Genomic DNA, 103,049 nt, shown 5'->3' with positions numbered 1-103,049 from the left:
CTTCCTGAAGTGGCCTATGTCTGGGCATTTTTATCACCACGGCAGGGGAGTAACAACACACATGGCTCCTCGTTTTCTCTGCAGTATCTCCCTGTGCGCACACCCTTCGTCCCCATATCGCTGTGATGTCTCCTCACACTTCTCCTGCTCGATCGCCTACATTTCTCCTCCTGCCTTTTCAGCAAAGAGCTCTTTCCAGACAGGTGACTTTGTTCCCTAGCTGAAGGGGGAAAAGGAAGGCATTGGAAGAATCTCCCTCCTGCCTGCCCCGCAGCTATAAACCCAACCTCACCACCAAAGGTTTTCTTTTCTCCTCTTTTTGTCTTCCAGATTCTGACCCACGATCTTGTCCAGACCTCGACTCTCAGGATCCTATTGTTTCAGTCACTCAGTCTCCTCCTCCTTCTTTAAGTTCTCAGCTCCCTACTGCCTTCTCTCATCCATGGAAAATATTGTCAAGCCTTTCCCATCTTAAAGAAAAACCAATCTTCAACCTCTCTTCCTCCATCCACATCCGCACCTCTCTTCTTTAGGAAGTTTATCTAATGACTGATTGTCTACATTTGATAGCACTATTACTGTGCTGGCATTCATTCCTCAGCCCATGTGACATTTTGCTTACTGAACCTCTGTGAGCCAAAGCATAGTGTTCAGCACTTGGTGAATTATTTAATCCTTACACTAAGAGTCATATCAAGGTAAAAGATCCTTGCCCAGTTAGCAAGCATATAGGGTTAGGCATTTTAAGTATCCATATAAATAAAACAATAGTATGCTCAAAGAGTCTTTCTCTGTCCCACAAGATAGCCCCTAAATAACAACATGGAAAATTCTTATTAATTATGAATGTTCAGCATTTGCTTGTTTCTAACCAGCTCTTACAACTTATTTTAACCCATTTCTATTAATCTGTGTGCTGCCATGTTGCTCATGACTTTGACCTCTCCTCCTGCATGTCCTGCTTTCTCTGTATCTGGCTGGTGAATCCACCTTTCTTCTTCCCTGGGTCCTCTCTATCCCCAGATATCCCACCTAAACTCTTCCTGCCTAACTATTGGCCCTTCAGATCTTTATTAAACCAATCACAGCGCACATCTTCACATAGTGTAAAGGGGTGGTCCTCAACAGTATGGGATAGAGTTGCCAGCCAAGCCATGTCTGTTGCCGCTCGTCTCTAAGACCTCAGCTTCTGCAGTCTTCAAAGTCAGCAGCTGTGTCATGCATTAACTCTGTTTTTGCAGGGGAAGATGGAGACAGGGCTTCTCTGTGCAGCCTTGGCTGTCCTGGAACTCACTGTGTAGACCAGCCTGGCCTTGAACTCAGAGCTCCTCCTGCCTCTGTCTCCCAAGTGCTGGGACTAAAGACATGCACCACCAGCTCCTGGCAGTTCACTAAATCCTACAATAAGACTTTCCAGTCTCACTTGCAGCACCTGTCAGTAGCTTAGAGACCTGGAAAGTCAGCAGGTGGCCTTGTGCTCCATTCCGTGATGCCATATTCCTTTGGTTTCTCCCACCTCTCTGGGTTTTCATGAGCTTCTTGACATCTCCTTCCAGTATATTCTCTATTTGTCCCATAATTCATTGGGAATAATTTCCAAGCTGTGAAATCTCGTGCCATGGCATACCCTTCTGTTAGGTGATCCCTCCTGCTCCTGTACCTCAATGCTGATGGCTTCACCCTGACAATTCCAGTGAATGGGTGCCATTAGCTCCTATTGGGAGCATTGTTAAACTACAGTGTAATAACCAAATTAGTTCAGACACCCCTTTAATGTGTTTTTCCTCCCACAGCCCATATCACATGTGATGGTAAGTTCTACTTTACTCTCCCTCAAAAACAATTTCTAAAGAGAAAGGACTGCTTTTATCTTACTTGATATTTTACTGCTTTGACAGAATATATTTGGCTTAGATTAATATTTTCAGTAAGTAGGTGAATGAATTGTGTCCACGAGATAATTAATCTCAATAAAAGTAAAACAAGTGTTTGGATTGTTTGACTATAGGACCAACATGGAAAGAAATCTCTCCTTAGAGATGATACAATCTCACCCAGACTTGGTCATCCGCATAAAAGACGTGACCCTCGGGGAAGAAAACCGAAATAAAATGGAGTCGAAGAAGAGAAAGCTGGAGAAGACAAGAGTTACAGAGGCTGCCTGTGCTCTGTTAAACTCTGGAGGAGGAGTGATTGAGATACAAATGGCCAACAAGAGTGAGCATCCCGTGGAGAGGGGACTGGATTTGGACCAGTCTTTGAGAGAGCTTATCCAGTCTTCTGATTGGCAGGCTTTCTTTGAAACCCAACACATGCACGTACTGGAGTATTGGGGACTTTCCATCTCCCTGTGTCCTTGTGAATGTTCTCCAAATAGAGCTCCACTCCTGGAATTGGGACAAGATAACCCACAGATGTCCACAGATGTTTTGACTTAGTCCCTGGGAAGGGGTCAAAGTAACCCTTAAATGTTCCCTCTTACCTTACCTGATCTGGCAACCGCTCTCCAGCCCGGGGAACAGATCAATTATTATTAGTAACCCTTTGAATAAGCTAATCCTAATAGTTGAAAAACAACCCCCAAGTTTCCCCACCTTGCTTCTATGGCTTTTTGCTTTAAAAATAGCTTGTAACAGTCATTCGGGGTCTTTTGGCTTCTCGAATGCTGAAAGACCCTGTCACGACAGAATTAAATCCTCTGCTTTTACATCAACTGCAGTATGAGAGTGGTCTCTTGGGGCGACTCCTCCTCGGTGATTGGACTTCAGGGTCCAACACCACAATTTTTTGAGCCAAATTTGAGGCAAACTTTATTAAATACCAGCCAGGTCCATGGATACTGGCCAGGTCCATTCCTAGGATTCCAAGAATAGGACCCCAAATTACATTAATCAGGGGCTTATCGAGGCAAAACATACAGGTCTGTTTACTTCACACCTTCTTCATCCAATCAGAGACAAGCATACATCTTGATATATGTCCTGACTGTGTACCTCCTGCCTACATGTGATCAAGCATACATGTTGTGCAATTGGTCAGCCCACTCTCGTTTACAGAAGTAAAAATACAGTATCTGCTATCCTACATGAACCTCCTGCATCCCATCTGTCCGTGGACAGTGGGACTTAACAGGCTAGGAGCATTTTTGTCCTATAAATGTCTTAAGAACAGTAATTTAAACTTGAAAGAAAGCTTTAGCAATCACACATGCTCACCTGCCCACTGCCATGTTCTCCACCATGATAGTCTCTGGAACTATAAGCCCCCAAATTAAATGCTTTTGAAAACAGTTTTTCTTGTCATGGTGTTTTGTCATAGCAATAAAAAGTAACTAAGACATCCCCACCCCTGCTCCGTATGAGTGTCTGCAGGACCCCGAATCCACTTTCGCTTGAGAAGAACCATGTTTTGGAAATGACCCTCATATTCTTTGACAGCTGCAGGCAACAAACGCTTCTCGATTATGCTAATTTTGGCTTTTCGGTCACCAAGATGTGGACTCCCAGCAATCTCTCAGTTACAACTTTAGGTTATTTTGCTGAAATGTGAAGAGGAAAAGCAGGGTGACCCTCCAAACTCTTAACACTTTTTTCTTTTACTAATCTTTGTGCATTTTGCCTTAACTTTAAATTAATTTAATTTAAAAACTATTTTACAAAAGCAGGGGAGTGAGTTGGGGAGTCATCTCTTACATAGCAGGAAATAGCAAGGAGATTGTTGTCTCTGGTCCAGCAAAATTACTCAATTGCCTTGGAACCTTGCCCTGTGTGTCACTGTGGGACAGATTAGGGAAGTTTGACCTTCCCCAAGGGGATATACTATCTCTCTGTAAAGTCAGTTGGCTAGGAGTTAAAAACTGGATAAAATCCACTGGGGGAAAAAGGATTTAATATTTAATAATACTTAGATCCTGAAGGAAAAGGAAGGTAGACATGGCTGCTCCTAGGCTTTGTTAAAGAGAAGGCTTTTATTGTAGATGAGGGACAGTACAGCAAGAGGCATCTGAAAGGGTCCAGACTGAACCAGGCCATGAGAGAAAAGAGTGGGGTTGAGTAAGAGAGGGAGAGAGGGGGTCAGAAGAGAGGATAAGCAGACCAAGAAAGGAGCCTAGGACCAAGAGAATGGATGACTGAAATGACTGGTTTATAGAGGAATGAGAAGCTGGGCAGAGGAATCTGCTGGAGAGGATTAAGGTAGAGGACGTGGTGAGAAGTACTGGCAGGAGCCACAGGTATAGTCCAAGCCTTGTCCTGGGTTTCTTAGGGAACTGACAGATCTTTGTGACAAACACGAAGAAGTCTATCTTTTAAACAACTGGAGTTTTGAGCGAAGGAAGCTTTGTTGAAATGATTTAAAGTAAGGAAGAAAGAAGCCAGTTCCCAGAGCCGTTACTGTCATCCTCACAACCCCAGACTGTTAATACTTAGAAATTATATGTATGTATTTACTGTGTCAGGGAGACATGTGTGCCAAAGCACTCATTGGCGGTCAGAGGCAATTGTGGACTCTGCTTTCTCTCTCCACTGTGTGGGTTACAGGGCTCAAGTTGTCAGGCTTGGTGCCAAGTGCCTCCCCCTGCTGGGCTATCTCCCTGCCCACTGCCATGACTTTTGTGGAAACTACAAATGCTGTCCATCAAGCAACTCCTTCTTTCGGCTGGCTCCGGCTGCCTTAAGTGCCCACAGCTGCTTGAAGGGCTTAGTTTCAGCAGCACAAGCTGCAAGGAGATTTCCAGAAGGTCACAGAAACCGTAGTAGTCCTTGCATAGCTCCTAGAGAAACCACCTCATCTGTTCCAGAGCAAGGCCACCCTGGGGACAGCCTAAAGAGACTCTAGGACAGCTACCATTGCTCCAGAGGATTATCTAAGCTGTCCCCGCTCTCATTGTCAGCATGTCCAAGTCCAGGAGACCTTGTTCCTGGGCACTGTCCCCTGGTGCTACAGCAGAGACCTCAGTAAAGCCCTGTCTGGGTTCCTTTTTGTCTATGCCTGTGGCCTTTTATCAAGGAGAGGTAAGCTGGGCTAGTTGCAGGAAGAGCAGAGAGCACCAGGGCTGATGACCAAGGACACTGTTAGGGTTTTTACTGCTATGACAAAACACTATGACCGAAAGCCAGTTGGGGAGGAGAGGGTTTGTTTTGCTTACACCTTCAGGTACCAGCCCATCACTGGGGGAAGTCAGGGCAGAAACTCAAATAGGTCAGAAACCTGTATCCACTTCCCCAGTGCTGGGATTATGTGTGCATCACCACGCCCCACTTCTTTCTGTGGTTTCTAGCTTCTGAACTCAGCATGGCAAGCAATTCACTGACTGGGCAATTTCTCCAGACCTCTAATATCTGTACAATTACTATTGTTGCCATAGAAACCAAATGTCAGTCATTTGAATTCCCAGTCTTGCCTTCCACCTTGACTTTATTCTATTGGTTAGTGTGGTCTGATGTCATCACCTGTGTGTGTGTGAGTGTGTGTGTGTGTGTGTGTGTAACACTTAACAGATATCCCAAAAACCTGATTGTCATTGTCCTTGAGGGAAGGAAAAAGAGAGCAATAAGATGCAAAAGAAGAAAGAATAATTCCATTATAGGTGCAATAGTTTATGTCTTTTATTTAAAAAAATAAAGCTTGAAACAAATATGACAGTGAGTCAGCACTTCAAAATTCTATGTGGTAAAAATCTATTTTGTGTAGTTTTCAAATCCCCCACTCACTGTACATCAACATTCACTCTGACTATGAAGTATTTATCCAGGATACAGATTGCTAAAAACTGAGAATGTGATTCATAAAGCCATTACATTCGTAAGTAAAAACACACCCAAGGCAAGATCCCATCGAGTATTACATGGTACAGAACCTAGAGTCATAAAAAGCAAAAGCTGGGTACTCCCTTTGGCATCAATTTCCCTTCCCCAGAGTCAAATACTGCTACCAATTTTTAAGGTACATTTCCAAAAATCCTTAATGCGTCTACAAGCAACGACACAACTCTGGAAGCATAGGATAGACATGGTTTTGAATGATGCTTTGTTCACAGTACAAAACATCTTAGAGATGGTCCCACACAAATGTGATGAAGATCTCACCTTTTCTGGCTTCATGATATGATGGATGCTGTGACAGTCTGCAAATTACTCCCCTCAAGCCATCTGAATCAACATTACTATTGTTCTGCATTCTGCTACTAGAAGCAAGACCCTATACTTCCACCCAGAAATCTTTACACATGTGTAAGTTCTCTGTGTAGAGTAAGTGCCTTAGAGAGGAATCTCAAGCTAAATTTATAAGCATTCAAGCTTCTCATGGTCATTGCTAGATCCTTCTGGAAGGAAGTACAATACACGGAACTATTTCCCACTAAATGGCACGTCATCACTCCTGCTGGTTATGCCACAATCACTCTATATGTAGGAACTATTTAAACTCCTGTGCCCTTCCACCTATTGCATTCTTTGTACTACTTTCTTTTGATCTTGGAAATTTTCTGTTATGTATAGAAAAGAAATTTTTGAAGCAAGGTCTCGCTAAGCAACCCTGTCTGGCCTAGAACTCACTATATTAACCAAGCTGGCCTCAAACTCTCAGAGATCCACCTGCCTCTGCCTCCTGAGTGTTGGGATTAAACTACCATGTATAGGAACTTTAGAGGGGGAAAGAAACTAAATTATGACCTTTGTTGCCAGTATTTCTCCAGCATATTGGTTTTTTTTTTTTTGACCCTTTTGTCTTTTTGTTGTTGTTATTTTTTTAAGACAGGGTTTCTCTGTGTGGCCCTGGCTATCCTGGAACTCATTCTGTAGACCAGGCTGGCCCTGAACTCACAGAGATTCACCTGCCTCAGCCTGCCATGGGCTGGGATTCAAGGTGTGCACCACAATATCTTCCCAACACACACACACACAACCATGAGAGAGAAAAAGATCTCAGTGCCAGCTAATTACCCTAGTCTCTCTTACTACTATCTGAATTCTTCACACTTGTAATCTAGGAGAGTACATGACTTGGCAGGTGGCTGTACAGGAAATGTTTTGCTGTTTAAATGTTGAGATCAAAGAGTTTCAAACTCATCTAGAGACCAGCCCTATCTAATTGAAGACTGGTATCTTCTTATCAAAGCAAAACCTTTTTAATGTACAGATGGGTTCTTGCCCTGGAAGCCAGGCAGAGCAGAACATTGTAAAAAATGTCTGTCTCCGATCCCACTGGAATGATCCCAAACACTATGCTTCTTTCCATGCCTGAAAATTGATCAACACCAGCCAACACGATGTGATTCCCCGGAGTATCCAACTCCTCCCTGACCTGCACTGCTGCACTGATCTGAGACATGGTCCTCCTCCTCAATGCTAGGAGAATCTTTTCTTTAAGTTTTACTACATCTTTGGCTTTGCTGCAAAGAACAGCAACATCCCTGGGGTAATAGCCAGACCCCCAGAGACACTGGCACTTCTCTGCTACAAAGATCGCCATCTGCTCTAAATTCAAGCAATCAATTGTCTCTAAACTGCCTGTGACACTTGGAGTCAATTCAAGTTCTTGGCCCATGTTCAGGGCTTCTGGGGGGACATTTGGGGGAGGATTGTCTCTGATTTGCTGCATTACCCCTTGTAGGTAATTGACTATGTTGTCTCCATTGCGGAGCATCCTAGTGAGCTTCAAAACTGGCTCCTGGTGCTGGAGCTCAGGGAGGCCACTGCAACACAAGTGGTTGGTCTGAAAATAATCCAGAAAAACGTAGAGAACTCCTGGACCATCTCTCCCTGTCTGGATGATGGATTTTGCCTTTGCATACCAGTCCCCATCTTCAGTTCGGAAATGCTGAGCTTCATCCACAACAATGTGTTTAATGTTAGCAAAGGTATCTCTCATGAAGTTTGTCCGTGTCACTGTCTGGCAGATGTTTCTCCGGCTGAAAGTGTAAGAAACACAGTCAGGTTTCTTCAGCCAAGAGAAGTAAGTCAACCTAAACTATATGTTACAGTCCCTGAACATGGTTACTACAACCCAGAGCTTAGCCTGTGAATGCCACACTCACTAAAATTGCCCAACAGAAAGAAACGAATGGAGTCAGGCTACATACCTCACAAACCTCCTCAAAGACTGGTTCTCACAGATGTAGAGAATGTTGTCAGTTTGACACCTGAACACATTCCTAATCTTCTCCACGATCCTGAGGGCCAGAGTGGTCTTCCCTGATCCAGGTGTTCCGTGAACAAACAGCTCTCTGTTCTTGCAAAGATCCTTTAAAAGCAGTTGGTACTGCTGGTCTGTGAGTAGCGTCACCACCTCAGAGTTAAACTCTTCACTTAGGAAGGATCTGAACCCTAACGAGACGATCACAAGGGATTGCAACAGAGCTTCCATCTGCTGCACGCTTGTGAAGTTATAGGATTCGGGGTAAATGGGCATTTCTGAGCTGGCCCTTGGTGTTTGATTGGGACCCAGCTGCAAGGCCAAGGGAATGATGCCTACTCTCCCAGTGTATCCGCCCATGTTCACCAGCTTCTGCTTTAGGGTCCGGGAGACTGTTATAGAATACCACTTGTACCCCAGATCCCACTTGTTGCAAATGGTGTACAGGATTGGGGCATTGTTTGGGGAAATCAGAAGAGCATCGCAGATGACACCCTGCTTCTTTTGAAGACCCAGGTCCACAGCCCAGCTGTGGGAGAAAATCAGTACCCCTTGAGAGAAAGAGCGCATTTCCGTGTTTATTAAGTTTCTGAGTCCTCTGTGCTCTGAGATGAGGTCCTTGTAGAGCCATTCTGGAGTATATGTAATCCTGTTGGGTGACACTGGGCAAGGAAAAAATCCAAATAAGTTAGAGACTCACAGGACAAGCTAATAATCACAATGACTGTGAGAATCTTTCTGGAATAAACACTCTGACACCAACGAGAAGGGAAGAGAGATGTCACCAGGATGGTTCCTGAAAGCCTTCAGATCCCAGGTCTAATCCATACGTGCATTTTATACTCTGAAATTGCAAGGTGGAGTAGGCAGGCATGGAAGATTTTACAGAAGGGCACAGGGCTGTCAACAGGATTTTAAGAGCCACGACCTGTGTTTCAGCTATTTCTCCAGATCATTCTGTTTCAGGTAGTAAGCAAAGTCGTCCTTGGCAAACAAGCAGTACAAGCAGCGCCTTAAGTAAATCACTAAATAAATTGGTAAATCAGTATCTAATAATTGGTCTTTTCCACCTCAGTCTACTTCATCATTATATGATGTAGATCCTGCCAGCCTTTCGGCCCTACCATATGTCAAGGATCAGTTTTATGTTAGTAACAAAAAGATAAGCCATCCTGTGTCTGGGAAAGCCCATAACCAGTTGTGATAGACATAAACAACTGAGTACAAAGTAGCAAAGGCAGCAAGAAAGAGCCTCATTAGCACTGTGTGAACATTAGCGAAAAATACAGCTCAGCAAAAAAAAAAAAAAAAAAAAAAAAAAAAAAAAGACAAATGCAAGTCTTTACAAGTCTTTATGGAAAAAAAAGACACAGCTCAGCTGAGCCTCAGAGGGTGCCATCTAGTTGGCCAGCAAAAGGGTGTGGGACTAGAGAGATAATAAAAAGAGAAGCATGGGCTGGGAATTTTGACACAAGGGTTTAATCCCAGGACTCAGGAGACAGAGGTGAGCAGATCTCTGTTGAGTTACAGGCCAACCAGGGCCACATAGTAAGACTGTCTATAAAAAGTAGAAGCATGTATAAATGTGGAGGCAACAAACACCACGGCTCAGTCAGATAACTTCACCCAGTTTGTGTTTCCAGAAGAGAGAGACAAAGAGAGGGGGATGGTGGTACAGGGAAAGCATTCAGGAGCCATCTGGACACCTGGCAGAAGTCACATGCTGACCGGCGTAGGCAGCAAAGCAACACCTGCCACGGGTTAGGAGTTAGGGCAGTTTGTTTATAGGAGAGGCAGCATGAAGGAGTTTCCTCTGTGAATGATGGAACTATTTTGTGTGTTGACTGTGATGGTGGCTACACAAAATGATGGGTGTGCCAACATCCCAAATTGTACCACAAAAATGTCTACCTCAAGAGGTTAATTCTGATTTTTAAAAGTCTTTAAAAAGATGTTTATATGTTGTACGTATGAGTATATATAAAGATGCAAGACACCCATAAAACTTTTTGAATGTATACTATTAATAAATGATGTATACCTATTGGGTACATATTATATGTATATGAGTCTCTTAGAATCTGGAGTGTTCTCAACCCTGACTGGAATCTAACACAAACTATAAATACACTTCAAAAAAATCAAATTCACACTTGGAAGGCAGAGGTAGGTAGATCTCTGTGAGTTCAAGGACAGTCTGGTCTACATAGTGAGTTCCAGGACAGCCAGGACTACATAGTGAGACCGTGTCTAAAAACAAAGACAGAAACAAAAAAAATCATATTCAAACCAAAATTTGTGTTTCAAATTCAAGGTACGAAGTAGAACCAAGGTTGTGTTCATATTTCTGTGTCTGACTGTCTGACTGAATGTACAATGAACACTCCAAAAGATAGAATTTTGAACAATTAATTTTTTCCTTTTTTTTTTTTAAAAAAAGGATTTGTTTATTTTTTATGTACATGGGTATTTTGTCTGCATGAATGTCTGTGTACTGTGTGTGTACAGTGCCTGCAGAGGCCAGAAGGTGGCGTCTGATCTTTTGGCGCTGGAGTTTCAAATGTTTGTTAGTCTTTCTGTGGGTGCTGGGGAATCAAATCAGGGTCCCTATAGGAGCAGCAAGTGCTCTCTTAACTGCTAAGCTGTCTTTCCAGTCTCTGAACAATTAATTTTTAAAGTGCTTACACAGAGCAATATGCAGATTCTAAAGAAAAAATGGGAGGTTGTCATAACAGGAGATACATCTTGGTGATGCTTAGTTAACTGGATACACAGACAGCTTGGACGCACCAATAAAGTACGTCTGGGCGGAGAGAAATACTCGACTGGGCCCAGTAGTATCCTGCTACATTTTTTCTACTGTTATTTTAATTTGACATTGTGTTTGAAATAATTAACCAATGAACTAAAGAAATAAAAGATCATAAATACAGGAAAAGTTACTTAAAATTATCTTTTCTCTTTGCATTAATACGTTTATTAAGTAAGAATTTAATAAAATCATAAGCTTTTCCTGCATATGGGCAGATCACCATAAGAAATTATAATCATAAAAGAACACACTCTAAAATTGGCATTAACATATAAAATAACAATGTTATAAAGCTTTGAAATGACTGGGACATATGCCACATTTCATTGATTGTAAATGTACTTCAATGTTTCACTAGTCACATATCTAATAGTTTAATTAGCAATATTATCTTTCAGGGCTGATAAAATGATAATAGGTTGTTAAGCAAATGTAAGAGAGAAGTTGTGTATAAACCAGGCAATCCATGTTGAACTATGAAAAAAATTACTATTGTAAAACTGACAATTATTTCCAAATCAGCTCACTGATTACATATATTAGCCATCAAAATAATATCGGATTCTTCTCTTTTCTTTTTGATATAACAAAATGCTTCTAAGATTCTTCTAGAAAAAAATCACCATGGTAAGACCACATTGATGAACATGGGTCTGGGCATATATTTTGGATTGCACTTTGGCAATGTTCATCTAAATGAATAAGCAATCATTACTGCTCAGAATTTTGTTTTTTTTTTTTTTTTTTTTTTTTTTGTTTGTTTTGGTTTTTCAAGACAGGGTTTCTTTGTGGTTTTGGAGCCTGTCCTGGAACTAGCTCTTGTAGACCAGGCTGGTCTCGAACTCACAGAGATCCGCCTGCCTCTGCCTCCCAAGTGCTGGGATTAAAGGCGTGCGCCACCGCCCGGCTTACTGCTCAGAATTTATCCTTAGAACACATTAATTATTTATAGAAAATGTGTATCATACTGCTTAAAATAGAAAAGGTGCCAGGCTTGGGGCACATGCCTTTAATTGTGAGTTCCACACCAGCCTGGTCTACAAAGTGAGTTGCAGGTCAGCCAGGGCTATACAGAAAAATCCTGTCTTGAAAAACAAGAGAGAGAGAGAGAGAGAGAGAGAGAGAGAGAGAGAGAGAGAGAGAGAGAGAGAGGGAGAAAGGAAGGGAGGGAGGGATGAAGGGAAAGAGAAAGGGAGGGAGGGAAGGAGGAAGAGAGGAGGGAAGGAGAGAAGAAAGATAAGAAAGAAAGAAAGAAAGAAAGAAAGAAAGAAAGAAAGAAAGAAAGAAAGAAAGAAAGAAGAAAGAAAAAAGTTTTTTCAAAATAAGGGAATCTGAAAAAGAAATGATGGCAGAGCATTTGTGGAGTTTAGTTACCTATTTTATTTATGTGGTAGTTATACAAGTTTCATGGTACAATACCTATTAAATTATATCGTTTTTCTATGTCCTGTCTGTATGCAAAAGTTTCATAGTGAAATAACTAAAACTAAGAAAAATCCATGTTTAGAAACACTAGAAGGGCCGGGCGGTGGTGGCGCACGCCTTTAATCCCAGCACTCGGGAGGCAGAGGCAGGCGGATCTCTGTGAGTTCGAGACCAGCCTGGTCTACAAGAGCTAGTTCTAGGACAGGCTCCAAAAAACCACAGAGAAACCCTGTCTCGAAAAACCAAAAAAAAAAAAAAAAAAAAAAGAAACACTAGAAGGTTTAGAAACATTTTACAATGAAAAAAATCAAGACTATCCACGAACAGGGTCATGACAAGATGTGCCTGAACATGGTTTACACTCAGCCCTGTGCTTGCACATAGCAATTAATGAACACATTTGTAGCGGCCTCCGTGATGGCACACACCTTTAATCCCAATAGCTATACTAGCTTGCCATGGAAACCAGGCGGTAGTTTTGCACCCCCTTAATCCCCGAATTAGAGAGGATTATAACATGGAAGGAGACAGCTCTCAGTCTCAGTCTCGGGTTTCCTGGAGGCAGGATCACCTTTTTCAGACTGAGGTCGAGGTAAGAGCCAATGGCTGGCTGTTTTGCTTTTCTGGTCTTCAGGTTGAACCCCAATATCTGTCTCTGAGTTTTTACTACTCATACTTCACCCATTTTCACTGCTATGTTCCATTCTGTAACTATATTGCGATGTACTTACCCATTGTGGTAGCAGTTGTAAGCCATCGTGTGGGTGCTGGGAATCAAACCAGGGTCCTCTGAAAGAGCAGCCAGTGCTTTTCCCTGCCAAGTCATAGCTCCAACCCCTCTCTAAACTTCCCCATGAATGGTTTTACATGGACATAAAAATCAAGGTTTTTTTTTTCTCTAAATATAAGAACAATCAACATGTCCTTTGGTGGCCAGAGATGACAATTACCTGGAAAGTAATCCTTCTGCAATTCTTCCACACTTTTCAAATTCTTATGTATGTACACAGTCTTGCTGCGGGGTGTGGTGTGTACAGTCCTCCTTGAGACGACCATCTGAGGAAAACTGGAAAGATCTGAGGAAACAAGAAACAAGAGTTGAGTATACAGAGGGCAGATCCTGCTTCTTAGCTGAGCCATGTTAACTCGAAGCTGGGATCTGTAGATATTTGCATTTCCTGCACAGATCAAATGGAAGCCAAACCCAGGTCCTCTGCAAGAGCCACCCCTGCTCTTAACCTCTGAGCCACCTCTCCAAATCCTTAATATCTACTCGTATTGAAATAAAATCTTTTATATTTTGAGAATGCTATTTTAAGTATATGTGAATAGAAGATGAGAAGGTCGGTGGGGGTAGAGTGCTATGCAGTTCTGAAATGGACCCTTCTGTTTGTTTTGTTACTTTTGAAGTTACCATTGGCTTTCTCTCATCTAATTTTGTTTTATCTTTCCTTGTCCAAAGCTTATGCCTATCACATCCCTGTTCTCTAGCCTACCATTTATGGTCCTGAAATGGGAAAATGGGGAAATTGTGGTTTGTTCATGAAAAACTCAAAGAAAGGATTAAGAATAATTTTTGTGGGTTGGAAGATGGCCCAGCAGTTAAGAGAACTGACTATTCTTCCAGAGGACCTAGGTTCTGTTCCCAGCACCCACATGGCAGCTCACAACCATCAGTAACTCCAGGTGCAGTGGATCCAATGCCCTCTTCTGGCCTCCACAGGCACTGCACATACATGTTACACAGCTATCATGCAGGCAAAGTATCTATATATGTAAAATAAAATTAATTTTTTTCTAAGAGTGCTTTAAACATGGGAAGAGGAAACTGTCAGGAAGTTAGAAAAGACACAGCTATTGGTATGGAAAGGGGATTTGCTGAATAATTAAATACAAGCTGGTCATCAGAAAGGAAGAGGTTTCACCACACACGTGAAGCAAGCAGTGCCAAGCTTGGTGGTTCACATCTGTTGCCAACACACTTGAAGGCTTCAGCAGGAGGGTGTTGAATCTGAGGCAAGCCTAGGCTACCCTGCCTCAATTAAACAAGAAAAGAAAGAATGTCGAATAGAAGTAACTAGTTCAGATTGCCCCTGCACCAGCTGCTAGTGGGACTGCCATTGTGGTGAACACAGAATATTCAAGATGAGCAGTCAGGGGGAAGGACAGTGGCCCAACATCTATAGGAATCAATCTCTTTCCCCAAATACCACAGAATTACACATCTCCTTTTTCTTTCTGCCCTCCCACCCCCGGCAAACATTCTAATATTTCAGTCATGTTCCCTGACCTGAGTCAGTTTCTATCATCCAAGCTGCCCAGTCCTTTGTGGCTAGCTGCTTCTTCTGATTGTCCTTCATCTCCCAGGAGTCAGGCACTTTGGCAAACGCTGCACAGCAGAACTGTCCCACCTTGATTGCACAGACGTACCCACGGAGAGCCCCCCTATCATACACTTCAAGGAAGTTGACGTCATATTGCACTTTATGGTCTTGTGAGCAGAAGTGGTGGACAGGCATCTTCCTGATGCAGCCGTCAATAGTGGTCCGCAAGGTGAAAAGATTTATCTTTTTCTTTTCACATCCAATGACTTGATAGGTCTCATCATGCACACCGAAAAACACATATCCTCCTTCAGAATTGGCAAGCGCAGAAACACACTTGGGGAGTTTCTCTTTAATACCCTGGGAAAGGTCTGCCGAGAACATTTGAAATACAACGTGTGGGGACTCTGTAAAGCTGAGTTTTTCCAGGTACTGAAGCTGCTGTTTACCAAATAAATCAGAAGCTAAGATCACCCGATCATCAACCGGAAGTTCCTGTGGATTTAATAAGTTGGGATCATCAACATTCCCACAAGCCTGAACCTTTCTTCGAAGGAATAGTAGGGCTTCTAGAGAATCCATGACTTCAGTAGATGTTCCACGTCTGTGGTACAGATTGGAACACAAGGTGGCGAGCCGCACACCTGAGGCTGCCACGTTCCATGAGTTCACGAATAGTAAAAAGAGTTTTCCCTGCAGCATCTCATCTACATGGTTTATGAACGATGGCGGCAGATCCAGGCCCACTCCATCACTCTCATAATTGTAGTCTTCATTCTCGATCTCAACCTTGACCACTCCCCCACCAGAATTCAGCAGAGCACACACTGCTTGCGAGATGACCTCATTCTGTCTCATCTGCTGCGCAGGGTCCATTTCCGCCCTTTGCCTAACCCCAAGGGTGGCTTCTCCTCCATTTATGATATATTCAGCAAAGCTCGATTCCAGACTTGCCAGGACATTCATCTTCTCAACTGTTAGTTGCAATGTTTTCCTGAAAGGGGGAAAGATAGAACCATTAGGACAGGACAAGAATGAGGAGGCGGGAAAGCAGATGTAAGGACACCTTTCTGAAATTGGCCCTTTATCCCTACACAGCCTGGGGCCAGCTTCATGAAAGAAGCTAAGTCTGTGGGATGCCCATTTTCACCGCAGAACTGATCACAAGTTCATCCCGATTTTGCTTTCTTTTTAAATTTGTGTGTGTGTGTGTGTGTGTGTGTGTGTGTGTATGTGTGTATACACACATGTCACAACACATGCATGTGGAGGTCAGAGGATAGCTCTCAGGAGTCAGGTCTCTCCTACCTTGTGGGATCTGGGGTAGAACTCAGGTTGCCAGGCCTATGGGCAAACACCTCTACTCATTGAGTCATCTGTGAGGCTCACTGTGATTTGGGGAACTATTTTGGTCAAGTTCTCTGAGTGGCAGCCTCTTGGGTCATTTGCAAAACCCAGGAAATTTTCTGGTAGTACTTGTAGGCTTCAGGTAGGAAGCTTGCTTAACCAAATGCAATCTCTGCTGTACACTGATTTTTGACATTTTTCTTGGTTCTTTGCCTCCCTCCACTGATTGAGAATGGGGGATGTTTAAGTATATTTTCTTAACCCAATCAGTTTTGTTAGGAATTTGTCATCATTGCTATTGAACAGATCATTTTGAATCCTCTGATCCAGCTGTTTTCCACTGTATCATAAAGTTACACACACATACACACACACACACACACACACACATATTCACACACAGAGATAGACACTGCATGCCCACATACAGAGTATCCATGCAATGCAAATTTGATCAGGGAGATTGAAACAGAATGCTTACAGCTATACCTGGAAGAATTTGGAGTTCTCTAAATCATAAAGAAAATCAGTGACTATTTGGAATAATAAGGACATCCGTTTGATGTATACTCTAAACATTTAAGAAGCAAGTTTTTCTAGCCGGGAAGTAGTGGCGCACACCTTTAATCCCAGCACCTGAGAGGCAGAGGCAGGCAGATCTCTGTGAGTTCGAGGCTAGCCTGGTCTAAAAGAGATAGTTCCAGGACAAACACCAAAGCTATACAGAGAAACCCTGTTTCGAAAAACAAAACAAAAATAAATAAAGGAAGGAAGGAAGGAAGGAAGGAAGGAGGAGGAGGAGGAGGAGGAGGAGGAGGAGGAGGAGGAGGAGAAGAAGAAGAAGAAGAAGAAGAAGAAGAAGAAGAAGAAGAAGAAGAAGAAGAAGAAGAAGAAGAAGAAGAAGAAGAAGAAAGTTTTTCTAGATGCGCAGGGTATTTAGACTTACAACACCCTGAAGAGCTGTCAATCATTGGGAAGAATAAGAAGTATCTCTCCACCTGCATCTCATGTCTCCAACCTTTCACCCCAGACTCTACAATCTGCATACCCTCCAGAGGCTGTAAACCAGATAGATGACTTTTTGGATCAAGATAGATAAACAACCATACCTGGTTTTATTAGTGACCTATGATTATTTGTCTAAATAAACACCAGTTTAGAGAGAACTGCAAATTCATTGATCTGTAAGGCCAGTTCTGCTCTGCAAATCTCATTGTTATGAGCAACACAAAAAAGAGATGGGGATAAAAAGGAATAAGCTGGTCCTAGCAAGGACTCCACAATATGAGAACCACTAACAAAACTCAAGTACCAAACTGAAAGTAGATAGCTGCAAACTCAACACAAAGAAAAAGAATTCAGAGTCAGTGCCTGCTCATTACATCAGTGCAGAACCAACAGTTTCTAGCAACAATGTGCAAGACACTCTATGGGTACTCACTGGTCAAAGAGGTGCTGTGGGCACTCACCTGGCCAAAGAGGCTCTGTGGGCACTCACCTGGCCAAAGAGGCTCTGTGGGCACTCACCTGGCCAAAGAGGCTCTGTGGACACTCACCTGGCCAAAGGCTGGGATCTCAAGCTACAAGTGGTGGCACAACGTCTTGTTGGGACCTCTCAGGAACTGTGGATATAAGTTAATAAGAGCACTCACTTGAGAACGTAATATTGGTTCTGCTCTCACTATAATAAGGGATTCGGCCACCATCCCTTGCTTTGGCTAGAATCCAAAGACAGGCAAGTGATGTAGGTGGTTCTTCTATCTGTTGTTTTCATTGGTTATTTAATAAAGAAAACTGCTTGGCCTGATAGGTCAGAACATAGGTAGGCGGGGAAGACAGAACAGAATTGTGGGAGAGAGAAAGCAGAGACAGACAGAGGCCATGGAGCCAGCCGCCAGGTCAGACATGCTGAATCTTTCCCGGTAAGCCACCACTTCATGGTGCTACACAGATTAATAGAAATGGGTTAATCAAGATGTGAGAATTAGCCAATAAGAGGCTGGAACTAATGGGCCAGGCAGTGTTTAAATGAATATAATTTGTGTGTTGTTATTTCGGGGTATAAGCTAGCCATGCAGGAGCCGGGCAGGAGGAAAAGCAGGCCTGCTTGCCCCATCACTACAGGCAGGGGAGTGGGAAAGCCTGCTAGGAAACCACAAAGGAGGGGGCTGGAGAGATGGCTCAGAGGTTAAGAGCATTGCCTGCTCTTCCAAAGGTCCTGAGTTCAATTCCCAGCAACCACATAGTGGCTTACAACCATCTGTAATGGGGTCTGGTGCCCTCTTCTGGCCTGCAGGCATACACAGAGACAGAATATTGTATACATAATAAATAAATAAATTAAAAAAAAAGAAAAGAAACCACAAAGGAAGGCTTGGGTGTGGTCTGACTGAGATTGCTGTCGGTGGGGAAAGAGTCAAGCTGCTAGAAATGGATCGTCCTTCATGATTAGTTTGGGGAACATTACAGGTTTTCTGAGTTGGAAGTAGAGGCAAAATTAGGGAAGTTGTCAGTTATTACCCAACCAGCTTTTGAACAACCGGGGATCGTGGTCTAGTTGCTACAAAGTGTAGTCAAAATCGTATTCTCTCTCCCTCTCTTTCTTCCCCCTCCGTGTGTGTGTGTGTGTGTGTGTGTGTGTGTGTGTCTCAATATTCTTCCCATAGTTTGGGCAGACATTTCATATAAATGACATCAAATGCATAATATAGAAAGAAAGGGATGGAGAGATGACTCAGTAAAAAAGTACTGACTACTCTTCCAGAGGACCTAGTTCAAATCCCAGCCCCACATGGTGTCTAACAACTGTCTGTAACTCCAGTTCCAGTGGATCTTGTACCCTCTTCTGACTTACAAGGGCACTAATACACATGGTGAACTGGCATGCAGGCAAGTCACTTCCAGACATATAAAATAAGTCTTTTTAAAAGTTATTTATTTATTTGGTTGGTTGGGTTTTGTTGTTGTTGTTGTTGTCGTTGTTTTCAGACAGAATTTCTCTGTGTAACAGCTCTGGCTGTTCTGGAGCTTGCTTTGTAGACCAGGCTGGTCTCAAACTCACAAGAATCTGCCTCCAGAGTGCTGGGACTAAAGGTGTGTGTCACCATAACCCGGCTTATTTTTACTTTATGTAGCTGGGTGTTTGGTCCACATGTATGTATGTGTGTGCCTAGTACCTGCGGAGGCCAGAAGAGGGAGTAGATTCCTTGAAACTGGAGTTACTGATGGTTATGAACCACCATGTGGGAGCTAGAAATCAAAGTCCTCTGGAAGAGTAGTCAGTGCTCTTAATTGCTGAGCCACCTCCTTAGCCCCAAACAAATAAATCTTTTTTAAAAAATAGAAAAGAAGGCTAGGATCCCTCCAAACTCAAACCCATCCAGCCGCTATCCAAACTACTAACCGCACCTCACACCCAAACCTGCCTATCCTCCTGCAACCTTGGTGGAACTCTGAAACACAGCTTGTTCCAATACTGAGGGGACTTAAGAGGGACCAAGAGCTTGCTACAACACTGGGGGGGGGGGCCAATCTTACTTGCCCTGTAGTCAAACTGATGATAATCTTAAATATCACCATAGAACCTACATCCAGCAACTGATGGAGACAGAGGCAGAGACCCACATCAGAGCACTGGACTGAGCTCCCAAGGCCAGTTGAAGAGTGGAAGGAATGAGAATATGGGCAACGAGGTCAAGACCATGATGGGTTCACCCACTGAAACAGTTTACCTGAGCTAATGGGAGCTCACCAACTCCAGCCAGACTGGAAAGGAACAGGCATAGGACCAAACTAGTGCCTCTGAATGTGGTTGACAGTTGCATGGCTGGGGCAAACTGAGGGGCCACTGACAGCACCAGGATTTATCCCTACTGCATGTACTAGCTTTTTGGGATCCAATTCTCTTTGGATGTATACCTTGCTCAGCCTAGATATAGTAGGGAGGGCCTTGGACCTTTCTACAAGACAATGTGCCTTATCCTCTCTGAGTATTAGATGGGGGTAGGGTGGGAAGATGTGTGGAAGGAATGGGAGGAGGAGAGGGAGTGGGAACTTGAATTGATATTTTTTTAAATCTAATAAATAAAATTTAAAAACAGTTTAAAAGTCAAATTGAATTAAAGGACTAAAATATGTCATATAACAAAAAAAAAAAATAGAAAAACTAGCCAGGCAGTAGTAGTGCATACCTTTAATTCCAGCACTCAGGGAGGCAGAGGAAGGCAGATCTCTGAGTTCAAGGTCAGCCTGGTCTACAAAGTCAGTTCCAGGACAGCCAAGGTTACACAGAGAAACCCTGTCTCAACAAAAAAAGAATGAATGAATGAATGAATGAATGAACGAACGAAAGAAAAGAAAAACATACTGAACCATAAGAATTTCCCTTCTTGAAAGATATTGTTGAGAATGAAAATATTAGTACTTGGATGAGAGAAAATGTTTGCAAATTATTTTTTCTGATGAAGAATTTGTATCTAAATTACATTCAAAAGATGTAAAAAACAATAAGAAAACAGGAGCTAGCCAGGATGTGGCACAGCACTTACCTTGCTTATGGGAGGCCCCTGAGATTGTTCTTAGAAACCAAAACAAAGCCAGAAAACAGGAAGGTGGGCTTGGTGACAACCTTGGTGACCTGAAACCCCATGCTTAGTTGAGGTAGGATTTCTAGGCTGGGCTGGGACATATAGCTAGACCTTGTCTAAAGAAAGAAAGGGGGTGGGGAGAAAGATGGATGGGAGAAAGGAAGGAAAAGTGAGATGGAGGGAGGGAGGGGAGAAAAGAAGCAAGAAACCCGGTTTTACAATGGATAAAGGAGATGCTAGAGAGACGACTCGGTGGCTGCTTTCCAGCCGACCTGGGTTGGATTCAGTAATGCCTCAATAAATCTATCTAAGACTACATGCATAAATTATCTTAAAGACACAAATTTAAAATATTTCTTTGGGATATTATGAGTTCAAAACCCACCAGGAAATTCATGAGTCTACTGATTTTTTTCTATAGAAACTAAATCTATGATTTAAAAAAAAATCAGTGACTCTAATTCTGCATACTGCACTTTGAGACTTTTTTTTAAAAGACAGGGTCTTGCTATGCAGCCCTGGCTGACGTAGAACTTACCACACAGACCAGGCGTCTCTCCAGTGCTGGGATTAAGGGAGTAGGTCTCATCACTTTAAGACTTTGGAACTTTTAGATGCCTCCAGTTTTTGTTTTCCTGTTCCCTTGTTTGTTGTGAGTTTAGACTTGTCAGACCCACCAAGTCCCCTCTCAGCGATAACCTATTGTGGAGAAAGAGCCTACTCTCCCTTACAGCTACTTAAGAGCATGATGGGATCGCCTCAAGGAATTTGAGAGTAGTTTTTTTCTTCTGTGTTTTGTTTCACATTGTCACTAACAAAGTATCCTCCAAGATACCAGGGCTTCCGAGACAGTTGTTTGGACCCAACAGCAACTACTGAAAGTCCTCCCACCAAGATAATTCTGAAATGGATTTCCTCTTTCTAACGAGCACAATTCCCATCAGCCAGGAAAGCATGTGGTCAAGTCACTCTCTTCTTTTGTTTGCACAAAGATAGTGAAACTCACTACAAGTTTTTAAATGCCCTCTGGCATTTAAACCCTTCCTTCTGGCATAGGATGCTGTGGCACTAAGCAGCTGCTCTGGTATTGATGGAGCCACAGGAACCCTTAGTTCCCCTCTGCCTGCCCAGCATACACACATACAGGGAGAGGGAGAGAGAGATCGGATCAGTTTCTGTTTCCCCGTAAGGACAAACCCAGTTTTGATCTTTTGGGTAGGGAGGGCCAGGCGACTTTTCAAAGACTGCACTCACTTCCTCTTAGGAGCTTGCCTCTGAACCACCAGCCACCACCTCAACCAACCCTTCAGAAAAAGGACCTGAGAAACTACTACAAATCCCCCCATCTCTCCCCTCCCTTCCTCTCTCACTTCTGCTTTCAGAACTACCCCGTGTTAAAGGGATTCAGAGTTACACTCTGCAGACTTGCTTGTTGAAACTGCCTACTGAATTCTACTTAACCCATTGTCATCAGTGCTGGGCTCCCCTGAAGGTTAGTCGAACCCTAAGGCAGGGAGCTTAGAGGTAGCAGATTCAGATGTTTGCCCTCAGTGCAGCAAGACAGGTCTTACAAAACTGGGTTTGGGACGGTTTGGGCTCCCCTTCCCAAGCCTCCCAGCTCCGGGCCTCCCAGTGGGAAGAAAACTCTGAAATTCCAGGCACGGTCCCCTGACTTCCCACAACCTCCGGGGGGCTGGGAGGAGCGACCCCGATGACCCTGGGTTTTAGGAAAACTTGTGCAAGAGACCGCGGGGGACCCATTACCGGTCAATGTCTGTCCTCCGCAGCGCGTCTGCCTCCTGGCGTCTGAGCTGAAGTCTCCGAGTTCCAGAGTGGAGACCTCTACCCTTCAGGCTCTTGTCCTTATATCAGCTGAGCGTGCTGACATCGCACGGGGTGGGGCACAGTGTAAAAAACAGCCCTGTTCGATTGGACCAGGAATCCCCCCCCCCCCCAGCAGCCAACAACCTTGGTTAACTTTAAGGGAAAGGAAAGGACTTTTTTTTTTATTTTTCTTATTTTTCACTTTCAAAGTTTATAGTTCTTACCGCCACTCGGGGAAGGAAATCTGATGTAGTCCCATGTCCCCCTAGACCTCCCTGACCCCATCTGGGCCTTCTCGGGACACTCCAGACTATACTGTTCCAGGTTCCCTCTCCTCTCGGTTTTCAGGGGCTTCACCTCTCCTCAGGGCGGAGGGAGGGGGTGATGGAGGCATCGGGAATAAGTCAAGGCAAAAAATTAAAGTTCTCCTTTGTCTCTACTTCCCCAAACATTAGAGGTTGTTGATTCCTCTACTTTTTTTCTGCAGGTGCTCTACCCTCCAGTCGTTGGTCCCTGCCGGCCACATTGACTCATGGGCCGGGAGCGGGACTTGCTAGTTCGCAAGGATCCAGAGCAGAGATATGCTGTAACTTGGGGGGGGGGGGGGCGGGGAGACGACGACACCTGGTGCAGCCAAGATCTCCTGATCTTGTGACACTTGGAACTCCTAAAGCGTTCGCTCTCGTCCTGACTCCAACTGTCGCTTCTTCTGCTCTTCGTTGCACTTCTTAATATTCTGATGAGCATGTGTTTCTCTTCTTACAAGTCAGGCACGCACGACCACCGGTCAGCCCTGGAACCACTGTAGCCCAGGGAAGTCTCTCCTCCCTCCTCCCCTTCTCTCCCCTACAGACTAAAGAGGCAAGATAAAGTTGTGGAGCAACGGAGGGGGTGTATGTGGGTGGGGGATTGTCAAAGAGACTTAAAGCTACTGATAATCCCTCTATTAATTAGGGATTCTGCTGCCAGCACTTTCCCTCCTTCCCCAGTCTGGAGGCTGCAGTCAGTCAGTCCTGGTCCATGAAAAAAACTCAAGGATGTCTCAGAGAGATTGATGTTGGGATTCTGTGGCATCGTGACTGATGAGGCCTTTGGGGGAATGGGGGCACTTTGGCGAAAACACCCTGAGCCTGATCAGCCCTTTCACGTTTTTCTTTTGAAAATACAAATATCTAGTTTATTATATTTCCTTTTAAGCAAAAATGCATCTCCTACTTTCCCTATGTGAGGGTGTTCATGTGTGTGCAAGTGTACATGTGTGTACAGATATGCATGTACATGTATGTGTTTATACATGTAGGCCAGAGGGCATCTCATTTGTCATTCTGCAAGCATCATCTACCTTGTGTTCTGAGGCAGACCCTTTCATTGGCCTGGAACTCACCAAGTAGGCTAAGATGGCTAGCCAGCAAGCCCCTGGGATCTGAGTGATGGCGTCTAAGGTTGGAACTCAGATCTGAGCCAGACCTCTTTACCTCTCCTGACAACAAGTTAAGAGTAAATTTTTCAGAAACATGTTTATGATGCTCCTTGCAAGGCTTGCCAAAGTAGAATAAAACCTTATTCAGAGTTCAAGCAGGAGGACTTTTGACATTCTAGCAACATTCATTTAAATGAACAGTACGTAACATAGTTAGTTAGTGGAAGGGGAATTAGCTCTGCTTCCTGACCCTCAGAGCACCAAGATTAGGGTCCAAGAGTGTCTTGACATTTCTTCTATCCCAGTGGGTAGACGTCTTCCTGAGGGAGCTTAGTCCCGCCCAATACTTGATCTGCTCCTGAGGGTACAAGAAAACGAAAGTGACTGGGAGTTTTCTTTCTGCTCTTCCCCCTCAGACTGTAATCATCCGAACAGAAGCAAAAATATTCTAGAGAGTGCCTGCCCTCTGGGTTGTCAGGCCACTAAGGCAGTGGACACCGACGACTCTGAAATTGCCTGGAGAACCTCACACTAGAAAAGCGGAAAGGCTGGCCGTAGCCAGAGGAGGAATTTGACTCTCAGGGAGAGATTTCACACAGTTCTGACTTGTGGGACTTCTTTCAGGACGCGATGGAGCCCAGACAATGACTGATCAATTTACTAGCAAGACCACACCCTGACCAGAACTACTTAACTATGGACACTCTTTGCCTCTGTTTAAGCCTAAGCCGCTTGTCAGTCAGTGTCTAGAAGAAGGACTTGTGGTCACTGGGCCTCTTTATTTGTTCCTTTTCCCATTGTGGCCACAGTGAGCAAATTTCTCTGCTTGTCACTACTACTTATTTCTACAATTGCTGTCTTAAGGACAGGTGACTAAACTCAACTTATTGGGGGTGCCAGGGCTCGGGCTTTGTCCCTAAAATCTACCTCAGACGACCTTTCATCCACTGAGGATGAATGTTGCCACTGAGAGAAGTAGCGCTCCAAAGACGTCCTCATCCTAGTCCCAAGAACTGGAAAGCATGTGGTCTTTCCTGGCGGGGAATTAAGGCAGTAAATACGCACAGAGGCTGTGACTCAACTGCCGCTCAAACACAGAGGTCGTCCCAGGCGAGCATTAGAGAGAAAGAGCCCAAATTGGAGATCTCTATCCAGCCCCTCCCCTTAGAGCTCACCTCCTAAAAGGGGGGGGGGACTGTAGGAGCCTGAGGGGTGGAGGATACCAGGAGAACACAGCCCACAGACATCAACTAAGCTGGCCTCAGAGGGGCTCACAGAGACTGAAGTGGCCATCACTGAGCCTGCATGGGTCTTCGCTATGTCCTCTGAATACATTCTGTCGTTAGTTAGCCTGGTGTTTTTATGGGACTGCTAATGTGGGGGGGAAGGCGGGGGCAGGATCTCTGTCTCTTTCTCGTCTGCTCTTGAGATCCTTTTCCTCCAACAGGACTGCCTCGCCCAATCTGACATGAAAGTTTGTGCCTAGCTTTACTGTATCTTGTTATGCTGTGTGTATTGGATATTCCTGGGAGGCCTGCTCTTTTTTCTAAAGGGAAATGGAGGAGGAGTGGATCTGGGGGAAAGGGAGGAGGGACTGAAAGGAGTGGGGGGAGGGGAAACTGTGATGGGGGTGCATCGGGACATGAGGGATAAGATTGAGAGGTGGAGGGAGGGAGAGAGCAATAAAAGAGGTGACTTGATGGGAGGGGCGGGCATTTCAGGGTCAGGTGCAAGGGAAGCTCTCATGATTCTACAAGGATGACCCCAGCTAAGACTTCTAGCAATAGTGAATAGGTAGCCTGAACAGGCTATCTCCTGTAATCAGACTGGTAACTACACCAATTGCCATCCGAGGGCCTTCATCCAGTAACTGATGGGAACAGATGCAGAGATCCACAGCCAAGCAAGCACTGGGATGAGCCCAGGGAAACCTACTGAGGAAGGGAAGAAGGATTATATGAGCCAGAATGAGCAGGATCCTCAAAAGGGAGCCTACAGAAGCAACTGGCCAGCTCATGGGAGCTTATAGACTATGGACCAAAGGCTAAGGAGGCTACGTGATACCTGCCCAGGCCTCTACATATGTGTAATGGTCATGTACCTTGGTATACTTGTGGGACTCCTGGCCGTGAGAGCAGGCCTGTCCCTAATATAGTATGAACATGTATAACTAAAGTGGTTCTTCCTGTAACCTATCAAGTAGGAAGAAATCACTCAGCTGTGAAGTTCACATTTAAAAAAAGAAGTTCACAAAGCTAACTCATTAACTTAAGATATGATTGGATTAAAGGAGACTGAGGTTTTGATTTAGAACCTGGAAGAGAAAATGCTTCCAACGTAATGAGGGATTTGAATCGGCATGGGAGTCGTCCATGGAAGAGACGCCAAGTGCATTAGAAGGCACAAGGAGTCGGCTCGAGAAGGGACTGTCCCCTTCCTTGTCTTTCCAGTCACTTTCCGCACACACGATGCTTTCTTTTGCTCTGAAGTTGAGAAACAAAACCAAAGGTAGACCCTGTAACAGCTAGAGAAACTTTCAACTTCTCAATAATAAGGAAACCAGCTGCTTAACCAGCATCCTTCCTGTGTATGCCACAGCCACTGAAGCCCAAGAAGCTGCCTTGCTCAGAAGGGTTGTAGGGCAGTGAGAGACTGTTCTGTGTATACTACAATGGCAATGTTTGTCAAAGTCCACAGGCCCCACGACCTAGGGTGAATCCTAGCACAGTCTTTGAAAGAGTATGCTGTGCCAGTGTAGGCGTGTCAGCTGTCACAAGCGTGCCCCTGTGCAGCAGACACCCCTGCGCGGGGACAGAGGTATGTGGGAAGTCTCTGCACTCTAGACATTATATACATATACATCCTTATATACATATACATCCTTATATACATATACATGAACATCAAACTGCTGCTGAGGGCTGGAGAGACGGTTCAGCGGGAGAGGGCACACTGCTCTCTCAGAAGACTCCAGGTCAGTCCTCACCCTCGGCACCCTCGGGTGGGTCACAACTACCTGTGAATTCAAGTCCTCTTGCAGGTGTATATACTGTACCTCTTCTCTCTCTCTCTCTCTCTCTCTCTCTCTCTCTCTCTCTCTCTCACACACACACACACACACACACACACACACCGCCTTCAAAAAATAAGTAAAACTGCTCCAGATGACAGTCATTCATCTTGAAGTTGTGGAGAGGGGGCACACACTACTCAAAAGTGAAGCTTCCTTGATGTAGCCAACAGTCGTCTTATGTGTGCTGTAGGCACTGAAGATCAGGAGCCGACCTTGGTGGCACAGTGCTCAACTAAAGAGCATGCTCATGTTGATGGAGGTGCAGAGCGCACCACAGTGCTCTGACATGATGCTTTATTTTTTAGCATTTTTAAGGTTCATGTGAATCAGTGGGGGGTTCTGGTTTTAAATTGTAGGTGTTTTTGGAAAAAAAGGAGGAGCAAGTGGGGGAGAAGGAAAAAGAGATAAAAGAAAGGAAAATGGGTAAGGATACAGTTAAAGCACAATATATACAGGTATGAAGATGTCACAGCTGGCCAGCAAGATGGCCTAGGGATAAAGGCACTTACATCAAAGCCTGATGACCAGGTTTCAACCCATAGAACTCACATAGAGGTAACAAATGACTCCACAATGCTGTAGGAACTCCTTTAGCCAATAGCCTTTAAGATACTGGCCCACTCTGGATGTGGCCACATGTGCTATATAAACAGATGTAAAAAACGTGTGCAGCCTCTTGGCTGCTAGATTCAGTTTCTGTTCCCTGCTCGTGCAGAAGACTGTCAATCTGGGAATCTACCCCTAAATAAGAAACCCTTTACTGTACTCCATTCTGAGCTAGTGTGGGACTGCTTTATTGTAATCGTCTACACCACAAAGTTGTCCTCAGGACTCCATATGTGTGCCTTGACACACACACACACACACACACACCCTTATATACATATACAGACCTTTATTGTTAATGTTTATGTTTAGTATGCATGTTTTACTCACATGTATGTGTGTGTCTCAGATTTCCTGGAACTGAAACTAGAGACCGTTGTGGTTTGCCCGGTGGGTGCTGAGAAATGAATCCTGGTCCTCTGGAAGAGCAGGCAGTGTTCTTCACTGCTGAGCCACCTCTGCAGGCCATAAACTGCTTTTGTTTTTATTGAAGTGGGGTACACATGTGTGGGTAACAGCACATCTGGGTTTTTTGGTTTGAGGTTTTTTGGGGTTTTTTTTTTTTTTTTTTTGGTTTTTGGTTTTTGGAGACAGGGTTTCTCTGTGTAACAGTCCTAGCTGTCCTAGAATTAGCTCTGTAGACCAGGCTTGCCTCAAACTCACAGAGATCCACCTCCCTCTGCATCCCAAGTGCTGGGATTAAAGGCGTGCACCACCGCCACCCAGCGTGACTGTGCATTTGTATTGCACATACACGTGGAAGTCAAAGAAGCACCTCCAGTATTTCTCCTCTAGAGTCATCACCCCGGTTTCGTTTGTATGTTTTTAGATTTTTAAAACATGTATGTTCTGAGGCTGGAGAGACAGTTCGACAGTTAAGAATATTTGTTGCTCTTCCAGAGGGCTCAGATTCGATTCCCAGCATCCACAAAGTGGCTCACAACCATCTATACCTCCAGTTCCATGGGATCCAACACCTTCTTCTGTACTCTGTGGTACCAGGGAAACACATGGTACACAGACATACATGCAAAGCATCCGGGCAAATAAAATTTAACAAAGGATTTTTAAAAACATGTGTGCATCTGTGTGCTCCTACATAAGTTTATATGCACTACATGAGTGCTGATACCCAAGGAGGCCAGAGGGTTTCACACCCCCCAAGAATCAAAATTACAGTTTCCACCATGTGGGTGTCCTGAGATCCAAATCCAGATCTTCTGCAAGAACAGTAAGTGCTCTTAATTGCTGAACCATCTCTCCAGTTCCTGGCTTGTTTTTTTCCCCCTACAGGCTCTCTCACTGAGACGAAGGACTCATCAGTCAGGCTTAGTTGGCTGTACAGCAAGTCCTGGAGATCCATTTGTCTCTGCCCCCAAACAGTGCTGTCACAAGCATTTACCACCACACCCAGGTTTCTAAGTAGACCCTAGTGATCACATTCAAGTCCTCGACTTTACCAACTGAGTTATCTCTCCAGCGCCCACCTTCCACACAGCACTTCTTAACAGACTCACACAAAGATATCTCATCCAATGAGAGGCAGCAAAAACCAGAGTCAGGGCTCCCTTTCCTCCGGAAGTCTGTTGGCTTTCCCTGTCTCTTCTTGGACTGCTGGCAGGAAGTTCACACTAAGGAATGCGTTCGCTCTCAAAAGATGAGATTTGTCCAACCAGCTCCGGGTAGGCAATAATCTCGTGAGACTGAAAACCGGTTAGGCTGTGAGTCTACATCTGATGATGTTTCGTGTGAGGAGCTTACGGTACCCACTCACCCTCTGAATGTGGGGAAAAGAGCAAAATGAGAGTCTGGGCAAAGGTCAAGCATGCCATTTAGTGCTAATTAGCGTAGATTTACAAAAGGGTTGCACCCCAGTGTTGACTTTCAGCTTTATCCTGTCAGAATAACAGATCTAATAAACACTATTGGAAAATAAGCCTGTGTCAGGAGTCAATGTGAGGTTCGTTGCTACAGAAAAGATCTGAGAAACTCATTCATGTTTGCACTTATTCTCTGAGAGCAGAAGGAAACACTGCCTTAAGATTTTGCCCACTCCTGACAGTACAACATTCCAATAACCAATCATCAATCAAACAATATCTCTGTCTCTTTCGCTCTGCCCCATGCTCCTCTCTCTCTTCCAGCTGATAACACATGGATATTGAACAATTATATTTATTGCACCAAAATAATTTAATTATTGAAGACCAAAAATCTACATGTCACTTTCTAACCAATGTTGATGTCAGAAGTGTTGTTTGCTTTAGGCAGGGTCTTGCTATATAGCTCAGCATGGCCTCAAACTCATGATCCTCCTGCCTCTGCTCCCAGTGTGCTGGTAGGTGAGATGCGGCACGACATCCGGCTTCAGAACTGTTGACCCTGAGACATCCTAGAGTGATGATATGTGACAACAGCTTTCTGTGTTTCTGTTTTCATTTTATACTTCTGGGTGCTTTGACTATGTGTAAGTCTGGACATCACATCTCTGCAGTGTTCAAGACGACATGAGTTCCGCTGGGGCTGGAGTTGCAGACAGCTGTGAAACACCATGTGGTTGCTGGGAATTGAACCTGGGTCCTCCAGAAGAGTAGCCAGTGCTCTTAGAAAGCTCTCCAGCCCTAGTGTAACATTCTTAATCATTCCAGGAAGTTCACATTAACGGATCTCCACAGTGCACTGCTCTTGTGGTCCTAAGCATAATACACAGAATATACGTTCTTTTTTTATTTGCCCAAAGTACACTCTTGTGTGGTGAGACACATTCCTACTAACCCTAATCAGTCTGTGTCAGCTGGGTCGAGGTGAGGCTCCTCCTCATTCCCAAATTTTACATATAGGACACAGGTGTGGCAATGAACATCTACCTTCTGGATACAATCGGTTTACACATGAAGCAGGACCCAAGCTAGGTACACTAGTCATCTGAGGGATCTACGAGGCTCCGGTCCTTTCTCTTCTTCTGTAATGAATCATAGCAACTATGTACAACAGAGCTGCTAGGCTCTACTTTTTCTAGCACATGCAGAGAGCTCATCACAAAATGAGGTCACCTCAGAGGAATGCAGAGACCAGATGTGGAACTAAGAGGAAGAAAACACACACACACAGAGAATGATGCTGGTAATGGCGTTGAACCACTGGGTCTAGCAACGTCAGACCTTTCCCTGCATGACAAGCACACACTCATTAATATTTATCTATGTTCTGCTCAGAGGATGTTGAGTTGATCTGTTGACAGTCATCCATCTTTTATGGAAGACTTTCCCAAACAAACCACATACCACTGTGAGCATGAACTGTTTCCAGTGAGACTGGGTGATGGGAAGTGAGTATGGGGCTTGAACAGGATACTTGCTGCTGAGACACATGGTTTCAACGCATGGGAGAGAGGTCATGGAAATCAGCAGAGATCAGCATCCGAACTGAACGGCAGCATTGATCTTTATGGCCACACACCTGTTAGTTCCTACCTTGCCACTACACAATTATTCAAAATATATATATTAAAAAACCCAACCTACAGTCTATTATTCTGATCCTCAGAAAAGAGACAGAAGGAATTGTCCTTCCCCTTTCCTGATCACAGAAGTTGTCCTAAAAATTTCTGGGACCTGACAAGTTTAGGGAGGCAGGAAGTAAGGCAGCCAGAGGAACACTCAAACTTTCCCAGGACCAAGGGGAAGACTGACGACTCAAGAGACAACTAAGTCTTTCTTTTGTGACAAGACTTCATTGCCACTGCTGTGATCCTTAGCTGAACTGACACTCTGGGAGGGCCTAGGTCAAGGCTCCTTACAGCTCAGGACCAACCCCAGCACCCTGTGGACCCCTCTCTATGACACTGGCTTGATGAAGCCGTAATCCATGCACTTAATGAGACATTCCCGGGCTGTCTGAACCACAGTCGCCCTCTTCTCATCCGGCTCCTGCTTTCCCACCACAGTCAGGATCTCCAGCAGCTCGCTCTCCACCAGCTTCCTGGCCAGCTCAGCATCCGCTGACAACAGGTTGTAGGCGATGACCAGGCCCCGGTGCTGCACTGACAACTGGTCGTGCAGGCAAAGCCGCTGCAGGATCTCCAGCCACTGGGTTGTCTGCAGAGTGGACATGGGTAAGGAGGATTTAAGAAATCAGTGAGGAGGCAGACAACAAGAGAAACAGAAAGTATCAGTCATACCCACAGCTAAATAACTTGACTATGACCACATATCTGTAAATAGTAATAAACTAAAATGGGCGTGTGTGTGCGTGCATGTGCGCGCGCGCGCGTGCACACACACACACACACACATATATAACCAGCTCCCGACTAGGAAAGTTTGCCCTGCAGCCCAGCCTCCCTAGATGAACCGGAACAGTATGGCCTGAGGGTTGGGAGATTCCGTACACCTCACCCACTCCCTCCTGTCCCCTGCCTGCTCTTACCACCTGCGTCATCTTGAGGCACAGCTTCTTATGTGCTGCGGTCAGCATGGCCAGGGCCCCAGCTGCCGCGTTCTGCAGTTTGTCGTCCTCCTCCCCGCACAGCAGCACCACCAGCTTCAGTCGGTCATTCCCGTCGGCCAGGAACCTCTCCTGAACCTGTTCCGGGCAGGTGTGTGATCAGAGAGAGACGTCCCACGCCTGCACCTCCCAAGGACAGGACGGGAAGAGGCAGCTGACATTCCCTGGCCCCGGCTCTCTGGTAGATTTTCTCTGAGCCTTTGCTGTGCAAAGCTCTTCCACGATCGCCTGAGTGAAGGGGCTACGAATCGCCACTGCCAAAGGCTAAGGAGGAAAAGGACGTTTCCCACCTCTCCTAGATCGGCCCCGTCTCTTTGCATCTCTACTCTAGGAAAAGCTGCAGCTTCTCTTTGGGAAACACAGACTACCTCCGCAGTCCTGGGCCATTGTGGTCCGCTGTGCAATGAATTTGCTGTCCCTGAAAGCATGGGGAGTTGTTCAGGAGCAGGGGCAATCAGGGAGATTTCCTTGTTATTGGGGAGTGGTTGTCCTGTCTCCACCAGATGAAACTGAAGCGTCCCAAACACCTGAAAGCAGAAACAGCTGCCTGATGCCCACCCAGCCCTCTGACCTGTCACAAAGAGTTATTAAGGCTCAGGTCCATAGCATCTTCTGCCACACTTTAAAGGACAGCAAAATCTAATTGGTCATGGTTAAGGACATTTGTTTGGAGAAAATATCCAAAATATAGGTCTCTGGAAGAAGACAAATGTCACAAATACTCCGGTAAGAAACCTCCTTCTGTATCTCCTGGAATCTGGAGCAGGGGCCATCAGAGGGGAGGTATGAAGGAAGAGGTCAGCATGGCCGTCTCTTGTGGGGCCCAGATGGAAGTCACTGGAAGCAGCTGTCCCAGCAAGGACTGCAGCTCTCTCCTCTCCTACACCTTGATGTGGCCATGACCTAGTTTTCACTGTTGGAATGGAAGCAGAGTTGAGCTGTCACTGGCTGGCCACCTTGGGTAAGTGGCATAGTTCTCTCTCCTTCTATGATCGTTCCTACTCACCAAATAGAGATCATCACTCCAGGGTGGCAGGAGGGAGGCACTTTCTGGTGCCCCAAAAGGCTTGGATTCCTAGTCACTGTGTAGACAAGCCCCAACTCAATGGCACTATAACATGGCCAGGAATGAACTTCTGTCCCTTAAAACCGCTATGTAGTTTGATTCTGTTGTTGCAGCAGCAGGTGCTCCCCCAGGGAAGATTCCCCCCTTTCACAGTGCCCTTTTTGTAGGCCACCCCATCTCTGACTCCTTGGACACACCCTTTTCCTTCCATACAATTGCCAGGTCCCAGCTAAGTCTTAGGCCAGTCCCCTAAAGGACTCAGTCCTTGCTGACTGACTCTAGCAAGCTTTCATAAACTGGATTTTCCTCCATGTAGTGGTCAGGATAAAAATGATCCCACAGGCTCCTATGTTTGAATACTTGGCCCCAGTTGCTGGAACTGTTTGGGAAGGATTAGGAGGTGTGGCTTTGTGGAAGAGGTGTGTCACTGGGAGTAGGCTTTGAGGTTTCAGAAGAGTCCTATGATTCCCACTGCTCTGTCTTTGCATCATGGTTGTGGATCAACATGTGAGTTCCCAGTTGTTCCCTTGGTCTGTCATCCTGGACTCTAACCCTCCAAAACTGTACGCCAAATCAAATGTTTCCTTTTATAAGTTGCCTTGGTTCTGGTGTTTTATCGCAGCAATAGAAAAATAAATAAGACACTCTGGAGGGTCTAAGACTTGAATTAGGTACAGAGGTGAAAAATCTCCAGCCTCACATGTCCTTGCACGAGGGCTCACATTCCAGAAGTGTCTCAGATCTGGACCTGTCATGTCTGTAAGAATAGTGAGGTTTGGTCGCCATGCGAAGAAGTTATTCACTAGGGCTTCATAATTTGTCCTGTTTCTTGACTGTGAAGCCTTGTGATATTTTCCTACTTCTTTTTCTTTTCCTTTTTTTGTGTTTTGTTTTGTTGGGCTTTGAGAGGGGTTGGTTTTCTGTCATTGCTGTTGTTCTAACACAAGGTTTCTCTGTGTAACAGCCCTGGCTGGGGAACTCACTCTGTAGACCAGGGCTGGCCTTGAACTCACAGAGATCCGCCTGCCTCTGCCTCCAGAGTGCTGGTATTAAAGGCATGCGCCACCATCACCCAATTTGTTTTCTTTTTATACCCTATGATTACCCGGTGGTAAGCACAGCTGCCGAGGGCCTGTGGATACTCACAGTGAGTGTAGCGCGCCACGGCGCTCTGCGCACCACGGCGCTGTCAGCTGTCAGCTGTCAGCTGTCATGTTCCGATGTAGCGCGCCACGGCGCTCTGTGCGCCAGGCGCTTTGCGCACCTCGGAGCTGTCAGCTGTCATGTTCACAGGGTCTGGCACTAAGCCCGTTACCGCCATTTGCTAGTGTCCCTAGTAGTAAACAACTTCTGCGCACGCTCGCTACCGGCCCAAGAGTGGTTTGAATCCACCTATCAATTGCTCACACGTCTTGCTCACGCAATTGCATCAGTGTGGGCCGAGCCAATCAAGCAATGACACATCATAGGCGGACCAGGCACTGTATATATTCCCCGCGCGGTCGGGCTCGGGGTCTTTTCGCCTCCATCTTAACTTCAGTCTTCTGCGCTCCAATAAAGTACGTTCCAAGAAGAATCCTGTTGTGGTCGTCTTCTCTGCTGGCAGAGTTGCGCGCCGCAAGTGAGGTGTTGGAAAGTGATTCAGAACTGCTCTGTCACATCTCTTTACTGTCCCGTGAATCTTTAATGACTGCAAGAAGCACTCTAGCCTCTCTCAACCTCCAAGAGCCCTGATCTTGCCTTACTATGACATTATTCAGGCTTAATTAACTTACAAAAATAGCACTTTCCACCTCACTTAGACCAAGACTCAGCTTCATTACACCATGAATATGTTTCCTTAGGACTCCTAAAGAGAAACAGGGCCCTAATCTAGGTGTGATCTGGGGACTCCTAGATTCTCTGATCAAAACGCTGCTTTAGTACCATCTCATGGCCCCAGCCTCATCCCAAGGTCAATACTCATATCTTGGTACCTCATCCCCTGGAGCCCCAGTCTCATCCCAAGCCTGATGCTCACACCTTGGACACTCTATCCCCTGGAGCCCCAGCCTTACCTCCTTGTTAATCACCATGTTACACATGCATTCAGTGGCTGCCTGCCGTAGCTGGTCATGGTTTTCAAACATGTAGTTCTCAATGTCGGGCAAGGCCTTCTCCTTGAAGATCTTCTGCCTGGAGTGAGGGGGAAGGGTGAGGGGCAGAGGGCCTTGAGTACCCCTTCCCACAACTGTGAGCGCATGAGGTTGGTTCTTCCTCCATCTTCATGAGGTCCCTCCCACATCCTCAGCCTGTACTGTGTACAGGATGCTGACCCCACCTCCAGAAGACATAATGGAATAAATTAAATGACATGATAATGTCTCCCAGCGACAGCAACTGGCTCTGGGAAGAACGTGTCACCCCACTGGAGATATTATTAATAATTGGGAAAGAAAATACTCTTCATTTTCCTGCTGTATATGAGGTCAAGTGTCACACTTGGGAAGAGAAAAGTCCATCTGAAAGTTAAAACAACAGAGGGGAGGGGAAAGGAGGGGACTGGATGGCCAGTAACCAGACAACTCTTTTGTTTTGTTTTGTCTGTTGGGTTTTGTTGTTGCTGTTTCGAGACAGGGTTTCTCTGTAGCTTTGTTGGCAACATTTTCAGTCCCTGCATCAAACCACACCTAACTGATTTATCCCAAACTTAATTTGCATGAGTCAGTATATTCCCATAATTCAAGAGTAGGCTAAGTTGTCTGCCACCTAAAACACAGCACAATACAGTCCACCACCCCTCTGCTTCCAAGAAGGGTTACCTATTAACTCTTCCATCAGGCGGACTGGTCCTTTCTACCTTAGGGAAGGCTGCCTCTGGGACCTCGGCTTCACACAATCCCTGCGGGTTTGTATAGGGTGCCTGCTCGCAGCCCCTCCTATCCCTGCTTCATCTCTGCCACCATCATCCAGCAGAGGAGTCTGTACACGATAGGTACAAAATTGCAACCAAACGCTCCGTGATCACCTCCATGGACCTCTGCCCTCTCCACCTGCCCCACTTACCTAAGCTTGTCACTGCGCCCAGACAGGTTGGTAAGTCCCAGGAGAGCCTCATAGTTCTGAAGGCCATCCCTCTGTGTGTCCAGGAGACTCACGAGGGGCCGCACCACCTCATACACCTGTGGGGATGAGATAGTCACATCTCTCAGTCTCCTGCATCTGAAGCTTTACAGTTCTGAATCCCTTCCCTTTCCACACGCTGTCAGGTTGTATCTGCATGGCCATCCTGAGAGGCTACATTGTTCCCTTTCACTGTTCAAATGGGAAAGCGAAGTTCAGGAGGACAAACATATTCATCAGAGGTAGAGCCAGGCCTGGGGTCCAGGTGTCCCTGACTCATTATCCTCCCTGTGACAGCATCATGACCCTTTCTCAGCAGAGGAGGTGCAGGGACAGGGCCCCACGAGCAATGGAGCACCCTCTCTCTTGCTTCTCAGATACCCACCCGCTCCCCAGGGAAGGCGATGTCTGGATTGGAGACAGCAGCAATCTTGGCTAACCCGTGGGCTGCCTTCACCTTGCCAACATCTGTGCCCTCCAAAGCCAGGGGGATCAGGGCCTGCAAGAGAGAGCACAGTCACTAGCCAACCACAGACAACCGGAAGCCTCTCTTTCCCTCCTCTGGCTCCGGCTGCCCTCTGTCTGTCTCTCGTTGGAGATTCCCAGCCTAAGGAGCTCTAGAGCACTGTTCCTCTGTAGACAAAGTCCCCAAGGCTCATGTGTGGAAGGCTTGGTCTCCAGCTGTCGGTGTGATGAGGAAGTGACTGGACCCTGAGAGGTCTGAGATAACCCTCAGATCAATCCGTTGATGAGCTCACAGCTGAAGGGACTATTGGGAGGAAGGCCCTGCTTGGAGGAAGAACATCACAGAATGTGACTTTAAGGGTGTATCTTGTTTTTCCTCTCCCCTTTTCCTTTCTTTCCTTCCACTCTCACTCCTGACTCATAAATTGAGCAACTTTGCTTGGCTTCACACTCCGCCACCATGGGGTCCTGCCTCATTTCTGATCCCCAGTGGCACCGTGGACCAGAACCTCCGAGAACATAAACGCAAAGGAATCTCTCTTCCTCATGGATTCTCATGCCAGATGTTCGTCACAGAGACTAAAGTCTGACTAACTCAAGCACCATATAAATCTATGAAATACCTGTCAAGGATTCACAACCCTTGGTCCCAGTGACTCTAAAGGTCCCTGCCTTCATTTCTCCCTACATTTCAGAAAAAATAATCAATTGACTCTTTCCAGGTGTGGTGGCATGGGCCTAAAATCTCAGCATTCAGGAGGACGAAGCGGGAAGGACTACAACAGCTTCCAGTCCAACCTGGACTACATACAGGGCAAGAACTTGGCTAATCGGGGCTACATGGTAAGATTCTGTCTCAAATCATAATAATAATAACAGTAATAATAATAAATAATAACTGGCATTTTTTTTTACATTTTGCCCAAGCTAAATCTAATCCTAATGGCCGCTGTTTATTGAGCATCTATGAACTGAATGTATCTAACCTACTTCCCATGACTCTCTGAGAAGTGAGACAGTGACTCCTCCTCTCCATTTCGCTGAGGAAGAAATTATAGCTCAGAGAAAGTAACATGCCCAGGTTCGCACAGCTAAAAAGGAGGAGAGCAGCTGGGAGGTGGTGGTACACGGTTTTAATCCCAGCACTTGGGAGGCAGAAGCAGGCAGATCTCTGTGAGTTCAAGTCCAGTCTGGTCCACAGAATGAGTTCCAAGACAGCTAGGACTGTTACACGAAAAATCCTGTCTTGAAAAACAAAGCATAAAAGAAGAAGAACAAAGCTCCACTGCAAGGCTTCTGTGGGAAGCCCACGATCTGCTTCCACCAGCCAGAATAGCAGGGAGAGGGCATAGGATTCCAAAGCAGATCCCACGGCATCATCAAATCAAGAAGGAACTAGCTTCGGCCTGTGAATTAGAGGTGCAGATAACTGAGTGAGGGTATTTCAGGAAGGTAGGGGGCATTGAAGCACATGACTTTAGAGTGAGAGGGGGGGACCCACATATATGAATGTGTATGTAGGATACACAGGAATGCACACATTGTGTGTGTGTGTGTGTGTGCGCGCACGCGCGCGCTCCTTCCCAGTAGATCACCTTCTACCTAGGACAGCCTAATTACCTTGCCACCACCTTGAGCTACAATGGTGCCCCGATCCTTCGGGTTGTCACAGAGTGCCAGGAACACCCTGCAGAAGCAATGATAAGGGAGAATGAATATTCACTGTTCCTGTAGAGCGTTCCCAGGAATCACGCACAGCCAGTCAGAGCCAGGAACCCTCAGAGCAACAGGGGAAGAGTGGAAAGGCAGACCGTGCGCCCTTGACTGGAAAGAGCCACCTTTAAGGACACTGCCATGCACGTAAGTGGTGGGGGAGGAAATAAACTAAGCAAGGCTTCCGAGAGCCGTCCCACTCCTATTTCTGGAGACAGCCGACAGCTCCCTGCTACCCCAATCCAGGAGGAACTCTCCTGTTTACCCACATCATCTGGTCCTGGTCCCGTGTAATGCCACCACCACTCATAACACCCCAGACATACCACAGGAGAAACCAAACTCTACTCTCTACCCCTCCATCCTCGCTGCCTTTTGTACATGCCGTTTGCTCTTTCCTGGAGCCCTGCCCTTCCCTGCACTTGGCTGGCTGCTTTTCTCCTTCAGGACTCTGTTGAATTATCACCTCTATCAGGAGCCCTTCCTGAATGTCCACCCACCAACCTTCTAGCTGGGTGGCTGGGACCTATTGTCTGGACTCCAGCCAGACCTCCGTGCTTCCTTGTCATGGCATTTGCCCATTGTGCTGTAGCTGAGACCTGCCTGCTTCCTCTCTAGTCTACCCTTCATCTCTGAGGAAAAGGTAAGCAAAAGGAACAGGGGTCACCTCCTGACCCAGCTGCGGTGACCTGCCTTATCGCGTCTCTTCTCCATGTTCTCCAAGCCCTCGCTTAGTCTCTGCTATTCTAATCTTCCGTCCCGCCTCCCGCCTCCCGCCTCCCGCCTCCCGCCTCCCAGTCTCCCCAGCCCATCCTGGTTGCACCTGGCCAGCAGCTCCTTGGTCTGATCTGTAAGGATAGCACTGTCCGCCTTCACCATACAGGCCAGCGCAGATATGACACCTGCCTTCAGGAGCCGTTTTACCCGCATGTCTACGAAATCCTTCTTATCCTGGAGGGGACACAAGGGTGGGTGTGGGGAAGGGACCACTTGTTAGTCAGCCCCAGGTTGAGTCATTATGACACATCATCATCAAGGTGAGGAGTAGACAGGAGGGGGACATGGTGTATAATCTCTGGAAATGTGCTTAAACCTCCCACACAGCCATGGGGCATGTATGTGTGCTAGATCCCTGTCTGGATGAAACACAACCCAGAGTAAGAGCAGTGGGGGACTGGGATGCAGCTCAGTGGTAGAGCACCTGCCTAGGTGGAGGACTAGGGATGCAGCTCAGCCGTGGAGCACCTGCCTAGGTGGAGGACTAGGGATGCAGCTCAGCCGTGGAGCACCTGCCTAGGTGGAGGACTGGGATGCAGCTCAGCCATGGAGTACCTGCCTAGCACATAAGAGGCACTGAATCCAAACCCTTGCATCACAAAGAAATAAAGTAGTTGAAAGAATGAGATGACAACGTGAGTATATTCCCAATGTCTGACACAAAGGCAACACTCACATTCTGATTGCAACTATACAGGGGAGAAAGAAAGAAAACCTTCCTCTGAGTAACACAAGAAACTGCCAGCAGTGGTCCTGTGGAAATGATGGCACTTTACAGCCAAGTTCTCTACTGCACACCATTCCATTTTGTAACACAGACGTGACTTCTAAAATCCAAATGATCTCACTAGCTGGTAGTACTTTTCCACACTAATTCATATGCAAATGGTATACAAACATATCCTTGTGTAGAGGTGATCACCATACAATCTTTTGTGGTAGGGGTTCTGACATCTGCACTTTTAGAAACCTGAGTTCCTACTCAGCACTCATCCCTAAGTTCAGATATCCCAGAAAAATCATATTTTTATGACTTAGAAGCATGAAACAAAACACAAGTATTCATAAAGTCATCAGCAAATATTGCAAAATATTCATCTGTTTCTATTTAATCAAATTACAAAATAGTAAGCCATCCCCCCAGTCAGAAAATTAGAAGACAGGAATCATAAGTGCCACCTAGTGGGGAAAAGCTGCTATTGTTGTCTAACGGCACAAAGCATTCCCCAGGGCTCGTCAGCACAATTCTCTCACCACCACCACCCACCACCCAGCTGCCCTGGACCCACCTTGGGGTGCTCCTCCGGCACATGTTGCTTGGAGAACTTGGCAAGCTGCACCAGCTCAGGGACGACCTCCTTGACATCGTAGCTGTTGGTGCAGTTTACCAGGGTGTTGGCCACTGAGTACAGGATGGTCTTGTCGCTGGTCTGGAGGCCCCCAGGACAGGAAGAAACACAAAGGAGCCACTTTAGTGGTAGATGAGTGGAAACCTCTGGGCTGTTCCTAGTGGTCCCCCTCCCACACTTCCAGAAGAGCCCAGGCACTGCCTGGGTTCCCTCATGATCTCATTGCCAGAGGGTCACAGGCAGACATGAGTCCACCCACAACCAGGTAAGATGAGGGCCATCCAATGAAAGAGCCAATCCAGCTTCACCAGGGAGGGTGGAGCCAGGATGAGCCCACAGCCAGCTGAGCCCCGAGGGCCAGGACCAGGCACCCTTTCCTGAGGTCAGAGATCAGGACCACTCTTGCCTTGGCCAACTCGAACATGGCCTGTAGAGCAGGGATGTCCTGGACAAAGTCGTCTTTCACATCAGCATCCAGTGTGAGGTAGGCCAGGCCCTCCACTGCCCAGCGTCGCGTCCGGGTGTCTATGGCAGTGTTGCATAGCCACCTAGAAGTGGAGGAGAGGAGAAACCGCTGCAGAAGGAGCCAAGGCTCTGTCTGGCCAAGAGTGACCCAGGTTCCGAACAGCAGGTGGCCAGTGAGGGGGGTCTTTTCTCACCCAACGTCACTGAAACACACTCCAGAACACACACACCCCCCCCGAGGCCCATGAGGAAGCAGAGTCCAGTCTCTTACTTTCGACATTGCTTAGCCAGCTTCTCTGTTGACCCTTCAGCAAACTGTCTGAGCCCATAATCTGAGCCCCCAGCCGAGCCAAGTTTACAGAGGCCCTACGGAGAGGGATATGGAAGGGTTAGCAACACTGAAGGCTAAGTCAGGTCCTATAGCCCTGTGGTCAACACTGTCCCTTTCTCTCTGCTTAATATACCTCTGTGCCCTTCTATCTCTTCTGAGATGCCCCATCCAATGCCCTATGTTAGGGAGGATGCTCACCACTTTGATCTCATAGATGTTTTGAAAACTCTGGACAAGAGAATACTAAATATCTATAGTCACCGTGAGAAACCTCGAGATGGTGTGAGATGGCAAAGTCACACCATATGGGCAACAAATTCAGACATACAAAATCTAGCCCGGAAGAAAAACAGACCCTTGCCAGGAAAAGAACAATGCCTTCTGGAACAGAAGGGCCATCACGCCCACGGCAAAAAAGTTTCTAAAAAATTGGTATGAGGGCCAGTCATGGTGGCATACACCTTTAATCACAGCACACAGGGGTCAGAAGCAGGAGGATCTCTGTGAGTTAGGGTTCAGCTTGGTCTACATATCGAGCCCCAAACCCGTTCAAGGTTACATACACGGTGAGATCCTGTCTCAAAGGCAAACAAACAAACAAAAATTGACTGACATGAGGGGCTAGGGGATGACTCATTGAGGGAAGCAAGCGTGAGGACCTGGGTTCAGATCCCCAGGACGCATGTAAAGCTGGACATAGTCCAGGCCTATATGCTATGTGTTCCTTCAGGGAGGTGGGGGTCAGAAACGGGAGAATCTCAAGAAGTGCGTGGGCCAGTCAACCTGATTGTGCAATGGCAAACAACTACGGATCCTGTCTCAAACAAGGTAAAAAAAATCAAAGATCAACACCCATGGTGTCCACTGGTCTCCACGTGTGTGCCATGGCACATTTACACACACACACACACACAAGGGGAGAAACAGAGAGAGAGAGAGAGAGAGAGAGAGAGAGAGAGAGAGAGAGAGAGAGGGAGAGGGAGAGGGAGAGGGAGAGGGAGAGGGAGAGGGAGAGGGAGAGAGAGAGAGAGAGAGAGAGAGAGAGAGAGAGAGAGAAAGAGATTTTTAAAAAGTATATGAGCCAGGCCAGGCGTAGTGGTACAGGCCTGTAATCCCAGCTCAGAGTGAGCAGGAGAATCATGAGTTGAAGACCAGACTACTGGCCTGCACAGTATATTTGAGATCAGCCTGAGATCCATAGCAAGACTCAATCAATCAAAAGAATAGAAAGTCTAGAGCTAGAGCCTGTAACTCCAGCACTCAAGAGGGTGACACATTTGAGGTCAGTTTGGGACACATTACCACGATAAGCTAGAACCTATCTTAAAAAAAAAAAAAATAGGGGCTGGAAAGATGGCTCAGCGGTTAAGAGCATTGCCTGCTCTTCCAAAGGTCCTGAGTTCAATTCCCAGCAACCACATGGTGGCTCACAACCATCTGTAATGAGGTCTGGTGTCCTCTTCTGGCCTTCAGGCATACATGCAGAAAGAATATTGTATACATAATAAATAAATAAATAAATATTAAAAAAAAATAGAAGTTTCCTATCCCTCTCTCGGGAAGAGGCAGAAGCTGCCTCTCCCACTTCTCCCCTTCCCCGCCTTCTTTCCGGTTTCTCTCTCTCTCTCTCTCTCTCTCTCTCTCTCTCTCTCTCTCTCTCTCTCTCTCTCTCTCTTTCCCTCCCTCCTCTTCTCCCCTTTTCCCTTCCACTCCATAACCGACCTAATAAAAAAAAGAAAAAAGAAAAAAGAATTTAAAAAAAAAAGTAAAAAAAAAATAGAACAAAGGGGGCTGGAGAGATGGCTCAGCAGTTAAGAGCACTTGACTGCTCTTCCAGAGGTCCTGAGTTTAAGTCCCAGCAACCACATGGTGGCTCACAACCATCTGTAGTGGTATCAGACTCTTTCTTCTGGTATGCATGAAGTCAGAAGACTCAGACACATAAAATGCATGAATAAATAAATCTTTTTAAAAAGAAAAACAGAACAACAACAACAACAACAATGTGAATTAAGATCCAGGTGAATGAATCAAATCTTCTCCGTAATTTTTTGTGAGGTGAAGAAAGGAGAATGAGAACAATTCTGAAAGGTGGAAGCAGTAAAAATGAAAAGCCTAATTCTGCTGCACGCAGCTGCTCAAACAAATGCATTTGTTGGCGTCTGCTCTGAAAGTACTTCCTGGACGGTGTCCGTGTTTGTCTCCACAGCACAGAGGGCACTTTCCTGACTCTCTCTTCCCACGACCCTGGCTTTCACTCTGTCTGCAGGGGCACACAGATGGGCCTGAGGGGTCCCTAGTACGTGACCCCTTGTCCTGGCTGGTTTTATGCCAACTTCACACAAGCTAGAGTCTTCAGAGAGGAAGGAGCCTCAATTGAGGAAAGATCTCTACAAAATCCAGTTGTATGGTATTATTTTCTTAATTGGTTTCTTAATTAGTTGTAAGGTATTTTCTTAATTAGATCAATGGGGAAGGACCCAGCCCATTGTGGGTGGTGCCATCCCTGGGCTGATGGTCCTGAGGTTAAGAAAGCAGGCTGAGCAAACCAGGGGAAGCAAGCCAATAAGCAGCACCCCTCCATGACCTTTGCCTTGGCTCCTGCCTCCCGGCTCCTGAGCTCCTATCCTGACTTCCTTCGATGATGAGCCGTAACATGGAAGTGTAAGCTGAATAAACCCTTTCCTCCCCAGCTTGCTTTTCGGCCACAGTGTTTCATCACAGCAGTAGTAACCCTAACTAAGGCACCCCCTCAAGGCTAGGGGCCATGTCTCCTTCATCCTGGTGTCCCTGGCACTCAGCACCCGGGCCACTCACCACCAGCGTGCGGATCTTGATCTTCTCATTCTTGGTGGTCTTGTAGATCTGCTTGAGAAGCGACACGCCATTGGTGATGATGAAGGTGGCCCGGCTGAGTTTAGTGGAGGCGTGGATGAGCGCCTCCACAGCCACCAGCTGGTCTGCCTCGCGCTCCGAGCCACACAGGGCCACCATCATCTCCATCACGCCTTTCATGCCCAGCAGCTGGTTGCCCAGGTCAAAGGGCCCCTGCAAGATCCCCGACACTGTCTGGATGGCATTCACATTCTTGTCCATGTCCTGGGGATCAAACTTGCCCCTAAGACAGAGGACAAGGGTGGTCAAAGGGACAAAAAGAGTACAACACATGGGGGGAGATTTGAATTCGCCCTACACCTGAGCTGTGTGACAGTGGGCGATTCATGGAACCTTTCTGAATCTCAGCTTTTTGGTCTATAGATAAAGAGTATAGTACTGTTATTTCTTTTTTGTTTGTTTGTTTTGTTTTTTCGAGACAGGGTTTCTCTGTAGCTTTGGTGCCTGTCCCGGAACTAGCTCTTGTAGACCAGGCTGGCCTCGAACTCCCGGAGATCCGCCTGCCTCTGCCTCCTGAGTGATGGGATTAAAGGCGTGCGCCACCACCGCCCAGCTAGTACTGTTATTTCTTAAAGACAAATGACATCACGCTGGTTACAGGGTATATCCCTGGGACAGCACACTCTGACCTTGTAGATTGACCTGCAAGAAATTGAATTATTGGTCAGAGTAGGAAGCAGCACTGAGGGAGGCACTGGCCTGCAGTGCAGTCACCCCAAAATCTCTTCCTTGAAGAGTTTTGAGCTGGGGCATCCTAAAAAAGTTTCATTTCAAATTGAGGTGATTGACAAGTCATTAGTTGCTGGTTACACAGAGGAAGGTGAGAAGCCTCCAGGCAAGGACCAATGAGAGACTCCAACAGCTCCAGTCCTCTCAACCTGGAAGGACAGTCCATAGGCACAGCCACAGAGATGCAGTCTGCAGACACAGGTGTGAGCAGAGTGGCCTCCTCACACGGACCTCATCCCAGTAGCCCCAGCCTATCACAAGCTGGCTTCTGCTGAGCTCAGGGACATGGACCAATCAGGACCGAACGCTCTACCAGGGTGAATTCCTCTTGTACATGCAAGACCAAGACTGGGTCAGAGCGTCATCTCCATTTAGCTGAACCTTGCATCTCAATAAAAAAAAAAAAAAGGTTTTGCCTGTAGCCCTCTAGGACCAGACTTCTTTGTAAGGAACCAAGACTCCAGCTCCAAGGACAGGAGGACTCATAGGGTAAGAAAGACAGACTGAAACTCAGGCAGACAAGTACCACAGGTGTTTTAAGAGCCAAGGTCAGGGTTAGTGGGGGTACAGGACTGGGAGGGAGTTGGCATGCCTGAGAGCTCAGGATAGCTCTTCATTTGGCATTTGTTTTTTTCAAAAAAAATAAATAAATACATAGGTGAGAGCAATGTATGAATTTGCCAGGCATGGTAGCTCACGCCTTTCATCCCAGCACTCAGGAGACGTGGGCACTGAGCTCTGTGAGTTCAAGGCCAACCTAATCTACATAGAGAGTTCTAAATAAGTAGGAGCTACCTAATAAGACCTTCTCAAAAAAAAAAAAAAGAAACAAAAACAAACAAAAAAAACAGATGTTTGTCTTACATGATCTAAACTCTCTCTTCCCTGGCCCCTTAAAAAAAAAAAAAAAAAAAAGTATGCCGTCCTAGGAAGAGAAAGAAGAAAACCAGAGTGAAGGTGATGTCTTTGCCCACTGGGGGAAGTTTCCTAAGCCACACCCCAAGTTTTGAGGCATGGGTAGTGTCCCAGAAATCTGGACCATGTACAGATTTGAGAATCGCTGGAATTAACTGTAAACCACAACATCAAATCCATGGTGGGGGACAGGTAAGGAGAGAGACTCCTCAGCAGTTCACGGAGAGGTCCACACGGGAGTAACTGCAGTTTTGCGCCAGCAGCCAGCACCAGTGCGCAGCCACGTTAGCTCAGCTTCCTAGAGATATCGTCCAACCCCAGTCAAGCCATCAAGCCATCAGACAACTGCAGTTCCGGCCAACATAACTGTGTCTCAAACTAGCTACACAGGTCCCAAATTCCCATCCCACTGAGGGGTAATAAATTACTTTTATTTCTGTAATTACTGAAAGTGGAGGGCGACTGGCCACACAGCCAGAGGTGGCTAATGCCTCCGGGGAACTCACGTGATGTACTCCTCGCAGATCTTGCGGAAGTGGTCACGCTCGGGGTCACAGCGCAGGTCGTCGTAGAGTTTGTTGATGAGGATGGAGGCCAGCATGCGGGTGTTGTCCGTCAGAGGCAGGCAGGAGGGCAGATCTGGAACCTGCCCCACCACCTTCAGGATCTTCCTCAGACCTAAAGGGTAACAGCAGAAAGACTGAGACTCCTGAGGGTCTGTCCCCTTCAGAAATGTCTCGTCTCTGGCTCCCCACCAGCTATGGCTTCAGACAGTACACGGCCTCTCCAGAGTTTAGGGCACTGGAGAGTGGACAAGGAGGCCCTGACCTTTCTCCTGACTCTGCCTCTGTGGAGCCGTCCCCCTGTTGCAAAGCCATTATCTCCACCATACTAAACTCAACACTAGTCGATCTCAGGGGTCTAGACCAGCGCTGCTGTTTCTGGATTGTGTATGAGCTTCCTTACATACGAGTTCATAATATCTTCCCCCCAGGCCTCAGTTTCTTCATTTACAAAGGTTAAAAAGCACAACCTATTTTATAGACTTGAATACTGAGTCAGATAATGTACAGAAATGGCCTCCCACCCATCCGGAGACATAAACCACTCCTCAAAGGTCTGGTGTTACTTTGGTAATTATCACCATTATCTCTTCTCACATCCTTATGGAAGAACCTTTGATGGCTTCCTCCACCAGACTAAATTCAAGATCACATGTTTGTTGAATAAGTAGATTAATAACCAAGCCCCTAGACCTCCCTACCTTCAACACAGTGTGGGAACTGGGCAATTAAACCTTACGGGTACTGAAAGCTAACGACGCAGAAGAGGCAGCTGGAGAGCAGGACAGAGCTCGGTGACAGAGGGTGCTTCCCTAGCCTATGAAAGGCCCTGATTTGACTCCCGTGTCCCCAAAAGATGAGTGGCAGGCTGTTCCGAGCATCTCTTTAGTGCCAAGGGGCTTGTACGTGCTCATGAGCTGAGTCTAGCAATCACCCTTCTTAGCAATCAGTTCCATCGTTCAGACGAGATCACAAGGGACACACACAGAGGACACCTCATGCCTGGTGTCGAGCCCACCATATGAACTGTCACGCCATGAAGCCTCTGGGACATCCAATGTCAGAGCTAGCTTGGAGGTGGAGAGATATCAGTGAGCCCAGTCAGAGGAAGGAAGTGTTGAGGCAAACACGGGAGCCTGGGATTCTGGGGGCTGGCAGGGAACCGAAAGTGATTGGCAGCAATGTTATACTATGTATATTTTACAACTTTAAGGAAAACCTCACTGTCTACAACTTGGACTGACTCTCCCGGGGTGGGCACAGACCCCTCAGACTGAGAGGTCAGTCCCATGAGATGGCCTTCACTGCAGGCCCACGGGCTGGATCCCAGCGTTCCATCCAAAGAAGAGAATAAAAAAATGTTTTCCCCCACCTATTTAATCCCACAAGCCACATACTTGATCCTAGTGCAGAGAAGGGGGTCACCATTGCTGGCCAGCTTTCAGAATATATACAGAGGCCAGCTGGGGTAGGGGAGCAGGACAACGGTCCTTGGATACTCCAGGGTCAAGTGTTAAAATCTAAGTGCTTGCACTGTGTTGGGTGGGGGCTTAGGGAGCACAGCACTGTGTTGGGTGAGTGCTTGGGGAGCACAGCACTGTGTTGGGTGGGTGCTTGGGGAGCACAGCACTGTGTTGGGTGGGTACTTGAGGAGCACAGTACCTAATGGAAGCTAACTTGGGCCTTGTAGAACAAGTCGTAAGCTATATGTCACAAAAGCTGTGGGAGAATTAACCACAGCAGACTCTAAAGCCACGGGTGTGACTCCTGCACAGATGCAGTGGATTCGGGAGACAACTCACACTTAGGTTTAGTGACTAACTGCTAGAGCGGTTTCACTGTGCTTGCTATAAAGTACATGTGATGTCATCTTCTCCCCCTTTGGAAGGCCTGTTAAGTGTTTTACGAGCCATGAGACTTCAGGCATGTTACCCCAATGGTTGGTAAAGTCCTGTTTCTAACAAACACTTAATCCAATGTTTTGGGGTGCTAACTACTTTCTGAATATGTTCTTGCCCTTAATTCAGAGCCTTGACCTACCTGCGTCAACAGCCCCTAGGGGATACACTAATGCCTGCCACCCACCTCAGTGGGGACTGAAGACACTCTGCAGACAGCATCTCCTCTCTCTACACAGGGACAAGTGTCCTGAGCCTGCCCTAACAGTATGACTGAATCTCAAGCCCATCCCCCCATCTCACCGTTATCTACGACATAGATAGTGCGTGAGTTGTCATGAATGGCCAGGTCCTTCCTGGGGACGTTCTTGTTGAGCAGGTTCAGTGCCTGATCTCTGCCCTGCCCGGAGACCTTCTTACTGACCAGCATGTCCAGCAGGTGGCTGGTGATCTGCTTCAGGTCTTTCTTGGTGTCTGAAGAGCAGAGGAAAAGAGCAAGTAGAGACGATAGAAATTTTCACATAGAGAGGATCAAGAAGGGCAGAAACTTCTAGAAGTATTCTGGACGGCCTGAACCCACTATTTTTCTGAGTGTTACCCCTTGAATTTGAAGCATCCTCCTGACAGGCTCCTGTGTGGAATGCCTGTCCATTGATGGTGCTGTTTGGAAGGGTTCTGGAAACGGGAGGAGGTAGAGTATGGTTGAAGATGGGGCAGATCCTGGACAGCTGTTTCTTGACCCAGGAGGTGCCTCCCATCTCTCTCTTCCCTTCCTTCCTTCCTTCTTTCTCTTCCTCATCCTCCCCTCTTCTTCGTCTTCCCTTCCCCCTCCTTCGTCCCTCTCGCCCCTCTTCCTGTCCACCATGAGGAGGCTTCCTCCTCCACCTGCTATCACAGCATGATGCCTGGTGCTCTGTCAAGTGCATGATGCACCAAGCCAACACCCCATAAGCCATCTGAGGGTGTGAGCAAACTAGATCTTTCCTCAGACTGTTTTCTGGTACAGTAAGCATGTGAATTTCCCAAGACAGTGTTGCTCATCTCACACTCCTGCCCACAAAAGCAAAAAAATCCTCAAGCAACACCCCCAAGGGCATTCTGGCCACAGACCACTGTCTCCTCCCACATTCCCTTTGTCTTCAAAGAGTTCCTGTTGCTGGAAATCCCTAACTTCCAGGCAATGACTGGCAGAGATCCAAAGATACTCTGTGTGGTTTTAATTAACTTTTTTCCCCCTTGATATTTCAAGACAGGGTTTCTCTGTGTAGCCCTGGCCATCCTGGAACTTTCTCTGTAGACCAGGCTGACCTCGAACTCACAGAGATCCCCCTGTCTCTGCCTCCCGAGTGCTGGGATTAAAGATGTGCACCATCACTGCCCAGCTGCACTGGCTACTCTTAAAGAGGAACCCAGGGTTTGATTTCCTAGCACCCACATGGTGGCTCACAACCATTTGTAACGCTAGTTCCAGAGGATCCAATGCCCTCTTCCGACTTCCACGGGCATCGGGCACACACATGGTGCACAAACATATATGGAGTCAAAACATTCATACACACGGAATAGAACAAGTCTAAAAAGTGTCGTATAGGAAGGACATGAATACTCCCTTCAGACACTTCTTCATACAGATGCAGACACGTTGGGAAGGGGGTCTGGGACTGGGACTGGGGCCTCTGTCTATGATGCCAGGACTAACCCTGCCTGGGGTGGGCGGTAAAGAGCAAGAGCCTTTCCCCAGCTCTGCTCTGACGACGTTCCTGAAACCCAGAGAGATGTTAGAGGCTCTAGAGTGGAGTATGAAGACAGATAAGAAGTAAGGTCTCTACAATATGTCAGATCAGCCACATAGGGAAGGAGAGGCGACGTTGACACTGTAATTTGCAGATAGATAGGTCCTGTAATAGCAGGCTTATTCTCGTCTTAAGTGGTCCCTTTGCCACACTAGCTCTGAGTTGGCCATGTGACTTAAGGGTATAACCAGGTTTGCAAAGCACTTATTCCCTGAGCTAGCCCATTTGTAATCCAGCTATCATATCATATAGAAATCCAAGATAGCCATGAGAGAGGCCACGGGGGTGGGGGACAGTGGAGGAGAAGTATCAAGGCTTCTGAGCAACCTTTCCAGCTAACCAGCAACCATCTAAGTGAAGCCAGCTTAGACCTTCTAAAAAGTCTGACCCAGAAAAGACAAGCAACTCCTTGGCCATTACTGTAGTAAGTTAGGGCCAATCAAGAACCCAGGCCTGGAGGGATGGCTCAGAGGTTAAGAGCACTGGCTGCTCTTCCAGAGGTCCTGAGCCACATGGTGGCTCACTGGTGCCCTCTTCTGGCCTGCACGCATACATGCAGGCAGAACACTGTATACATAATAAATAAATAAATCTTTAAAAAGATAATAATAATAATAATCTGTTGAGATAGCTCAGTGGTTAAGAGCACTAGCTGCTCTTCCAGAGGTCCTGGGTCCAGTTCCCAGCACCCACATGGCAGTTTAACTGTCTGCTGTAACTTCTGTTCTAGGGGATCCAATACCCTCACACAGACATACATGTAGGCAAAATATCAATGCCTATAAGATAAAAATAAATAATTTTTTAAAAAAGAATCCAGGCCTCTAAAAAGTGAGTATTAATAACACACAGGGACGCTGGTGCACACCTGCAATCCCAGCACTCAGGAAGCAGAAACAGGCAAATCTCTGAGTTCAAGATCAGCCTATTCTACTTAGTGAGTTCCAAGATACCCAGGGCTACATAGAGGGACACTGTTTTAAAAAACAAAAAAAATTATTCTCCAAAACCACAGAGAAACCCTGTCTCGAAAAACAAACAAAAAAAATTATTGAAATAATTTTAAGAATACTAAATGGGCTGGGCTTGGTGGTACACACCTACAATGCCAGTACTTGGGAGGCTGAGGTTGGAGGATAGAGAACTCAAGACAGTATGGACTACATAGAGAGACCCTATCTGAAAAGAAAGAAAGAATACTATTAAATTATGTGCGTATCAATTACTTTTCTCATAACTGGGTCACAACACCTGGCAAAGAAAGTTGGGGAAGAAGGGTTATATTTTGGTTAATGGTTTGAGGTGGCTCATGGTGGAAAGGGCATTGATAAGATGGCTCACAGCTATGGCAGTGGCAACTTGGGGTTCCACTGTGTGGATCAGGGCACACAGATGAGAAAGACAGAGAAACAGCCAGGAAACCCCAAGACCCAACCTCCCTGACTCACTTCCTTTACTGAGACCCCCATCTCCTAAAAGTTCCCTAACTGCCCAAAACATCTCCTAACAACCAGAAACATTCCTGAGCGGTTCATTTCATATTCCAACTACAATGCATGTAGCATTGGCCTTGCTCGGTAAGACAATTTAAAAAGACCTAGAGCAGAATTCCAATTTTTAATTGATACTTATGTAAATATTTTGACATGGATAAGAAAAGAAAGAGGGTACCCAGTGGGTTATCTGAGTGAGTCGGGTTTTGTTTGGGAGAGTATTTTTCCTTCTTATAGATTTCTGTATCTTTCCAAGTCTCCCCAGTGAGCTTCCGTTACACTATGATAAAATATACATAGCTTGCCGGGCGGTGGTGGCGCACGCCTTTAATCCCAGCACTTGGGAGGCAGAGGCAGGTAGATCTCTGTGAGTTCGAGACCAGCCTGGTCTACAAGAGCTAGTTCCAGGACAGGCTCCAAAAACCACAGAGAAACCCTGTCTCGAAAAACCAAAAAAAAAAAAAAAAAAAAAAAAAACATAGCTTACAATTTGCCATTTTTACTATTTGTAAGTATAAAATTGAGTGGCATTGAACACAGCCACATTAACATGAGCCATAGGCACCACCCACCTACAGCACTTTCCAGACAGACACACTGACAGCTCCATACTCAGTATCATGTGCCAATTTCACCATTATAACCCCAACACACACACACTAAAATCAAACCAGGCCACCTCTGCAGGAGATGCCAACATGCGGTGGGGACTGGCTCTGCCTTGGAGTCCACATGAACCGGAACAGAAGAATATCTCCTACCTAGAACCAAGGCCTCCTCTTTCCCTCGATGTTCTCTCTTGTCCTCCCCAGACAGGGAGTCGATAATGGCCTGGAGCAGGTTGCAGACAGCCAGGGACATCTCTTCATTCTCCACGGCCATGAGGCTGCAGATTCTGTCTATGCGGACTGTGTGCAGGATCGCTGTAGCCTAGACGCCAGCAGGAACAGAGTCAGCAGCCTTGCTCCTCCCTCCTGTTTGGCACCTGGGTTAGGAGGTGTGTGGTGACTGTCCTATCCACTTCATGCTTTACGGAAGTGGGGCTCACAGGCTGGGAAACCTACTTCAGGGGACTCTGAGCTCTGTCACCCCATAAATAGAGTCCTGGAGGCAATGGGTCTGTGAACGCAGTAAGATCTCACCAAGATACAAGTGTAGAAGGTACACTGAACTCAAAGGCTGAATATGAAGAAATGTACATTACAGGGTTTTTGAATTCAGCTCTTCCTGTAATCCACTTCCAACAATGCCTTTGCTCAGTCAAGCCCGCTTCCAGCTTGCAGGGAAAGAGCCCAGAACACTCTTGTGCCATGTTTCATATGACCCAGGCTGGAAAGCAGGGGACCCTTGAGGCTCTATCACAGCCCTGACTGTGTGCCACCCTCTGCCTCCTTGGACCTGCTGCCATCCACACCACCAGTCCCGATCCCCCAGCCCTCACCCTCGCTCGGTGTCCACTGCACATGCCAGACAAGGTCCGCACTGCAGCTAGCACCAGCTCAGGCTTCTTAGTGTCCAGCAGCTGCAGCAGCAGGCCCACCCCATTGCTCTGGAAGATCCTCTCGGCCCCTGCTTCCTCACGGCCCAGGACGATGAGGTTGTTGGCAGCCTGAGAGAGAAGCAATGAAGGTTATCAGGAAACCAGATGGAAGCCTTGGCCATAAACCTAGTGCAAGGGTAGAACACCAACTGCATGTTCGGGACACTGGTAAATTCTGTCTAAGATCTTACTGCCCCTGGAAACATAGTAATAATAATAGTAATAATATCAAAGCAACTTGCATAAAGACCAACTTGATGCAAAATGCCACAGCCAGGGAGTGAGGTCACAGATACAGAACAGCCACATGGAACAATGCTAACAGGTGGGATTGGGGTCACAGATTCCCTTGGCCCGTGGTGGTGTAAAAATAAAACCATACATCTGCTGTGAATGGAGACAAGCTGGGAAAGATGGGAACATGAAAGAAAGCTTTTCATATATTAAAATCATTTCTTTGAACATGGCTATCACATTTTGTTTTCCTGTTATCTGTACAAGGGAATCTGAAGCGGTGGGGCTCTGGGGAAGGTGGAAGATGGTGGCCACAGAGCGCAATGCAGAAGCCCAGGAGTCAGAGCCCAGGTCCTGCTACTGCCTGGTTCCGGTCACAGCACCTCGCCGAGCCCCAGATACTTCATTTAAGAAATGGGGCAGTCGAGTTAGGGACTAGGAAGCCATCAAGGCTCTTCTCACTCTGATGTCTTCCTGCTTGAGCTCTATGGACCTCCAAAGGCCCTGATGCAGGGGAGGAGGAGGGCCAGAGAACCCACAGCTGAGGAAAGAGCAGGAGGGAGAAGCAGACAGAGAGAGATGGGGAGCCAGGGATAGGCAACGAATGTCAGGTAAACGTGACCTGAACGTTGCTATCAGCTTAGGGCTTCTCCAGACAAAACTACTTTATCCAAGGCAACTCACCAGGTCCTCAGAGAAATTGTAAAGTGCATTTTTTTTAAATATTTATTTATTTATTATGTATACAATATTCTGTCTGTGTATGTTTGCAGGCCAGAAGAGGGCACCAGACCTCATTCCAGATGGTTGTCAGCCACCATGTGGTTGCCGGGAATTGAACTCAGGACCTTTGGAAGAGCAGGCAATGCTCTTAACCACTGAGCCATCTCTCCAGCCCCTGTAAAGTACATTTTTGTATCATGTGAATTCACTGACCACAAAACTAACATGCCATCTTTCCTCACAGGCGCCACCGGCCAAATTCTTATATAAATAAGGGCAAGACATTCAAATGTTCACTAGAGGACCTGAAAGGAACATGAGAACGAGCAAAAGAGTTGGTTGAGATGACTGTTGCCAGTCAGACATGGTGGCACACGCCTTTAATGCCAGCCCTCGGACAGCAGAGGCACTGGGGAGGCAGACACAGGCGGATCTCTGTGAGTTTGAGGCAGCCCGAGCTACAGAGCGAGTTCCAGGACAGCCAGAGCTGTTACACAGAGAAACCCTGTCTTGAAAAAAAAATGACTTTTACCAGTAAACACTTCAATATTTTTTTAATATGTCAGTGTGACCTCTTTGCAGTGTTTCTAAATAAGACAAAGGATTATTCGAATGTGCCAGTGTTTCTTGGGACCAAAACGATAGTGAGGCAAGCTAGATATTCCCAGTAGGTGCGAAATGTAAGGAGGCAACAAAAAGCCCAATATCCAGACAAGTAAGGCTTAATGAAATACTTCTGAGTCAAAATCAAAGGTCAAACGTTTCACATTGAACAAAATATCTGATCTTAAACAAAGATGTCATCGATCCTGCGGTTTGACTCGCCTCAATGACTTCACGCCAATCTTGGTCCTTCTTATGGTTAGTGCCGCTTTCTAATGGGATTAACTCGGAGCCAATTTTTCCCCATTCTCATGGACACCGCCCTCTTGCCTTCCAAGCATAAGAAGCGTGTGCAGAGAGCGCCCTCTGCTGACAAGCACGAGGCATCACTCACCTTTTCCCTCTTCTCAGTCTCGCTGTTTTCATTCAGAAGAATTTCAAACATCGTCTGCACCCTGGAGTCTGTGGAAAATTGCACACGGAGCTGAAGAGAGAGGAAGGAGCTCTGAGAGAGGTAGGCAGCTGGTCCACATCATTTCTGTCTACTCTTCATATGTTCAGCACAGAAAATAATAGGTCTACTCTGGACCCCAGCACATCCATTTATTTATTCACTGAGCAAATGGTAACCAGGGCCAGAGAAATGTCTCAGTTGGGAATGGCGTTTGCAGAGCAAGCAGGGAGACCTGAGATAATCCTCAAAACCCACATAAAGGTGGGGAGGAGGGGCTGGAGAGATGGGTCAGTGGTTAAGAGCACTGACTGCTCTTCCGGAGGTCCTGAGTTCAATTCCCAGCAACCACATGGTGGCTCACAGCCATCTATAATGAGACCTGGCACCCCTTCTGGCTTGTGGGCACACATGGAAGGAATGCTGTACACATAATAAATAAACAAATATTTTTTTAAAAGGTGGGGAGGAGCCAACCTCCACCTCCTCTGGCCTCGTCACCCCCTCGTAATAACAACAATAATAATGAGGATGAGAATAATATTTTTAACATTAGTTGAATAAACCACTTTATGCCAGGCACTGTTCAGGGACAGGAAGGTGCACAAGAAGCTGGGATGGTGGTGCACACCTTTAATCCCAGCACTTGTGAGGCAGAGGCTGGCAGATCTCTGTGAGCTCAAGGCCAACCTGATTTACATAGTGAGCTCCAGGACAGTCAGAGCTACACAGAGAGAACCTGTCTCAAAAAAACCCAAAAACAAAAGAAAAAAAAGTGAACAAAATCAATTCTTTGACCCACAAAGCTATCAGTCCAATTCGTTACAGTCATTGTCACGTAGAATCCCCACCACATGCTTGGTACACATCAGCCCAGTTTTAGAATCTCATAGGTAATCAGCTACCAGATGTTTAAGTGGAGGTTAAAGTAGAAATTTGTCTCCCGGCTCATAAAACAGGAGTGGCTTTCATGCATCCGCCAAGCAAGCGGAAAGCATCCTGTCTGGAGGTCTAGACCCTCACACGTCCAACCCTAGCCACTCTGGATCTTTCGTAATGTGGCCTAAATGATCACCCAGCCAGCTTCTTCTGCACCCCCTCTCGCTGAGCGCTACTGCTCCTCGCTCCTGCCTGCCTGGGCAGGCTCCTCCTTTACCTGCCCCTTTTCTCATCTGCCTCTCTTTTCCATTTCCCCAACACTGAAGCTGCACTCTGGACAGTGTGCCACGGTCCAGCCACACAGGAGTCTCTTGAGTCTTGGAGCAGATGGCTGGATGAGCTATTGTCCTCCTGATCTTACAGGAGGAAGCCAAGTCGTCTAAGGGGCCAATAAGAAAGCAGTCAGCCAGGAGAGGATGCAGGGCTCCTCTCCTCTGGCTCAGGCTCTCCATGCTTGTCCATTTTCCTAGCAAAGATCTCATGCTCCCACAGACTCTGACCCTCTGTCCCTCAATAATATCACTGATTCCCAGGGATCCCAGAATATCTTTGTCCCCCTAGAGTTACAATGTAGATTCACCAGGTGATCGTAATTCTCTTGTAAAGCCTCCATCTGAAATTTAAAAGAGCTGTAGCTTTAAGTAGACTGCGCCCTCACCCAGCACCACAGATCCTCTCCATCTCTCACAGATAGGTGTGCTTGCCTGGCTGTTTCCCGGACACTGCCCATGTCTCCAGTTTGCAGTTGAAGAGGCAGGGCTGACTCAGTCATCACATCTCAACCTCCCTAGCTCAGCCCCCACGCCCCCACGAATGGGATGGAAGCAGCCAAGGTCCTCTGGAAGGGCCCGGGTTACCTGCTCCTGGATGCTGGTGTTGAGCCTCCGCAGTGTCTCCTGGAAGTTCTGGTTCCTGGGTTCAAGGGTGGCACAGCGCTGCACATCCTTGAATGCCTGGTCCAATTTGCCCAGACGCTCGAGAGCCTGGCACCGCCGATACAAGGCCTTGATGTCAGCAGAGTTGATGTCAATGGCTACAGACGGGAGACAGGCAGATCCTCAGGGGGCTGGGCTACATACTACTCTCCCTCTTCCGCTGCCCAGGAAGGATGTCTTCCTTAGAGGTACCCATCTGAACTAGCTGGCTCATACCATCTTTTTGATAGAAAGATTCATAGAATCTCGAGGTTGGCAGAAAGCTTCAAAGTCCTCTCCCCCTGCACCTCTCCCAGCACATGCACCCCAACATCTATCTGATCCCCAAGTCTTCCTCTAGCGCAGGATTCCTATCAGGGGCCCATCTGATTGATGCTGGTATATCTCCAGAACTAGGGTGTCCCCACTTCATTCTGAGGCAGCCAGGCAACTCCAACACAAAACCTTTCCCTATTCCTACCCCAACTCCTCTCTGTTCTTTTGCCCTTTTATCTTAAGTCTGGCCCTAGCGCCCCTGAGGTGAAGCTAAACCCTCTTTATCCCACCTGGCAGCTGCCTTCCCTAGGCTAAATATTGCCAGATATTTCATTCCCTTCTCCAGATGGCCCTTGACCTTCAGAACCCACAGACTGTTATAGCACCTCCAAACAATGGCAGCCAGGTCCACACTCCTGCGCAGCCATGCTGGGAAAGTTTAAGGGGGAAGTATGGAGCTCACCTCTGGAAGCATCGGAAGCCGCCTGGGCATAGCTCTCCTGAGAAGCAGGAATGAGAGACTCCATTAGTGGGGGCCCAGGGCAGAGACAACCAGTGTCCCCTCGGTGAGGGGAGAAGTTAGTCGGGGAGCTAACGGTTATCAGAGGCCGAGGACACACTCCCTGACTGATACAGAAAAATACAGGCTTTGGCATCAGGCAACCCCAGGTTTAAAGACCAGCTCCTCCACCGCCTGGGAGAGTTTGGCCGAGCTATTCACGCTCTCTGAGCCTTGGGTTTCTTGACTGCAATATGGGAATGAGAACAAGGGCTGCCATGGGATTGTTCTGAAAGCAGTGGCCCAACCTATGAAAAGCACCTGTGTTAGGTCAACTGTGAATGGTGGGTTCCGGCTTCTCCAGAGCAGTGGCCTGGAAAGTCAGAGGCACGGTTTCCACCTTAGCGGGTCAAGACAGCACAGTGAGAGGATGATGGCTGTTTCTATCAGACCGCCATGACCTCGTCTCCCCCCTTAACTGCCCTCAGCCCACCCACGCTGTCCTGTCCCCTGACCGTTTTCAGGCCACAGGCTGCCCGATTCCGGTAGAGTGTGGCCAGCAGGGCCTTGTCCTTCGTCAGCTTCAGGGCCTGGCTGTAGCTCTTGGTGGCTGCCTTGTAGTCCTGACGCTGGAAATGCTGGTTCCCTTCCTCCTTCAGTTGTGCCGCTTCTGCCTCTGCCATCTGTGGGAACACCGGCAGCCCTGTGCGGTCAGCCTCTTGCTGGATAGCCAGGGCCCCAGGTTTCCCTCGCCACAGTGTAGGGTGGGGATTCTGTCTGGAAGGGATCCACTCCAGCACCCCCAAATCCACTGACTTCTCCCACCCCCGCCACAAAGGACATTGGTCAAGCTTGGAGCTTGACCTCCAATGAGAGGGTTGTCAGAGTCCCTGTTTCCCATCTCTCTTTCAACCGGGTGTCACCCACCTTCCTTGCAGGCCTAAAGGTCCTCAGGGTCTTCTCCTTGCCCAGTCGTCTCGGGGGGACGCCTCCTTCTAGGTACTGCTCCTGAGTTCTGCAGTTCACCTCAGCCAGCTTCTGACTGCTGTTCCCAGCCCCCACCCTGCAGAGTTTATCACCCCAGTCAGTGACTCCAGACTATATTTGGCAACAGGGGCAGGTGCTCCTGGAGGCTGTCATTGATACAGGGCCTTTCCCCTGCCTGGACTGGATATCCACAGCCACGTGGAAGGACTGACTACCCCCTGGCCCTTAAGCACCCCACTCAGGGGCAGTCTTGCAAGACTTTAGACTCACACCTCAAAGTGTGGGAGAAAGATCCAGATGAGACAGGAATTGAGAGACCTGCCCTGCCTAGGCAAGCTTATGACGCCCCTTCCCCACCTCCATCCCAGAAAAACAACCCTCCCCCACTATGGCTATTTTGGGAGCAGAGTGACAGCTGAGGGGCTGATAGGCTTGGACACACAGCAGCTGCCCAGGTCCCTCTGGAGACTTCCAGAAAAGTCTCTGCGGAGGGAGGAGGACAGCAGAGTGGAGGACGATCCCTTCTCTTCATACATACTTGTTCATAGGGCCTGCATTTGCTCCAAAGAGCCTGCTTCCTTTGAAAGCCCAGCAGAACTTGCTGACTTGGTGAGTGGGGGCGGGGGGGGCTGCCATTTGAGTGTGAGTGTCCCTCCCTGCCTGCGTTGATGAATAAATTCAGTCCCCCACCTAGGGGGACTCCCTTGGATGTGAGCTCTCCTCCTCTCCATCAGATCTCACTCTCCTGGGGCAAGGACTAGGTCAGACCATGAATTCCCTGGGCTCAAGGGCTGTCACCCACCTTCCTCTGATCCAGATCTCTTTCAGGACAAGAGGAGGCTCCCTTTTCAAAAGTAGCAATCACCATGGCGGAAGGCTCTTTCTGGGAGCCAGCATTGCTTGATTCTCTGCAGCCAACTTTAAAAGGCTGTCCTCACCGAGAGACAGAACTCTCCTGGCCCTAGGCGTCTGCTCCCAGAGGGCAAGGATGCTGCTCAGGTACGTCCATCGCCATCCCAGGTACCTGGCTCTGCTCCGCTCACTCTGTTCTCCCAGCACCTCCTATACATCTCAGAACACACCTGAAAGATACCAAAGAAAAGCCACAAACGGGGGCACACACGATAGCTTCTGCAAATAGAGCTGTGGGTTTAGAATGTGGATACACAGCTATGGGACCTCAGACAGGTCTCACTGGCCTGTTGAACAAAAGGCCCAACCCTAACACACGAGTTTGGCTGTTCCTCTCACCTTGTTTTCCAAGCTGGCTTCAGACTGACTTCAAACTCCGAGACTTAGGCAATTCACCACCTGAACAGCTGGAACCGAGTTGTGGGTCACCACGTCCATCTTAACACACACTTTCTGAATGGTAAATGGGTGTGTGTGTGGAGGGGGGGTATATGGATTCCCTGCTCTCGTGAGATCCCAAGCCTGGATCCTTGTTTGAGGTCCAAAGGCTGAGGTAATGTGACAAAGGACCTCACTGCTGGCAGAGAGGCTTTGGTTCTGTAGCTTTTGGACCAAGGGATCCTGCATTCAATTCCTGACTCAGTAATTCATTCCACAATCATTTCTTCTGTGTCTCCTGTACACCAGGGGACGCGACTGATAATGAGGAATGCCAGAATGCGTGGAAAACACAGACCAAGAAGAACAGTGTCCTAGGAAAGGCTTCCCTAAGTAAGGGAAGTGAAGGACAATTGAGTCTATGCAAAGTTTCTAGAACACTATCTGGAAAATGGAAGGACCAGGTGTGCCCTTTGGAGGCTTTTCCTGCAGCGATTCCGTCTGCTAGGGGCTTTCCCTTTCTGATCTCCTTTAACTTTTATTAGTTTCTTATAAGCTCTGTATTCTTTCGACTCATGCATGAGGGGAACGGAGACTCAATTCTGTCCACCACAGTTCCAGACAGAATAAACTGCCTATGGAAAAGGATGGATACAGGATGGGGCCACACCTTGAAAGAGCTCAGGAAAAAAAATGTCAAGACAGCTGGGCGCGGTGGCCCATCCTGTAATGTCAGCATCCTGGGAGACGCAGGCAAGAGGATCGCGGAGTTCAAGGACGATTTAAGCTACACACCCAAAGCCTATCTCACAGTAAAGAATGAATGAAATAAAAACCACAAACGAAGCCGGACGGTGGTGGCGCACGCCTTTAATCCCATCATTCAGGAGGCAGAGGCAGGCGGATCTCTGTGAGTTCGAGGCCAGCCTGGTCTACAAGAGCTAGTTCCAGGCAGGCTCTAGAGCTACAGAGAAATCCTGTCTCAAAACACAAACAAACAAACAAAACCCACAAACCAATCATTAAATAAAATTTCTGCCTCATCCCAACCCTTCCTGGTTTGGATTTCCACCTCAGGAGATTAGGGGATGCTGCCTGGACCCTGGTGGCCCTCTCAGCCTCCACCATTTCCCGCCCCTGTGAGATAGGTGGGCCAATCAACTTCTTTGCGTTTTAGCTTCCGTGATCTACTGAAGTTGACCAGACTGTGAAGTGTGAAAGACCGCAGGAGGGATACAGTAGAAGGAGCGGAGACCTCCTGGTGACGCCACTTGCACGCCTGACTCTCTCCTCCGAACAGCAGAGGGCACTGTGGCCCGCGGCTGCCCGGCGACACGATCTTGGCGCTCCATCCCTCCGCCTCGCTTCTCCTCCACGTGGGGACGCAGGATGGCGGACGCTGTGGCGGTGGGTGTACACGCACAGGGCGGGGACGCGGGGTCTCCGCGTGGGGTCCCCAGGCCGGAGGGAGGGGGGGACTGACTGTCTCCCGGCTTGTTTCCGCAGGACGACGCGGTGGCGGGCGACGTGCAGCGGCTGCTCGTGCAGTTCCAGGATGAGGGCGGCCAACTGCTGGGCTCCCCGTTCGACGTGCCCGTGGACATCACTCCGGACAAGCTACAGCTCGTGTGCAACGCGCTGCTGGCCCAGGTGAGCACCCCGACGCGAAGCCGCGGCGTTCCGGGGACCCTCCACTGCTCACCAACAATGGGTGGCGTGGGTTGGCCCCTGGAAAAAGGTTCTCCACGCCGGCGCACTGCGAACAGGTTGTGTTTTGAATTCAGCGGATGTAGTATTTCCTTGACTCCTTGTCACAGCCTAACATAAGTATCCCCATTTTACAGAGATGCCCAGCGGGATTAAATTATTCGCGTGGTGGTAGGCAGTAGTTGTTGGATTGAGCACTGGAGTCCAGATTGGTCTGACCAGAGGCAAAACCTGTGCTCTTAACTTTTCTGCCAGTGTTACTAATGCTGCCCTGTGTTGAGGAGGAATGACAGGCTTACAGATGCAGCTGGTGGACCCCTGCCCTCTTAATCCACCAGACCTTGGTCTGCGTTTTTTAAATATCCCTTTGAATATTCATTTTACAGGTGCAGCATAGTGTTGCACCTGTATATGATGCTGTGTATCGACCAAAAAATACCAAAGACCTGAATTAGTCGTCAGGGTTGGGCCTTTGAGCTAATTACTTATTTGCACTAAGCATTTTTTTTGAAATTCATCAAGTGGGGATATTAATGTTTACTTCCCTGTGTTCTGAGATGCAAATAAAGGACTCCAAAATTCTGTGGGTGGCCTCGGATTGCTCATCAATGGTTTTAAAAGGCCGTGCTTGGTAGGGAATAATGAGGGTATCCCAGGCAAGGTAGGTGGCCAGAAGACCATCCTCCCACGGCTCAGCGGGGAGCTGGCTTCCCTCCGCTGAGGGCAGGGGCTCATCCTTCTGTGGTAGAGTTGCCATTTACTCCATTTTTCTTTTTCTTTTTTTATTTATTTATTTATTTATTATGTATACAATATTCTGTCTGTGTGTATGCCTGAAGGCCAGAAGAGGGCTCCAGACCTCTTTACAGATGGTTGTGAGCCACCATGTGGTTGCTGGGAACTAAACTCAGGACCTTTGGAAGAGCAGGCAATGCTCTTAACCACTGAGCCATCTCTCCAGCCCCTACTCCATTTTTCTTGCCCTCAGGAGGAGCCCTTACCCCTTGCTTTCTATGTCCACGACGCTGAGATTGTGTCCTCCCTGGGGAAGACGCTGGAGTCCCAGTCTGTGGAAACCGAGAAAATCATAGACATCATCTACCAGCCCCAGGCTGTCTTCAGAGTCCGGGCTGTGACACGGTGTACCAGCTCATTGGAGGGCCACAGCGAAGCGGTCATTTCTGTGGCCTTCAGCCCTACGGGAAAGTAAGGACGTCAGCAGAATCATTGGGGTGTAGAGGTGCAGCCTTTGCCTGGGGTGGACAGAGCCCTCCCGAGTTACAATCCATGGGGTCGTAGGCTGCCTGTCATAGACTTGAGGTCTGGTCTCAAATTGCAAGTAAGAAACTTTCTTAATAGGGTTTGATTCCAAAAGGCTAAGGATACCTGCCTGGAAAGAGCCTGTGTTGGATCTCTGGAGAGCTGAACGATCCCTTTCCTTTTGATTTTTTTTTCGAGACAGGATTTCTCTGTGTAACAGCCCTAGCTGTCCCAGAATTCACACTGTAGACCAGACTGGCCTCGAACTCACAGAGATTCGCCTGCCTCTGTCTCTTTGAGTGCTGGGATTAAAGGTGTGCGCCACCACTGCCCGGCTGAGCCTTTCTTCCCAAGATGTGTTACTTAAGTCAGATTTCTGCATCGTTTCCTTCCCTGTGAAAATGAGTCATTTCTTCTAGCATTACCTCAAGAATATGAACAGTTGAGCTGGGTGTGGTGGGCCCTTCCTTCAGCCCCAGCAATTAGGGTGGTGGTACACACCTTTGATCTCAGCACCCGGAAGGCAGAGGCAGATGGATCTCTGAGTTCAAGGCCAGCCTAGTCTACAAACTGAGGTTCAGGACAGCCCAGGGCTACACAGAGAAACCCTGTCTCGAGGGAGGGCGGGGAGACAGGACATCAAAATGGTGGTTATAACTGTAGCTGTTCCTGTCAGGAAAGAGGAAGCGAGAAGTGGCCTCCTGGGGTCTTTTCTAGGTGGCATCAGTGTCCTGTTTCTCCTTCTCAGGAAAGGAGAGTCTGTTCCCAGAAGATGGTTGGATAGGCAGCAGGAATGTTCATGTGCAGTGTCTCAGGGTGGGCCCCACCACTGCAGCAGTCAAGCGGCCTCTCTTCCCCAGGTACCTGGCCAGTGGTTCCGGAGACACCACTGTGCGCTTCTGGGATCTCAGCACTGAGACACCGCACTTCACGTGCAAAGGTCAGTGTGCACTTAGCCATTGAAGGGGTCTTAATGTGTGCTGAGTGGTTAGCTCAGTAGCTCCTGGTAGGACTCAGAAGAATCCAACCCATTAGCATCCTGTTCCTTAGAAACAAGCAGATGCTGGACCAGTGCGGTATGTGGGGAAGAGCTGAGCCATTGGTAGCAGGGAACAGCCTGACTTCAAGCCAACCTTTGCCACAAAGATTTTCAGACTTTAGCACTGATGAGAATCACGTGAAGGACTTACTGAACTATAAGATGCTAGCTAGGTCCCTAACCGCTCCCCACACCCCACATTCCCTAGAGCTTTTGTTTCAGCAGCTTGAGGATGGGGCCTGAGTACATTTCTAACAAGTCCTAGGTTCTGTGCTGGTCTGGGACCCACACAGAGGAGTCCACTACAGGGCATACTCACTGTCTAAACTCTAGTATTTGCATCTGGAGAATGAGGGTGGTTCTCTAAGATTAGAAACACCCAAGAGATGGTATGTATAGAAACACCCCATCTCTAATGTCAAGTGTAGACTTAATAGTGTGGCGGCGTAAATGAATGCAGAAAGATTATAAAAATATATACAGCTTTAATAAGGAAATAGACTTACAGGACCACAGGTTCCCACGGAGAACAGGAGAAGCAGAGCAAAAAGGGGCTGCTGGGATCACGCCTAGCAGATTTATCAGTAAACATTAGCCCAAGGCGAACACGCCCCCAATGGGTGGGGCTATATCCCTACATAATAGAAAGTGGCCGTGTTACCCTCAGTAAGCGTGCACTATAGCGCTTGGCCTGTGTTCTCTTCTTTAGTTCATTCATTTGACAGTTGGTTAAGGAGGGTTTGCAGTGTGCCATGCCCTGCTAGGCACTGGCTAGAGGTAAAGATTAACAACTCTCCTGTCTCCCTCCCCTGCTTTCATAGGGCACCGGCACTGGGTCCTTAGCATATCCTGGTCCCCAGATGGCAAGAAACTGGCCTCAGGCTGCAAGAATGGCCAGGTAGGAAACATCCAGATGAAGGGACAGAGAGTGGCCTCTGGCACCTTGAAGGGTGTGTTGGGGGCAGCTGGGAGATGTTTGGTAGGAAAGTTACTCTATGAGCTTCTGTCCTTCAGATTCTCCTGTGGGACCCAAGCACGGGGATGCAGGTGGGCAGGACCCTCAGCGGCCACAGCAAGTGGATCACAGGCCTGAGCTGGGAGCCCCTTCATGTGTAAGTGACACCAGGCTGAGAGACGTGAACTGGATTAAATCTGCCCCTTCCCCTGCTCAGCACAGAGACCTTTTCTGGAGAGAGCGAGAGAAGCGTCCAGATGTCAGTGACTGCTTGCTTGGCCTCCCATGGCCACACGCCCTGCTTCTCAGAGGCGACTGCTCATCACGCACCTGAGCACAGCCTTGCTATGCAGTCAGAAAACTGTCAAAAATTGTCCTCAGCCTCTGAGTGAAGAATGAGACACACTATGGGCAGACAGGCGCTGCCAAGTCAGACCTGGGGTCTCATTTCCCCCTTCAACAGGAACCCCGAGTGCCGTTATGTGGCCAGCAGCTCCAAAGATGGCAGTGTACGAGTCTGGGACACAACTGCAGGCCGCTGTGAACGCATCCTCACCGGCCACACACAGTCGGTCACCTGCCTCCGCTGGGGAGGGGATGGGCTCCTATACTCTGCTTCCCAGGACCGCACCATCAAAGTCTGGAGGGCCCATGATGTAAGAGTTGGGAAGAGGGCTGGAGAGATGGCTCAGAGGTTAAAGCCCTGGTTGCTCTTTCGGAGGTCCTGGGTTCAGTTCCCAGCAACTGCATGGTGGCTCACAACCATCTATTAGATCTGGTGTCCTCTTCTGGCGGGCAGGCATATATGCAGGCAGAACATTGTATACATAATAAATATTTAAAAAAAGAGCTGGGAAGATTCAGAAACTGGTCTCATGAGTCATGGGTACTGGTGCCCGTCACAAACCTGGTGTCAGAGAGTCTGGTGTTTGCAGAATCGTATTAGGAGTCCAGCCGGTGCTTGTGGAACAGCAGCTCAGTGATTGGTGTTGCAGTGTTGTGGGGGTTCTGGATTGTTGTAGAACTGTTTGCCACCTACCACATCCCAGACACATTTGAGTAGGAAAACCCTTGTATTCCGATGTACCTCCCTATGCTGAAACAGACCAGTACTCTAGCTTCACAAATGAGGAGGCTTGAGCCTCCAGGTGTGGTCTGACTAAGGTAACCGACTGTGCATGAGTAATGGATTCTTGTCCCATGTTGCCCATCCTGTGGAGGGGTATGGGGTGTGATCTCTTCCCCTGATCTTAGGATGTGTATGCGTGTATCTGTATGTCTGACCTGTTTCCTTCTGCCCTAGGGTGTATTGTGCCGGACTCTTCAAGGTCATGGCCACTGGGTGAACACCATGGCACTTAGCACAGACTATGCCCTGCGCACAGGGGCCTTTGAGCCTGCTGAAGCCACAGTGAATGCCCAAGACCTGAAGGGGTCCTGTGAGTGAGGGGGAGAGGAGCAGGCTGCCTGTGAGGGAGCTGGTTCTTCAGCCTAGGTGAATGTCTAACCAATCCTGTTCTCTCCTTTTGTACCTTCACAGTGAAGGAGCTGAAGGAGAGAGCCTCACGCCGCTACAACCTTGTGCGGGTGAGTTTGTGCCACCAGCATGCAGCTCCAGCTCAGAACTCTTTCTTTTTTTTTTTTTTTTTTTTAGGGGGGAGGGGTTCCAGACAGGGTTTCTTTGGGTAGCCCTTACTGTCCTGGAATTCACTCTGTAGACCAGGCTGGCCTCAAACTCAGAGACCCACCTGCCTCTGCCACCATTGAAGGCATGCGCTACTACTGCCTGGCTCAGGACTCTTTTTCATCTGGTCACAGAAACTCCACAGTCACTTGGGCCTCTTCCTTCTAGCCCCAGCTCAGTGTTTCTATTCCAAATAGTTGTTCTCGGTCATCATTCTTTATAATCTTCAAATCTTTTTCATTTTGTATTTTTTTGAGACAGGGTTTCTCTGTGTTGCTTTGGAGCCTGTCCTAGAACTCACTCTGTAGACCAGGCTAGCCTCAAACTCACAGAGATCCACCTGCCTCTGCTTCCTGAGTGCTGGGATTAAAAGCGTCTAGGCATCATTTAACTTGTATTATTTCCTACTCTTGTCTCTTATTTCCTTCGTTGTTTAAGGAACACATTTACATGGTCTAAGGTTCAATGGATGCAAAAAGATCATGAAACATTTCCCATCTTTCATACAGTCATGCATCCCTTCTGGAAGCATCCAGTGCTACTAGTGTGGCAGTTCATGTACTCAGTATGCACAGAGTGTATATACATAAAACAGAAAAGCCATCTCCTCTTAGCACCATTCTGTATACTGCTTTTCATCTTAGGATTCTTTCCACTCATGTGTAGAGTTCCTTTTCCTTATGGGCTAAGCTGGAGTTTTGTGAGAGCTTATGTCCCTTCCAGGCCTCACTTCCCTGGTTCTGGCTTCTATCGCTATGTGCATAGCCAGTATCTGACCACATCCAACATGATGTGCTTTCTTGCCCAGGGCCAAGGCCCAGAGAGGCTGGTATCTGGCTCAGACGACTTCACCTTATTCCTGTGGTCCCCAGCAGAGGACAAGAAGCCCCTCGCACGGATGACAGGACACCAGGCCCTCATCAACCAGGTGCTCTTCTCTCCTGACTCCCGCATCGTGGCCAGTGCCTCCTTCGACAAGTCCATCAAGCTGTGGGATGGCAGGACGGGCAAGTGAGTGCAGGGGTAGGACTGGCCCTTCTTAGCATGGGATGACCTGAGCTCGGTGCAACCACCTAGTACTCGTGTGGCACTGGTGGGGTCTGATTCCTCAGCCCACACTGACACGTAGGCTGAACTTGGATTAGTAAGGTGACATCTTAGGGCCAGCACTAAACGTTAGGGCTAGCCACAGAGCCGGGGATGCAGCAGCCCTGGAGAAGGTGAACAGTAGCTAGGACTGTTGTTGCTCTTGTGATGCCCTCAGAGGGTGCGCCACACACCAGTGGCACCAGCGTCTCTGGGAACTTGACAGAACTGCACAATGTAGGGTCTAGAGAGACAGCTCGGCGGCCAAGAGCACACACTGCTCTTGACAGAACTGCACAATGTAGGGTATAGAGAGACGGCTCGACGGCCAAGAGCATACACTGCTCTTACAGTGAGAGGACCCAAGTTCATCGCCAGTACCCACCTCAGGTCGGTCACCACAGGCACCTGCAAGTCATGTATTTATTTAAAAATAAAAATGCAGGCCGAGGCCAGCCTGGGCTATAGAGTTAATTCCAGGACAGCTGGGGCTGTTATACAGAGAAACCCTGTCTAGAAAAACCAAAAATAAAAATTTAAAATAAAGAAATGCATCTCTTTTAAAGTTTAAAAAGCAAATGTGGGGAGCTGGAAAGATAGCTTAGTAGTTAAGAGCACTGACTGCTCTTCCAAAGGTCCTGAGTTCAAACCTCTCCCTCTCCCCCAGCAACCACATGATAGCTCACAACCATCTATGGTGGGATCTGATGCCCTCTTATGGCACATGCAGATAAAGCACTATATATAAGTATATCTTAAAAATACAAATGTGTACTCCAGTCCAGAAAAGTTCACCTGTTAATTGTGCTGTCAGCTAAAGTCTTGAGAGGCCTGATGTGGAGGGGTGGGGGGAGCGTGGTGCACCAGCCATTGGGTTGGAAAAGAGGCGTGGGTGTGTGGGAGCAGAGAAGGAGTGTCTTTCGCTGTGTATTTTCATACAGCAATTCTTTGAAATGGTAATTCAGTTCCTTTAGAAAGCCAGGAAATACCTGCCTTTAGTCCCAGCACTCAGGTCACAGAGGCAGGTGGATCTCTGTGAGTTTGAGGGTAGCCTGGTCTACAAAGTGAGTTCCAGGCCAGCAAAACCTATACAGAGAAACCCTGTCTCGAAAAATAAAAATTAAAAAAGCCAGGAAACTGAGCCTTGGGCCTAATGGCTTATCCAGACGTCACAGCTAGACTCTATTAACTTGAAAGCTCCAGCTGGGCCTGGCCCGCTGTTTCTCCATGCCGCCTGTTAGCTGGCACCTGTTGTGTTGGAGGACACCAGGCAGATGGGCTAAGCAGGTGGTACATTGGGCTTTCAGACATGCAGAGATGTGCAGGTCTAGAGGTTTAGTAGGAGCCAGCGTCAATGCAACTCAACTGGAGGAGTTTTACACAGTAGTAATGGCCAATAATGATTAGAATGACCTAGCACGGGCCCTGGCAATGCTAGCAGGTAGCCAAGGTTGAGACCACTGTTATGGGTATAGAGGACGTGTGGAAGACCTAATATTCATCACTGGCTCCCCTGGCTCAGGTATCTGGCTTCCCTGCGTGGCCACGTGGCTGCTGTATACCAGATTGCCTGGTCAGCTGATAGCCGGCTGCTGGTCAGTGGCAGCAGTGACAGCACACTGAAGGTGTGGGATGTGAAGGCCCAGAAACTGGCCATAGACCTGCCTGGCCACGCTGATGAGGTAAGGCTGACCCCAGGGGGGCTGGGGTTGGCCCTGGTCCTGACTGGCTGGTCCTCTTGCCCGTACACTCCACTGTCCAACCACGTCCTCCATTTAGGTGTATGCGGTCGACTGGAGTCCAGATGGCCAGAGAGTAGCAAGTGGCGGGAAAGACAAGTGCCTCCGGATGTGAGTTGGGGTGTGGTAATAGCTGGGGTGTTCAGTCAGTTCTCCTGGCCTCTGCTCTTTGCCACAGCATGGAATTCAGAGAGGCATTTTTGTGTTCTGGAGGGAGGGTGTGGGAGCCTGATTCTCCATGGGAGGTAGAGCGAGGGGTTTCTGGGAGACCCTAGAGGGACCTACCTGTAGATCTCCACAGTGCAGCGGAGATAGGACAGCAGGCTTTGCACTCGTGGGCCCTGGGTTCAGATCCTGGTTCTGTCAGTGTGCAGGCACGGCACTTTCGTAGACAGGAGCGTCACAGAGGCGACACAGCTGAAACACCAGCTTGTGACAGCAGCTTGATGCTTGGCGCTGGGCCCTGCAGGATCGCAGGGATTGAGGGGGGGAGGTCCTGGCTTCAGAGCCAGGGCAGGTGCCAGGCTCTTGACAGGGCTGTAGGCAGCATGGATCCCTCCCCTGCCTCTCTCCCACAGATGGAGAAGATGAAAAATTCTACAACTTCCTGACCCTACCTGGACTCAGCCTCTAGTCTGCCCTCTAGAGACCAAAGACTGCTTTGTGGCCATCTGCCCGGGGCAGGCGGTCTGCCTGTGACAGTCATAGGAAGTTACAGCATGGAGCTAAGCATGGACACTTCGGCTGCTGCAGACAGCAGAGGGAAAGCCAGGCTTCTGGTCCCCAGGTCCTTTTCTGAGTGTCAGCTCTGCGGGCCCAGACCTTGGCTGTGTAGCCGAATAAATAATGTATTTGTGTTCGTGATGCAGTTTCTTATCCTAGAACCCCCATGATCTGTCGAGGGCTCTGAGAAGGTCCATCTGGCTCCTCCCTTGCACTGTAGGACAGCAGCCCATGCTTCCTAGCTGTCCTTCCTACCTCTTCACTGTAAGGGAGAGAACAGTGTGACAGAGGCTGTGCTGTCTGGTCATGCTGGCCATGTGCCTGTGTGCACCGACTAAAATTCCATCTAGAGACTGTTCTCAGCCTGCTCACAAGGACTCTGGTAGTAGAAAACAGAGTCTTGCCACTTGCCTGGCTTTCTGACCAAGGCTCTGCCAGATCCCTAGTACTGTGCTAGACCCTCAGGCGAGAGGGGAAGGTCAGGGCCATCCCAGAGGACTCACGGGGGGGGGGGGGGGGGGGGGAGTAAGAGGGCAGTGGTGTGGAACACTAACTGATGTGGGCATGGTGTGACAAGGAACTGTGCTCTCTGAGGACCTTACAGGAACAAAGGGTATCCCAGTATTTCAGGCCTTGACTGGGGCCTTTACCCTGCAAGAACCTGTCTTCCTTTTCTCTTCCTGTAAATTACGGGCTTGGCACCGTCCGTTCATGACCTCCAGTCATGTGGAGTTGTTTCTGGATCCGTCTGCTTCCCACCTCCACTTAGGGTGTGTACGGTTTTGCAGCCAGCCAGCTGTGGTGGTCAGCCTCCCCTCACCTAAGACTAGGACTGCAGGAGAGACACGACATTGGGCTTCTGTGTCACAATGGCTGAGCCTATCCCTAAATGAGCCTCACTTTAGAGTGAGCTATGCAGAGCTCCAGGACACAATGACCTTCTTGAACCTCATAAGGAGGAAGAACTAGGATTTATCCAGGCCAGAACATTCCTCCAAAGCTGGGCTCTTAGTCTTGAGTGTCAACCTGTCGCCTAGCCATCCTTGTCCTCATGCTGGACTCTTGCTTCTGACAAGAGGCTCAGTTTAGGATTATGGCAACAGGAAGCAGACTTCCAGGGTATTGGTTGGGCCTTCAGTTCTTTAATGAGGGACCGGGAACCAGCCCAGGCCAGGGAGGAAGGAGGGCACCTAGCAGCTGTTAGGCAGTGGCTGAGACTGGCCCAGCCTAAGGTGTCTCTAGGTGAATGGGGCTCGTGTCTATCCTTGGCTCCAACCCAGGAGTGAGGTTCCAGTACATTTGCCCCAGGCCCTTGGCTGACAGGGTAGCTAGGGGTTCTTTGGCTTGGTGCTTGGTGGTATAGTACATCTCACAGTTCTGGTCCCTGCGGACCCAGGACCAAGGCTGACAGTGGGCAAGGGATAACCTCAACCCACACCCCCTAATATGGATATAGGTATTCCAGATCCTCCAGCCTCCGCATCTCCTCCGTCGCCATAGACACGGTTCTCCGCTGAGGTTGTTTGCGCTGCACGGTGACGTGGATGGGATTGTTCTCAGGGAAGCTGTTGAAGTCAGTAGGCACAGTTGCAAACTGAAACAGAACAAGTACCCTCAGGATGCTGTCCCAGGCCCTTCCCTCATCTCTATCACCCTCTTGCTGCTAAGGGAGATAGATCTTAGCCTTATGCAACACAGTCATTGCAGAGTTCTCTACCCTAAGGCCCTGACACCTGCAAACTGTTTCCTTTGTTCTCTTCCCCTTTTCTCCTCACAATTCCTGTGCATTCACAATTATTGGGATTGTGGTATATGAGAACTCACGGCTTTGGAAAATGAACACTGCAGCAACACTACTATAATTATCAGTTTGCGTTTCTGATGGGCCCTGGACAGCTTAACCCCTAAACCTCCGGGAGACAACAGTCTGGAATTAATGTTTGTTGGCTCAAGGCTTAAGCAAGTACATGAGATTTAAGGAGGCAAGGGTACCTGCCTCCTATTTGGTTCCCTGCTTGTAGTTTCTCACCTATCTGGGCCAATGATTCTGTCCTTCTGTGCCTTAATTCTCTGGATCGGACTTCCAAGCCCTGGGCCTGTCTGCTGCCGGGACTTACTTTGTAAGGCTTGCACCACTTCCCCACCCCTGCTGTGTTGGCTGCACGGACAGTAAGGCAGTAACTCGTGTTCGGCTTCAGCTCCATCAGTTTGACGGTGGTGCCCAGGATCTTGTTGAAGATCCAGGGGCGGTTCTTGACCTTGGGCATCTCCTTGTCACTTTGCTTGGTTGCCTCCTGCAGCAGCACCTGGTAGAAGCTGACCTGCTGCTTGCCCACAGCATAAGTCCAGGAAATCTAGGGGAAGAGAGAGCCCGGGCTTCCTCAGGTCTGGAGGAAAGTGCAGCCATGCCTGCCCAGCAGCACTGGGAAGGGGAGGAGCTCCACCACCACTCCACCATAGGTGCTCCTCACTCCATAGACCTAAATGGCCAGCTGAAAGTTACCTGTGCAAACCATCTTGTCCTGCAGAGAGGACACCACACAGCAACTAAATGACAGACTAAAGATGGCTCAGAGATTAAGAGCACTGACTGTTCTTCCAGAAGTCTTGAGTTCCAAGCAACCCCCTTGTGGCTTAATGCTGCCCTTTCCTGGCATATAGGCTTACATGCAGGCAGAACACTGTATACATAATAAATATGTTTTTTTAAAAAAAAAATGCTGGGGCTGGAGAGATGGCTCAGAGGTTAAGAGCACTGGCTGCTCTCCCAGAGGTCCTGAGTTCAATTCCCAGCAACCACATGGTGGTACAACCATCTGTACTAAGATCTGGCACCCTCCTCTGGCGTGTGGGCATACATCAAGGCAGAATGTTGTATACATAATAAATAAATCTTTAAAAAAAAATGCTGGGCGGTGGTGGCACATGCCTTTAGTCCCAGCACTCAGGAGGCAGAGGCAGGAGGATCTCTGTGAGTTCGAGGCCAGTTCCAGGACAGGTTCTAAAACTACAGAGAAACCCAGTCTCGAAAAGAAGGGGAAAAAAAGAAAGAAATCTAACTCAACATCCAGGGATTTATATGTTTCTGTTGCCTGGGCCTATTTAAACAGTGTGCAAACTCTCTAGGGATGGAACCTGGGAGTCTAGGCAGTGACAAGGTGGCCTGGAGGAACATGACTGTCAGTAGCCCTTGGGTAGATGCTGGGACACACAGAGGCTACTGCTCACTTCCAGACTTCCCAGTTCCAGCCCTTGCTCAGCTGGAATTCCTGAGAAACTACTCTTTCTGCACTGAGTAGGGAAGCAGTGAGCCCATTTCATCTTGCCCTAAAACTCCGTAGACTCCATAGACCCCTGCCCGCCTCCCTTCCTAAACCATGAACTTGAGGTCGGAATGCCATGGCGATGCCTTCACACTCCCCATGGTGCTTACATCGGTGCCTACACTGTAAGCCCTCGCCAAGAGGAAGACATACCACAGCTGTGGAATCGCCAACAGTGTGTTCGCAGATGAAGGGGGCCTCCGGTACATCCATGACCACAGAAGACTCAGAGCGTGTTGACGAGGTGTCTGTGTCCAGTGCGGAGTTGTCGAGGTCCAACAGGCCCTTGGGGGCCATTTGGACCTTAGATGAATGGGGACAGATGGCCAGATTCTCCTTTTCTGTGTTTTTGGCCAGTGATGATAAACTGAGTTTGTTCAGCTCACCCTCCAGCATCCCAGCAAAGAAGCTGCTGTTGGGCTGAGTCACAGCCAGTTTGATGGGGTTCAACAGGGTGGATGACATGGGGGACAGACTGGTGTCATCTGAGCTGAATTCTGAATCATCCGCTGGCATCTGCTTCCTGGAGTGGAAAGATAATGGGTGTCAGGTGAAGGAGGCCACCCCACCCATCCAGCCTGAAGAACCCCGAGCACATGGCCTGGGGGTTCACTCTACCAGCATCCCCAACTGTGAAACAGCCTGGAACATGCTGGCTCAGCGGCAGCTGGGCCTCAAATTCATCACTTAAACTGCAGATTCTTGCCAGGCAGTGGAGGCGCATGCCTTTAATCCCAGCACTCCAGGCAGAGGCAGGTGGATCTCTGTGAGTTCAAGGCCAGCCTGGACTGCAAGACTAAGACATCCCCCATTCATTTTTGGGTTTTGTTTTTGTTTTTTTAATTATGGGGTATTTTAGACCCACACCAAGAGTAACATATTACACTTTTATTTGCTCTCATCCAACTTCAGAAATTAAGACCTATTAGCATTACTAACACCCTCGGATGCCGGATGCTCCTCTCACACTGCATATCCTCCAGTAAACACAGCCAGCAGAGTAATTTTTTTTCTGTTTGTTATTCACTATGTGTCATCTTAGGCTTGTTGCATATGTATATTAACCCAAGGCAAGGCCTATTACTTTGCATGTCTTTAGACGCTATATAAATAAGAGGCATTATTCAGCACATACAACAAAACTTGGTGTTTGTTCTGTGTTGTGTTTTGAATTGTCTGTACTTATACATGTAGCAGAAGCTTTAACCATTTTGTCCATTTCATGTTTTTTTGTCACATGAATATTTGTTGCTTTTTAACTTATGTGTGTTGGTGTTTTACCCATATGTGTGTATGTAAACTGCAAGCATACAGAGGCCAGAAGAGGGCATTGGATCCCCTGGAACTATAGTTACAGATAGTTGTGACATCATTGGATGCTGGGAAACAAACCCTGGTTGTCTGGAAGATCAGCCAGTGCACTTAAGCACTGAGCCATCTCTCCAGTCCCTGCATGGGTATGTGTATTATTACTATTCTTTGATATTATAAAGGAAATACATGGTCCTACATTGTTTTGCTGATGAAGTGCTCCAATCCAAAAAAGTTAAAAAGTTCCTTAAAAGAACAACTTTGACCCATACATACATACATATGACTAAAACTCAACATCACAGACTCTTCCTTCCCTTGTGATGTGCTCTGGGACTTTTTTTTTTTTTTTTTTTTTTTGGTTTTTCGAGACAGGGTTTCTCTGTGGTTTTGGAGCCTGTCCTGGAACTAGCTCTTGTAGACCAGGCTGGTCTCGAACTCACAGAGATCCGCCTGCCTCTGCCTCCCGAGTGCTGGGATTAAAGGTGTGCGCCACCACCGCCCGGCCGCTCTGGGACTTCTGATTCTGTGTCTAATCATTATTATTCTGGTTTCTACTAGCTAAGATTTCATGCCCTGTAAAGAGGTCCCAATCTAAATTAGTCTAGTCCAGATTCCTACTTCCTGTTTGCTTCATGGACCTTATGAAGCTCCCTACCACCACCAACGTCCTGAGATACCTGGATTAGTCTAGAATATTCATCCCTCACCCCAACACTGGCCCTTGAAGGGCATTTGGAGCAGATGTTTTCTTTTTCTTTAAGTCCTGTATTTGTAGGCTGAAATGTCAGGATGCTGGCATCATTTATTCAGACTGTCCTAAGAATCTCTATCTCAGTCACCTACTGGAGCTTGGCAATGGTGACACACAGAGGTCAAAAAAGACCTCTGAATGGGTCACAGTGTTAGATAAATGTACATGGGCTTAAGAGAGAGAGAGAAGAAAGAGTACAGACAGTCATAAATCAAAGAAGTAAAGATAAATATTAAAAAGTAATAAAAATAAGTTACATAAAGATGAAATATGCACAGTCTGGATTCTGTATATTATTGTGTTTTCTTAAAATTTCTTGACTGCAAAGAGACATTTGATTCTGGGAGCTGCTAAGTTAAATCAACATATATATTTTAAGGATATCTCAACTTCAAAATTTGAGTCTAAATATATGTTACTTTGGAAAAGAAGTTCTGCTTTTGTTTCCACAGAGGATGAGAACCTGTGGATTCCTTCCAGATTAATGTGGTTTGATGGAACAAGACCCCCCCAAAATGTCTCCACAAACCCTAAAAATACTTTGCCCAACAAATAGCAGATAGCAGTTTGGAGAAAACTACACCCAAATTCCCAAAATGATTGTTTATGAATGTTTGTTTTTATTTTAAAAGGGTTGGTTATAAATAATTAATGATCACAGTCAATTTCTAAAAAAAATAGTAAAAAAATATTTCTAAAACAATTTCTAAAAAAATTTCTTAAAAAAATAGTAAATATATGACATAGAGATGAATACTTTTCATTAGTATGGACCTTGGACTATTAATACAAATTTAAGGTTGATTTTGTTACACTCTATATATGTATTTCTGGTCTTGTTTATTGTGTTTGTTCAGCTCATTTAAAGATGTAATGTATAGTTAAGAAATACAGATTATTAGATAGTCATCTGTAATAATCAAACTTTTAATTACATTAGTTAGGTATCTTAGATATATAGAGATATATTTCAGTTAGATAACTAATCTTCAACACTTCAAAGACCTACAGAATATGTCATTTAAAATGTTTTAAGAACTTAAACTTTTCTCAACAGTGAGATCTGTCTGCTTCTGGCAGCACCAATTACTTCTGAGAGGTTAATGGGCATTGAAGAAATTTGTTATGGAATTTGTTTTCTTTTTTTTAAAAAATATTTATTTATTTATTTATTTATTATGTATACAATATTCTGTCTACATGTATGCCTGCAGGCCAGAAGAGGGCACCAGACCAGAAGAGGGCACCAGACCTCATTACAGATGGTTGTGAGCCACCATGTGGTTGCTGGGAATTGAACTCAGGACCTTTGGAAGAGCAGGCAAAGCTCTTAACCACTGAGCCATCTCTCCAGCCCCTGGAATTTGTTTTCAATGTGACAAGGCTAGCCATCTGGGCAAGAAACTGCTCTTGTCTGGACTGATGACAATATAATGTATAAACTGGACATGCAGAACCTAAGGGAAATGACCACTAAACTTGCTAAAACAAGATGGGACAGTACTTCAGGGTTCCTGCTTCAGAGAAGAAACTACCAGACATTCTGCAGGACACAAAAGAAAGTGACTGACACACTGCCAATATAGGCAAAACGATTGATCTTTCAAATTTCCTGTTTCGTGAAAAAGTCTGCCAGATACTATGGGCCTATAGGCTGAAGATGGATGCCCCAATGTTACAGAAGAACTTTAGGTGACTGTCCAGGCAGTAAGATGTTTCTGTCAAATCTAGAGTTTTGGAAGTTGTTTACAATGTACTTCCTGTTTACTTAGGTAATATTATATCCTTCTGGGGACTTTGATGGAGTTGAAGACAGATAGTTACAGTTATAGTTTTCCTTAGTTATGATAAAAGATAAATTAGATATGAAATTTTAGACTCACAAAGATAAAATAGATGATAGGATATTTTTTTTTAATTTTCCAAATACAAATAGACTAAATATTGTAAGTGTAATTCTTGCTTGATACCTGTTTTGTTATATATAATTTTACTATGTTAAAGTTAAAAGTTTCCTTATTATTTAGACAGAAAAGGGAGGTGATGTGGGATCCGCTCTGTGTGCTGTGAATATGTTTTATTAACACTGGTTAATAAAGAATCTGCTTTGGCCTATGGCAGGGCAGAATATAGCAAGGCAGGAAGTTCAACAAAATTAGAGGAGAAAAGAAGGCAGAGTCAGAGAGATTCCATGTAGCTGCTGAAGGAGAAAGAAGCCAGAAACTTGTCAGTAATCCACAGCCTCATGGCGACACACAGATTAATAGAAATGGGATAATTTAAGATGTAATAGCTGGCTAGGAATATGCTTGAGTCATTAGCCAGGGTTGTAATTAATATAGTTTTGTGTGATTATTCAGGTCTGGGTGGCCAGGAAATGAACGTGCAGTCTCTGTTTCCACATTCTAGCCAGGTCCCACTAGCTAGAATGGACGCATACCTCTCTCTAATCTAACCCAGCACACAGTCTGTGGATCCCAGTGAAAATTAAAGTATGGATTTATTTATTTTTTTTTTTTAGAAATTATGAAGGATTTCAAGACTGGGGCTGGAGAAATGGCCCAGTGGTTAAGAGCACTGTAAGAGCACTGGTTGCTCTTGTAGAGGACCTGAGTTAAATTCCGAGCACCCACATGGTGGCTCAAGACAGTGACAGCAGAGCCTTAAACGAATCCCAAGGCTCCATTCATGGGTCCTCACGGTTGAAACTCTGTACTGTTTCCTCAGTCATCGCCTTGAAAACCCCTCCCCTGGAGATCTCCCTCAAACATCACCTCCTCTAAGAGGTCTCCCTTCCCTGATCCTTGTCCCAAGCTATACTTTCTTGCCGAGAGGGAAAGAATTTTGTGGTATGAAGCAGAGGGAACCCGTACTTACTACGAGGACCAGTGACCCTCAGCTGGAGGGTAGCAAAGTAGAAGAAATGAAGGAGAGAAGCCTGGAATGGGAGAGTGCAGGTGCCGAGCACCTACAAGAGCAAGGAAACTGTAACTGAGCCCGAAGGGTCTCCTAGAGCCGGCAATGCACAGGCACTCAGAACTGACGCCAGGCTCAGGGGATACGTGGGGAACCTGCTGTCTTGTTCTTCCCAGGGACCCCAGAGTGGGCTGCAAAGCTCCCCGAGCCTTCGAAAGGAGGACCCAGAATTGTATCTTACATGACATTGGAGGTGTCTTCTTCTAAGTAGTTGACCAAGTTGCGTCCTGTGGAGAGCGGGAGGCCTTTGGTAGCCATGGACCGGTTAGTAAACTTGAGGTTCGGACAGGGCTTCGGCAGTTTGTCAACCACATTTGTATTTTTGAGGGTTTCCTTCTTCTTCGGTACAGCCTCCTCCCCACCTCCCACTTTACAGAACACCTCTGTTGCCATCTGGTGTGGGTGGGATCGGAGCTGTCACCACCGTGCAGGACAACCAGCTGACAGGAAGCAGAGAGAAACTGAGGCAAAGGTCCCACCCTTAGTTTGGGTGGGGTGGGTGTGCTGTGAGCTGACTTCACAATCATCACAGAGTGTAACAATTAGGGGCCAGCCTGCTCTTGATGTGAGATTTCCTGTGCAGCTGGACAGACCCAAAGTCTGTGTTAGGGGTGTAGTAGAGCCAGGAAACAAACTTCACAGCCTCTTCCGGCACACGCTAGGCTCCTCTGGCCACTGTCACTCTGTCCTCCGAGGACTTCAAAAGGCTTAACACCTGTGCCCTTTAGAGCTGTCCTGGAAGGAGGAACAGGTTAGTGACAGAGAAACACCACCTGGGCTGAGCCAAGGAGCCTTTGAAGAGGAAGACTTTGCCTACCCTTGCTAAGGCCCTTTCTCCTGGTATAAGCAGTAAATACCATTGTGACCAGTAGCCTAGGCACAGTGAAAGCTTGCTGTGGGTTGTAGCTCACAGAGTAGCTGGTTTTAATGCTAGAATACCAAACACCTTGAAAGATTGAGAGACAATGGTGAGCGTGGGGAAATATTTCTAAAAACGGGCCAGATTTCTCTTCTACGGAGAGAGCCCAAGTGCAGGTAGAAAGCACATCAGCAGCCGGGTGCTGGTGGTGCACATCTTTAATTCCAGCACTCGGGAGGCAAGTGGATCTTTGAGTTCAAGGCCAGCCAGGTCTGCAGAGAGAGTTCCAGGACAGCTAGGGCTATATAGACAAACCCTTTCTCAAATAACAAAAAAACTTCCGGGGAAGGAAGAGAGGAAGTTCAATAGCACCGACTTTGCTGTTAGATGTGGACTTGAAATTCAGTTCTGCGCTTACTAGCTGTGTAACTCCGAGAATAGAAGTCTTACTGAGTCCCAACTCCTTCAGCTACAAAATACAGAGACAGAACCTCACTCACAGGTTTATGAAACTGCCTTATTTTTTCCACTGGATATAGAAAAAACATTTCAAAATAGTAAACTTTATTTCATATGTTCTAAATAATCAAGCATTCCCCTACTCTCATTAAAATCTTTGGAAAATGCCAGGTGGTGTATGCCTCTAATCTCAACACTCAGGAGGTAGAGGCAGAAGCAGGCAGATCCCTGAGTTTGCGGCCAGCCTGGTCTACAGAGTGAGTTCCAAGGCAGCCAGGGCTATAACAGAGAAACCCTGGTTCAAAAAAATAAAAACCTTCACAAAATATGGGGTTAGAGAAATGAACTAGCAGTTCGGAGCACTGTTGCTCTTCTGGAGGACCAGGGTTCACATCCCAGCACCCACACCAGGGCTTACAATCATCTGTAACTCCAGTCCAAGGGAATCTGATCCCCTCTTTTGCCCTCCTTGGGCCAGTCATGCAAGTGGTACACAGACATTCGTGCAGGCAAAACACCTATATACACAAGATAAAACTTAAAGCAATTTCTTTTGTTTTAGGAACTCCAGGGGCGCAGGTGCTGTGAACTACGCAGGATCATACAATCTGAAATGGTGTGAATTGATTCCTTCTCATGGTCTCCCATGAATCCTACCAGAAGGCAGTTGCGCTTTACTCGATAGGTAGGGTGAGAGTGTCCCTAGCGTTGCGAATGGTGGCTGGTACACAGGGGACTCACAAGGGGGGGGGGGGGTGAGGGAGGGAGCAAGGGGACAGAGAGATTGGGGAAGAGAGGAGAGAGAGAGAGAGAGAGAGAGAGAGAGAGAGAGAGAGAGAGAGAGAGAGAGAGAGAGAGAGAGAGAGAGAGAGAGAGAGAGAGAGAGAGAGAGAGAGAGAGAGAGAGAGAGAGAGAGAGAGAGAGAGAGAGAGAGAGAGAGAGTGAGTGAGTGAGTGAGTGAGTGTGGCTCTGAGGCTGGCTGGTGGCTGGAGCGGTTCACAAGGCCGCCGCGTTTTCCCGCTTGGTCGGCAGATGGCGCTGCAGGCTTGGGCCACAGAAGACGCGCCAGACGCGGAACCCGGAAGCGTCCGCCGGGAGCGGGCGGGCCCAGGTCGCTGGGGTCCCTCACCCGGACCAGCATCCTCTTCCGTCCCCTCCTCCCGCACTGGCGCATCGGGACCCTTTCCTGAAGTGGGACCGAGGGACGCCAGAGTGGGGGGGGAGGGGGGAACGGACTCGGCGGGCGCCCACGTGACAGCCCCCGGGGCGCCCAACATTTGCAGGGAACATGGGCGTGCTCAGGGCAGGTCTGTGCCCGGGCCTCACCGAGGAGATCGTCCAGCTTCTGAAGGGCCAAAGGATCAAGACAGGTGACCTCGTGGGCTGGTAGCATACAACACGGGCACGACCACAGGGATTGGCGGGTTGGCGCCGCGGTTTTGGCACACATGCAGGGCGCTTCGCTTTTACAGGGGCCACACTCTGACCTTCTAGGGAGGCTGAGTTAGCAGGAGCCAAGCCAGAAACAGGACTTTACTGTGTGCTGGGCTCCTCGCCGGGTCCTGCATCAGGGCCTGCGCGCTTGAGATTGGAAGTAGATTAAGACCTTAGTGCCAGTGCACGTCTTTAATCCCAGCACTCGGGAGGCAGCGGCAGGCGGATCTCTGTGAGTTCGAAGCCAGCTTGTTCTAAAAGAGCTAGTTCCAGGCTGCAGGCTCCAAAGGCTACAGAGAAACCCTGTCTCGCAAAACAAAAACAAACAAAACAAAACAAGACATTAACACCATTTCCCAACAGAGGAAATGGTGATTAGCCTTTCTTGTTGCTAATCAGTTGCTCTTGGTCTCTTTCCAGTGGCGGACCTGGCAGCTGCTAACCTGGAGGAGGTAGCCCAGAAATGTAGTTTGTCCTACAAGGTGAGCTCACGGTGTGCAAGCTCCGTCCCAATGCATCTTCTAGAGCGGGTCCCCAGCTAAAGGTGGGAGGCAGGGAACACTAGACCTGGATTGCTCTGCGGGGCAAGCTGGTTGCTGGGCAGTCTGGCGTTCTGGAACCTGAGTGTACACCGTATTGGCAGGCCCTGGTTGCCCTGAGGAGGGTATTACTGGCGCAGTTCTCGGCTTTCCCATTAAATGGAGCAGACCTCTATGAGGAACTGAAGACTTCCACTGCCATCCTGTCCACCGGCATTGGGAGGTTTGTATGCAAGAAGATGAGCCTCGCCGGGCGGTGGTGGCACACGCCTTTAATCCCAGCACTCGGGAGGCAGAGGCAGGCGGATCTCTGTGAGTTCGAGACCAGCTTGGTCTACAAGAGCTAGTTCCAGGACAGGCTCCAAAACCACAGAGAAACTCTGTCTCAAAAAAAAAAAAAAAAAAAAAAAAAAGAAGATGAGCCTCTCATGCTGAGACTACAAAGGGCAGTCTGGAATTGTCAAAGAACCCAGAGGCATCCAGACTCCGGAGGGTTTTTTTGTTTGTTTGTTTGTTTGTTTTTAAAGATTTATTTATTATGTATACAATATTCTGCTTCCATGCTATGCCCACATACCAGAAGAGGGCGCCAGATCTCATTACAAGTGGTTGTGAGCCACCTTGTGGTTGCTGGGAATTGAACTCACGACCTCTGGAAGAGCAGTCAGTGCTCTTAACCGCTGAGCCATCTCTCCAGCCCTCCAGAGTTCTTTTTCCTTAGAGTAAAATGACAGGGATTCTTAGCCTCAGCACTATTGATGCTTGGGGCAAAGTAATTATTTGCTGGGGTAGGGATATCCTGCGCATTTAGCAATATCCCTGAGCTCTTCCCACCAGATGCCAAGATCACTTCCCCTGCACCTAGTTTTAATAATCAAAAATGTCTCCAGATATGACTCAGTATCTCCTGGGAGCCAACTTTTCCCAGTGAAGAGCCACTGTCCTATGACACAAGATGTCACTAATATCCCATTTTCCAGTACAGTCCCTGATATTTTGGGATAAGGCAAGTGAGATCAGGACAGGATTGAGATTTCCTGGGAGTCTGCGTCTAAGGTCTGACCCTTTAACACAGTTCCTCATGGTGTGGTGACCCCTAACCATAGAATTGTTTTCATTGCTACTTCATAACTGTGAGTTTGCTACTGTTATAAATTGTAATGTAAATATCTGGTATGTGACCTCTATGAAAGGATTGTTCGATATCTTTGATATCCCAGAGGAGTCAGGACCCACAGATTGAGAACCCTTGCCATAGGCTATAGCTGTTAGAGATTGTGGTTAACCTAAGAGGAGGGGCCGGCAGAGGTGAGCCCAGGGATATATAATCCAGAGCCTGATGCCTTTACCATAGGAGGCAGCGGCCGGGAACGTGCACACTCTCTGAAAAGAGCAGTTACATTGTGCTCTGTTGTTTGGGTTGGGAAAGAATTGGAAGACAACTGGCATTTTCTGGCCAAGTGAGCCTGACCTCTCTCCTGGCCTGTTTGTGCGGAGTTTGATGAATAACACTGCCATCACAAAGGTCTTTGGATTGGTCTGGCCCTTGCTGTTTCCATAACACATTCTCTTGGCAAGGTTCGCGTAGTCTGGTGCTTGCTCTCGCTGGTTGGGGGTCTGTGTTTGTAATCCATCAAACGTTGGCTGGGTTCCTACTGGGTGCCAGGCACATGCAGATGCTATCTGTACGAGTGAGGCGAGGCTCCCGCTCTTAAGTCTGGTGGTTGGTGTATACGGGAGATTTGTGAGTGTCCCAAGGAGGCACACTGGCTTTGGAGCCCAGGGAACTTATAAAGCTGGCATCCACAGAAGGAACAATGAGAAGGTACCCTGGCAGGATTGCAGCAGCAGCCGTCATGGGGTGGGGGCTCAGGGTGGCACAGGTAGCCTTGGCATTGGCAGACCACAGCCACAAACTCACCTTGACTCTGACATCGTGTTCAGCATTTCATGCATGCATTTCCATATTTTCATTTCTTTTTTTTTTTTTTTTTTTTTTTTTTTTTTGCGACAGGGTTTATCTATATAGCTCTGGCTGTCCTGGAACTCACTCTGTAGATCAGGCTGGCCTCGAACTCAGATTCGCCTGCCTCCACCTCCCGAGTGCTGGGATTAAAGGCATGCATTTCATCAGTCCTTCACAACCCCTAATGAGAGTTCGCTGCCCTTGAAATCATGAGTGTATGTGAGGAAATGGGGGTTCAGGTTCAGGGACCAGCTCAGGATCCTGCAGCTACTGGATGGTAGATTGGGCATTGGAGGTCATGTCTAAGAACTTAATTCTGGCTGAACTGTTCTCCAGTATGCCTGGAGGTGACATCTGTAGGCTATGGAACAGAGATGTGCAGGATGGACGGGCCAGCCCAAAGAGGTCCAGCAGGAATCTATCTGGTGGTACTGGTATGGGCTGTGTGGAGCTGCTCCAGGGTTGGTGACAGTGGAAGACACGTTGAAGGAGAGATGTGACAAGAGACTTTACTGTCAGATGGAGGGGGGAGGTGTGAAAAAGGGATTTGCTAGGTTTTCAGACTTCCCTACAATGTGCCATGCCTACATAGTGGACATAACTTTGAAACTCTGGAAGTAAGTCAAAGTTAATGAAATGTGTGTTAACCATTATTATCATTTTAGAACCATCAGCGTCTTATTTAACCATTAAACAGGGCCCTTGTTGTGGGTCTCGGAGTGCTGAGGGCGATGCAGATCTTTGCAGGGCAGTGGAGCATGTGGTACACCGTGGGAGATCTGTCGATGGGGGAGATTGGTTAGGCCTTGCGAGCCAGAGCTTCTGTCTGTTCATCTCTGTTGGAAATAGGGCCTTCACAAAACAGAAGGCAAGCTGTCTGAACGACTGGAAGAGTAACTAATGAGACATTCAGTGAGAAAGGTGGGGAGAAACCCCAGCATTTAGGCAGCCCTGGTCGGAGTCCCTCCACATACATTCATAGGCTCAGAAGTAATGGGGGACATAACGGTAGGGCGCCCCACTCCAGAAGCGGAACAGAAGCCAGGGATAGAAACAGTGGGAAATGTCTAGGACGCAGGTTTGGGAGTACGTCATGCAGGTGGAGCCTCGTAGTCTGGTACGTGGTGGATTTTTTTTTTTTTTTGAGATTTTATTTTAGCTGGGTACGATGGTGCATACTTTTAATCCTAGCACTTGAGAGGCCGAGGTCAGTGGATCTCTGTGAGTTCAAAGCCAACCTAGTCTACAGAGTGAGTTCCAGAATAGCCATAGCTGCACAGAGAACCCCGTCTTGAAAAACCAAAAATAAATAAATAAAATTTAAAAGATAAATGTACCCCACCACAGCTGGCTTTTTATTTTTATTTATTTTTTTTTTTAAGATTTATTTATTTATTATGTGTACAACATTCCTTCCATGTGTGCCTGAATGCCAGAAGGGGGCGCTGGGTCTCATTATAGATGGCTGTGAGCCACCATGTGGTTGCTGGGAATTGAACTCAGGACCTCTGGAAGAGCAGTCAGTGCTCTTAACCACTGAGCCATTTCTCCAGCCCCACAGCTGGCTTTTTAAAAGGTTATTTTAGTTTAATAACTATGTATTAATAACTATGTATCCGTGTGAGTGTGTGCACCTGTGTGCAGGGACATGTAGAGACCAGAGGTGTCAGATGTCCTGCGGGGTTGTGAGCCAGCTGCTCAGCCTCCTCTCCAGGCCTCACACCCAGTTTCTTTAGTAGGTTCTCTGGCTCAAACTTCGGTCCCATGCTTACAAAGCAAGCACTTTATTGACCAAGCCATCGTGCCAACCCCTACCGAATGGAGTTTTTTTTTTTTTTTTTTGGTTTTTCGAGACAGGGTTTCTCTGTGGTTTTGGAGCCTGTCCTGGAACTAGCTCTGTAGACCAGGCTGGTCTCGAACTCACAGAGATCCGCCTGCCTCTGCCTCCCAAGTGCTGGGATTAAAGGCGTGCGCCACCACCGCCCGGCCCGAATGGAGTTCTTAAACTCTGTTCAGAAGCAGGATCTACCTCTAGAGTCTCCAGTTGTGTTGCTGATGCTGTTGATCCAGGGCCCACCCTGGGAGAAGACACTGAGAGGAGCTGCTGTGATGGACCTGGGCTTCCGGTGTCTCGGGAAGCATGGGTCCGAAACAGAGGCTGGAGACCTATTAAGTAGAGGCTTATTAAACAGTCCCAGGGTGTGCGCAGTTATTCCAAGAAGCCACGGGGTTGGAGTAAGGACCAGATTTTGACTGGCAGGAGCCTGCGGTCCCTGGAGTTAAAACAGGTGGAATGGTGCCTGGTTGCTGTCTTCTGCTCCTAGGTCGTGGTTAGTCATCAAGAACCTCTTGAGAAGCCTGCCGTCTGTGATTGTTGCCGAGTTAGGGCGGTGCATGACAGTCAGGCGTCGGTCCATGCTGCAACACAGAAACTTCAGCCCCTGTCCTGGGCAGCACATGGAGGGTAGTAACCTGTTCCAGGTGGTTCAGGGGCAGAACTGAGCTTAGGAAGTGGCCATGTTTTGAGGTTCATCTGAGGTTTCCACAGCCAGAGTTTTGACAGCCAAGCCGCTCACTGTTCTTTTCATTTCTTCAGTAACATTTACTGTGAGCCTGCAGGGCATTCGGTTCTGTGCTAACACTCAGAGACACAACAGGGATAAAGACCCAGTCTTTGCCCCCGGGGTGCTCCTGCCAGATGAGGGAGGCAGACAAAAACAAGCAAATAAAAAATAATTACACACTCCCAGAATTAATAATTGAGTTTAGCAAGGTCTGGGGATACAAGATCAACACATAAAAATCAATTGCACTTCTCTGCACTCACAATGAACATGTGAGAACTGAAATTAAAAACAATGCCATTTGCTGTCGCATCTAAGGAAATGAAACACGTGGATCTAAGTCTGACAAAGCTTGTGTAGAATTTGTATGCTGGAAATGAAAAATGCCAATGAAGAAGATCAATGGTGACCTAAATAAATGGAGAGACTTTCTGTGTTTATAGGTTACAAGATTCTACATTAGTGAATGCCAACTTTCCCCGACCCCCACCCCCAATACTAGAGATCGAACTCAGGGCTTTGCATATGATAAGCATGTTCTCTACCATTAAGCTATCTCCCCAAATATGTTTTTTTTCCTTTCTTTCTTTTTCTTTCTTTCTTTTTTTTTTTTTAAGTCAGGGTCTCATGTGGCCCCTGACCTCACAGAGGCCTGCCTTTGCCTCCCTGATGTTGGGATTAAAGGCATCTGTCAACCCTGTCTCGAAAAAACCAAAAAAAAAAAAAAAGAAAAAAAAAAGGCAGGCATCTGTCGCTGTGCCCAATTTACTCCCCAAATTTATCTGCTTTTTAATAGTTTCACTCTCCTCTCTTTGCCCATCCCCGTTCTCTCCTCTTCCGCCCTCAGCCTGGACAAACTACTTGATGCTGGCCTCTATACTGGAGAGGTGACTGAAATTGCGGGCGGCCCAGGTAGCGGAAAAACCCAGGTACCCTTGGGACCAGCAGCAGGGAGGGTTGGGGGGAGGTGGGTGCATTGTCCTGGATTCCTTGGGGAGTTCTTGCGGGTGTCCCTGTGGATTCCAAGGTCAAAACAGACCAGATGGGCACTGAGAATGGACATGGCCTTGGCCGGTGTATGTTGTTGGAATCTGGGCAGGCTATGGTGGGGAAGCTGCCTTCCAAGGGCTTAGGTTTACCCAGCGCCCCATCTTGTCTCTGAAGGTATGTCTCTGTGTGGCTGCAAATGTGGCCCACGGCCTGCAGCAGAATGTACTGTATGTCGATTCCAATGGAGGAATGACAGCATCCCGCCTCCTCCAGCTACTACAGGCTAGAACCCAAGACGAGGAGAAACAGGTAGGGGGCAAGATGGCTGGGTTCCTTTAAAATCCCGATGCTAGAAGACTCCATGACTCTTTACATTGTAAGAAAATACACCATCTGTAAGAATCATCATTTCCTGCTTTGAAACTGGAGAGTCCTCTGCTTTCCTAGAGCTGCTCGTGTTAATGTCATCATCCCAGCTTGGATGCCACCCACACTGATTCTCCAGGAACTTCCAAGTCCTCGAATACCGTAAATCAGAGCCAGCAAAGCCCAGCATCTGCGTTTCCAGCCCATTTCTTGCCAGGGCAGGCATCACTAATCAATCATATCTGTCCTTCCCGCTGAATTCTGAATGTCCTACAGCTCAGTGCCCAGGTATCACCACTGTAAGATCCAGCCCATTAGGCAAAACCCATTTGCCATTCTGGCTGCCAGCACTGTCTCTAAGTGCCTCTTTGCCTTCTCAGCTTTATGATTGCTCTTTATCGCAAGTCCCTGCTTCTCTTTCCCACCCCACAGGCAGGTGCTCTCCGGAGGATACAGGTGGCTCATGCGTTTGACATCTTCAGGATGCTGGATATGCTGCAGGACCTACGGGGCGCCATGGCCCAGCAGGTGAGCCTGTGGATCTGCCTGTTTCTGCTTCACCCAGCTGGCCAGATGTTGTCTGTATCGAGGCAGGTGTCCTGCCACCGACTCTGCTTGCAATACATATGTCCAGTGTAACAGCCCCAGCTGTGTTTGCCACCCCCCTCCCTCCACCCTTGCCTGCCCGCGCCCCAGATGGAATTCCTTGCTGCTTAATTCACAATTCATCTGCTTCATTGTTTACAGGCTACCGGCCCTGTACAACAGTGAGCTCCTTGAGTAGAGGATTATATAGTCTTCACTTCTGCATTACTCACTGAAATCAGTTAGGAAACTATGCTTGGGGGCGGGGAGTGTCTCGCTATGTAGCCTGCCTGGTTGGGAATTTACAGAGATCCCCCTGCCCTGTCTCTTGAGTGCTGAGATTAAAGGCAAGCTTCAGAACATCTGGCTAGGAGACTTGACTCTTGAGACAGTCTGATTGTCTTTAGTGAGACTGGAGGCCGACATTGAGTCCTGTGTCTGATTCTCCAACTCTTTGCATCAAAATCACCACCACAGCAAGTGGCTGCTGCAGCCCCTAGCATTTTGTCCACAGCCACATGTGCTCCATATTCAAGCAAGTGGGCGATAGATGATTTTTTTTATTATCTTTCCCCTTTTATTAAGATGAAAATGTAGCTGGATAGTGGTGATATACACCTTTAATCCCAGAAATTGGGAGGCAGGGGCAGATGGATCTCTGAGTTCAAGGCCAGCCTGGTCTCCAGAGTGAGTTCCAGGACAGCCAGGGCTACACAGAGAAACCTTGTCTTAAAAAACCCAATAAAAAAAAGAAAAAAGAAGAAAAAGCTTACTACTCTAGGACCACTAGCAAATTAGATCCCTAGTGTCACCAAAAAAAAAAAAAAATATTTATGAATTTATTTGTTTGTGTGTATGTGTGTGCATGTGAACATATATTCATAACATAACACTTGGAGTCAGTGGATAGCTTGCAGAAGTTAGTTCGTTCCTTCCACCATGTAGATCCTGAGACTCGAACTTGGGCTGTAAGGATTAGCAGCAAGGGCCTTTATCCCTCTTCTTACATTTAGTTAGCCAGGTTGGTTTGGTTTTTGTTTTGGTTGGTTTGGTTTTTCGGTTTTTCAAGACAGGGTTTCTCAGTGCAACCCTGGATGTTCTGGAACTGTAGACCAGGCTGGCCTTGAACTCACAGAGATCCACCTGCCTCTGCCTCCCGAGTGCTGGAATTAAAGACACGTGCCACCAATACAGGTTTGGTTTTTTAGTTGTGATGATAAGGATCTGGTGAGGAAGTTTCATGGACAAAGGCCCTTGCTGCCAATCCTTACAGCCCAAGTTCAATTCTCAGGATCCACATGGTGGAAGGAACGAACTAACTTCAGCAAGTTAGCCACTGGCTCCAAGTGCCGTGTCATGACGACGTGCACACACAAATAAATACATAAATAAATATTTTTTTGTGACACTGGGGATCTAATCCAGGCCTATACACATTAGGCAAACGCTGCCACTGAGGTATCCCTCCAGTCATAGCCAAAAGCAAATCATCTCTATACGTATCTTGAATTGGGGGCTGGGCCCATCCTCACTGATATCAGGAGATTTCTACCCAGTACCTGAACATGTTCAGACTAATGTTTATAAGGAAGGGAGAAGGAGATTTTGAATGACTCTTGACTTTTTTTTTTTTAAGTTTTTAAAATTGTATTCTGTGTGTATGAATGTATACCCATGGCTTGCTTGCCTGGTGCCCTTGGAGGCAAGAAGAGAACATTTAATTCCCCTGGAACTTGTTCTACAGAAAGTTATGAGCCATCTTGTGGCTGCTGGAATCAAACCGAGATTCTTGGCAAAAGCAACAAAGGGCTTGCTCTGCTGTTTAGCTGGATAGAGCTGAGAAGTGCCTAAGACGGTTGGTTTTGTTTGTTTTACTTATTTGTATTTTACATACATTGATGTTCTGCCTGCATCTCTATCTGCGTGAAGGTGTTGGATCCCCTGGAATAAGAGTTACAGACAGTTGTGAGCTGTCATGTGGGTGCTGGGAACTGGACCCTGGTCCTCTGGAAAAGCAACCAGTGCTTCCAACCGCTGAGCCATCTCTTTAGTCCCAAGCTGGTTGGTTTTAACTTCTCACATTTCTGCCATCCTCTTAGACACATTGGTAACAGGTTAGGAGTCAGAGGCCGGAAGATTGACACACAGTTCCAGGCTGGAATTGAGACACACAAAAGGCAGAGCAGAAATGCCAAATCGCCAAGGCTTGGCCAATGGGCAGTGGAAACAACACGTGTAGCAGAATCAGGATCTGAGAAGGGAGAGAAGAAAGGAAGCATGGAAGACAGCTTAGATCTACAGACGCTAGGATCATGCTCACATGTGTGTAAAGACACCAGATTATGGTGTGAGAAATGGCATCCGGTTCTTAGAAAAACAACTGCCTTTATTTGTTGTTTTTGAGACCGGGTTTCTTTGTGTAGCCCTGGCTGTCCTGGAACTCGCCCTGTAGACCAGGCTTGCGCACACCCCCCAGTCCTGGGGTTAAAGGTGTGCACCACCACAGCCCAACTGAAACAGGCTTGTGCACACCCCCCAGTCCTGGGGTTAAAGGTGTGCACCACCACATCCCAACTGAAACACTTGCCTTTATTTGGAACCATGGTAGCTATGGGAGAGGAGGGCTTAGGGAGGTAAACTCTAGGAGATGGAAACGTGAATAAGACTAAGGGGCTGAGGATGTAGCTCAGGTAGAGTGCTTTCCCAGCATGCCCTAGTGGAGAGCTAACTCTTCAGCAAATAAAGAAAATCCTGGGGATTTGAAGTGAAACTGAGCAGCAGTGAGGGGATTCCGAAGAGGAGAAGGGGCTAACAGGCTGGGTGTGAGATTGCCACTGGAATCTGCGTGGGGTTCCTGAATGAGAGCTTGTGGTGTCCTGTGGCTTAAGCCATCCCTGTCTTCTAAATCCTCAGTAGAGTCTATTATGCTTTTGAATGGGTTGGGGAGGTGCTTCAGTGAGGCCTGTACAGCTGGATTTTGGGTAGGAATGGTTGTTTATGACTGACTTCTTTTTTTTTTTTTTTTAAAAAGGATTAAACTTCATTTTTTCAGTTGTGTGTGTATGTACACACATGTACAACTGTGAGCACATGCATGCCACCCTGTGTGTGTATAGGGGGTGGGGGTCAGAGAGGCTAACTCTGTGGAGTTGGTTCTCTCCTTCCGTCTTTTCTTGGGTTCCAGGGATCAAACTCGATCTTCCAGGATTGTGCAGCAATCACCTTTATCTGCTGAGCCATCTCTCTGGCCTCATCTTCTAGTAGAGGCGCTTGGCCCGGGCGTCCCCTAGAGGTCACAGGTCCACCACTGCTTTTCCCATCCCAGCAGGCGACAGCTTCTTCAGGCACTGTGAAGGTAGTGATTGTGGATTCTGTCACTGCAGTGGTCGCCCCACTTCTGGGAGGTCAGCAGAGGGAAGGTAAGTAGCGAGGGGGAACCCGGGGACAAGGTGAAGACTTCACCTCCCTGCCCTGACCTTTTGCCCTCTGCTGCCCCTCTCGTTTGCTCCTCCCCCAGGCCTGGCCTTGATGATGCAGCTGGCCCGGGAGCTCAAGATCCTGGCCCGGGACCTGGGTGCGGCAGTGGTGGTGAGGAGACTTTTCCTATGAACACAGTTTCTAGGTGTAGCTAGCTTTCTGTTTCTCTTAAGTGTCAGCTTGAAACTATAATAGTCCTTAAGGCAGAGGCCAGAGCGCAGAGCTCAGCTTCCACGGGTCAGAGGGGTTTGGACTAGGGACTATCTTGTTTTGGGGGTCTTTTTATTTGTTTGTTTGTTTGGTTGGTTGATTGGCTTTTCAAGACAGGATTTCTTTGTATAGCCTTGGCCATCCTGAAACTCATTCTGTAGATTAGGCTAGCTGCAAATTCAGAGATCCGCCTGGCTCTGCTTTCTCCTGCTAGGCTTAAAGGCATGTGCCACCAGCACCACCTCCTGGCTCTTGCTCTGTGTCTCTATAACCTATTTCATTGTTACTGGTGTATATGTGCTCATGCTCAGAAGAGGGTAGGCATGTGTGTGCCGTGGAACACATGGGGAGCTCAGAGGACAATTTTTTTTTTGGGGGGGGGGTTTCGAGACATGGTTTCTCTGTGGTTTTGGAGCCTATCCTGGAACTAGCTCTTGTAGACCAGGCTGGTCTCGAACTCACTGAGATCCGCCTGCCTCTGCCTCCCGAGTGCTGGGATTAAAGGCGTGCGCCACCACCGCCCCGCGAGGAGTGTAATTATTGAATCAGGGCTACTTGTTACTTTTATGTGTTTGATACAGTGTCTCACTAGGCTGCTCAGGCTGGCCTCAAACTCCTAGATCGAAGTAGTAGTCCTACTTGAACGTCCTGAGGGACTGTAACTACGGACATGAATCACCACACCGAACTGCATGTGTTTTAAATGTCTAGATAGGTCATCTCCTATTTTTTTTTTTTTTTTGGTTTTTTTTTGATTTTTTTCGAGACAGGGTTTCTCTGTGGTTTTGGAGCCTGTCCTGGAACTAGCTCTGTAGACCAGGCTGGTCTCGAACTCACAGAGATCCACCTGCCTCTGCCTCCCAAGTGCTGGGATTAAAGGCGTGCGCCACCACCGATCATCTCCTATTTTTGAGGAAATAATATACTAGTCTGTGCACCTGCAGGCAGTGTGAAAGACTGTTTCCCTGCTCTTTTGTTCAAGTTTGAGGTCCTGGACCTTCTTCTCCTGGCTTCTGGATGTTTGTGGGTGCGTGGCTATAGGGAAGGAATCATAGTCACTGTATCTGACTTGTTTAAAACTAGTCCCAGAGAGACGGGCGGTGGTGGCATACACCTTTAATCCCAGCTCTCGGGAGCCAGAGACAGGTGGATCTCTGTGAGTTCAAGACCAACCTGCTTGGTCTACAGAGCGAGTTCCAGGGCAGTCGCCAAGGGAAAAAAAATTAGTCCCAAAGTGGGACTCCCCTCACCCCAACAGACACACTCCAGATGCCAAGGATTGAGTGCACTGGTCTCAGGATACCTTTGGCAGGCCCAAACCCAGCAATGACTCCTCTACAGGAAAGAATGACTAAAGGTGCCCCGTGGCTTTGTGTCAGACCCAAAGAACCAGGACTTTGTGGGAAGCTGGGTGTGGATCAGAAGCCCTGGGTTGTAGCTCTAGATACAGCTGTAAGTTACACCACCTGGGAGAGTCAGAGATCTCAGATTTCTTGTCTGTACAATGAGGCGGTAGGGCAGGTGTCCTCTGCATTGCCCTCACGGATCTCTGTCCCTTCCTGCAGGTGACCAACCACTTGACCCGAGACAGAGATGGAAGGAGGTTCAAACCTGCTCTGGGACACTCCTGGAGCTTTGTGCCCAGTACCCGAATTCTCCTGGATGTCCTTGAAGGGGCTGGAACATTAAGTAGTAGCCAACGTACAATGTGTCTGACCAAGTCTCCTCGCCAGGTGAGCCAGCCCAGGGGGTGCCAAGGATCTTGGGCCCTGGAGAGGGTGGTTTCCACGCCCACTGATATCTTCCTGAAGGATTCTTTGATGCCAAAACCCTGAAGAAAAAGCTGACCACTTAGATTGCTTGATTATATCTCTCCCTCTCTCCTATCTCTGCTTCCAGCCCACAGGTCTGCAGGAGGTGATAGACATTGGGACTCTGGGGACTGAGGAGCAGAGCCCAGCACTGCCTGCCGAACAGACCTGACGCTGTTGATTGGACAGCGTTCTTGCCTGTCAGCTGCTGGCCACTGCCCCTAGGGACCTGGCAGTGTAGGTGTCAGGTGTCGGAAGACAAGCTTCAGTTTCGTCAGCTTCACTCTGTGGGATCTCACGGAGCCACGGCCAGAGGACGCAGCGGTGGGGAACCGGGGGGGGGGATGGGCCTAGAAGTCCATCGTGGGCTCAAGTTTTCTTCCTTTGTGTCCACCATTTGTCTCTAGTGGGGGTTGAGGTCAGCCTAGCTTGGGGCGTCTCTGAAGAAACACAGTCGTGACTGGCTGAATAGCTTCCTGGCCCCGTGGCAACATCCATCACACAGTAATTGAGCCAGGAAGCCTTCATCCCATCCATCCCCATTTATCTGGGCCTCTGTTTTCCCACCTGCAAGATGGAACTTCCTTTGTCTCTGAGTTACTCAGTAGAAACAACCTCAGAAATATGAAGCTCTTTCTATATGTCCTTCTCTTTTTTTTTTTTTTTTTTTTTTTTTTTTGGTTTTTCGAGACAGGGTTTCTCTGTAGCTTTGGAGCCTGTCCTGGAACTCCCTTTGTAGACCAGGCTGGCCTCGAACTCACAGAGATCCGCCTGCCTCTGCCTCCCGAGTGCTGGGATTAAAGGCATGCGCCACCACCGCCTGGCTATATGTCCCTCTCTTAAAAATATATAAAAAGGAAATCCCCTGAGCCCTAGAGCCAGCTGATTACTCCCAAGAAGGTTGTTTTTCAGTTCCTGCGGTGGGACTTTCAGAGAATGACTTCTTCCCTGCTTGCTGACTGGGTTTCACACACCTGCGTACATCACCCTGATAGGTGAGAACATGGGCTTGCTGCTGTCCCAGGGATATAATTTACCGGGGAGGAAGGATATGACCTGCTCCCAGTGAACCAGACACTTGTTTCATATGCATGGTGCCCTGTGGGATTCTTCCTCAGTATAGAGTAACCAGAGGTGCTGAACCGTGGCCTAACCCATAAACAGACAGAGGAGAATTTGCACAGTAAATAGAACCAGCTGGGAAAATTGATGCTGGCATAAATAATACATGGCAAATCTAGTCTTTTATACAGAAATTCATTGCTGGTGGCTCTAAGATGCAGTATAATTACACCTCTCGTCCTGCCAGCTGTACCACAGCCTCGTGTCCTAGTGAATAAAATAACCCCCTGTCTGTTACCAACACTGTGGCCATCCATCTGAGAGTCGTAACTCTGGCTCAGAGGGGAGGATGGTACCAGGGAATGGAATATAAAAGATAGAGTAAAGAAATGATCAGGATTGTTTACGGACCACATTTTTTACAGGAAGGTCACGCTTGGTTAGAGAGCCTGTTGTATAATTAGTTGTGTCTTAGCTGCAGGAAACGGGACCAGAGTTACAAAATCTGATATTTAGAGCCAATGCAATGGCTCAGCAGAATAGAGATGCTTGCCTCCAAGCCTGACAACCTGAGTTCAGTCCCTGAATCCCACATAATGGGTTGACTCCTGCATGTCGTCCTCTGACCTCCGTACATGCATGCCCTCACACATGATAATAAAAATGTAATAAAGAAAATATGCTGGGCATGGTGGCACATGCCTTTAATCCCAGCACTAGAGAGGCAGAAGCAGGCGAATCTCTGTGAGTTCAAGGCTAACCTGGTCTACAAAATGAGTTCCAGGACAGCCAGGGCTCTGTTACACAGAGAAACCCTGATGGGTGTACCAGGATAGAAGCAAGCATAAAGGGTGGAGAATGAGTACAAGGAGGTCATTGTCTGTTTGAAATTAGACAAAATGTGAAATACCTACTGGGTGCTGCACTTGATGGTCTTGAGTCTGAGACTGGAGGTGGGGTGGGAGAGGGGGGGAGGGGAGCAGGGAGATCCATGTATTATTGAAGCTGCTTTCCATAGCAAGTAACAAAATCCCACTTAGAGAGGCATCAATGATAAGAAGATCACTCGTTCCTGATAACGTGAAGCAAAGGTTGGTTGATGCAGTGGCTCAACGGCCCAGCATGCAGAAGCCGAGAGCCTTTCTATCTCCGTCCTCGGTTCTCTGTGTTGGTTTTGCCTTCAAGCTTGTTGCCCTTATTAAAACCTGGCTGTACCCTCTGAACATTAATCCAGACATGACAGCATCTACGGGCAGGAAAGGGATCACCCCCTTGTGTCCTTTGAAGAACAAGGAGAACTCAAGCTTCCTCCTACTGACTGCTGACCTGCTTCCTACCTCATTGATGCGGAACTGCCTCCTGCCCTGTGTCTAGTTCAGTAGTGGGAAAGGAATGGTGCCTCAGTGGTGGGCTCAGACCAACCAAGAAGCAGCTATGGAGTTGAGGCTCAGGCTTAGCTTTCTTGAGGCACCTGCTGTGGTCCTACTGGAAATGGACTGGCTTAGGGGACGGGTTAGACAGTAGGCGAGTCTGTCCTGGCTTGTGTGTATGCTCGCTCAGCGCTTAGCCCCCGACTCATGGTGGGCTTAGGACAAGCTGAGTGGCACTGGCAATCCCTTCATCTTGCAGACTAAATGGAACCTCCTGCTGCCTTCAGCTGTAAATATGTAAATATTTTAACAAAATCCCCTTTCATATTTTGCCCCAGCAGCCGAGGCTATGCATCTCAACCCCTTTTCAGCTGAGCTCACCGATAAAAAGCTAGATCACAGATCTACTTTCTCAGCTCGTCCCCATTTCCCCCAGGGAAGAGGGAATGACAAACACTCCAGAGAAAGCAGATATCGTGTGTGCGTGCAAGAGCGCTGAAGGGTTAGAGGGGAATAAAGCTGAATGAAAAACAGCAGACTCTGAGCATGCCTGAGATGTGAGCCAGGAGAAGATAAGGGATTCAGATGCACGTTTAGCCTGCTAGGCTTTCACTGTATTCTGGCATGGAGGTGTCTGGGTAGAGTTTCAGCTGGCCAGTTCTCTGTGCTGGTCATGTGTACAGCTGGAATTAGAACAAGGTAAATTACTCCCTATAAATATGTTATAGTTGTACTATACATGTGTGCACACACATACACACAACACATATTGTGGTGGTTTAAATAAGAATGACCCACATAGGCTCATATATTTGAATGCTTAGTTATTAGGGAGTGAAACTACTTGAGAAGGATTGGGGGTGTGGCCTTGTTGGAGGAAGTGTATCACTGGGAGTGGCCTTTGAGGTTTCAAAAGCACATGTCAAACCCAGTACCTCTCTCTTCCTACTGCCTGTGGGTCCAGATGTAGAACTCTCAGTTACTTCTCTATTTTTATTTTTTTATTTTATTTCTATTATTATTATTGTTGTTGTTGTTTGAGACAAGGTTTCTCTGTAGCTTTGGAGCCTGTCCTGGAACTAGCTCTTGAAGACCAAGCTGGTCTCGAACTCACAGAGACTCTCCTGCCTCTGCCTCCCAAGTGCTGGGATTAAGGACCTGCGCCACCACTGTCTGACTCAGCTACTTCTCTAGCACCATGTCTGCCTGTGTGCTGCTTTGCTCCCCACCATTATGATAATGGACTAAATAAACCTCTGGGACTGTTAGAAAGCCCACAAATGAATGTTTTCTTTCATAAGAGTTGCTTTGGTCCTGGTAGGCATGGTGGTGGCACATGCCTTTAATCTCAGTCACCCAGGACCATTGACCTAGAAGAGTGGAATCTTGGATTTGTGACCAAGTATCCACATAGTGCTTACAATTTATGTAGCTAGTTGTCTTAGTAAGGGTTTTTATTCTGTGAAGAAACACCATGACTACAGCAACTCTTATAAAGGAAAACATTTATTTGGGGTGATTCACTTACAGTTCAGGGGGTTAGTTCATTATAGCCATGGTTGGAAGCAAGGCAGTATGCAGGCAGACATGGCATATCTAGACAGGCTAGAGAAAAGAGTTGAGAGTTCTTACATCTTGACTCACAGACAACAGAAAGTGATCTGTCTTACTGGGTGTAGCTTGAACACAGGAGACTTCAAAGCCTATCCCACAGTGACGCTTCCTTCAGCAAGGCCACACTTCTGCGACAAGGCCACACCTCCCATTAGTGCCACTCCCTTTGGGGGCCATTTTTCCTTCAAACCACTGCATTCCACTCCCTGCCCCCCAAAGGCTTCTAGCTAAATCATCGTCCAAATTCAAAAGTCCCCATAGTCTATCACAGTATCAGCACTGTGTAAATGTCCAAAGTTCAAAGTCTCTTCTGAGATTCATGCAATCTCTTAACTGTAATCCCCTATAAAATAAAAACAAAAAAGCAGATCATATACTTCCAACGTACAATGGCACAGGATATACATTACCATTCCACAATGTGGGCAAGGTAGCATAGTGAGAAAATGCTGAACCGAAGCAAGACTGAAAACCACCTGGGCAAACTCCAAACTCTGTATCTCCATGTCTGATGTCAAAACACTCTTCAGATCTCCAACTCCCTCCAGCTTCTTTCTCTTGTGCTGGTTTTACTCCCTGTTAGCAGCTCCCCTCCGCAGGTATCCCATCATTATGGCATCTCCAACATCCCAGAGTCTCCAAGGCAATCCAGGCTTCAACTTCGCAGCTTCACAAAGTGGCTTTTCTTTCTTTCTTTTTTTTTTTGCTTTTTCGAGACAGGGTTTCTCTGTGGTTTTGGAGCCAGTCCTGGAACTAGCTCTTGTAGACCAGGCTGGTCTCAAACTCACAGAGATCTGCCAGCCTCTGCCTCCCAAGTGCACAAAGTGGCTTTTCTAGACCTCCATTCAGGGATGTCCCTGACACATCCTGGCCTCTAAGTCATAGAGGCAAATTTCATAGCCCCTATCTTCTATCCTTAACTGCAGAATCATGTTGCCAAAGTTGCCAAGTTGTGCTGCTTACTCGGGCTGGAGCATGGCCTCTCATTCTTCACCAACTTTCTATTTTCGATGGTTTCCTTCACTGCCTAAACTTGGCTGTCCTGAAACTAGATCTGTAGGCCAGGCTGGCCTTCAACTCAGAGATCTTTCAGTTACAGCTTCACCAGCTTTCTGTTTCCAATGGTTACCTTCAGTGTGTAAGCTTGGCTGTCCTGGAATTTTCTCTGTAGACCAGGCTGGCCTCAGACTTAGAGATCTGCCAGTCTCTGACTCTGGAGTGCTGGGACTGAAGGCCTGCACCACTACACAGGGCTCTAAGCTTTTCTTTAATTCCTTTCCACAAATTGGAAATTTAGTTGGGTAATGGTGGTGCATGCCTTTCATCCCAGCACTTGGGAGGATAGGCAGGTGGATTTCTGTGAGTTTGAAGCCAGCCTGATCTATAGAGCGAGTTCCAGGACAGGCTCCAAAGCTACAGAGAAACCCTGTCTTGATAAACAAAGCAAACAATAAAAAAATTGGAAACTTAACTGGGTGGGATCTTGCCCTGAGGTCATCACTCCCTTTATTCCATTTCTTTTTTTTTAAAGATTTATTTATTTATTATGTATACAACATTCTGTCTCCATGTATGCCCACACATCAGAAGACGGCGCCAGATCTCATTACAGGTGGTTGTGAGCCACCATGTGGTTGCTGGGAATTAAACTCAGGACCTCTGGGAGAGCAGCCAGTGCTCTTAACCTCTGAGCCATTTCTCTAGCCCTTTATTCCATTTCTTTATCTGGTTTTCTCCTTGAGCATAGGACTTAACCCCATTCCACCTACTAGTGTTTATTTTCTTAAATTTTACATTTTGTAATTTACCCAAATCAGCTTGCTCCTTTTCATTATAAATCTTTACATTAGTGTTACTACTAATAACTACACCACAGAGTCTGTCCTCAGCTGTTTTGAGATTTTCCTCTGCCTACAGAATTAATCCAAAACTCTTCTTGTTAGCCTCAGGCAGACTCTTTGGACAAAAGCAAAAGGCAGTCATATTCTTCACCAAAATATCACAAGAGTGATCTCTAGGCAACATAATATTCTTCTCTGAAACTCCTTGAGCCAGGCCCTATAGTTCAAATAACTCTTAGCGCCACTGTCTTCCATGCTCCTACTTGTATGCTTAAAGTATTCCACTGCCTTCCTAACCCAAACTTCCAAAGTCCATGCTATTCCAAACAAAGACATAATCCAGCTGGGCAGTGGCGAAACACGTCTTTATTTTATTTTTTTTTTTTTGGTTTTTCGAGACAGGGTTTCTCTGTGGTTTTGGAGCCTGTCCTGGCACTAGCTCTTGTAGACCAGGCTGGTCTCGAACTCACAGAGATCCGCCTGCCTCTGCCTCCCAAGTGCTGGGATTAAAGGCGTGCACCACCACCGCCCGGCGACGAAACACGTCTTTAATCCCAGTACTCAGGAGGCAGAAACAGGTGGATTTCTGAATTTGAGGCCAGCCTGGTCTCCAGAGTGAGTTCCAGGACAGGCTCCAAAGCTACAGAGAAACTCTGTCTTGAAAAAAAAAAACAAAAAAACAAAACCAACCAAACAAACAAACAAAACCATGAACTGGCCTATCATGATTCCCCAGTTCCTAGCACCAATTTCTATCTTAGGGTTTCTTTTTTTTTTTGGTTTTTCGAGACAGGGTTTCTCTGTGGTTTTGGAGCCTGTCCTGGAACTAGCTTTTGTAGACCAGGCTGGTCTCGAACTCACAGAGATTCACCTGCCTCTGCCTCCCAAGTGCTGGGATTAAAGGCGTGCGCCACCACCGCCCGGCCTGAAGCTGAGAATTCTTATATCCTGACTCACAGACCACAGGAAGTAGTCTGTCCCACTGAGTATAGCTTGAGCATAGGAGACTTTAAAGCCCACCCTACAGTGACACACTTCCTGCAACAAGGCCACACCTTCCATTAGTGCCACTCCCTTTAGGGGCCATTTTCTTTAAAAGTACCCACACCAGTCTCAGAATGGGCACAGTTCTTGTACTCACTCTGCTTTGGGGGACACAGCTGGCTTCCTAGGGAATAACTCTTATCATGAATATCTTAGATTTTACAGAGCTTTTAATATCTATTTTTATTTTTGTTTTTTCAAGACGGGGTTTCCCTGTGTAGCCCTGGCTGTCCAGCTCCACCTGCCTTTGGCTCCCCAGTACTGGAACTAAAGGTGTGTGCCACCACGCCTGACTGATTTTATGGAATATTTTATCCTGAGATGTTGGAGTGGCCTGCGACTGGTGCAGTGGGATGGTGGTTTGGGACTTTGGAATCAAGGAAAGATCTAGGTTCAATACCCTGCTGTGCATTTTCTGGCAGAGTTCCTCGGGGAAGACAGTGCGTTTGTTTTACTGGTTGAAATCTATGTTGTACAGAGTTACATTTTCTCTTATTGGTAAAATGCTTATCTCGGGGGAGTTGAACAGATGATTTACGGAAAGTGCCTTTCGCGGAGAGCCCGGCACACAGTAGGTGCTCAATCACCATTAGTTCTTCTGGCTCCTGCCAGAAGCAACAGAAATCGGGGCAGTAGGACTTAGAAGCCTTGCTGCTACTAATACAAGAAACAATGAGATTTATTTTTTCAGACCTGTTTGGGGAAAGGCATGTGCTTCATAAATATGTATTGGAAAGTACTTAGCAAATGAGTAGAAATAATAAAAATATGTCAAAGTAAACAGCTCCTATAAATATGTCACTTGGTAGACAAATTAGTGTTTTATTACTACTAAATACTATTGCTCGCCGAAAAGGATTTCAGATTACTCGCACAATGGGTGCATTATTGAATGCCTCTGCGGAAGGGCACGATAAAGATGAAAAATAGAGATGGTGATAACGCCGAAGGTGGGAAAAGGAGGGGTGTGGGTAAATGCAGCTCCGGGGCCTCGCTCCAGTGATCTGCTCATTATTTAGCACCACTCTGATGATTTAGCCATAATATGGACCAGAGGGCCCTGAGAGAAAGATTTCCGTGGGATGCCAGGCGTCCAAACCTTAATTATTGAGTCCAATTAAGGGAGTAAGTGCAGTCCTTTTCAGAACTGTGCACTCTGCTTCTGGGCTAAGTTAACAAATAATCCCAGGTCTGAGTCTCATCTCACCTCTGTTCTGGACTTATTACAGGTCTGTGGTTATAATTCATATCCAGAGGAGGGGGATGTGGTGGAGAGTGTGTGAGCTGCCAGCGAGGCTCACAGACCCATTTCAGAAACACAGACGGTGAACAATGTTGGCACTTCAAGGGAACAGGAACCAGAGAAAGGCGGAGGAGAGGAGGCAACTTTGTGGAAGAAAAAGCTCCAAGAGAAGCAGAGAACACGGAAAACTGCAGCTAAGCTGCAGAAATAAGCAGGGGAGAGAAAGGCGTGGACATTCAGTTCAGGTGCAGGGGATGCTTAGAAGGCGGAGCTCCCCTTACGCTCCAGGTTGGAGAAAGAAACGGTTTCACATCCCAGACGTGCTTTTCTCTGTATGGAAGTGGGAAAATTACTTAAGATGTAGATCCTTGTTGATAACAAGCAAGTAACAGCACCGAGCGTGCTGGGCTGTTCTGAGAACTGGAAATGGAACTGTAAAGTGACAGCCTGATATGGATAAATAATACTTTAGTTCTTGTTCCCTTCTGATAGTCCTCATTTTAAAATACAAGGGACTGGGGCTGGAGAGATGGCTCAGAGGGTAAGAGCACTGGCTGCTCTTCCAGGGAGGTCCTGAGTTCAATTCCCAGCAACCACATGGTGGCTCACAACCATCTGTAATGTAATGAGACCTGGTGCCTTCCTTGCCAGCAGTACATTGTATTCCAAATAAATAAATCTTTAAAAAAATTAAAAAAAAAATACAAGGGGCCGAGCACCACTGTGGTGGAGCACTTGCCTGGTATATACAAAAATTCCAAGCACCAAAATATAGAATAAGTAAAACTACAGATTGCTCAGGAAAACTGTGAGAGGTCTGTGATCGGAACCTGAAGCCTAAGAAAATGATGTCACTAGACATCAGGCAGAAGAATTAGCATTTATATGACTTCCATGACTCGGCATCTTCTTAGATCATTGGCTAATGATCCCCTATGCTATCCTGGTGCTTTATGCTTTGCTAAGGCCTTTGTGCATCCTCTCATTTAATC

The 103,049-nt window shown here is 47.4% G+C and overlaps 5 protein-coding genes across 8 annotated transcripts; 2 read left to right on the top strand and 3 right to left on the bottom strand.

The window, feature by feature from the left end:
* Positions 1-6,713: 6,713 nt before the first annotated feature.
* On the bottom strand, positions 6,714-22,462 carry LOC130877470 (schlafen family member 5-like). Of its 2 annotated transcripts, XM_057774804.1 has the most exons (6): positions 22,392-22,462; positions 17,598-17,663; positions 14,661-15,688; positions 13,321-13,446; positions 8,081-8,795; positions 6,714-7,909 (listed from the first exon to the last, which is right to left on the bottom strand). In XM_057774804.1, exons 3-6 carry the CDS (start codon positions 15,658-15,660, stop codon positions 7,111-7,113), a joined length of 2,640 nt encoding a protein of 879 aa, XP_057630787.1. In that variant the 5' UTR covers positions 15,661-15,688; positions 17,598-17,663; positions 22,392-22,462; the 3' UTR covers positions 6,714-7,110. The 2 variants fall into 2 exon arrangements, with proteins under 2 accessions (XP_057630787.1, XP_057630788.1); XM_057774805.1 differs by lacking the exon at positions 17,598-17,663.
* An 8,203-nt stretch (positions 22,463-30,665) lies between these two features.
* On the bottom strand, positions 30,666-58,815 carry Unc45b (unc-45 myosin chaperone B). Its single transcript, XM_057774705.1, has 20 exons — positions 58,717-58,815; positions 58,305-58,472; positions 57,754-57,790; positions 56,958-57,133; positions 55,105-55,194; positions 53,052-53,219; positions 52,372-52,540; positions 48,628-48,798; positions 46,370-46,541; positions 44,142-44,442; positions 41,265-41,359; positions 40,935-41,076; positions 40,469-40,609; positions 39,226-39,353; positions 38,310-38,376; positions 36,610-36,723; positions 36,168-36,283; positions 35,180-35,297; positions 31,979-32,134; positions 30,666-31,647 (listed from the first exon to the last, which is right to left on the bottom strand). The coding sequence occupies exons 2-20, from the start codon at positions 58,470-58,472 to the stop codon at positions 31,387-31,389; spliced, it is 2,790 nt and encodes a 929-aa protein (XP_057630688.1). The 5' UTR covers positions 58,717-58,815; the 3' UTR covers positions 30,666-31,386.
* A 2,619-nt stretch (positions 58,816-61,434) lies between these two features.
* Nle1 (notchless homolog 1) lies at positions 61,435-81,101 on the top strand. 2 transcript variants are annotated; one of them, XM_057775309.1, is made up of 14 exons: positions 61,435-61,473; positions 61,573-61,716; positions 62,762-62,979; positions 63,894-63,973; positions 64,894-64,970; positions 65,087-65,184; positions 65,491-65,683; positions 66,331-66,466; positions 66,568-66,614; positions 67,520-67,722; positions 69,320-69,479; positions 69,577-69,647; positions 80,504-80,626; positions 80,974-81,101. In XM_057775309.1, exons 1-13 carry the CDS (start codon positions 61,456-61,458, stop codon positions 80,589-80,591), a joined length of 1,533 nt encoding a protein of 510 aa, XP_057631292.1. In that variant the 5' UTR covers positions 61,435-61,455; the 3' UTR covers positions 80,592-80,626; positions 80,974-81,101. The 2 variants fall into 2 exon arrangements, with proteins under 2 accessions (XP_057631292.1, XP_057631293.1); XM_057775310.1 differs by lacking the exons at positions 80,504-80,626; positions 80,974-81,101 and adding an exon at positions 70,115-70,369.
* Fndc8 (fibronectin type III domain containing 8) lies at positions 71,701-79,016 on the bottom strand. Its single transcript, XM_057775313.1, has 4 exons — positions 78,805-79,016; positions 73,736-74,105; positions 72,377-72,613; positions 71,701-71,853 (listed from the first exon to the last, which is right to left on the bottom strand). Exons 1-4 carry the CDS (start codon positions 79,014-79,016, stop codon positions 71,701-71,703), a joined length of 972 nt encoding a protein of 323 aa, XP_057631296.1.
* A 72-nt stretch (positions 81,102-81,173) lies between the features above and the next one.
* On the top strand, positions 81,174-94,523 carry Rad51d (RAD51 paralog D). Of its 2 annotated transcripts, none has more exons than XM_057775312.1 (10): positions 81,174-81,311; positions 81,796-81,857; positions 82,019-82,137; positions 87,292-87,373; positions 87,609-87,743; positions 88,233-88,328; positions 91,714-91,804; positions 91,903-91,973; positions 93,638-93,805; positions 93,972-94,523. In XM_057775312.1, the coding sequence occupies exons 1-10, from the start codon at positions 81,230-81,232 to the stop codon at positions 94,053-94,055; spliced, it is 990 nt and encodes a 329-aa protein (XP_057631295.1). In that variant the 5' UTR covers positions 81,174-81,229; the 3' UTR covers positions 94,056-94,523. The 2 variants fall into 2 exon arrangements, with proteins under 2 accessions (XP_057631295.1, XP_057631294.1); XM_057775311.1 differs by having other exon boundaries at positions 91,711-91,804.
* Positions 94,524-103,049: the final 8,526 nt, after the last annotated feature.

The sequence above is a fragment of the Chionomys nivalis genome, chromosome 7, assembly GCF_950005125.1.
Source record: "Chionomys nivalis chromosome 7, mChiNiv1.1, whole genome shotgun sequence".
Taxonomy (NCBI): domain Eukaryota; kingdom Metazoa; phylum Chordata; class Mammalia; order Rodentia; family Cricetidae; genus Chionomys; species Chionomys nivalis.
The sequence above is the reverse complement of the archived record's forward strand: the minus strand, read 5'-3'. Positions and strand labels throughout refer to the sequence as shown.

Bases quoted from the DNA above. Each gene is read 5' to 3' on its own strand.
- Unc45b (XM_057774705.1), bottom strand. From the start codon at position 58,472: ATGGCAGAGGCAGAAGCGGCACAACTGAAGGAGGAAGGGAACCAGCAT. The intron at 52,541-53,051 runs GTGAGGGCTGGG...GCTGGCGTCTAG, and splicing joins GCAGTGGACACCGAGCGAGG to GCTACAGCGATCCTGCACAC. The intron at 41,360-44,141 runs GTGAGTGGCCCG...CCCTCTCCGTAG, and splicing joins TCAAGATCCGCACGCTGGTG to GGCCTCTGTAAACTTGGCTC.
- LOC130877470 (XM_057774804.1), bottom strand. From the start codon at position 15,660: ATGAATGTCCTGGCAAGTCTGGAATCGAGCTTTGCTGAATATATCATA. The intron at 13,447-14,660 runs GTCAGGGAACAT...TTGTTTCCTCAG, and splicing joins GATGATAGAAACTGACTCAG to ATCTTTCCAGTTTTCCTCAG. The intron at 8,796-13,320 runs GTAATTGTCATC...TTCCTTGCCCAG, and splicing joins GCAGAAGGATTACTTTCCAG to TGTCACCCAACAGGATTACA.
- Rad51d (XM_057775311.1), top strand. From the start codon at position 81,230: ATGGGCGTGCTCAGGGCAGGTCTGTGCCCGGGCCTCACCGAGGAGATC. The intron at 87,744-88,232 runs GTAGGGGGCAAG...CCCACCCCACAG, and splicing joins CCCAAGACGAGGAGAAACAG to GCAGGTGCTCTCCGGAGGAT. The intron at 91,805-91,902 runs GTAAGTAGCGAG...CTCCTCCCCCAG, and splicing joins GGGAGGTCAGCAGAGGGAAG to GCCTGGCCTTGATGATGCAG.
- Nle1 (XM_057775309.1), top strand. The intron at 63,974-64,893 runs GTCAGTGTGCAC...CTGCTTTCATAG, and splicing joins ACCGCACTTCACGTGCAAAG to GGCACCGGCACTGGGTCCTT. The intron at 64,971-65,086 runs GTAGGAAACATC...TCTGTCCTTCAG, and splicing joins CAGGCTGCAAGAATGGCCAG to ATTCTCCTGTGGGACCCAAG.
- Fndc8 (XM_057775313.1), bottom strand. From the start codon at position 79,016: ATGGCAACAGAGGTGTTCTGTAAAGTGGGAGGTGGGGAGGAGGCTGTA. The intron at 74,106-78,804 runs GTAAGATACAAT...TTTCCACTCCAG, and splicing joins GAAGACACCTCCAATGTCAT to GAAGCAGATGCCAGCGGATG. The intron at 71,854-72,376 runs GTAAGTCCCGGC...GTTCTGTTTCAG, and splicing joins AGTGGTGCAAGCCTTACAAA to TTTGCAACTGTGCCTACTGA.